At 41.5% G+C, this 138635-nt stretch overlaps 12 protein-coding genes and 1 non-coding gene across 26 annotated transcripts; 7 read left to right on the top strand and 6 right to left on the bottom strand.

Moving 5' to 3' along the window:
• The first annotated feature begins 25601 nt into the window (after positions 1 to 25601).
• lrmp (lymphoid-restricted membrane protein) lies at positions 25602 to 51169 on the top strand. Of its 6 annotated transcripts, XR_009767525.1 has the most exons (40): positions 25602 to 26037; positions 28271 to 28934; positions 29965 to 30069; positions 30921 to 31101; positions 31177 to 31235; positions 31312 to 31387; positions 32113 to 32271; positions 32371 to 32488; positions 32606 to 32656; positions 32734 to 32811; positions 32994 to 33050; positions 33153 to 33212; positions 33343 to 33407; positions 33875 to 33968; positions 34053 to 34199; positions 34394 to 34495; positions 35035 to 35186; positions 36817 to 36928; positions 37367 to 37610; positions 38257 to 38294; positions 38963 to 39062; positions 40420 to 40534; positions 40912 to 40975; positions 41738 to 41784; positions 41871 to 41935; positions 42052 to 42212; positions 42634 to 42715; positions 42796 to 42850; positions 42948 to 42978; positions 43075 to 43215; positions 43928 to 44062; positions 44131 to 44278; positions 44349 to 44392; positions 44501 to 44569; positions 45357 to 45415; positions 45581 to 45679; positions 46046 to 46171; positions 48781 to 48932; positions 49235 to 49452; positions 50110 to 51169. XR_009767525.1 is itself a non-coding variant. In XM_061667412.1 (39 exons), the coding sequence occupies exons 2-39, from the start codon at positions 28283 to 28285 to the stop codon at positions 49375 to 49377; spliced, it is 4383 nt and encodes a 1460-aa protein (XP_061523396.1). In that variant the 5' UTR covers positions 25602 to 26037; positions 28271 to 28282; the 3' UTR covers positions 49378 to 50064. The 6 variants fall into 6 exon arrangements, 5 of the variants coding, with proteins under 5 accessions (XP_061523396.1, XP_061523395.1, XP_061523400.1 ...); XM_061667412.1 differs by lacking the exon at positions 50110 to 51169 and having other exon boundaries at positions 42951 to 42978; positions 49235 to 50064; XM_061667411.1 differs by lacking the exon at positions 50110 to 51169 and having other exon boundaries at positions 49235 to 50064.
• Positions 49950 to 55724, bottom strand: dnai7 (dynein axonemal intermediate chain 7). Of its 4 annotated transcripts, none has more exons than XM_061667419.1 (17): positions 55540 to 55724; positions 55390 to 55404; positions 55174 to 55255; positions 55006 to 55094; positions 54835 to 54939; positions 54357 to 54494; positions 54150 to 54284; positions 53618 to 53721; positions 53154 to 53541; positions 52697 to 52784; positions 52436 to 52599; positions 52166 to 52325; positions 51774 to 51823; positions 51534 to 51644; positions 51307 to 51465; positions 50520 to 50633; positions 49950 to 50387 (listed from the first exon to the last, which is right to left on the bottom strand). In XM_061667419.1, the coding sequence occupies exons 1-17, from the start codon at positions 55579 to 55581 to the stop codon at positions 50112 to 50114; spliced, it is 2220 nt and encodes a 739-aa protein (XP_061523403.1). In that variant the 5' UTR covers positions 55582 to 55724; the 3' UTR covers positions 49950 to 50111. The 4 variants fall into 4 exon arrangements, with proteins under 4 accessions (XP_061523403.1, XP_061523404.1, XP_061523402.1 ...); XM_061667420.1 differs by having other exon boundaries at positions 50520 to 50600; XM_061667418.1 differs by having other exon boundaries at positions 51534 to 51823; positions 53154 to 53319; positions 53383 to 53541.
• Positions 55725 to 56100: 376 nt separating this feature from the next.
• lyrm5a (LYR motif containing 5a) lies at positions 56101 to 58209 on the top strand. Its single transcript, XM_061668389.1, has 3 exons — positions 56101 to 56228; positions 56408 to 56473; positions 56977 to 58209. The coding sequence occupies exons 2-3, from the start codon at positions 56429 to 56431 to the stop codon at positions 57187 to 57189; spliced, it is 258 nt and encodes an 85-aa protein (XP_061524373.1). The 5' UTR covers positions 56101 to 56228; positions 56408 to 56428; the 3' UTR covers positions 57190 to 58209.
• Positions 57468 to 64508, bottom strand: slc5a8 (solute carrier family 5 member 8). Of its 5 annotated transcripts, none has more exons than XM_061668387.1 (17): positions 64185 to 64508; positions 63255 to 63374; positions 62354 to 62419; positions 62229 to 62280; positions 62095 to 62186; positions 61967 to 62005; positions 61774 to 61889; positions 61017 to 61157; positions 60816 to 60945; positions 59568 to 59656; positions 59387 to 59496; positions 59258 to 59325; positions 59094 to 59180; positions 58718 to 58935; positions 58545 to 58648; positions 58383 to 58471; positions 57468 to 58295 (listed from the first exon to the last, which is right to left on the bottom strand). In XM_061668387.1, the coding sequence occupies exons 1-17, from the start codon at positions 64416 to 64418 to the stop codon at positions 58191 to 58193; spliced, it is 1860 nt and encodes a 619-aa protein (XP_061524371.1). In that variant the 5' UTR covers positions 64419 to 64508; the 3' UTR covers positions 57468 to 58190. The 5 variants fall into 5 exon arrangements, with proteins under 5 accessions (XP_061524371.1, XP_061524372.1, XP_061524367.1 ...); XM_061668388.1 differs by having other exon boundaries at positions 62095 to 62162; XM_061668383.1 differs by having other exon boundaries at positions 58545 to 58935.
• A 774-nt stretch (positions 64509 to 65282) lies between these two features.
• On the top strand, positions 65283 to 91537 carry utp20 (UTP20 small subunit processome component). Its single transcript, XM_061668382.1, has 60 exons — positions 65283 to 65472; positions 65933 to 66013; positions 66131 to 66197; positions 66267 to 66399; positions 66488 to 66676; positions 66994 to 67075; positions 67166 to 67303; positions 67485 to 67640; positions 67958 to 68110; positions 68186 to 68320; positions 68436 to 68513; positions 68580 to 68758; positions 68942 to 69085; positions 69722 to 69810; positions 69941 to 70046; positions 70134 to 70284; positions 70367 to 70429; positions 70510 to 70677; positions 71059 to 71135; positions 71251 to 71330; positions 71410 to 71665; positions 71740 to 71916; positions 72587 to 72677; positions 72763 to 72848; positions 74783 to 74908; positions 75018 to 75184; positions 75776 to 75984; positions 76146 to 76289; positions 76364 to 76443; positions 76533 to 76765; positions 78155 to 78299; positions 78385 to 78472; positions 78549 to 78692; positions 78797 to 78850; positions 78932 to 79084; positions 79169 to 79324; positions 80186 to 80326; positions 80404 to 80541; positions 80616 to 80755; positions 80835 to 80917; positions 81175 to 81485; positions 81906 to 82045; positions 82128 to 82284; positions 83601 to 83699; positions 83779 to 83946; positions 84023 to 84189; positions 84252 to 84399; positions 84821 to 84937; positions 85012 to 85182; positions 85299 to 85430; positions 86707 to 86817; positions 86892 to 87041; positions 87350 to 87532; positions 87607 to 87738; positions 87989 to 88121; positions 88207 to 88391; positions 89853 to 90194; positions 90268 to 90394; positions 90459 to 90604; positions 90745 to 91537. Exons 1-60 carry the CDS (start codon positions 65422 to 65424, stop codon positions 90898 to 90900), a joined length of 8406 nt encoding a protein of 2801 aa, XP_061524366.1. The 5' UTR covers positions 65283 to 65421; the 3' UTR covers positions 90901 to 91537.
• Positions 91047 to 93718, bottom strand: arl1 (ADP-ribosylation factor-like 1). The gene is made up of 6 exons (XM_061668390.1): positions 93650 to 93718; positions 93036 to 93173; positions 92252 to 92333; positions 91954 to 92065; positions 91702 to 91880; positions 91047 to 91637 (listed from the first exon to the last, which is right to left on the bottom strand). Exons 1-6 carry the CDS (start codon positions 93651 to 93653, stop codon positions 91607 to 91609), a joined length of 546 nt encoding a protein of 181 aa, XP_061524374.1. The 5' UTR covers positions 93654 to 93718; the 3' UTR covers positions 91047 to 91606.
• A 901-nt stretch (positions 93719 to 94619) lies between these two features.
• On the top strand, positions 94620 to 103958 carry LOC133397035 (DENN domain-containing protein 11-like). The gene is made up of 9 exons (XM_061667441.1): positions 94620 to 95155; positions 96974 to 97073; positions 97812 to 97970; positions 99193 to 99349; positions 99414 to 99552; positions 99625 to 99756; positions 100736 to 100886; positions 100964 to 101032; positions 101992 to 103958. The coding sequence occupies exons 1-9, from the start codon at positions 94795 to 94797 to the stop codon at positions 102185 to 102187; spliced, it is 1464 nt and encodes a 487-aa protein (XP_061523425.1). The 5' UTR covers positions 94620 to 94794; the 3' UTR covers positions 102188 to 103958.
• On the bottom strand, positions 103767 to 111613 carry LOC133397033 (FYVE, RhoGEF and PH domain-containing protein 4-like). Of its 2 annotated transcripts, none has more exons than XM_061667437.1 (15): positions 111493 to 111613; positions 110117 to 110251; positions 109553 to 110051; positions 108671 to 109019; positions 108460 to 108605; positions 107920 to 108076; positions 107451 to 107589; positions 107292 to 107350; positions 107068 to 107211; positions 106002 to 106174; positions 105877 to 105907; positions 105659 to 105742; positions 105329 to 105598; positions 104200 to 104334; positions 103767 to 104101 (listed from the first exon to the last, which is right to left on the bottom strand). In XM_061667437.1, the coding sequence occupies exons 1-15, from the start codon at positions 111611 to 111613 to the stop codon at positions 103871 to 103873; spliced, it is 2673 nt and encodes an 890-aa protein (XP_061523421.1). In that variant the 3' UTR covers positions 103767 to 103870. The 2 variants fall into 2 exon arrangements, with proteins under 2 accessions (XP_061523421.1, XP_061523423.1); XM_061667439.1 differs by lacking the exon at positions 111493 to 111613 and adding an exon at positions 110640 to 110763.
• Positions 111614 to 111955: 342 nt separating this feature from the next.
• mapk11 (mitogen-activated protein kinase 11) lies at positions 111956 to 119953 on the top strand. The gene is made up of 12 exons (XM_061667442.1): positions 111956 to 112327; positions 114277 to 114406; positions 114494 to 114552; positions 114646 to 114757; positions 115949 to 115978; positions 116121 to 116168; positions 116243 to 116357; positions 116437 to 116508; positions 116822 to 116901; positions 117947 to 118025; positions 118142 to 118315; positions 118718 to 119953. The coding sequence occupies exons 1-12, from the start codon at positions 112215 to 112217 to the stop codon at positions 118789 to 118791; spliced, it is 1086 nt and encodes a 361-aa protein (XP_061523426.1). The 5' UTR covers positions 111956 to 112214; the 3' UTR covers positions 118792 to 119953.
• A 1270-nt stretch (positions 119954 to 121223) lies between these two features.
• Positions 121224 to 125854, top strand: LOC133397038 (mitogen-activated protein kinase 12-like). Its single transcript, XM_061667444.1, has 12 exons — positions 121224 to 121427; positions 122014 to 122143; positions 122226 to 122284; positions 122366 to 122477; positions 122585 to 122614; positions 123001 to 123048; positions 123117 to 123231; positions 123888 to 123959; positions 124069 to 124148; positions 124880 to 124958; positions 125033 to 125206; positions 125285 to 125854. Exons 1-12 carry the CDS (start codon positions 121243 to 121245, stop codon positions 125347 to 125349), a joined length of 1149 nt encoding a protein of 382 aa, XP_061523428.1. The 5' UTR covers positions 121224 to 121242; the 3' UTR covers positions 125350 to 125854.
• rpap3 (RNA polymerase II associated protein 3) lies at positions 124808 to 131635 on the bottom strand. The gene is given in 18 exon segments (XM_061667440.1): positions 124808 to 125875; positions 125959 to 126059; positions 126227 to 126324; positions 126417 to 126455; positions 126457 to 126598; positions 127009 to 127166; positions 127242 to 127334; positions 127428 to 127498; positions 128017 to 128138; positions 128218 to 128345; positions 128492 to 128617; positions 129141 to 129211; positions 129573 to 129694; positions 129763 to 129890; positions 129959 to 130054; positions 130160 to 130324; positions 130399 to 130561; positions 131610 to 131635. Coding segments are annotated over 17 exon segments (1899 nt in total). The 5' UTR covers positions 130552 to 130561; positions 131610 to 131635; the 3' UTR covers positions 124808 to 125789.
• Positions 131197 to 134059, top strand: atp23 (ATP23 metallopeptidase and ATP synthase assembly factor homolog). The gene is made up of 6 exons (XM_061667443.1): positions 131197 to 131494; positions 131729 to 131774; positions 132572 to 132653; positions 132756 to 132893; positions 133425 to 133508; positions 133584 to 134059. Exons 1-6 carry the CDS (start codon positions 131347 to 131349, stop codon positions 133785 to 133787), a joined length of 702 nt encoding a protein of 233 aa, XP_061523427.1. The 5' UTR covers positions 131197 to 131346; the 3' UTR covers positions 133788 to 134059.
• A 3858-nt stretch (positions 134060 to 137917) lies between these two features.
• trnaq-cug (transfer RNA glutamine (anticodon CUG)) lies at positions 137918 to 137989 on the bottom strand. Its single transcript has one exon. It is a non-coding gene; the product is annotated as a tRNA-Gln (tRNA).
• Between the last annotated feature and the right edge of the window lie 646 nt (positions 137990 to 138635).

Genomic DNA, 138635 nt, shown 5'->3' with positions numbered 1-138635 from the left:
TCATATTTTCTTTCATGTTCAAAGTGCCTTCCAGAACAAATTAACAATTTGAGTGTCATGGTCTGTGTTTTTGTTGACTTGGTTCTGATTATGTAGTTTGTCTCGTACTTCAGTCAAGTTTTCCTGTGGCACCTTCGTGTCTTGTCTGCTCATTTGGTTATTGTCGCCACCTGTTCTCGTCAGCCCTCTACCTCGTGTCAACCTACCAGCTGCTCGTGTCTTGTCCAGGTGTGCCTCCTTGTCTCGGGAGTTTGCTTGTATTTAGTTCACTGGTTTCTTTCAATCCTGTCATCTTGTGCCATATTTTTACACCACTTCACAGACTAGTTCATTGCGTGCCATTTGTAACCTCGAAACATCGGCTGACGGGTACAGTCTTAAACAGAGGACCTCCAGTAATATTTGACTACTTGTCCGCCACGTACCCATTATGAGTCCACAACCCACTTCTGGGTCCTGATCCACCAGTTCTGATCTCGTAGTCCAGTCATTTGCATACAAGTTGCAAAAATACGTATGTTTTGGAATTATCTTCATTTCTTCACTAATTGGTCGTAAAATGTGATCTGATGATCATCTGAGTCACAAAAACAGACAGTCTGCTTAAAATAATACCACATAAACAATTGTGTCTTTTCTTGTTTTCATAGTGCACGCCTTGTAAACATTCACAGTGGTGGGTGAGGGAAAAAAATATGTGAACCCCAGGTCTATTGCCTTTCCAAGAGCGAATCGGAAGCAAGAGTCAGCCAACGTAGAGTCCCATCAATGTGACAAGATTGGAGGTGTTGGTTAAAAACTGCCCTACCTGATACAATAATTCACACACCATTTTTGATTTTTCTTTTTGCAAGAAGCATTGCTCAATGTGAACCATGCCTCACACAAAAAGCTCTAAGAATACCTATAATTAGGAATCGTTTACAAGCATAAAAATAGACTGATCACATGCTTATTCCACCCTGTGTTGTATTAGTTTAAAAAAACAATGTTCGTGTATCATTGTGACTACAGATCACATTTTATGACCAATTTATGCAGAAATCCAGGTAATTCAAAAGGGTTCACATACCTTTTCTTGCAACTATAGTTGAAGCTTTCAGAAAAAGTCACGACAAGTAGCTATTGTTACCTGAGAACCACCACTTGATCCACAGAGAAGCTGTCAGAAACAAGTGGAGAAAATGTGGCAAATAGCCACCACAGAAACCCTTGGAGTTGGTAAGAAAAAAAAGAAAAGAAGAAAACTGTTCCAGGCTGCCAGAAGCCCTACAGCAATGTTAATGGGCTTGCAGGAATTTCTGGCAAGTACTGGTACTACATGTGACGGACAATCTACCATATTCTTCATTGTTCTGACCGTGGGGGAGGTGGCGTGAGAGAAGAAAAACATCCAAGACATGCATGTGGGGAAAATAGTCATTTTTAGCTTGTTGGCCATGATTCCAAAATGTATATTTGGCATGAAAACAACACTGCACATTATTTTACGAGTGAAGGTAGAAAGCACGACTATTTATTCTAACGTTCAGTTAATTTTGGTCCAAGTCACAGACAGAAAAAAGAAGACAAGACCAGTTGATTATTCAAATTTTGGGTTGGTCCAAACCTCAACCCTGCTACAAAGTATGAGGTTCGCAAAGGAGATACCCTCGGAATAACTACCTTACTTTGTCGAAACAATTGATGCTTTGGAAGTAGTTTTTAAAAAATGATGTAATTATACGGAAATGTCGGGACACCTGGGGGTCTGAAGCTAACTGTGAGGAACCGCAAAATAAAACTCGATACAACTTTGAAAAGCAAGCGCTCACGCAAAGAAAGTGAGATGTTCGTCATGAGACACGGGAAACGTAAGGCTCACATCAACTGTATCATCATGTTATTGTGTGAGACATAAGAATGGAGTCCCACGTGATCCCGATGTGCGAATCGACAATTACAATCCAGTCAACTCATGCCGTAAATCAACCTTGCACAGCCATTAAAGCCAAGTACCTTCGTGGCGTGGATCCGAGAAAATCAGCCGTAAACTGGGACGTCTCTGCTTTGAATACATACTGATACGTGTACTGTGTACTCTTTTGTCACGGTTCACTCAGCCGTCAGCATCACGGGGGAGCTACAGCAATACGAGAGGAGAGTCACATGACATCGCCACGGAAAGTACGGTTTTACGTCAAACCGTAGTTCGGGCATTTGGAATATGATTCAGCTATTTACTGTGTGCTTATAATGCGCGATATTTTATTTGAATTGTTTTTTCGGGGGGTGGTTTGGGGCGTGGGGGCTGACACAAAATAAACATGCATGGAGGACACTAGTTTAGATCCTGCAGTGAGACATGCTGGGCCGCATCATCAAAACCCCACAGATCAGACACCGAAGAGACAAAAAGAGAAGAAAGGAGCGACGCCACAAGAATTAAAGAGGATGTAGGCAACAGAAGGGAAAGGTCGTGATAACAATAAAGCAAAAAGACACGGAGAGAACAAGCAATGGTTTGAGACAAAGCGGTGCTCTCTGCGCGTGTGTGCGTGTATTCATAATAAAAGTGGCCTGACTGTCTTGGCGTCCTATCAGGTGGCATCAAAACCGCATTCGATCTGGAAGGGGGGACTACAAAGTGGATCCCGGAGCCCGCGGAAAGAAGCCTTTTTGATCGCTCTAATTGAAAGCCATTTTGTTTAAAACAAACAGTCTCAAGTCTAATTGGCTCTTTTCCATAAGAAAGAGAAGGATGTTGAAAGTGGAAGAACGCACGGAGGAGGGAGGAAAGAGTGTTTGTGCGTGTGGAGAAGGCGAGTGTGCAGGATCAGAGGGAAGCGGCGCTTCCACGCGGCATTTTCCACGTTGACACTGCCACGGCCCACGAGGAATACCCACTAACAATGTGAACATTCAATAAAGAGCTCGTAGAAGTCGGCGACAGTCGGAGACGACGCACAAGGGACCGCAATCACGAATGCTGGGACGAGTTAAACGGCCCCCTATTGGGCCATTATTCCCTCTTTCGACGCGACACATTATCATGTCAACATTAAGTAAATGACTTTTTTTTTTCTCCCCATTATTCAGGAGGCAGTCAAACATGCTGTTGTTTTTGTTTTTTTGTTTGTTTCCCTTCTTATTGAGGAGGCAGTCAAACATGCCTTGAATATTTTATATGATTTGGAAATGTGAATGGAACCTAGATTGTCACCTTTTATGGCGCTCTCAATGCAACCGCATTTGATTTTCTCCAACCACCTTACAATTACCAGAATCTCAAAGCTTCTCAAAGATGCATCCTTTCAGAAATTGGAAATTTCAGACCTCCAACTCGGAAAACTTCAACAGAGCGCCTTGTTTTACAAATACAATAAATAGCTCATTATGGTTGTCTTATGTTTGACAGGAAATTGCTTAAGAGTTACCACGCAAGCTCCAGGTTAGATATGGTATTCCCACACGTTCCCGCATTCTCGAATGCAACACCTCAGGTTAAAACACCACCAAAATAAACAACATTGCACAAAGCAAGCACAACCTGCTTAAAATCATAATAACTTATCCACTAAAAATGCTTGAAATAAGTTTGCATTTCAATTTTGCTTGTCACCAAGGTTTGCATCGACACACGCTTAGACTTGAGAATGGACAGTGAACAGATTGTCTGGCTTTGAAATGCCTTTTTTATTTTTATTTTTTTTGCCCTCATACTAAAACCGAAGCGACGTCAGCGATGTCAATTGGTGTGTACTAAAGTGAAGTCAAACGGGGTTGAGTGGCACTAAAAGGAGTTATTATACAGTTCAACCGCTGTGGTCGGTTTAGGAACGCCACAGTTTGCGAGATGCCATGTGAGAGTGGGAGACATAAAGGGTTTGTTTATAAAACACAATTGATGTCATTTCCCCCTCATATGGTCACACACCAATAAAAAGACCAAAACATATTGAAAATAAAGTTAGTAAAGCATAACAAAGCATCAAAAAATAAAACTAATAATTATTGTGGTTGAATGTACCCAGGCGGCACGTTGGCGACTGGTTAGAGCGTCTGCCTCACAGTTCTGAGGACCGAGGTTCAATCTGTGTGGAGTTTGCATGTTCTCCCCGTGCCTGCGTGGGTTTTCTCCGGGCACTCCGGTTTCCTCCCACATCCCAAAAACATGCATGGTAGGTTAATTGAAGTCTCTAAATTGCCCCTAGGTGTGAACGTGAGTGCGAATGGTTGTTTGTTTCTGTGTGCCCTGCGATTGGCTGGCAACCAGTTCAGGGTGTACCCCGCCTCCTGCCCGATGATAGCTGGGAGAGGCTCCAGCACTCCCGCGACCCTAGTGAGGATAACCGGCTCAGAAAATGGATGGATGGATGAATGTACTCATTAATTAAGGCCCAAGCCTTCTTCAAATTGCTGTTTTTTCACCTTTTTGGGGAGACTCAACATGCCTGAAAACTCAACAGTGTTTGCAAGCGTGTGTATGTGGGTGAAAATATGTTTCTCAGGGTTCCCGAGCACAAACACCCGAAACTCACTCAGTAGCGCCCTCCGGTAAAGTTAGAAAAGAGTTACAAGAAATTGTACGTAACTCATGGTGCCCATGCGGAGGTGTATTAAATGAGGCAACTCAAAATCAACTCCTTCATTTTGTAATAATTTCCACAGATTTGTCGATTTATTGTACTTACCAACGGTATCTCAAGGCACTTTACACATTGAGCATGTCAAGAACCACACTCCTCATACAAACAAATGAACCCCACATGAGCTCAATTCCCTCGAAACCTCGAAGCAACCCAGGGTCTGCCACGGTCGGTTGGTTTGAGATGGCGAGACAGAGGAGAGACAGAAGGGACAGGATAGAGGGTTTGAGAAGCCGGGGGAAAGACGGGAGAACAATGGGCACAACAACAGCCGTATCAACCACAGTAATCGTTCCATGATGACAGCAACAACGATGATACTGATATTTGCTTTTGTGATGAAATTGTGAAATTGTAACAAGACTTAATGGAAATGGTATATTGGATGCACTTTATAAGACAAAGCAAGTGACAGAAAACACACATTTTCAAAGACAAAAGGTCCAAATAAAGTTGTGTTCATAATTGTTTATGGAAGGAGTTTTTGAGTGGCAGACAGGCCAATTTTACTGCGTATGTATAACACTACATCAGAGACGTGCTTTCCTTCCTCTGCCACAACACAAACGTTCACTTATCTATTTGATAATAGGAGGGCGCCAAGCTCATCGTGACAGAGCAGAGCGCCTCACAATGCCGAGTGGCGCCTGCAGACAGACTGACGCGAGATATAATCTGCACTGACGAGAACAAGAGGACGAGGAGGAAGAAAGGAGCGCGGCATCTTTATGTACGCGACGCAATTCGGAGTTAGCACGACAATGAAGCTGTCAGCGACAAAGCGAAGACAACAAGCTATTGTCGGCGACGCTATCTTTGTGGGAAATGTGGATGCTGAAAAGGGCGGATGAAACACAGGGGAAACAATGTGATATACAAAGTGAGTGAAAGTGGAGCTTAATGTGGATGAATTACAAGGTCGCTGTGAAATCTTTAATGCACGTCGGAAAGAACTCGGCCGCGCGAAAGAAAATGAGGGAATGCTTGCAAATGAGCTCTTTTAAAGCGGCGTAATTAAAACATAATGCCTCGTTTGCTCAAAGGGAGGCTTCTCGCTCACCCGAGCACAGCTTGTTGTATATCGTCGCCCTTAGCGGGCCTTTTAAGAGCCGGTGGAGGGCCAACTGTTTCTCCTGCATCCTCGTCGCCGCAGGTATTTACTTCCACTTAGTAAATGAGTCAATAAGAATGTGTGCACTTCCTTAAATGGAAGGTCAGCCAAATTGTTTTTTTAATTTTGGTCCTTGGACTTGAACAATGACTCCAACTGTACCCTGTGATAGGCAGACTAACACTGTTACCAAACGAATCTAATGTATACACAACGGTCCGAAAAAAGCTGTGGATCGCCATGACAGTCTGCTTGCATTGCGCACAAGTGAGGCAGTGACCAACCAGTTCCACCAACTGGTCTGAAGTGGAACCCTCAGTCAATTTAGAATGGCGTGGTTAGGATTAGTTGTTTTGAGAATACTTTTGTCATTCCGGAAAAATCTTGAACCTTGGTTTCATTGGACCATAACAAAATCTCCTGAACATGAGGGAAACTGTGTTATGGTCCAGCCCAGTACTGGAGATACTGTATGTCTTTATTCCCTCTTAGAAAGACATCCTAAGCAAATGCGTTGAATTAATCCTTGAAAGCTGGCCGTCTCACCACAGGACAATGCGACATTAATTACACAAAGCAAGTCAAAAAAAAAAAAAAGAGAGAGTAGATTGCATTGTCTCTTGGCTCATATGATGTATTATTAATCCAATTTCACGTGAATCCTTAATTTTTTTTTTTTTTTTTTTATTATGATTTTGTTTTGGGAAAGGAGGCTAAAAAGAAAATCACATGGTGCAGATTAATGAGGTAAACGTAATGATCTGAGATGATCAAAGACTATCAGAGTTAGGCAAAGTATAGCCACCAATTAGTAAAACAAGCACAGGGGAAAGGGACTAAAATATGCACCACTGTTGCTGATGAAAAGACAGGGTCAGAGAGAATGGACTAATTTCACAAATGAAACGACGCGCACCAGACAAGGCCGTGTCTGTGTCTGTGTGTGTGTGTGTGTGTGTGTGTGTGTTCTCGGGAAGAGGAGGTTGTGTACAGTATAGCGGCGTTGTTTAGATTTCCCATGTGTCCATGAGCAGAGAGTAAGTGCGGTCCCTGAAGAGCGCCAGGAACGGAGCTGGCTTTACTTTGATAACAATAATAAGGTAGCTCTCTCTCTCACCCTCTCTTATCGGCACAATGAGGTTTGCTGTTTGATCCATGAAGGAAGCTTATTATAAATTTGCCAAGTTTGTAAAATGTCGCCCTTTGTCCAACTTGAGTTCATTAAGCGAGGCTCAAGAGGGGTCCAATTTTACTTGGGTGAAACTAGTTTGCGTAGTCGTCTTCTTTTTTTGCATCTATGTCGTCAGATATGGAAGATTTTCTTCAACTCAGTACACTTCATGCCACATAATACAACACAATACAATACGTCTGATATATAGCAAAATTTGTGAGTTCCGAAGCTAAATGTGTCAAATAAAGCCAATCTTGACACGAAACTGGAGACTGACTGATTAGTCATCACATATTTATTGAATGAAATAATATATTTGAATTATATTATATCATTCTTGTATCATAAAAAATGATATTCACTGGGGTGGAAAAAAATCATAGTAGAAATAATGAAAACAATATGCTTCCATTTTCTACTGCAGGACTAACCTATTTTTGCAAATAATCAACGACGATAACATTTGGGTCTGTGGTAAAAGGTGAGCTCGTTCTTCAGTTTTTGCAGTGGCTGTGTGAAGGTTTTGTGCCAAAACTCACCGCAACCTCGTTTCATGTTTCCGGGGATGTGCTGTGTTGTTTCGGGGCCAAACACACCTTTTGGAATTATAGCCAAAAAGTTCAACCGTTGTTCTCGTCGGTTGAGAAAAATCATTTCCACGTGCTTTGAGACTTGTCTTTGATCCAAGCTTGGATGCCTTCTTGTGAAGAAAAGGCTGTCTTTCTTCTTGCCTCACTACTTTAAGATTAACAGAGACCACAGGCAATTTTTATTGTTACGTAGTCCACCACTGGTACTTGCCCAAAACAAATCTTAAAATTCCTTATTAGTTGCAGTAGGCTTGGCTTTGTTCTTGTTTTTTTTTTTTTTTTCATTCATTTGAAAGGCATGTCCAGGACACTTACATACAATCCAAATAGTTATTTGTAGTACCGTAATGGTGAGCTCATTTTTTTTACGGGCTTGTGTAACTTCCTGACTCGACTCATGGCCGCCAGTCACACCGCGACACCGAGTAAGCAATCAGCTCACACCAATCACTCGAAAATGGCTGAATTTTTAGAGCAGCGAATGTTGAGGTATGTGCGACCCTGAAGCTGCACGCTGTGTACGTCGAAAGCAAATTATATGTTACAGGTGCGGAAGTATGGCACGTGAATGTTCAGTCAATCATATTATTATAGATTGGCGGCGATAAAACAGCAAGTGTGGCAGCAGAAGAAGAGCGGGATGTGCTCCAGCAAGCCGCCACATTTGTTTGGGACTTTGTTTACTCCTTGTTGTCTTGTACTTAGATCAACACCCCAATAACGAACTGACACTTTTTTTTTTTTTGTCAGCTGAGCCCAGAGAAAGAAGGGACCTCATCAGTTGCATTGGGAGAATCTTTTTGAGGGACTGACAGATGTCTCTCATCATCTGACTCATACCTGCGTCTAAAATTGTGTTTCGCTCTCTTGCAGGGCCTCGGGACACACACACACACCGGAAAACACGCACACAAGCTCAGAACTAGCCATGTGTGACTTTTAATGTGTTCGTCTAAGTACAGAGCACCTGTTTTGGTGTTTCACACAGTATGTAGCAAAACTCAATGCGGCAATGTTGTGATTTTGGGTTTGACTTTTTGGATAATGTCATTGAACAAGTGGGAACTTTTGTTATGGCGGAAAAGCAGACTGAAGTATCATTTGAGCTTCAGGTATTATTCTCATTCAAGGTTTGAAAAGTAATGAAAAGAATAAAATATCTGAAGGCGATAAAAGCTGCAATGATAAACATATTCAAATCTGTGTGAGCCTCCTTTCTGTTGCAGCCTCTCTTCCTACTCAACGACTTGTCTTTACCAAACTTCCTACAGTCAGAGTTGTGATTGGTGGAAAAAGCTCTCCCTCTGATCCAATCCCTAACCCCCAGCAGGCTCCGAAAATCCGAACGGTGACCAGAGCAGCGGTCTTCGGGAGCGCTCCTCAGCCATTCCCGGCACTACGCCTGCCTGAGAGACACATTTCTCCAGTGTAGCGCGTATGCAAGGTGGGAGGTATTGACTTACCGAAGGCTGCGTTGGTAGCGGAGATGCTCTCCCGCCCCCTCCCCCTGCGAGATGTGTCCGCGAGGCAAAGGCAGCGAGGTGTTCGGTCGGGGTCGTGGGAGGGCTGCCGTTGCTCCCGGTGAAGGTGCTTTGAGTGCTCGCATTGATTTGTGTCACTTCTCCGTCTCTCGCTTCCTCCTCTCTGCCTCTCTTCACCGCTTTTCCTTGCACTCGCTCCCTTCAGTTCACATAACACACACGTGCATGCACAAAATAATAAGATGCAAATGACAAAGCGATGCAGAGGGACCAGAGGGAGAAGATGCCTGGTGAACTCTTGATTTGGGGCCCATAAACTGTAAGAGAAGGCAAAAAAAAGTTCCCAATGAAGGAACAGCGCACATGCACAACAACTTCTTGTCTTCTAGATTCGGGTTTCGTGGATTTCGTAAGTCATGGAACTCTTGCAGAGATGCATTATAAGGAAAGACGCACAGACAGCACTGTCGTCCACCTTCGTTGTTTTGGTCGTGACATACTTGCGCTTATTTACACTAAACACAAATAAGAATGTTCGGCAACTTCCCTTTGGTTTTTATTTGGGGAGGGGGCTGGAACAGACTCATGGCATTTCCATTCACTTCAATGGGGAAAATTGATTTTAGCTACAAGCATAGTCACGGAACGAATCTGACACTATGTCACAATATGTTGGGCTGCTGCTACTTCCATATTTTCAAAACAAACATTCAATTAATTGCTACAATTGCTGCAAAACGCTAGATTGTCAGTGTTTATCGACAACATTATATAGAGCATGAGCAATTTCACTCCAGCTAAATGAAATGATTCATCCCGTGCCTCACTGTACCTCCCCGCTCTGTGCGCGCTTCCTTATTCTAATGTGCATTTTGGTGCCCACTGTACCTTGTAAATGCCACAGTGTGCCTGAGCAGAGGAGAGGAAGGGCTCAGGGGCAATCAGCGATTGTGCGGGGGCCGACTGGATGGGCTTCCGAGGCTGACAAAACTATATAATACGGCTGATCCCTGTCCAATTCACTTTCACAGTTCACCGGTTAGTGTTCGGCTAAAGCGGCGGAAAACAAAAGGGAGTCATTGGCGGCGTCTTTGTTCTAAAGTTAGCTTCGCCGTGAAACGAGGGAGCGTCTGAAGAGCGACCACGTAGGTCAGGTTTGACACACATTGTCATTCATTAACCGCCCACACACAGCTGCAATTTGATGACACACGTCGCCATCCCATTGGTGGGCATTCATTATGAAGGTCTATTAAGAAATGTTTAAGAAGGATTCGTAGCAAAGTTGTATTTAGTCGAATGTCAAAAAACCAAAAACAATATCAAACAAAAATAAACTTTCCATTTTCTTATTTACCCTCAGGTCTTTATTACCATTTTTAGCTCCTTCATGGCCAGCAAACACAAATCCCCACTGTTGGGTCGTTTCAGTACATTTGCCTTAACAAAGTTTTTTTGCTGTTGTTTTTTTTTGTTTGTTAAGGAATCCAAGTGTAGCTACCCAATAGACCATTGTGGACCCAAACAGGTTAAATAATTACCCCGCATCCGGAAAATCCAATTGCCAGAATTCTTTCGTGAGACCCTTACTTTTGTAACAGGCCAACAATGCGAGACATTCTCTTTGTCCATGATGACATCGATTTTCGGCGAAATAATTGAGCCACGGGCTGTAATTTTGCGATTGCTTCTGATACATCAAAACTGATCTCAGATGTCCCAATTTGCTTAAAAGGTGTATCAAATCAAACTCATGCGAAACACTTGAGGTTTATTTAGATGTTGTTGTGTTTTTTTGTCGAGGGGGAGGGTGGCGAATAAAGACGTTTGGGCCGTGAATGAGCATAGGTTGTATCACTCAGACTGAGAATGGACCGATTGTCACTTATCTTTATGTTAATCAGGGGATGGGTTTGCTTCTTTTTTTCTTTATTTAGAATTTTGATGCAATCCAACCCCATCGCTGGCTATGTTATGCCATGATTTCTCTCTCTCTTCATTTTTCTCTGGCAAGTACGTACAAAAGGAGGACAGTGCTGTCAATCTGCGACATTATTGAATTAAAGCCGAGGCGCGTGTACAAACACGCAAAAGCAGCAGGTATTCCTCGTGGTCGGAGCTAGCTTCACAAAATTTGGCGGCGTGCCCCGGACCCCTGCTGTCTGACGCTTGAGGAGTCTGGCCAAAACACTGATGCGACCCCTAAAACCGGCATTTAAAGCTAAAAAAACAAAAAACAAAGTCCCCATGGTCAAAAATAAGAAAAGACTACATGAGGCGTTTACATGCACAAGTGAGTCCTCAGTTGGTAAAATGCGGGAGAAAGATAAATTGTGTTCTTCGACATCTGAAGATAATGTGTCGAAGTATCAGGAGGAAAGAGAGAAAATAAAAACAAAAAAGAAAGAAATTCACAATTACCTTGGGATTCAAAATGCAACTTAGCACGAAACAAAATTATGACAATACATTCACTTTGACACTATAGGCTCTCATGCTATGAATATAATTCTATTTTATGTCTTCACACTAATAGTTTAGTTTTTTTAAATAACCTTTTACAATAATGATTTAGCACATTCTACTAGAATATAATCGTGGGGGGGCATGTGAAACGGGGCAAGTCTTGTAAATAGTGTGAACTACCAGTCGACAATCAGTGACATTTGTGATACTTTTGTATCATGAACTGAAATATATGAATAAGCCCTTACCAACAGGGTGTATGAAAAAATGGACCGAAAATACTCATGAACCAAAATGAAGGTAAAAAAAAAAGCATTGATAACAGAGATACAATAATGAATATAAAGTGACTAAAAGCTACATAGCAACCTAATTAGTGTCACTGAAATTGCCTGTTTATGTCCCACTAGTTCCTGTTTAAAAGGACAACATAGTGGCTGAGAAAGTCACATACGGTAAGACAGTAATAGTATCCATCCAGCCATCCATTTTCTGTTCCGCTTATACTGATTTGGTTTTGTGAGCCGGTGCCGATCCCGGCTGATTGAGGGTGAAAGTTCACACATACCCTGGACTGGTCACCAGACAAACAGGCACTTTCACACGTATTTGCTCGAAATGAATTCAAAAAATGTGTTTCCCAGGGGTCAAGGAGTAAAACTGTCAATCATTTATTTTACCTCCTGCCAGGCGACTAACTCCTCAGCTGGTCGCATAGCTCAGGTTTAAACTCCCTCCAGTGGCTGAAAGGACACATTACATCCGCCTGAATCATTTGCAGCTCTCGCTTCCTTTTTTTCTTTTTTTTTTTTTTTACTTTGCCTTTTCATCCCACAAATGCATGACGATAGGTCCATCTTGCTATTCCCAGGCCGAGGAGTAAGAGGGGAGCACAGGAAGTCATTGGAATATAAACAAGTCGCAATGGAGGAAGCAGGGGTCAAGGCGGCGCTTCCTGTTGAAAGCCAACCGAAATTCCTATTGTTCATATTCCATCGTTGCATTTTGCGCCATTTCAATAAATAGATTAACATAGAACCTCTTGGTTTTTTAAATATAGTATCACTTTTGTTTTTTTTATCTATATCTAGAAATCTATACATGTGCTGGTGAATTATAACAAATATGTCATTTTTATCAACTGCCATCAGATCGCTGATTTTTAAACATGGACACACAATCTAAAGTCAATGTCATTTAGGGATTATTAAAGCCCACTCCATTGTCAGATGTCCGCTCTGGATTTAGATTCCGATGCGGGCCGGACAAAACGGCAGCATCTGGCCAGCATTATTTGAGCATATAATGATGAATGCCCATAATCTGGAATTATTGGGCGCATTAATTGTCAAAGTCAATTACAGTAATAGGACTGTTATGACTTCAAAAGGTTTACATTTCGGGTGGCAGGACAGGATGTAACCCATCTCGCTCTTGGTCCCACACAAACACTGGGAGACGGAAAATCCAAAAAGAATGCACTTTGATTTGAACATGATGCCTATTTTCAAATATATGCACACTCAAGTTTGTCTTTTTAAATTGTGCTTTTATACCGCAGCACAGCTTCCCACACAATTCTTACTAAGGGTGCTTAAAAACTGTTATCAGCACTTTGGAGAAGCTGCAGCGCAACCAAATTTAAAAGCCAAGGCATATGGTGAACATAAGAATGATCTCGACAGACTTAGCGCCAATAGCATCTGTATTTTAACAGTCTATCAGCTGTGGTGAGGGTGAGGGTGGGGTGGGGGGGGATGCAAAAAGCTCGGAGGGATTTGGGAGAAAAGGATATGATTGCATTTATGTCCCATCAAGCTGCTTGCTGGATCCAGGGGAATGCCTAATATACATCAGTATTTGGTCACCAGCTTACATCTGTCTGCTTATGGATTTATGTGTTCAAAAAAAAAAAAAAAAAAAAACTGTTTTGTTAAAAAAAAAAAAGGGAAGCGCCTCTCAACAGAGCCAGTGACTAATAACTAAAACCGACAGGGATGGCAGTCGCACACACATATGCAAACACACACGCAGTGACAAGCACGAGCAACAAAGGCGACCAAATCTGACACATTTTCTCTGACAGTAGGATAACATTCTCCCACCCCTCAAGCTGAGCATATATTATACCGTATACCCCATACATAACCCCAAACACGCACGACACTTTTCACATATTTGTTATAAAAGTGTTTCACTTTGATTTGTTTGACTGGTACACTATAATCATCTAATTTATATGTTTTTTAATCGTAAAAAATATTTCATTCAGAGTCTCGTGAATCTATGTTACATATAAGTTAGAATTTTTGAATTGACCCATTGAAAGAAATCATGTTTGTACGTCTGTACTTGGACTTGGACCTGAAAAAAATACTCCGATACTACACATCGACACTACTTTACTAGCCTGACATTACTTCCGGGCAGGTAGAGAAGTAGTTAACATGGCATCTTATGTGCATATCCATCAGACTCGACATTCTTCTTTGTCGCTTATTTCTTCTTTGGCTCTTATCGACTGTATGTTCTCCTTTTATATAGCGACCCCGAGTGTTCAGGCTGTGTCACCACACACCTGAAATTATAGGGATCGGCTCCAAACTTGGGTTAAAGTAGTCTGTCCGACCCGGCCAAAAACTGTGATCCTCATTTAGAGCACAATTAAAGGTCATCTAATCTCATAGGAAGTTCCTGAATTGCATTAATTTAGTTATCCACACAAGATTAACTTCGATGGCCCAGCCAGAGCCGAGACCTAAACCCAATTGAAAAAAACCCCCGACTTGGGGTTAATCTGACTATAATTTACGGGTATTTGTTTTTTGAAATTGTTGATGAGATTGAAGGGGCGTTGTTTAAAAAACATGCAAAAGCAGCCACGCTGCGAGGTGGAAAGGTCGAGAAGAAGAAGACAACACTGAGGCAGACGTTTAATCCCCAGAAGCATCGCAAGGGCATCTGCTCGGCACAGATGGGGGACAGAGAAACTCTGATACACACATATATGAGCGCACACACATGCATGTCCACATATATGTATACCGCGGAGAATAAAAAGCCATTGTCGAATGTTGGCCCCTTTGAGAATCATACGAAACATAAGGTAACAGAGCTTAGTCATCAGCTGATGAATGAACATATTGCTTGTCGCTTTATGGGTCCCTCTGTGGGCTTTTGTTATTTATTTAATATCGCCATCCATCCGTTTTCTGGAGCACTTGTCCTCCTCGGGGGTCTTTGGGAGAAAATCGCACAGCACATAGACGGCCATTCCCATTCATCTGAAAACTCCGCACAGAGATGTTCCAAAAGAGATTTGGACCTGGATCTCCAGACTGTAAGACAGACATGCTCACCACGATGCAGCGACGTGAGCTATTTGAATGCGCATCAGTGTTATAATGACATTCAATTCAACTTCTAATGCATTATTCGGCCAACTTAACCGCTGTGCCGCGTTTCTGCGTTCGGCGCCATTACCTTGTAAATCTGTCAGCGCTCGCCCCATTCAAAAGGTAGAAGATTTATTGCCAGCTTCCAACATGGAGGTGAGGTCATGGGCCTGTCTGCCCCACGACAACGGTCATTGTTCCAAGGACCGACGTGGGACTTCCTGTCTCTGAAACTCCCGAGAGGGGAGAGTTGTGCGCTGACTCCCATTTAACACCATTTTGAATGTGAGTGGTGAATGCTAAAGACAGCCATGTCCCATTATAAGTGGGTGTACATACTTGTGCAACCACATATTCTCAGTTATTTGGACTTCCCCTCCCAAGATTTTTGTCTTTCCATTGAAACATACAGATTATAGGTCACCTTAATGATGGGAAAACTGGAGAAATAATTTCTCTTGGCCTCATTTATTTAATATAAAAAACATGGCATTTGAACAGGGGTGTGTAGACTTTTTATATCCACTGTGCATACAGTACGTCATAAATACGGCAATTAACTTTTGACAAGCTTTGCCAGAGATAATTATTTATCGTACATCTCCACGGCATCACTTTGCAAGGTCAATAAAAAGCAGCCGATGCTCCTGCCACGCAAGGTGCGACAACGCCGCACGCGGTGTTGTCATGTGCGAGGCCAACAATAAAGTGCCTTTTTTCAGAGAGTCTCGTGTGAAATTACAACCATCATCAACGTTGAGCATACGTTTACTTCCTATAGCCTACCACTTTTGCTCCTCGAAGGTAATGGTCACAATTTTCTCCTTTCAGTCTCACTCGAGGCCTCTTTCTTACTCCTTTGGGAAATGCGAAAGCATTTTATGATTTTATTTTTTTTGTCTCGCGCCACAATGCTGAAAGCCATTTGACCCAGCAAGTCGGGTTTTGTTGACAGATTGATGCTTTCACACTGACATTAGCTTGAATCGTCAGCATCCACAGGCCATCGGCGCCCCTGTGGAACAAACGCCCTTGAATTTCCCCCAAATAATCCCCTTGTGCGACTGTTAGTGTTGGGTTCCTCTCAGAGCGGCGCGGAAAACGTGCCCCTATTATTTGCCTTTCTGTCACTTTGTCTGCCTTCCTCCTAATCATTATATTTATCAAAGTGGCGCCTTCACCTTTTGATGGGTGCTGTTGTAGATGATGCAGATGAATACCAAAAAAAAGGCTGACAAGGTGGTGACACTGATGCAACCTGGCATTAAACCTTGACAGCGAGGTGAAAAAGATGCAGAGATGGAACACAATGCAAATGCACCGGATGTACCAAGGGAAGGCAAGACATCAAAAATCCTTAGCTATTGAGAACAAAATACAGCCAAATTATGGAGGGCCCCAAATTGTTTTAATATAAATCTTACATAGACATTTTAATTGAAATTAAATGACACTATAAAGTGACATTAAATTGTTATCTCAACCCTGATTTATCAAACTTTTAAGCAAAGCTACTTTTACTTGTTCCTCTTTTTCTATTTAATCTCTGCCTGGTGAGCCTATAGCGCTGTTTCCAAAATGAAAATAAAGTTTATTTAAAACCCTCTCTTGAGGCTGAATTTGCCCTAATTTGTTAGTGTATTGTTGTGTCTGTTGCCATGCAGCATGCATATTGCTCACCTTTCAAAGTTAAACATGTGCCATGAGTTGTCTCTCAATTGTAAAGAAATATTGCATATAGAAGAGAAAAAAAAGGTCAACTCAATTATTCCTGCGTTGACAACACAAGTTTGTATTCACACAATGCCATCAATGTGTGACGAAGCCAGAAGTGCAATAACATTGGGGTTTTGGAGTGTTTGGATTCCGGTGAAGGCAACAGGGTAGTGTTGTCTTTTCGTACAAACACGAGGTATTGTCAAGCCCCGCTCACAGTGGGGTCACTGCGGAGGGAATTTCAGAGGGTCCAAAACCTGCATCCCTCTTGCCCAAACACACACACTCACACACACACAGACACCCTTGTCAAAGAACCCTTTATGTACTGTTCTTTTTTTCTTTTTTTTTGGAGGAGAAAAACTCCATTTATTCCTATATTGGGGATGAAAGCAAAAAAAAAATAAAAAATAACACACACACACCCATGTTAAGACCAAAGTATACATTAACATACACACTTTTCCTATTCATTCAAATGCAAAAGCGTGCATTTGTACAGGCTCGTACAGACGAACGCATATAAATGAACATTCATAAGACACGGGCAAAGGCAAACACATACGCACAGTGTCACAATTGGGTCGTTTATGTCCCTTTCTGCACCCCACATTCGTACTTGGCAGGCGGCTGACGGCTGTGTTGTTTCAGTGAGCGGCAGGAGAAGTTATGCGCTTTTCATTTATACATCGGGAAACGCACACGCAGTCACGCGCACGTTCAACTCTCTTGTGTGTGCCCCCCATTCAATAGTAAAACCAAAAATAAAAGTGCACATTGCAAGCATTTAAGCAAGTCATGTAAGTTTAACTGCAGACATAGTGACAATGTGATCAAGCCTGACCCTTAAAATAGCATGTGTGTGTACACGTGTGCGTGTGTGTTACCCCATTGACACTTGTGCTCTCCCTTGGGAACACAAACCCAGCTGAGAGTAAATGGCTGTTACAGTAATCCCTCTCTGCAGCACTGTTTGTTGTGTGTGTGTGCATTGAAATACATTTGCAATGTATCTAACCCTTACATACTGTTCATTTTTCATGTATACATAATATGTTGTGGCTCGGTTTTCACCAATTCTGTCATTTCTGCACTGAGTGGCTCAACTAATGGTCCTTCTGCCTTCACTTATAACAACTGTTATTGAGATCAAATTGATAAGATAGATGTGTGGGTAATGCTATGTCCTGTTTTATTCTATGGGACAAACAAACAGACATTTGTTCATTGGCCAGTTGGCGGCCACGCTCGTTGCCTAAATTGGCACATTACTGAGGTGGTCAGCATGGAATGGGTTACTCTGTGTAAGTATGTGTGTGCGTGCGTGACTCACTCCCACCTGCAGGGAGACAGCACGGTGCCAGCTGCCAGGCCTGCAGAGCATTAGTCAGAACTAACATCTCTCCCTTTTGATACACATGTCCACAAATATTCGGCATACCACTGAATAATTAGTACACGACAGCGTGTACCCACCTGAGACCACGGCACAGTACAGTAAGCCATTTAATAACTATGGAAAACAGAGGGCACGGAAGACCTTTGAATGTATACGTCGTCATTCTGTTATGATGGTAGAATAACAGAGTTTTAAAAGTACATAACTGGTAAACTGACATGAGCATTCTCTTTGCATAGGAATTTATGGATAATCCTCTTTTGCTGCCAAAACAATGGTCCTCAGAAAAAAAAAGTATATATATCATATATATATATTTAAAAAATAAAAAATACAAATATATATATATATGTGTGTGTATGTGTGTGGATGCATGCGTGCGTGCGTGTATATATCTCATCGGAGGCAACTTGAGCCACTGAGAACTCGAGTGGGCGAACTTCATTTTTTGTGTCATTTGTTTTGTCATTTAGTTTTTATTGATTTATTGTAAAAGTGGTGACATTTGATTTACTGTGAATAACAACATTAAAAAATATAGTAAAATAGGTTATAAGTTATTTAATTTCGCTAACCCATTACTTCATAGAATTATTGTAAATAATACAATTAAAAAACAAAAGAAAATGGCATATGTGTACACTTTTATTAAATTATTGGTTAATTAATTATGAATAATGTATTTATTTTTCATCCAATTCAAAAAATATTTTGTATTCTATTTAGAAATATTTGGTTAATGATAATTTGTCTGTATAATCTCATTCAATTCTAAATATAAAATGACTACATCATTTAAAATAATAAGACAAAATAATAAATTATTAATAAAATGTTTTTTTTAAATAAATAAATAAACAAATATTCTATGTATATCTATGTATATATATATAGTTGTTGTTATATTTATTATATATTATGTTTGATCTTCTGGATAGCACTTTGTTGCAGCTGCAGTTAATTGTTCAATAAAGCTGCGTATTGAATTTTAACAGAAATAATTATTAATAGATGTATGAATTACCCTGATTAAAATGAACTATTTTATACCTCTTATTTTACGTTTTACACATTTTAACTTTGGTTTTTTTGGTTTTTTTTCAACTTCATCTGTGAATGACCTGGCCCATCTAAAATCAAATGTGGCCCTTGAGCACGGAGGTTTCCCCTCCCCTGCCTCGTCGTGCAACATGAGGTGAATGGGAGAAAAAGATTGTCTTTCTTCCTGTGTGTGCGTGTGACAGCAGAGCGTCTCCATTACAACCCTGATGAGAACTAAAACAGCTTTTAGCACAAAGCAAATCAGGCTTTGGTGCTGAAGCTGTGTGAGTGACACTGATCTCTGTGTGTGAGTGTGTGCACGCGCGTCTGATCTCCATCCATCCATCTAACCGTCCATCCATTTACTCTAAGCTCTTAAGCAGCGCTGCTGTTAAAAAGTCTCCTAAAACTCTAAGCCAAGAGAGATAACATGAGCGGCAGGGAGGATAACGTTGATGTCATGTCAGGCGCACACAACCGCCGCCCAGTGTTCCTCTCGTGTTAACAAAACCCATCACACCACTGTCTGTCTCTCTGTCTCTGTGAAGGCACGCGTTAATCTCCTTTTAATCACCAGCTCTTATTTACCCCAAAAAAAAACACTTTTTTTTTTTTTTTTTTTAATTTTTTTTTTTATTAATGTGTCCGAACGGGGGGACAGTAAGATGATGGCGATAACGATGATGATGATTTTGTGATGAAATGATGCCATCAATGTGTTGTCGATTAGCATGGGCATTGAACTAGATTAGTTCTGGATTGGGTCTCCATCATGAGTGGCAGTCTTCCAAAGGTCCACACCACTTCCTCTCCTTTTTTAAGGGGGTTGTGTGGTTTGTTTGTTACTGGCGCCATCCTCTGGTAAACACAGACACGGTAGTAAAAGCTGACAATTCGTTTCAAATCATACATGCCCTAAATACAGAAATGATCATACAGCTTGTGCACCCCTTGTCATTCTACTAGTGCGCTAAATTGTCTTTCTGGTGAAGACAAACAGCATACGAGTGCATGGACGTTAAGATGAATATCAAAGCGAGCGACTGGACAGTGGTGCCTTGAGGTAAGAGTTTCATTTGTTCAGTGAACACTCGTATCGCAAATCATCTTTTCCCATTGAAATGAACAGAAATGCCATTAATCTGACAGTCCCCCCCCCCACCCCCCCCCCCACAAAAAAAAAAACAATTGTCATATATATTATGTATTGTACTTCACATAATTAAATAGAATCAAAATGAAGTAAAATTTCTGTCACACTGCATCAGTTAGATGCTGCTCCTTATCGTATGCCCGCTCCGCCGTGGTCACCTGGATAGACTATATATATATATATACTGTATATCCTTGAATCCCACTTGCCAGTCCTTGCTTCTTTGCGGGAGCCAGTCATAATCGGGGCGTGCCCTGCCGAGAACTTTAAGTGTGATTCATAGTCACGTCTCAACTCCTCTCTGAGCTCATCAGCAGGGCACTAATATTCGCCGTTCTACGCAGAGGATAAAGATTATATTATGTCTACTGTGCATGTTGTGGAACCATTTGTGTTCAGTCCTTTGCTTAAAGGATTTAAGCACCGCAACTTAGATGCTAATTAGCATTAAGCGAAATGGGGCCTTATGCAGTTGTTTGGTTGTTTTACACAATGTGTAGTTGTGTTTGTTTTATGTTTAGTTTGACAGTAAACTTCAACTGGGAGTGAAATGAAACAGAAACTTAAACTTGAAAGCTTACTTTTGATGAACTGTTATTCGCCAAACAGTTGCTTATTGTAAATTGCGCTGAGTTGGCCGCCACTCTAAAGCACTCATATATCAAGTCTCAAAGCAAAAATCGGTGAAACGACGACGCTCCAATCTGGAAAAACTTGTAAGTCAAGTCACTCGTGTCTCAAGGCACCACTGTGCTGTAATCGTTCAATATTTTTTATAAGGCTTCTAGTGAGGCCAAAAGTGGAACAAGTAGTGGAAAAATATTGCTGTACTAGTCAGACACAGTCCTTCTATTCGTGCGCTGCACTGTCTTACTTAGTGACCCCAAAATTGTATGTATGGAGCTTAAGCTGGATATCAAAAACATTTTCAAAGGGAAGGGAAGGGTAAAGAAAAGGCAAATAGGAGACAAACAGGTCAGGGAAGACGACGACGACGCAAAGTGGCGCCGAGTTCATTAATTAGACTTTCAAATTGGACTAACTCAAGATGACAGCGGAGTTCTTGTCAAATCACATCAAGACCCCCCCGGCGAGAGGGAGGGAGGGAGCGAGGAAAGGGCGGGCGCACATGCTCAGAGCCAAACATCGCTCTTTGGAGCTGAATGGGTGCCATCTTCCTCTCTCTCCCATTCCTCTTCCCTTTTCCCTCTCTCTCTCTCTCTCTCTCTCTCTCTCTCACACTGATTTGCCTCAGATTACTCCCCGACGCCTTCCTTGTGCCCTTGCGTGAATGTTCCGGATGGCTTAACAAGAAGTGACAGGACATCATCGAGAGTTTCGGGGGCCAAACAGGGGTCCCTGCTTTCTGATCACGAACAGTCAGACAGAATGTCGTGGAAATGCACGGCAACATGAAGCAAATTGCAATGACGTCAAAGTGTATGGATGCATGCCAAACAAAGTCCTTGATTTTATGATGTAATTATAGTTACGATTAACCAATTGGCAAACAAATAAATAATATAAATGGAACAAATAATAAAGCCGGCACGGTGGACGACTGGTTAGCACATCTGCCTCACAGTCAAATCCCGGCGCTGGTTCAAATCTTTACCCCAATAACGAGAGCAATACATTTATCATCTTTATTGTTGTCGTTGTTTCCATAAAGTTCAGATGTTCTAGTGGGCTTGTCCTGACACTTATTTATCTTGTCTCGTTTTTTTTTCGATCACAAAAACATAGCATTTATACCGGGGTGTGTAGACTAAATACACTGTATATCCAATTTCGACCCTCATATGTTGTCAAGTGACAGAACCCATTCAACTGCAACTGCAACGATAACATATATACACTGTATTGTTAAATAAACAACGCAGTTTCATGACAAATACAATAGTAGTGTTGATTGATGACAAAAAAGTCGACATAAGGTAACATTTCCCACGGCATATTTACAATACACGAACATGCTTTTCTATCCCCGATGCTCGAAAAACAAAAAAGGAAGTTATGTTGTTGTCGGATTGTAATTTATGAAGCATTATTGCATGAGAAAACAGCCGACGTTTGTGAGGGAGCATCACACTACAGATCACTACAGTACAGTACATTGCACATAAAATGAAAAGATTACATGTGAGCTGAATGTTTTTTGTTTGTTTGTTTGTTTGTTTGTTTTTGTTTACTCTGTCAGTCTTGTTGAACACACGCCAGCCATATTGTGCACGCCCGCGCTTTCTGAAGTGTGTTAGACCAGGAATGTCCGGTCACTGGTAGTGCGGCCATACTGCAAGACGATGAAAGTACAATAAAGGTTGGCAATAGGATGCTCTCCAAATACAACTCCTGTCACTAAGCAATAAAGTTCTCCTCACCCAGTGCCTCTTAATTGCAAACAAATCCCAAATTAGAAAAAAATGAAATTAAACATCCTTGAGCAAATCTGCCAACTCGGCCACCGAGGCGACACAACAGAGAGAAGGAATAATAACAATCACAACAAAATGTTCCCCCAATCCGTGACAGCTGCTGAGACAAATCCAATTATTTGCCTCTCATTCTGCAAATTTGTTCTAATGGTCCAAGTGAGGAAGTAAATAAACGCACGCGAAGGGGAAACAAAAGGATGTGATTTCTAATTAACTTGAAAGAGGAGCAGGAAGGGCGATTTAGTAAATCCATCTTTCATCCGCAGCCTCAGACCACTCGTTTGTTTGTTGCACAATGTTGCTGCTCGCCTCCAAATGAAATGTCAACAGATTTAAAGGCGCCGCCGCTGTTTTGTCGATTTTATTGTTCATTAAGCCTCCCCGCACTTGTCCGAGGCTGCTTCGTTTTGCACCATCTCGGCTTTTTGAAGATCACAAAAAAAAAAAAAAAAAAAAAAAATATGCCAAGGGAATAATTGGGTTTGTGCAATTACAGCCGGCTTAATGAGAGAACGCAGGAGTTTGCCACTCGAACCTCTATCTCTGTATGAAGCCACAAAGCACATTGTGCAAGTGGGGGGGGGGCAAATTCATAAGGCACCCGAGCAGCACGCACATTGATGGAGCGTTCATCTCCTGCCTCACACTGATTAGAATTACAATAACAATAGATTTTGCTAACTTCTGAAACTTTTGCAAAACATTCTCCGTTTATGGTTTGTTTGGGAGACATTTTTGTACTATACTGTCAAACGTTTTGGGTCTCGGGGGAATTTTTTCCAAGGACCCCCTCGTAATCCGAACACCAAATAAACATAACTACCGCATGTCATTAAAATGTTGAGGATTTTTCGAGAACAAAATTGCCATGGTACAATGTTATAAAAATAAAGTCGATCCAAATATTTGCAATTATCTGCTTTTACTTTGGAAATCAATGGCTCATTTTTGCCGATGTTCTGCCATGTTACAGACCTAAACAGTAACCGAATCAGTCAATTTATGTTTGTGCATTTTCTGCACTGTCAAATAGAAATAATGTTCTGTTTTTAATAAAGGGATGGAAATTTAAAAATGTTTTTTTCATCCGATTAATCGAACAAATTAATGGATAATCTACAGATGAATGGATTATTAAAATAATTATTTGTTGCAGCCCTAATTTTTATGAGAAAAAAGTTGCATTTTCCAAGGTAAAGTCCTAATATTTTTGATTACTTTTTTTTGATTTTGATTGAATTGAAGTGAATTTAAAAAAATACAACTTTATTCTCTTGATAATACACGTTTTATTCTGAAATAGATGCCTGCTCTAAAAAATAGGACTATATTCTTGTAAAGAACACATCTTTCATCCTTAGGGAAAAAATAATAACCCTTTTGTTCTAAGAAAAACAAAAACTAGCGGTGGTGGGTAATCTGTCACACAGTGTGGAGCTTCTGGGTTTGAATCTCGAACACGTACATGTTAGGTTCATTGAAGTCCCTGAATCGGTTTTTCCCATACTTAATTGGGAAAAGGCACAGTTCACATCAAAGAATGTTGATCTCATCTCACAGTTTACGAAGTGAAGCCCTGATTCGTCGCAAATTAACTCGAATAGCAAATTTGGGAACCGATCATCTGCAATTTCAAGTGATTTGGTGCCAGCTTGTGGCATTTTGGCGCCAAAGGATTATACTGAACTGAGTGGAGGCACTGCATTTAGTCAGGCCATAGCCTTATCTTATAGGGGGGAAAAAAAAAAAAAAGTGGGTCTGTTTAGTTGCACACTACTATGTTGTATGAATGGCAACAGGTGAACACACAGGTTAATTTTACCGTCTGCCATCTAGTGGAAGGGCATTTAATTTTTTCCACTTGTCACTATACATCGCTGCCAGAGATCGAAATGGCCACTGTACTGGATTTTTTTAAAAAAGGTTTCAACGCTGTAGCATTATGTACACTTGAATCAATTTATTCAGTGATTCTTCCAATTACCACTAGAGGGAGCCCACTGGAGCAACAGCAGGTTGGGAAATATGTGTCAAATTTATCATGAAAGGTGAGAAAAGAAAAAAAAAAGATCATTTGGGTGTTGGATGAGAGACCACTCATAACACATATTAGACAGGACCCTTCTGTCGTTTTTTTCTCATGCAGTTATTCCAACCCTAATCCCATATTATAGAGTGGTGAGTGACCAGCAGCACGTCACTTTTTTTGGGGGATACTTTTTGTCCTATTAGATTCGATTTTAACATCCAACATCCAACAACTAATCTACAAATGACAAATGGCCCAGCTGTCTATTTTGTGGCCATTGGAGACAAATTGTTTGCCCTCCCTCGCTTTACAGACACTTCATGAGGTGCACGTTCATGCACTATATCAAAAATGCTCACCTGCGCAACGGTCAGTACTGTCCAAGAAGTACTCATTGAACAATATTTGTATTATTTTTGCACAAATCCATAGGCTGCTTCCTATATTGTGATCAAATGAGCAAAATGAGAAACTATGCAGCATATAATGCCATGCAGTGATTCTAACCACTGTGGGAAATTATCCAATTTCACTTAGTTGGTCGGAAAATAAGGTTCACTAACTTTGTTTATTTATCAATGCGCCAGCGATTTATAGGGGCAATGCTCTTCCACTACATGACAGAAGGTACAATTGTGCTTCATATACTATTAAGCAGTAAATTTCCATACAGTGGGCTGACATTTCTTTCTCACAGCGTAAAGTTTGGGACATACTGAACTTCATCATACACACGTTATAGAAAATTGAGAATTAGTTTCCTACATCTCATTAGATTAGTTGAGGTCGGCCTTATTTTTTTTTTTCCTTTTTGTTATGTTATGATGTCTGCTCCTCATAAACACGACGAGCAGTCTTCGCATGCGCCATAATCCCTCCTCACTGTTACCCGCATCCCTCCGTTCGCACACGTTGCTGTCCGTGCTTAAGTGGCTATAAATAAATACTGTATCAGCATGCGGTGTCTGTCTTGGAGAGAGCGGTGAAAGTAGATAAGAGCCACTGAGCCTTTTGTATGACTCGGGGATTAGGACCAACTATCTGCTACGGTGTGCCAGAGTCAACACTACGCATAGAAAGTTGCATTTCATATCAAATGAAAGCTGGGTGATTGTGTGTGAGTGGCCTAATCTCTGCCTGAGAGCTTTGGCTACTTAGTGTGAGCTCGGACAGCGGATTCTTCCAAGAGTAGGACCAGGAGCGGGCTCTCCACCACTTCAATTGTGACCAACGGCAAAGAGGCAGACCGGAGTCGGGCCTTTTCCACTCTTTCCGATTCTGATGGATGTACCTCTTGAATCAACAGCAGAATGAGCCCTTCAAGGCATTTGTTGATATTTTAGATTCTTCTTTTTCTACAAGGAGCAACGGGGGAGATTTGGAAAGTACGAATCACCAAGATGCTGCAACTGAGGGCAGGTGAGTAACTGTATTCGTCCACAACAACAGGGGGTCCGTAAAAGTCACAACTGACAGAAATGTGGAGTTATTGCATCGGGTTCCCATGAGTTTTGCAACCTTTTGCATCACGAACGCAATCAAACTTTTAGGACACCCTGCAGACTGAATGCAGACAACATGTTTGGAGCGCCCATGATGACGTAATACTGTAAAAATATGGATTTTATGCCTGCGTGCGTACCACACTTTGAGAATCCCCGTTCCAGTTCGCTTTCTAATAAATAGCTGCACTCGTGACTTTTGTGATGTGACTTGTTAGTAGAAACAGCTTTCTAAACAACTGCAAACGGTTGTTATACAGCTCTTGTATGAGATGCTCCACTTGTAATTTGAAGTCAAAAGTTCAAAGTGAAATGATTCAGTATTTCATTGTTATAAAATACGATTCTCAAATGTAGACCCAAAGCAATTATTACTAATAGCTTGTATTTCATGTTAAATTTTGATCAGACAATCAAAATTGAGTTGAGATGTTGAGTGTATTTTGGACGGGTTATTGTCAACAGTCGTTGAAAACAATCGTATAGCCTTTTATTTTCAGATTTTTTTGGGGGGGGATCATCTATTATGACTCACCGCCTGTTCATAGAAATCCCAAGTTTGTCATCTTTCAAATTTGTGTGTGATAAAACAAACCTTCAGGGCAGCAGACGATGTTGGAAGTCAACCCTTTCCTGTCCAGCTAAACTACAGCCAGGGAGCAAAATTGGTTTTGTTTTTGGTTTTTGATTTTTTTATTATTATTGAATTCAGAACGTAACCATTTCACTTTGGTTTGTACTGCAAGTCCTCTGATGAATTGTTGCCGTTGCCACTGCTCACCACACAGTAGCGCTGTTGTCTCACCTCTTTTTCGAGTTCTGAGCTCGTTTGCCTTAACTCCGAATGCGCATGCGCGTGCGTGCACAGGCTTGATTACCTATCGAGCTTGTTAAGGTAACGACAATTTGTGTCTTTTAAAGAGGTTGAAGGTAAGCTGATTTTTCTGTGAGCATTTTCAGTCAGCAACCTGTTTTTTTGTTGTTGTTGCGTTGCTTGAACCACTTGAGTGGTGGTTTTTATTTTATTTTATTTTCAAGTTACAACTGACTTTCTTTGCCTCGTAACCGTTTCATAATGTCATTTTAAAAGGCAAATGCAAAGATTGTGATATATTGATGCATATTGTGTAATTTGGGTAGGCCTAAAATGAAATTATTAACGTTTGAGCAGCAACTGAATTAGTTTTAATTATTTACACCTGGTGCCTATTGTTTTTTTGTTTTGTTTTTTTTGTATTTATCTCATCATTTTATTATACTTTGTCTCTAGTATCTAGTGTGTCTAGTGTGTCGTTGTTCAAGTTAAGATTCTAATACATTTGACCCCGCAAATGAAAATAAATGCAGCAATTTAATTGGTTACTCCCTTGCCTTCACTGTCCATTTTTTTTCCACATTGGGATAATATTTGCCATTCCCATAGGGTCAATTACCTTAGACCTATTGGTCTCTGTAATATACAAGGTGCGCCAAAAGTAGGCCGGCCGACCTGTATAAACTTTAAATTTGGTTACAATGTATTGCGTTTATTTAGTATATTTATTTAACACAGCGTAATCTATATATTACTTCCAAATGGGAATTCACGGTATGGTTTCGACACTTGGTTTGGGTTTCTAGCCCGGCCAGGGTTTGGAATCGGTTTCAAGTCGGGGTCAGAGTCTTAAACAAGGGTTATGGTTTCAAATTAGGGTTTCAAGACTGATTGATTGGTTGATGTTTGTGGTGGAGATCCTAAAAGTTTAATTCTGTCACTCTTTCCGTCCTTCTATCTTCTCAGGCCATCCTTATTTCCTTCCTTCTTTCTTTCCATCCTTCGTCACTACTTTCTATCCTGCCTGCAAACCTTTCATGTCCTCCTCCATTCCACCTTTCCTTCTTTTATGACTTCCTTGCTTTCATTTGTCCAACCCTTGTAACCTTCCTTCTTGCCTTCTTTCATTTTTCATTCTTGTCCTTTCCTTGTCTCATCCTTGCTTCCTCTTGTTCTTCCTTTCATGACCATTCTTTCCCACCCTTCCTTCCTCCCTTAAAATCATTTGAAAAGTGTTTTCCTGCCTCTGTACAGTATGAGGTTTCTTTAAACTCTTTTCTCCGTGTGCTCCCTGACCACCAATTGACCATCCTGCTTGTCCGTCCCTCGGCTCCAGCCTCACTTCATCATGGACTTCTGCACGCCCCGGCCGCCACGACGCCACAACCCGGTGGACAGCATCTGCCGCAAACTGCAGACCATCCAGTGGCGCGGTGACCGGGAGCCCAATTCCCCCTTCCAGATCCCCAAGCTCTCCTCCAGCAGCTACGACAGCCCCCAGTGCGGCCTCGGGCTCAACCTGGACGCCATCTTGAAGAAAGGGGCCCAGGGACGAAAGGAGACCGGCGACGGAAAGCCCGACTCTGCGCCTTCCCAGAAGAGCAACGTGGGAGCCTCCGTCCCGCCGTCCGCTTCAGGCAACACCCCGACCCCAGCTAACATCACGTATACCATCACTAGTACCCTCGGGGAGAGGAGAGGTGTCGATCGAAGCGATCTAAAGCAATTTAAGACATGGCAGAGTTACTGCTCCACTCCCACGAGCCAGCCCAAAGACTCCCCGTACTTCACGTTCACACGAGGCAGACCCGAGTCGGCGCAGCCCGAGAGCGGAAGCGGGCCGAGCAGGAGCCCCGTGCGCTCTCGCACCTTCACCCCAATTTGCAGCACTGTCTCTTACAACCTCAACTTCAACTTCTCTGCCAGCACGGGGAGCTCCACGGAGGGTGAGGCGCCCTACCCGGCTCTGGTTGTCAAAAGACTGTCGCTGGGAGATCGAGGTAGGCAGGAACGGTTGTTGGGTGCTTGCGAGCAACCGGCTGGGAAACTGCACACAAAAGGCTAGATTTTACTTTTATTTCAAAGATTTTGGACCTAGATTTCTCACATTCAATAATTGGTTGATTGTTTATTTTGTTTATTTTGAATGTGTAGTGGGGGGGGGGATACAAAAAACTGTTATCTCATACTTAAAATCTGTGTACTGCTGGTCCAAAGGGGAATTGAAGCAACTAAAATGTATTTTAATACTAATCCTTCACCTATAAGACAAAATATCCATCAAGATGCAAGCAGTGGTGCCTTGACCTTTTTTTTTTCATTTTAAAGAAACTTGCATTGGAAAATATAAATGAAAAAACATGCTCCGCTCTCTCTGCAGCAGCAGATCAGCGGTCCTTGGTGAAGGTTACGTCCCAAAAACTTTTAAGTTCTGCGTATATTTAATTCAGTTGTGTTGACCCCTGAAATGGTATTTCCCTTCCTTTTTCCGATACAGATTGGCAAAAATATCTGGTATTTTTTTTTTTTTAGCCTTGCACATCAGTAGCGCGATCTGGCAAGTTACAATGTATCTATTTTAATCATTTGATTTTGAAGAATGAATTGGTGGCAAGTTCAAATGTCCTACTGTATGACTAGTTCTTTGTGGGGTTTTGTTTTTGTTTTTAATTTGTTAGAAATTCTTTATAGTAATGAACTTTTTAAAGAAACAAAAAAAAATGCTAAATCTAATTGCTTATCAGGATGTTTTCTAATGATGATTCACAAGCACTTTGGGATATGTGGGGGGAAAACTCTAGAGGTTGTGATAGTTCTCTAAAAAGTAAGATGATAATGAGGAAGCTGATTAAAGTGAGTCTGAATACGAACATGAGCAAATGCAAACATGGACAGTCAAAAGTTACAAAGTATAAATTGGTTGATCTTATAACACTGCACATTCTCAAAACTGTTTGTCCCCGGCGTCTCATCCTTCGTGCCCCGAGGGCGAATTATACACGACGTGTGCTTGTCGCTACTCATGTTCAGGGACCACCCTGGACTCTGAGAGCAACAACATGGCAGAAGTCAGCCTCATCTGCGAGGAGAATCTCCTCGACACCATCTTCCATGCTTGTGACACGCAGCGCCGAGGTATCGCCTACGCAAATGTACACACTAGAGCAAAATCACTCACGCTTCAATAGGGGACACCTGTTAAGGAAATAGTAGTTTATTTGCACCGAAAGAGCAGTAGTGTCTTTTTTCTTTTTCTTTTTTTTTTTTTTAAACTTCCCCATATGCCTTTAAATGGCATCACTACCTTTTACAATAGTTGTAGCGGTTTACTTTGAATGTATGTACCACTATAGAAAGGCTAGCACATATTGGAGACGGGTGGGAGGACAAGAGTTGAGTCTGGGAGAAAAGAGGCTTCTTCGAGTGCAACTGAGAAAGTTCCGGACACTGTAGAGGACTTGGAAGATGCAGTGCCCAGGATTTTGCAAACTTGCGTGTAACACGCATAGTTTCTATTGAATTATACTTCAAAATACTAATCACATGAGTAAATGTAACATGACGCGCTGGTCGATGAATACATTTTATCCATTGATTCATTTGTTTGGTCATTTTAAGCAGCTTTCGTAGTTCAACGCATATCTCTGCTGATGTGCACTGCCGACAATAACAACATGGCTGTGTGTGTGTGGGGGGGGGGGGGCTAGTTTAAAAAAAAAAGCACAGTCAGTGTTGCCCAATTAGCAAATCTTATTTAGCTTAGTCGACCTCCCAAGTGACGATTTTTGCCAAAAGTGACATTACTTTGTGTTCTGTATATAAAGAAAGGAGCCCAAGAGGGCGTCCTTTCTTAAATTTTTACCTGATCTGTAAAGAAACAAAATGCGTATTTGTATAATTTTTTGTGGAAGTTGAGAAAAGTTAATGCAAGGGGGGGGGGACTGTTTCAACACTTTTAAGACTGACTTTTAAGACCATATTTCTAGGTAAGGTGTACGTGTCTCACATTGTGGACTACTTGCGCCACACAACCAGCCGCACCCCAGAGGACAGCGGGCTGGAGGAGCTCTGCAACATGCTGGATCCTGAACGCAAAGATGTCTCCATCGACCTGGACACGTACCACGCCGTCATGAGGGAGTGGATTGAAGACTGCCGCAGCAATGGGTGAACGAATGAGGATTGGTCATCGTGTGCGTTAACAGTCCTGTGTTCTACTTTGATTCCTCTGTTGTATCCTAGGGAAGAGCCACCAGAATATGCATGCCAGGACTCGGTTAAACTACGAGACAGCCTTTCCTGTGAGTATGCGTCTCTCAAGATTGTCCCGTTTCTCAACCGGAGCATTGATGGTGTCTGTTGTGTCGTTTATTGTAGTGAGGAGGTCCATGTTGCTCAACGTGACCTCTGGAAGCTTGGAGGGCTTTGGAGGGGACGTGTCGAAAACAGAATTGTAAGTCTTGTTGAAGTACATATGGTTCATTGCAGAATTGAAGGGCAATTTAGGCCCTGACATTTTAGAAAAACAGGTAATGAACCATATTTGATGTCGTATCATATATTCTCTTTGGCGCCACCCCGAATTACAATGTCTTTTTCTGCTAATATTAATAACAGGATTGTGTTGTTTTGAGTGACACATTATTACAGGTGAAAACATGGCAAGAGGACATAGGTTCAGTCTTTCAATGTTCAGGACACTTAGCTTGGTGATTATCATTTCTGCTGAGTCCCATAGCTCACTTTGTTTTCCCCCCTTTCTCTGGACGGCTAAAAAGCGTGTATGTCGAGACACAACTTCAAGCGACTATTGCAACTGTTCATAGTATTTATGAGATAAAACAAAATTACAAGGAAGACATATCAACAAAATCATATCAAAAAAAGCAAATTTAAAATGTATTTTATCCGCTCTTTTTGATATGCAAGTTGGTCATCGAGAGGGAGGGACAAGAAAAAGCTTTTTTTTTTTTTTTTTAAAGAGGGGCTCTAGAACTATTTGGTATGTTATATAAATAATATTTAGGTGTCACTTTTAAACAGTTACATTTTGTCTCAGGGCAACTACACAGAATGTACACAAGTGCATGGACTATTTGAAATTTTATCGGGGGAAGGGGCCGAAAAAATATCCTCCACTTCTGGACTGACCCGCATTTGACCGTGTCCCCTTTACAGTGAAACATCAGAGCTGGTGAACTGCCTTGCCGACCTCCAGATGAGCAACCAAAAGCTCCAGGAGGAAGTGAAGAAGCTGAAACAAGCGGTGGAAGCAATGGAAGAGAGCAACCAAAAGCTGGCAGATGAGAACGAGGAGCTGCGCAACCAGACCAGAGCGTAAGATGTCGTCACGGTTACAACGGTGCGAGGCGACTTACTGCTGTTATTTTTATTTTATTTTTTTTAATTTTTTTTTTTTCCCCTCCCTTTCCACAGTCACCAGCAACTGGTCCACAAAGAGAAGATGCTGCACGATGAAGTGGAAGAAATGAAGGCCACTCTGAGCTGCACGGAGGAAGGCAGAGCGCGCGCCTCCGCGCGCAGCAAACACGTGGTCAGACAAAACTCACCCACAACGCAGCTCGCATACCCGCACATGCAGTCCTGTGAAAAATATCTGTACGAAGCCGTCGGGATGATAAAACGGAGGTGAACTGCTTCCTCTTTGCAGGAGAAAGAAAACCAAGCTCTCATAGCCAAGATTGCTTCTTTTGAGGACGAGGTACATTTTCCGGATGTGCTTACACTGTGGATGAGCATGGCTATAATGCCCTAACTCTTTCTCTCATGGCTCCCTAGAACTTCAAGGTCACTATGGAGATGGACGAGCTTCAGAAGAGAATAGCGGAGCTGTGTGACATTAACAGTGACCTTCAGGTTACCACAACCCCCCCCCCCCCACCCCCCCACCCCACCTCCACACCCCCATGCAGTATTTTGCCCTGCGTTTATATTCCTATTAATCTTTTGCTTTTCTTTTTTTTATCGGTGCGTTCTCCCACGTCAAGTCACTCGATAAATGCTGCTTGGTTGTGTAACGTTCATGTCCTTGTCCTCAGGTGCAGATTCACACTTTCGATACCGTCATCACTGAAAAGGAATCTCTTATACAAGAGGTCCTATTCAAATCTTTTTATTCTCTTCACTGCTGACCTGTCTGAGGTCAAATACTTGCCTCTTTTCTTTCCTTTATACATTTTGGTTATATCTTTTTGCAGAGGAGCAGACAGATTGACGAGCTCAAGACGGCAGTGGAAGAATACTCCTCCATTACGGAGGTCAGTGTTTTCATATCTATACACTATCCTGATCTTTTTTTTTTTTTTTTTTTTTTTTTTTTTTTTCTCCCCCCCCCCCCAAATGTAATGTTTTATTTATAGAATATTGGCTGTTGGTGGTTTGTTTCAGTTACTAAGGGCTGACAAGAGCAAACTGGAGAACCACATGCAAATGATGCATCCGGACCTTTCTGGGTAAGTTTCAGATATAAAAGAAGAGTGATTGGTCCAAAAAGTATTATTTATTCACTTCAAATAACATATCTTTAAACTATGCCTACGACATATCGTGACAGGCAGAACAATTAAATGCTCTTCTCCTCGAGGGCATAAGGTACAATGAACTGTATATCCATCTGTTGCCATTTGTACAACAGATTAAGTGATGACAAACTTTGAAACAAACTGTCCTGGAGAACATCCAAACCCAGGCACTGTAAATTGACATGAGATCTTTATTTCAGTTTATGCAGGGTGTCCAAAACGCCGTTTTGCACTTCGTTTCAGGTGTCATTCGGACAGACAGGAACTATGTGCCTTGGCTCCGTCAACATTGGGAAACACTGTAATCGGCGGGGACATTACTGGGAGTCGGATTAATTTGGCTGTGAAATGTTTGCAAATGAACCGTTTTCAGTTTTGCCTTTTGTTTGCCTCAACAGTGCTGGAGTGTCTCTTTCGGTAGCCTACAGGTTGAACCAGAGCACTTCAGGATCCCTGCAAACAGAACTGGCCCTGGCTCAGTCACCAACGGAGGTCAGCACTTCATCTACGCTTCTACCGCTGCTGCGCTTTACAAATTCAGACGTCACGTGAATGAATGGCTCTCCTCCTCCTCAGCCTGTCCATGGGGTTGACCAATTACCCAACAATGTGTGTCTTGCCTCGCCGCTGGATGAGACTCTGGACAGAGAGGTGCTGATCATGATGCATGGACCCAGCCCAGAACTCATGGCTCAGGAGTTCAAGAAACTCCTGAACAGAATGGTAGTAACGCGAAATGAAGTGTTTGGAGCCCAAGGGCATGTCCACAAACACAGCAAAACACTTTTTCTGCCTTTAATTCTCACACACAGTGCAAATATCAAAACTTATCAACATATTTAGTCCTTCTGAATACTGTATTTCTTAGAAAACTTTCAAGCTGTAATTCTTTCATTATTCCTATCTGTGTCCTGTAGAAGACTGATTTCAGACAAGATACCAACATTGTCCTGTCTACAATCAAAACTTTACTAGATGACCACTCAAAACCAGGGTTTGACACTGACACCAGTCTTGAGGTGACGCATAATCGTTAAACTCGCAACAAACCCATTATCTTCATGACTTTCTCTACATTGTTCCTTCCTGTGAGTGTCTTGTCTTTATCTCTGCTTCATGAGGCATGGCAATTTTGCAGCGTTATCTTTCTCAGCGTCCACCTGTTGCAAATTTATCTCCATCATTACATAGTTCTCTCTTTCCCACACACTATCGCACTCTCTTATATAACTCTCTCGCCAGCCCCATCCGAAGCGGCGCTGTTTATTGTAGCGTGAACACAACCCACTCCCCTTCTCGCTCACTCTTGACTATCCTCTTCTTTCGTCCCCCGCCCTCTTCCTTCAGCTGTGTTGCCACCCTGCATTCATTAGGCACGTTCGGTCATACAGCAGTAAACACACAAGGGGGAAAGCCAGCATTAGTTGAGTGCCAGTAAAAGTGTCTGCTCATGAGAGAGTCAGCTGACAGCCATGGAAGTCACCTATAACAGTTTGGTGTGATTTGAACAACCCGACCTGAGCGAGAGACTGTCCCGTTTGGTGTTGTCTTTCGACAGGCGGTGCAGGCCGCGCTGGACGCAACGAGAGAAGACTGGGCCCGTAGCCTGGACCAGCTAGCCCAGTACACTGACTCCATAGAGACGGAACTGATTAAAATGACCAGTAATATGAGGAGGTCCCGGACTGAGATCTTGCACCTTTCAGTCAGGTAACTTTGACATTTTCTGCTTCTGATAGTCCCTTCGTGTCGTCACGCTCAGTGGGGGAAGGATCTCGTCAGTCGTGCTGACCACAATGACCTTGAAGAGGCCCACCTGACTGTGTTTGGGCCAGGCCTTCAATGTATGACTGTTTGTAATAAGCTAGCTTCTCTAGATGAGTGTGTGCGTGTGTGTGTGTGTGTGTTTGGCTTGCTTCTCATGTAATAGAGGCAAAAATGTCCATCTTGAAACATAAACATCCACTTTTGAAAATCTTCAAAACTCATTTAAGGCTGCTGAAAGTAAATTGAACTGGCTGTTAACTCATTCACTTCGCATATTGCAGGCTGTTTATGCCCCGTACGAGCTTATTGGTGGATATTTTTAACTGAAACCTGTCAGCCAATTGGAAAAGGGGTCCCGCGAGTAGCAGATGAAACGAAAGGGCTGAGGAGATATGTTGAGAAATACTGATATTCTGAAGGCATTTTGTGACCAGATTTTCCAAAGGTGATATCACACAAAAATGTTCCCCAAAAAGTCCTTTGTTCTCCCCAGACAAAAAAAATAATTTCTCCAGAATCCATTATCCGATTTTGAAAATTCTTGGTGCGTTGTACTTGTGTTGAAGTGGCCATTTCACACTCAAGCTTTTTGAAAGAGAATGGGATTTTGATGGCAAAATAATTATTCTGTTTAGATGCAACTATGAAATGCGCCGTGAGCGATGCGGATTCATCGCATGGCTCGAGTTGCATTTCAGTGGCTTTTTCGCATGGCGATCGTCATTCACTCATGAACTGCGCTATTATTTCTCACAATCTCGGCACGCACTTTCTACTTCGACAACGTACTCCTTTTACAACATGCGTAGCCGAGTGTGAGGTGTCTAAACTTGTCAGACTTCCAACCTGTTGCCGTTTGTCTCCCTCGTAATCAGTGTGACAAGCCGAGATTCACGACCTCATCTTTATCTTCCACTCAAAAGCTGTGCTAATTTCCAATCCAAAACGATGCAACACCACCACCTCCAGTGATCTGTTAGTCATTAAAGTGGTTTCCAGACCTGAATTTTATAGACAAGCTGGGTGAGACCTTCTATGCCTACCCAATGAGAAACCACCTTGACGCAAATATGCGTTGGAGGCAGTAAATGGTTGTATTCCAGGTGACGAATATGAACCTCCATGGCAGTGAATGAGTTAATGTAATGTAATGTAATGTGTGTGTGTGCGCGTGTGCGCGTGCGTGTGCAGAGCTGTATAAGAGAGTCACTGCGGCTCAGTCCCAGCCAGAGTGAAGGGGGTCAGACTGGTGCTCACAAACTTTAGATGAAAAGGGCTTATTCCTCATCCCAGTTTTAGGATTTGAAAATCAGTGCCCAGCGTGCCGTCTCTAATTAGCAGGTATTGGATCTGTAAAACAAACCTGCATCGGGCCAGTTGGAGAACTGGCGCTGGTCACCCTGGGAAACAGAATGGGACACTGCATGGGCCTGCGGATTGGGTACAGTATGTCCCCACTGTACTGCTTTCTAGGAACTCTCTCCATCTCTTATGGAATGCTTTGGCAACTTGCGTGTTCATAGTCATTCTCCTGTGATTGATTTTGTTGTTGTTGTTGTCTTTTCGCATGCAGGGTGCAGGATCAAGAGAACCAGAAGCGGCAACTCGGTGAGGAACTAGAGCAGCTCAAGACTCCTCAAGACAGCAGAGAAGCCTCATGCCAGACACCTGCCCCAGAAGAGGAGGTCAGTTTGAGGGAAAAGTTGAATGACAGCTTCTCTATTGCACTTCAACCTCTCTGACTGTATTAATTGCATTTCCATTGGTGTTGGTTTGCCTGTTTGCAATGGGTTGTTAGTCTTTATTGCTTTACAAGTCCTTATGTGCACATATCAGAATATTATCATTCCTCGACTGATTTAGTGATTCATGTTTCACAAGTTTGTGTGCTTTGAAAACAGTGGTGGGTTTCTGACTAGTACAGACACCCACACACTACTCCTCATCAAATTGCACTGACGTCCACTCAAACATTGCCATAATTCTACCTTTTTTACAGCAAATATGAGCTTGGTGCTGTTTTTAATAGCAACATATGAGCTTTCTGAATGCAAGTTGTGGCTCTGATTTTGTAAAACCATCTTCTCCTTCGCTGAATATTGTCTTTATTTGTCCTCTATAAGACTGGGGATGACCTGGAATGGGATGAGGAATATGCCCTTCAAGATTTCCTGAAAAACGAAATGGCGGAGAGCAACTCACGAGCGCGGGGTGACGTAACGGACGGCGGACAGACGGAGGACGGAGACGAGAGGTGGACGGTGGTGAATGGCACGGGCGAGGGAGAAGTGAGGGACACGTCCACTCCTGTGTCTGCCAAGCTGGAGGTTTCCCAGGATGGACACTGTCTGGCAGTTGCAGGCCAAGGTGAAGCAAAAAGATTTTCATGTAACATATTAAGTTTTTTAAAGTAGAAGCCAAGTGCTTTGCATCATCTTAAACCAAAAACGTACCAGAGTATCCCATTCTAATAAGGGTCATTTAGCTAGATTGGATAATACGCCTGTAATCCATCCGTGAGTCAAAGGACACTCAGCCAGCCTTGAAGCACCATCACAGTTCAGATCCACATCTCGTGGACGAAGACCCCTTGCCTTCTATGGTGGTTCGATTCCACAAGGGATGTGTGTGAAGGACGTGTGTGTCGGAGAGTCTTCCTCAAGGCCCTTCTATGGCCAGGTGTAAGGGCTGTCTGAGGCCACGCAGTGAGCAGTAATCCCCTCCATTCCTCTCCTGCATGAGTGGCTGGCAGGCAGGGAGACAAAAAAAAGTGTGTGCGCAAATGTGGTCACTAATGCCACTTCGGCCATGGATGATATTCTAACCCCTTTGCCCCTCCTTCTGCATGGTTCTCTTCCAAATACTCTGTGACCTTTCATGGAAGAAGGCAGGGTTGCCTTCTAGATATCTCTTAACCAGGATAAATTGTTCAAACGTCAGATTCAATTTCCTGTTTCTTATGCCATCCTTACATCCGCTTGTGTGTGTGTTCTCTTAATTTTGTGTGTCACAGAACCTCCGGAGCCACAGGTGAACCTCCATTGTTTGCAGGTAAAATGAATTCTGAAATTGGTTTTTATTGCAATGGGAGCCCAGTGCTCACTGGTCACATCACATTTTGGGTTACGATATAAGCAAAATGATGCAGTTAAAGGCTATTACACTTCACTACCTGTCGGGCGGAATCGTTGCAGCTCTAAAACCATCACTTTTCAGGAAATGCAAAATAAATAAATAAAACAGTTTGTTGAGCCATTAACATTGCATTGTCAAAGTGAGCAAGCCATTTTCAATACTTTGGTCAATAATATGTAAAAAAAAAATAATAATAATAATAACAGACCCATGTGGGATCTGAACAGTCGTATCAATTTGTGAAAAAATTGAATATTGACCAGATGGAAATTAAAAAGTTTTTTTTTTTAGCTGATAAATCATTTAATCAAGGAATAGTCTCTCCATTAATCGATTTATTAAAAATAATTGAGTTGCAGCCCTATTCTTTTTGACAGGAATCACAGTGCTTTTCAGCAACCCTTCACTGAAAGAATTTGATGCTTTGTGATGTTTCGTAGCTTCTTTTCTAAACTGTCTGTTTCTATTTCCAGTGTGTGCCTGTTGTTGGACGCGACTAACGTACATTGCATATTCAAACGTATTACCACTTCTATTTTCAAATACAGTACGTGGCATGTTTTTTTTTTTTCTTTTTCTTTTAGGACGAGGCAGCAATACCATCGGACGCCCACTCACAGGCTGTCAGCCCCGAGCACCCAGCGGCGGATGCCCTGCCTGATCCGTCCCACTCAGACAGCCGCAGTAAGACCTCTGCCGCCGCCTCCTCGCTTTTGTACAATCTCGACGCAGATCTGTGCGTTGAGTTGTCCGTTCAACACTTCACACTGCATGTTTACGACTTAACCAATGAATGAGTCATATCCTGAGTTGCTTGCTGTTTCTGAAAACGGAAGATGCTCAAAAATAATATTGCACTTTGCAGTATTTACACAAGTGAGCTTTTCTCTCTGGCAAATTCCTGGAACATGCATGGAAAGAATAAACATGCAACATGGCGTTTGCATGTTCTCCCCATGCTTGCTTGGGTATTCTCCGGCTTCCTCCCACATTCTAAACGCATGCATGTTGGACTAAGTGAAGGGACAAAATGGGGGGTGTCAAACTGAAATCCATCACAAGCCATGTTACGGTTGCCCTCGGGGGCCTGGTTATAACAGCGAATCGCTCTGGGTGTAACGCTACACCAAAGATCACGGTTCAGTACATACCTAGGTTTTAAATTCACAGTTTGGTTCACATTCTGTTCAGTAATGGAACAAACCTAAAAAACAAACAATCTGCTACAATATCTGTGTAAATGGGCCGATTTAATGGGATAAAAAGAGCCCGCCACATCTTAAAGTTTCTGTATTTTGGCTATTTAGACCTCCACAGAGTAACTCTCTAACATGGGCTTAGTATAAGTGTCAATTTCATTTTTGAAAAAACAAACAAAAAACACTTTGGTTTTGTCATACATGTGTCCAGAAAAGGTCCCTCTGACAGCTACTTCTGTTTGACCCAGTTTTGTATCCGCATTGTCCATATTTGGCTGAGACCACCCCCTTTCCTCTGATTGATTGCCTCTGTATCAAAGACCCACTTGAGAGCACAAGTTTATGTTGACGGCGCTGACTAAGAAGCGGAGAGGTACGCGGAGCTCTTTGCGAGTGACGTAGATAAGCTCGAGAAATTCGAATGACCTGATTTCAGTCCTCTGCAGAAAAACGTCTGCAACTCAGGAATGCGTGGATGATTTTAATTCATATTTCACACATTTACTGAGACACCATAGAGACGATCTTAGTTCCCAAATACTAGAAAAAGATGGCTTTGCAAAAATATGTGCCTGAAATCTTTTAAAAGTGAAATAAATAGTTTTCTAATCTTTATTTTGGGAAATTAAGGATGCAAACGTGTACGGTAAACAGTTCGGACTGTGAGTTTTGCACTAAAACTTGTTTGTTACTCCTATGGTCCCCCCCCCGACCCCCCCTTGCGAGCGAGAAGCTGAGCTACACTGAGTCTGTTGACGGGCTAGGCATGCTACTCCGGCGTAATCTTGTGCACTGTGAGATTAGGTGTGGCATTAACATTTATTTTTTGCTTTTCTGTCCAGGGGCAGAGACAGATGAGACGACAGTGTCTCAGTCCTTGTCTGATCAGGATCCAATAACTATGCCCACTCCAACCAACAATGCACCACCCAATGAGGTCGCTCCTCCGAATGAGAGGTGAATGAAGACGATACTAAAAAGTAATAGTAATAATATAATTACATATAGTTCACTGGGTTCACCGTTTGATAACATTCCCAGTTGAATTTCATCTTATCACTGCTGGTGTAGTTCCATCTGACATCACCATATTTACCAGGTTTCATCATTTCCCTATGACGTGATCCTGGCCCACATTTGCTAGTCAAAGGTTGTTTTCCTGTCTGTGGGCGGAGTTGCACTAGCAAGATAGTTTCCTCTGCTGCCATGCTTTGCATAGCATCAGCCCACCGACAACGAAATGGAACCTGCTCCTCATCAGAATGTCGCTATAACGTAAAAGGACAAGAATGTATTAACTTAAAAGTTATTGAAATGGACCATTCTGTGCACAGCATCCAACTGTCCGGCGAGGACCACAAGCAGGAAGACAAAGAGGGTGACGTGAGCAGCACTGCGGTCAGTAGCACATAGGAAGTGTTTAAATGTCAAAGGGAACAGTTTCCTCTATTTTCAACAGCTCACCACTTCCTCTATTCTCATTCCTCCTCTCCTTCTTAGCTGTGATACGGGGGGGGGGGGGGGGAGTGTATGTTTTGAAGGGAGGTGATGGGATTCGGAATGATGGAACTTGTTTTCACTCTGAGGTTGTTGAGTGAAAAGTCCTTTCACTCTGCACGTGGGGGGAAAAGTAGGGATCAGAAAATGGCATGGGTATTATTGCTCTTGGCTGCCATCCACTTATCTGAAATATGGTTCCAAAAGCGGCAAGTAAGATACACGTACTTGCTTTTTCACTTTTTTTTTGCCTTCAATTTACCACTACTAACCTTCAGGCTGTGGCTAGTTTCAGTTTAACTGTATCCAATTGGGCATTATGTACAGTTATACCATGACACAATATCCTGTGTTGCGTTGCTCAGAGTCAGAACACTCTCCTTACTCCATTGTGCAAATGTTCACAATCAAGTGTATGCAGGCGGTACACCTCCACCCCTTAGCACTGTGCCAGTGTTAGCGAGTCCTCTGAGCACCCTCATACACACACGCAGCTGCAGAGCTCTCCGTGAAACGCACGTTATGTAAGGATTTAGCCAAATGTGTCTCTTCCACACACCGTGGAGCTCAAACGGCGTTGCAATGCAATGGGACAGGTATGCTTCGTCTATGTGGAAGAATAAAATGGGGGGAACATTTTCTCACTTGGTCCAACTTTTTCAGAGCTTGATTCTGGACCAGTCTGGACCTAGATCAGCAGCACGGGACACGTGAGTACCCTCAATTCATCACGTTTGCATCTGTATTTTTATTAGCGGTATCAGGATATAGTTAACGCTGACACCGTGCTTCTCAGCACAAGTCTGCTTCCCATATTGGTTGAAGAAGAGGAGAGCGCTACTATAGAGGGCGGCATGGCAGGTAGGAAGCAGAACTGTCCGGACGGTGCACATGAAAAGAGAACTTGAGAGAGGTGTTTGTTTACGGCTTCTCACATCTGAGTGCGAGTTTCACCACCCACACACCTCTTCTGCCAGGGACGGAGCAGCCCAGCAGCATCAGTGCAACCACCTTGACTGACTGTCAGCAGTCAAGCATGTCCTTGGCACAGAACGGCCAATCAGAGAGTCGCGTGACATCAGATCCAAAACAATTGCAAAACAAAAAGGACTCCAATGGGATGAATAAGAGAGAACTGGTAAGACTATCCTCACGCCCAGTCAACATCTTTCTTTGGGAATGAATGTTGTGACAAAGGGAGAAAGTGACCAATAGCTGGAATGTCATTTTCCCATTCGTGTTATCATTAATCATCCTGTTATCAATTAATTCAAAGTGCTATGAGAATAGTCTTGGTTTTTTTTTAGGGAAAAAAAGTCATTGTTAAAAAGAGAATTTTTTTCAGGATAAAAAGTGTTCTAAAGATAAGTCATATTTCGATAGACATGATGGTCTTATGAGAATATTTCAACAATACAACTTGACTTCCAGACTTCTGTCACTTAAAAAAATAGGACTACTGTACATTCTAAAAAAAATATTGCGAAAGAAAAAGAAAGCATGACACGATAAAAAAAAAAAAACACAGGGAGGCATTAATGGTTGTCCTGGACCTGCAGGAGTCACAAGGCACGGAAACCACACAAGATCCAAAGATGGAGGAGGCCCAACCTGAGGCTTGTGCAACCACTGAGAAAGAATGTATTTATCACATTAACAGGAATTGGTTTAATACAAAAGTGTGATTTGTGAGGTAATTATCCTACTTATTTCGTCTCTAGCTGAGTCGTCTACCATCTCTGACCACAAAGACTCGTGCGGAGAGGATAAGAACAGGTAAGACAACCCATTGTAACACAAACATTTCCATCCATCACTTATGCTTTTGTGCGGACTAGTTGCTTATTCTAATTGCTCATGTTCGCCTTTGCAGCAGCCTGTCGCCCAATGACAAGGAGATTGAGGTGTGTTTTAGCCAGAAACACATTTTGTCGTAATGAGGAATCGTTGGCATGTAAACCTGGGGTGCAGCCGTGAGCATTTTTGCTTCCTTTTGTCAGACCGAGTTCCAGCGTCTAGCTCTGGGCTTTAAGTGCGACATGTTTACCTTAGAGAAGAGGCTCCGGCTGGAGGAGCGGTCGCGTGACCTCGCCGAGGAGAACGTCCGCAGGGAGGTGTCCAGCTGCCAGGGCTTGCTGCAGGTCAGTGGGGTTTAAAAAAATGTACCTTCTTCGATCAGAGGGGTTTCAACTGCGATCCAGAGGGAATTTGCGGCACGCTGCCTGTCTTTAGCGGCCCGCGGCAGATACTATTGTTGTTTGACATGATCTGTGTGGATTACCTGTATTGCATTTAACTACTCGGGTGGCAGACAGGAGAAGAGAAGTTTTCGCTGCCTTGTTTTCCACCAATCACACATCATTCGGTAAGACGTCACTTGGCATACTGCAGCGTCTACTACTATAATTGATAATAATGCATTGGTTTTAGTCTTTCTGGAATTGCAAAAAAACTTTAACTGAAAGAGGAACAAATACTTGCAATGTGTGACACAGAGCCAATTATGTGCAACAAAAAGCTAAACTGAGGCCTTGACAGCCATGCCAAAACTGTTCGTGAACTAAGAATAGCACGTGAACAGACATGGTTTTTATTTGCGAATTTAGTTCAAAAACTAAATTATTCATACACCACATCATTTATAAACCAAGGTTCCACTGTATAATAAATACTACATAAAAACAATATCATTGCCTTGCATAGCTGTACATACACTGACAGATTGGTTTCAGTGTGTTCAAGGTGAAATATGTCAAAGTAACTCTTGCATCTTTTTTTAATGCAGTCCTTGGAAGCAAAAGTTTGGACACCCCTGTATTTGATCATGTCATTAACATGCCATGTTCCTCCCAGGCTCTGACTCCTCTATGTGAGGATGACAACCAGTCAATGGAGATCATTCACAGGCTCCAGAAGAATCTGGATATCCTCATCCAGTCCATGACCCGAGTGTCTAGTCGCTCTGAGATGCTCGGAGCCATCCATCAGGTGTGCGTGTATGTGGAACGAGCGAAAGATGAACACGATTTTTAAAATAATCTTTGGGGTCTCGCCAGGAGAGTCGCATTGGTAAGGCGGTGGAGGTTATGATTCAGCATGTCGAGAACCTGAGGAGGGTGTACACCAAGGAGCACGCCGAGCTGCTGGAGCTCCGGCAGACGCTCATGCAGAACGAGAGGTCGTTTGGCTCGCACTCCGACAGAGGTAGCTTCCTTTTAATACGTACTGAAAATGAACCCGATCTGTACACTGAGACGAGTGTGCCTCTCCCCAGATGAATTCCGTGGCAAGAAGCCATCCACGACACAATACTACAAGGTCCGATCTCACATGATCGCAACATTCTCTCGTACCTGTGTCTAATGTCTCCTTCATGTGTTAATAAAGTTGTGATGACTTCATTTTCCCCCTCATGCATCCATTCAGTCATCAGCCCGGCGGGTTAGCATAGCAGCAATACCTCGCTCTGGTGGAGGCAACATGCACTATGACATGGTGAGGACAATATCAATGCTTTGCTCATCACACCACCTCATTTCTTCATTTTTCTAGAAAATAAAAGCATGGAAGATCTATACTACAGTGGTGCCTTGAGATACAGTACAAGTTTTTGGGGGTTTTTTGCTCCGAATTGCGGGCAAAGAAAATTGAGATACGAGCACTGTATAGTGGCATTGAACTCAACTTGCTTGCCCTAGGATAGTTCATTGAGGATTTTTTGCATTCCATTTAATTGCCATTGCTGGATGTGTTTCTAAAGTAAACGTCGAGTGCTATTTTTCGAATTTAAAAAAACACATTACACAAATGTTTTTTGGGAGGATACAATGGTTTCATGACATTTCCATTCATTTCGATGGTGAAAGATGATTTGAGATGCAAGTGTTTTTGAGTTTTCTGAGCATAGTCATGGAACAAATGGAACTGTTATTTCAAGGCACTACTGTACTCACAGAAAAATTGGATGTTGGGTTTCGGGTGAAATTTCAGAATGAACCTAAAATGCACTCGAAGGTGAGATTTGCCGTTAAGCTTTTTGGTAGAGAACAGCATGTTGTGGGAAATGTACTGAAACATTTAACAGTCGGATATGTGCATTCAAAAGCTTAAGAGAATGTCAAATTGAGTTCACCTCAAGGTTAAAGGGTGTTTTAGGTGCATCCTGAACTTTCACCTGAAGGCTCACGAAAACCTTTTGAGTAGTGTAGTGTACTGTATTTCTATCTGAGGTGGTTTGTTTATGATACTGTACAGTTCTTGAACATTTCATCCTCAAATGCAGACCAAACAACAGAACGGTGCAGAAAGTGAAGCAGAAAGACTCACCAGGAGATCTCCATGGTAAGTGTCCAATAATGTCCTATAATTGTCACTTAGATCTCTTATGTAAAGGGGAAGCCATTCAAGACACTTTAAATGACTTGTGTATTGTACGCCATAGTGGATCGCTAAACCCGTTTATCCCCCCACCCCCTCACCCTCCATGTTGATAATGGTGGTTTTCAGGAATGTGGCAGGGAAGAACATGGCACGCCCCCCACTTAAACGCTTTGTTAGCTCTGCCGCCTGGGTTGACACTGAAGAGCCCTCTGTCATGATGAAGGGGTAAGAAAGGTCTCGCAGTTGCTGGCGATGTATAACGATGGTAGGTGAGGGAGTCAATATTTCAATTCGGGGTCAAAATGAGCTTGTAATGGTAATTGACAGCGATGCATCCAGCTGCACAGTGAAGCGTGTGTCCAGAAGTCCTGTGTTGCGTGTTTGGCTTTGGGCATCAAATAGTGTTGGTACAAAGAGAGAAAATGGTAATTACGTGATGTTTTGAAGTGAGAATCTCATAAATGTCTGCATGTGTCCCCACTGGCATTGGTGTTCCTCTGCGATTTTGCAGATTGTTTTATTTATTTATTTATAAAGCAAATGTTTCATGGGTTTATGCGTGAGTGCCTGACCCGCACAGCGTGCCCACAGGACGGCGCGCAATAACTCCGACCCCCAGCTGGCCGACGAGCCGGACGAGCCCGTGCCGGAGAGGAGGAGGTCCAGTCTCAGTGAGCTGGGCAGCAAACTCACCTCCCTCATTCTGCCTCTCAAGACGTTAGTCCATCTCTGTATGCACAACTCTGGCTCACTGCGGCACTAATTTCTGCAAGCTTATTGAAGACAATGGAAGAGTTCATCATTTTAACTTCTTCAGAGCAATCCAAATTGTGATATTTCAATTATTCATTGAGATTGAACAGCAAAGCCGCTTTATTCAGTCTTGGCTGTTTTGGTCTGAAGCAGGGGTTCTCAAACTTTTTGGGCCCAGGGACTATTTTTCCAAGTAATTACTACCACGTGAACCCCTAAATGAAATGGGAATTCAAAAGATAAGATAAAGTTACAATATCAAATTCATATTTTTACAGGGGGGGGTGTAATGTTACGAGAAATTTTTTTCAAGAAAAAAAACTCTCAATCTTTACAAGAACAAAGATGGGACCACCTCATTATCCTAATGCCAAACCAAACCTTTATGAATGTGTTGAAAAGTCATAATCTTAAGGATAAAGTTGGATTTTTTTTCCCCATACATATTGCAGTTTAACTCGAGAGTCATATTTTAACAAGTGAATTTCAAAAATACATTACTGTAAGACAGTATTATGTAATATCCATCCATCCATCTTCTACCGCTTATCCGAGGTCGGGTCGCGGGGGCAGTAGCTTTAGCAGGGACGCCCAGACTTCCCTTTCCCCAGCCACTTCATCCATCTCTTCCGGTGGGATCCCGAGGCGTTCCCAGGCCAGCCGAAGGATGTAGTCTCTCCAGCGTGTTCTGGATCGTCCCCGGGGTCTCCTCCCGGTGGGACGTGCCCGGAACACCTCACCAGGGAGGCATCCGAATCAGATGCCCCAGCCCCCTCATCTGGCTCCTCTCGATGTGAAGGAGCAACGGCTCTCCTCTGAGATCCTCCCGGATGACCGAGCTTCTCACCCTATCTCTAAGGGAGAGACCGGACACCCTGCGGAGGAAACTCATTTCGGCCGCTTGTATCTCGTTCTTTCGGTCACGACCCACAGCTCGTGACCGTAGGTGAGTGAGGGTAGGAACGTAGATCGACCGGTAAATCGAGAGCTTCGCCTTTCGGGTTAGCTCCTTCTTTACCACAACGGATCGATACAAAGTCCGCATCACTGCAGACGCTGCACCGATCCGCCTGTCGATCTCCCGTTCCATTCTTCCCTCACTCGTGAACAAGACCCCAAGATACTTGAACTCCTCCAATATTATGTAATATTGTTCTGCAATTAGGTTGTAATATTTGTATTCTGTAAAAGAAAAGAAAAGCCTTTTGTTTGGAAAAAAATAAAAAAATAAATATATAGGACTATACTGCATTCTCGGCGGGGAACTACAGCTTTTGTTGTAAAAGAAAATAGTTTTGTATTCCTGTACGAATGCCTTTCTGTTCTCATTAAAAAAAAAAAAAAAAAATTAGTGATATGTCACAATCATCAGAGCTTTTAATTGGCCAAAAGCTAAGTTAGGGAGGAGTAATTGGTTTAGTGTGGGACAAGCCGAAAGTTGCAATGTTTGTTCTGTTGCCGCGCCAGTCCCTATTAAGCGGGGATATACTTTTTACAACAGACAACATATAAGTTTATCTCTGCTTTAGACAACGCTTGAGCAACCTTATGACGTTAGAGCAATTATCGCCACGCCACGCAAAGCGTTCAAACACTTTCTGACTGGAAGGTTTTGAACCAGTTTGTAACACCACCTAATGTCAGGGTCAATGCGCTCCAGATAACGTGAAAATTCCCGACCTTTTGTGGGCAGAGTGAGACGCAGATAAAGGAAGACTGATTCCGGAAGAGGGCGGATCATTCTGGCGAGATTCTTGTCGAATGATCTCCACTGCACTGAAAGTCTGGTATATGAATTGTTAATTTTATAAAATTGAACACATTCAAGGCCTGATCATTGACTCTTTCCATGAGTTTATTAACAAAAGAACTGGAAAGAGCTTCATGAATTAATTAATGATTTTGCAGACCCCCAGTTTGAGAACCACTGTAAAGTAAACTCCTACATGAGGGAAGTCTTCCATTCTGGACTTGCCCCTTGTTATTTGGGCTCGGCATTGCTTTATCAAATTATTGTTTTTGCTCCTTTTCATTGAGCTCTTGTCTGACTTGAGGTCAGCCTTATGGAAGACTTTGTGGTGTCTCAAAGTCATGCATGGATCTCAAATTCTGTCTGGGTTTTCTGATTCAAAGCCTCTAACTCTTTCCAAGTGTTATTTCAAAAGCAAATCTCAGCTGTCTTCTCTTCCTAGCCCTCCTTCCGCATCCTTCAGAAGTCAGGATGAGCTCTTTGTAATGCTGTAAGTGTGTAGCGGAGGGAAGACAAAAAGCGGGCAAAAATGCATGCAAATTTGTGTGTGCTCATAATGAAGTGGCAACATTTTCTGCTGTTTTTCCCACCTGCATGCTTCAATTCCCCCATGTTAAACACTTCATTCTGCTGCTGACACTGTTTCAATTATGCTGATGAGTCTTTTTTTTTTTTTTTTTTTTTTTTTTTTTAAAACATCTCTGTCATTAAGCTCTCGACTGCATCAGATTATCATGCAACCATGATGCCTTTCTGCAATCAGCGTCTTCATTTCTTTTGCCATATTTGTTTACTGAATACCACATTTCCCCATCTCGTCCAGTCCAAGCTTCTCATCCAGCCCGGCGTCTTCCGAACAAGGACTGTCCCAGTCTTTGTCCCACAGCTTGACATCCACCCGGTCAACGGCAGCCGCGGTGGCCCGAGGCAGCAGGGCACTCTGGCTTTGGTTGGCCATGGTGCTGCTCCTTGCAGGTAAGCTCACTTTCAGTTTTGAGGACCCTGCACTTAACTGTGAGTCAAATTTGATCAAAACTTTGCGTTCCCACCACATTAGCACAGGATCCTGCAGACACATGCGTCTTAATATTTAATCCAAACAAAGTGCTACTGAAAAGCTTACTGACTGGCATGGGTTTCTCTAACCCATTTTTGTGGGTGCTGAAGTGCCCCTAAACTGAATCCCAGCACATCTAAACCTCTGATCTTTTGAGTTGCCCCCGCTGTGCGTGCGCAGTAAATAAACGATGTAATGCTAATGCAGTCTCCTCCATTAGGTCTCCTGGCCCTGTTGGCCAGCCTTGTGATGCAGCCAGCAGTAGACGCGGCCCCCGTAGGCACCGGAGACTCCTGGATGACCATCCAGCAGCTGCTCTGGCCTTACACGGGCCTGCGGCACAATGGACAGCCCCCAGTTTAGCTCCCAATTTTGGACCTGGGGTAGATGGTGCTACAGCTGTCAGCCTTCTCCAGATTTGCCCGTGCACTTTGGAAGGTTGGTGAGGAATGTGTGCCGCACTGAGGAAAGAAAACTGTCAGACGGTGCTTCAAACTTCCTCAGCCAGGCCTGGAGGGGTGGTTAACCCTGATTGAAAATTTTCCCCGTCACGTTTGCCGAGCTAGTCTGAGTCTCCGCGTAAATGCGTGTTCAGAAGAGGGTGTTGCACTGACTCCATTTCGTCGCGACTCAACATCCTTCACATGTGGTCGCTTTCAATCAGTATTTGCCTGCTACCTGGATCCTTAAACATAGAGCTTCCATGTTGCTAGTGCACATCCTCGAAACCTTAGCACAATGCATTGTTCACGGACAGCTTTTTAAACTCACTTAATGCACTTGAAGGTAACTGTTCTATTTATGTCCTTGCCAGATGTTTTATAACTTTTTAAAGATGATCAACACTGGTCATAAAACATTTAAGTGTTTTTAAAACTATATTTATGAATACTTTTTGAGTGAGTGATCTGTGAATTAACTGTGACAATCTTGACACCAGTTACCCCCCCTTTCTTTTCTTTTTTTTTTTTTTTTTTTTTTTTTGCTGTGGTTGTCACCGTATTAATATTTTGTATGTTCCAAAGATGCTTAAAACTTTGCATAAATAAAGTCGCTAAATCTACAATAGAATGTAACGTGTGTTATTCTGCACAGGATTAGCAAAACATGAGTGGCCTGATGGCACAGAACAGACTCTGAACAGTGTCCACGAAGAGGAAGTGGGTCTCTCGGGTCAGACATATCCCTTCATGGCTCATGTTGTCCTGCAGCATGTGGATGAAGGTGGAGTGAAACTCGCTGTCGGGATGGTGGTCCGCACAGAAGACCTCGCTCGTTTCAGTTATCTCCAGCTTCTGGAATCTCTGAGCCCCCACGAGGTAGAGATTCCACAAGTCTTCGGGTGCCGGGTCGGGGCCCTGGTGCTCACAGACCTTGACACGGCAAAAATGTCCACCATCATCATGACATAATTTCCTTCCTTTTTGTTTCCTTCTCTGCGCAAATGGCAAAGCATTAACTGATACATGAGGTCGTCATGACGGAATGTACACGAGAGGACCCACCTTTATGACGATATGTTCTGGACCGCATTGGGCGTTCCATTTACTCCATGAGAAGGCGCAGACTGACGCGAACAGGGCCATCTGTTCATAGACAACGTGTTCCATAAGTGGGTCCTTTAGACAAAAGAAGCCACAGATTGTATATTTTATGAAAAATGAACCAAATGGTAGTGTGAAAGTCATATTAGACATAGGAAAACTGTAAACAGGACTGACGCAGTTAGGGCTACAATCTACTGTATTTACAACTCCAATGTGAGGGGAGATGTTAACTTTTGGCGGTGTGCAAACTTTAAATGGACTCACAGGCCAAAACTTTAAGGTTTAAAAAAAAATAATAATAAAATAAAATAAAAAGTGGGGGTTAAAATGTGTATGGAAAACTAAATATTTGATTTACAATCATTGCAATAAAATAGTTTACAGTATGTATAATTTACAATAATTTAAATACAATGCAATAAATGGATAAAGGTTAAATGAACAAATATATTTCAATCAACCAATTTTAGGAGGAAAAAAAACCTGCAAAAAGAATAAAGTAAATATTACGGTACTGAAATTGAGTACTTGGTGGGCCAGATGAAATAATGAAGCGGAGCTGTACTTTGCCAATGGAAGCTTTTTTTTTTTTGTTTTTTCCCCCCCCCTGATTTGGAGGATTTACATTCAAGCCTTTTAACCTGTATGGCTACAATGACACCATGGATGTTCTAGCTTTTGTACGACGACAAATCTAATGGTCCCCTTAGACGTTTTGAAGTGGGAGAAGGCGGCAGATGGCGACCTTGCGGCAAGAAGTGACAAATTTGTCAGTGTGCTCGTTGACAAAGATGTTGATCCCCGCCTTGAGCATGGCCTGCTGCAGGTCAGGCGCGCTCATCCACTTGTTGAAGAGGTCAGTGAGGCCCACCTCTCGCTCCGATTGCAGCATGCACTGATTCCCCTGGAAAACAGACACAAAAACCCAGTTACAAACTACCTTCCTCCTCCTCAGCGTTCTCTGAGACCCACCTGGATGGTGATGCAGAGGTCAATGAGCGCCCCGTTGATGCTGAAGAGAGCAGAGTCTTTGCCCACTGGTCGCAGCTCCCAGCTCCGGAAGGGAAAGTTGGCGTAGGTGTGCTGCATCAACACGAAGGGGTAGAAGGACTCCATCTTGAAGGAGACCTTTGCCACTCCTCCCTCCCCCTCTCCATCCCCCTCCCCTTCCCCCTCCTCCTCTCCCTCTCTCTCTCCCTCCTCCTCACGCACATGCTTACGGTAAGAGAAGCCACTGATACCGTCCATCCTCCAAAACTTGCCTGTGGGACGAAAGATCACAGAAAAATCACCTAATTTAATGTGCAAACTTTGCTTATTGTTAGTGACTTGGAGTAAATGTGTTAGGTTAATTCAGTTGTATTTTACTTTTCAGTACAATACATTTGCATTTAATCCTTTACACCACTATTTGTTTTCAAACATTTATTTAGGTATCATTTTTATTCTGTGCAATCAATTTGAATTGATTCATTATTGAAATAAAGTTTGTTTCCCCCTATATTTAAACAGTGTTAACGTTCAAACTGTGAATAATGTTGTGGTAACAAACTTTGAGGATCACTGCTAGAGGACGTGATTGGACGAAATTGGTCAGTCTCTACCTTCTGCATCCCAACGACCCACAAGAGGGGTTTCTAGGAAAACCACCGCATCAGGGACGTTCACAGACAGGCCGACAAGTGGGGAAGCGGCTTCCTCATCTTCTGTTTGATTTGACTTCTCAGCAATAGACTGGAAAACTTTCAACCCTGCGTCCGACATCTATAAAACACTGCAAGTACTGTAGCATAGTTGATGGAAAACATCTTGCAAATTCACCTGAAAGTCCAATATCCCGAACTTTTAGTGAGTCGTGTATGTTTTTTTTTCACCTTTCGGATTTCCCAGCCCTTGACCTGATAAGATTGCGGTGGAAGGTGGAACAATTCATAGTAGAAGACTCCACCCAAAGGCGTGTACTTCCTCAGGTCCACCGCCTCGACGCCCTCGCCGTAAACCATCAGGTCATCATCCGGGGGCGGAGGAGTCGCTTCGGCTAGATGGGAGGTGAGAAAAACAGCTTTGCCTAAACTTAAACATTGCACTTTAACTTTTGGAAGTGTATTTTGGGATCTGAAGTGGATCAGGCTTACCTACGAGAACCTCCACCTGCGTTACGATCTGGCCATCTCCATCCTCTGCATGTTGCATACTGGCTCTTGACAGTTGACTTTCTGAATGCTACACTTAAACAAAAATCATCAACTTTACTGATTTTGAATGATATTAAATTCAACAAGTCAAACCATGCTAATAAGATTGAGAGTGATTTTTGTTTTTGTTTGTATAGACAATTTTTCATTACTTTCTTCAAAGTCAGAGGTTTACATACAGTCAATTGAATCTGCCAATAAAACAACTGGGGCAATCCCAGATGATGCCATGTCTTTCGAGGTTTCTGATAGGTTTATTGACAACATTAGAAACGCACCCTGGAGCAATTTTATGATCAGAAGTTTAGAGGTGCTGAGCTCCTTTGTTTTGACTTATTTTTTTAAGGAAGGGTGTGGTTTTGGAGAGGGGTAGGTTAAAGGGAGTCTGTGCTCTAACCTTAGCCCCTTCAGACTCTGGGGCCGGCGGCACTTCCTCTTCCACAGTTTGCTCCTGCTCTTGCTCCTCAGCGGGCTTGTCCTCCTGCGTCTCCTCCTGTGTCTCTTCTGCCTCGTCCCCCTCCTCCGTCACCTCCAGCGGAATGTCTTCGAAAAAGGTGCGCAACCTGGAAACCATAGGGCAGGGAATTACAAGAAATTTAGGTAATGGTGATGGGGATTCAATAGACCTGGGAGGGGCAATGGTTGTTTTCATGTGTGTCATCCTGGACAATGTAGACAAGTGGTCATAGTTGGTGTGAAGGATCCGCAAGGCGATGTTGCTCGCCGCGAGCTGCTTGGTCAGCTCGAAGCCCATGCCCACTCCCTCAAAGGTCAAACACTTAAACCTGAGTAAGCGTCACACGTATGAATGAATATTGTACATTTGTTTTCCCCCATCCTCAATGACTTGCCACCCGGTACCTGGGATTCCTCATGAGATTGGCCCACAGACACAAAGTGGTGTTGTCGTCTTTAATCACAGCCTGCATGTTGCCGGTCTCTGTGTCAATGCTGTTGCTGGCCCCCTAGAAATAAACCCGAAACACTTTTGTCGATACTCTTCCAGAATTGGATAACGATATACCTGTAGCTGAAGATTTGGGGGTGCAGGGATCCCCCATGCAACAATATAAAGCCCACTATATCTCTGCAACCCACTGGAATTTATCTATCTCGCCATTCATGCAGCCATTGTTGCCTTTAAGGACAGTCTGAAATCATTACTTTGCTCACATAACTAAGGAGTTGTTTTTCTAAATGTCCTTAAGTTTTTTATCCATCCAGCCCTCTGTCCATCTCATACCACAATATTACAAACAGTATGGTCTAATCTACACCACTGACCACAAAATTAAACAATGTCAAATGAATACCTGTCCAAACTGAGTATTATTTAGCATTGTTTCGACTGGATTTGTGTAATTTAGGCATAACCTGAGGAGCCCAAGTGCACCTTGAGGATATCAATGTTGGTGTTGAGAATCTTGGCGTAGACGATATCCTGCAGATGCAAGAGCGCCTCTTGGTATTTGGGGATGTGTTCCTCATCAGTCACCTCCCTGAGGAGTGTTGCCAGCTCTTCGATCAGCTGCCAGTGACACAATAACTGCTCTAAATAACATAGGGACGTGTTGTAGTGATATTAAAAAGCACTGCAGACCTTTAGAGCGACATTACACTGCTTGAGTACAGTCTTGACGCTGCGCTCAGGGTCATCTCTCCACAAGCTGATGAACGTGTTGATTTCCTGCTGCACTGCCGGGTCTGGAATGTCACTGCATTGCATGTATTTCTCCCACTGTATGGACACAAATGACTCAACTGAATCCATGTGGGTATTAAACTTTGAATGTTGGAAGCAACACTTACAGCACACTTCTTCAACCACATTATCACTGTTGGGTATTTCTATTTCCGATCTCAGAGATTTTATTTTTATTTTATTCCTCAATTGAGTTGTACAGGGTATAGGTCACATTCATGGTGGAAAAAAAGTCTTCTTAGTTAATTATATATCTTGGTCTCTATTTTGTAGCAAAAACCTGGCCTTTGAATGTGGGTGTGTAAACCTTTTTTTTTTTTTTTTTTTTAAATATCCACTGTATGTGACATACTCCACTTCTGGTTGTAACACACACCTTGGACATTTGTGCAACATCATTTTTATACTTCATCACAGCCAAATAATTCTGGTCCAGAAGGGAGCGCAGTTCCCCCAGCTCACCGCCCCTGCGTTTGCTGTCCTTTAAGAAAAAACAACACAAATTTAGGGATTTAGCAAAGCATACATAGCTTTGTTATTAGAGTACCTTAGCCTCGAGCCTATCCAAGATCTCCTGCCGTCTTTGTCTTTCCAACCGTTCCTGTTCTTCTCTCTCCGCTTGAATCCGGGCCTCCTCTGGACAGCAAAAAAAAAAAACGGATTACATTTGGACACCTTCATGTGTTTATTAATAAGTTTGGAGGTATTTAAAGACCTTCCTCTCGCACTCTTCGCTCCTCCTCCTCGATCTTCAGCCTCGCCTTTTCAGCTTTGGTCAGCTTGGGACCCTTTTTACCCTGGAATACATAGCAAATTACAGTATTGAGGCGTATTTTGAAAAATGTGGCTCTGAGACTGCTAGTCACAGAAGATGCACGCGTGTATAGGCGAAGGTCTAAAATAACGGCAAAAATAATAGTGTTGGGATTACCTTTTTCTTGGGAGCCTTTCAATTCGGTCACACGAGATTTATTTTTTTTGAGGAGGAGGAATTAAAAAAAAACATGCAATTACAGATAGAAAAGAAGTATTACACATTGCTATCCAGGGGTGGGTCAATTGTTAGGCGCATTCAACTCACCATGACGACACACTGGTATCCGTTTGTGAGGAAATAGTTCATAGAAAATCAACAGTACATACATTCAAAAACTGTCAAAGCTTGAGTTAAGTCGTTCACATTGTGCCACAAAATGAAAACAAACAAAAAAAAACAGCTTTTCCTTTTAAGTCGTTCGTTACCAAATTCGACACTTCCACGCTAGATCTCCATGACAACCTGCAAACAAATGACCTTAACGCAGCGGTGCGACACATTTTTATTTATTTATTTTTATTTTTTTAATTATTATTTTGCCGTGCATGTGTATAGTAGAGGTGACCTCCACGGAATAGTGCAAATTTCGCAATTCATTAAAAAAAAAAGTGTAGGGTTGACGATAAAACGTGGAGCATAATAATTTTATTTTTATTTAAAAGATCCGTCAAGTAGCATATTCAGCTAATACCTTCGACTCGACCACATGTTCATGAACTAAAGGTATATCAAATTTATACATGTTTATTATTTAAACAAAAAATAGTGCAGTACTTGTAACATTCGGAGCAAAAAAACACGTTTTACGGCAGCGCTTGTTGTGGCTTACGACATAACGGACGACGCACGGCAGGCTGCTCGGACAGCCTTTACTCCAAGGACAACGTCAAGATTCCACTTTATTAATACTTAATTTAACTTTATTCACCTATCCAACTACCACACCGACGTTGGTATGGTTTGCCTCACATTTTTGTCAGATGTTTTTTCGCCAGACTAGATGCAATGTGCTTCAAAACTGCTTGCTAATGTGCTATTGTTTAGCTAAAGCTAAGCCTTTGTGCTCTCCATTCATGATCTACTGCTACAATTCAGTTTCTAATATCTCTCTGATGCTTCCTTATCTTTTCAGGGGTGTCGCCCAACTTATCACATGGCCAACCCACTAAGACGTGACGTTATTAGGCTTTACAAAAACGTAAGTGAACTTTTGGCGTCATTCACTCAAAGTTTTGCTCGTTTCTTTTTTTCCCCTAATGGGACTTTCTTTATTCCCCCTCTCACAAAAAGAGCTTTGAAAGTTTGTTTCCCAGCAAGGTTTTCCCCAGCCCTAACTTGCATCAATCTCCACAGAAGAAGAAGAAAGAGGGAAAAAAAAAAAAAAAGAATTTATTCTTTATAAAGTGTAAACAATTTCCTCTTAGAAAAGAAAAATGCGCTTTTCTCATGCAGAGTTTTTTAGGTGAGGCTAAACTACCCTTGCATAATATTTGGACGAAAATACCTCGTGTCAAAAATTAGCAAAATGTTCGTCATACAGAACACGCTGCCAAGCATAGTGACCAAATCTCTGAGCTTCTGGAAACAAAAATCAACCAGCCACATAAACTCATATAAATCCATAAAACCAGTTGCTCAGCCCGACTTCTGGGTAAGGTTTCATGAGGTGATGGTCAAATGTGTTTTCGTCCCGTCTAAAAGCTGCTGTATCTCGGTCGGGATTACCCGGAGGGGTCGGCCTTTTTCCGAGAACGCCTCAAATCGGCCTTCATGAAGAATAAAGACGTGACGGAGCCCGAACACATCAAAAAGCTCGTGGGACGCGGAGAGTTTGTCATCAAAGAGCTGGAGGCCCTCTACTTCCTCAAGAAATACAGAGCCATGAAAAAGCGCTATTATGACCCAGAAACATAATTGCACCTAGGATGTCATTATTATTTTATAACTATGAATTTCTAGCCTGGACTACAGTGAAGAATGGTGCTGTCCATTTTTCACAATTATTCACATTGCAGATAATTCTGCAGTGTGTTTTTACACATGCACTCAAGGACACACACACACACACACACACACACTCAAAAATGAACAATTTAATGTCACTTGATTTTAAGGTATTGTTCAAGTCGCTTGTGCATGTTGAGTACACAAACAGCTGCAGGCATTGTGTGAGAGTAATGTGGAAGCAGCCATAATTACACAACTGTAACTGTTAATTTATTGCTCCCAACAAACCATATAGCCATACATTCTTCGTAAGGAGGGTGATCTATGGATTCAAGGGGAATTTGTGACAAATAAATGTAAATGTATGTACAGTAAATCTGTGTATAATACGGACTGTTGAACAACAAAATAAATGTGCACAAAACAGAGGCCTCACGTACTTGGATTAACTTCATAGTGTTTGCTATGGTGAATAATTGGCGCATAAAATAGCCACTTTGTGTGACATATCAATCAATAAAAAGACACATTTGCAAAGAGAGTATGATATACTTAGCTTCAACGATGGTTTATGACCTACAGAGCCCTTTTCAATGATCTAGAACAGTGATTCCCAACCACTGCGTGAGAGGTCATCAGGTGTGCCGTGAGAAATTATTCATTTCCCGCCCCCCCCCCCCCCCCTTTTCATTTTCATGACAATTATTACTTATAACATGTTTCTTCATCTATATCTATCCAGCGATGTAGTACAATTAACCTGTGTTTCCCTTTGTTGCCATTTAAGTAACAGAATAATAGTTTTGTGTTCAACTAAACCGGTCCAGATTTCACAGAGTAAAACAAATTGGGAGTAAATGGAGATGAGATCATCATTCCATATACATGGGAAACACTGATCTGCAATGACATAAGTTACAGAATCCTACATGGAAAATAATATGGATCTCATGCAAGCGTGTTGCATTTCATTTCATGTAGTCCAGCTCAATGTCGCAAAAAACGGGATTAATATTCCCGGGGTGCTTCTTTTTGCCTTGTGTCGGGTCAGGGTTGGCGGCTCTTGTCATTAACTGAAGAGGGAAAAATAGATAAAATAGTGAGGAACTGCATAAATGGTGATTTTTATTTTAATCTAAAAAGGTATTTGTTAGACTTACTCTGTCCTTGAGTGCCTTGAGTATGCAAAAGAGAGTTGTGTCTCTTTTCATCAAAGTAAGCCTTGATTCCACTTTGCGCTTCCAACCTCCTGAAATTTCAATCATCCAGGTTAAATTTGAATTAATTTTGAAAGCCGACTGTGTCAAAAATGGTCATCATACCTGTGACAAGGCTGATGAGCAGGCCCACCGTGACGGTTGTGATGGTCCCAAGGGGACTGAAGTAAAGGTAGGACAGGGAGTACCAGTTATCTGCCAGCAGATTCCTTGCAAAGGGAGAGAAAATCAGCAAAAATACAAAGCAAAATGCTCTCCAGAAGGGATGTCCACTTAACCTGGCATGGCCGAGCTGCGCTGGGGAAGCAGCAATGTGGCTCATGCGAGTGGGCGACACTGTGGAAGTCCGGTTGAGGCTGTCCAAAGCGGTGAGGTTACAGCCCTCAGTGGTGAGAGACAGGGGTCGACTCAAAGTGGGAGGCGGGGGGTAAATCTGGGCGCCGATGCCCACCCAAAGCGACACGACAAGGCCTGACGCCAGACCTGACAAGGCTCCCTGAAAGACACTTTGATACTTCACTACAGTAGTACCTCAACTTAAAAGTTTTTCGAGATACGAGCCGTTGCTTGGATGATGTTTTTATATGACTGATTTTTGTGAAACAAAAAACAAAGTTTATTTTTAGGCCCGAACAGTATTATAGTGTGGCTCACTTTTGAATTGGCAAAAGGAAAGAGGATACCCAGTGAGAAAAGCCCAAGTAAAGGACCTCCAATGACCCCAAAGATGCTGACGGTGGCCTATATGGATGGAAACCAACATTCAAACTCTCATAGAACCAACAAAACTAGATCATTTTACTCATATAAGGCCCTACCTGTAATATTCCACCCATGAGTGAGGCCAGTCCTGCCATCCCAATGCACAAAGCGCCATATAAAAAGCCTGGAAACATTTTCATTACGTTAGGAGCAAACTCATTTGAAAAATGTACATTAATGCTTACTCAGGACTTTTGAGATCCAGGAAAGCTTCTTCTCGGACACCCGCATGTGTGGTTTGATCAGGTCCTCCACAGTCACAGCAGCTAGCGCATTGATGCTGGAAGACACCGTGCTGCATGTGATCGGACGACACAATCAGACACCAGTCCGAAAAAGTACGATTTTTGAGGTGCAGTTAAGGACCTTAGTGAGCCGCTGTAAGCTGCTGCGACAAACAGTCCAGGCAGGCCAGGGTAGTCTCCCAGAATATCCATCACCAAATATGGCATCAACTACAGAGTGAAAAATGTGCTGCTTTACTTTGGTCTAATTCAGGGGTGTGTACATTTTTGCACTCGAAGGCCTTGGACTGATGTGCCAAGTCATTTGTAGATGAGGTTAAAAAAAAAATCTTTGAAATGGATATGTAATGTATTTGAACAACAAAATAATTCAGTGCAATTGTTTTATTTATAATTCATTTAAATACTATGAATTAACCAATTATTTAGTAAGCTAAATACAAAAATGTTAACGGTACTGCACTGTGTTTGTATAATTTTTATTTTGTATGTCATCTTTTTACAATCAATATATCTAATAAATAAAACTAGTACATCAAGAATGTTACATTTGTATGTACAATTTTCTTTTACTAATACCTTTTATTGTATGTAATATTCCTTCCAATACATTAAAAATGCTAAACGCATGAATAATTGTCTATTTTACAAATATTTGTTTAGATTTTTACTCAATAACTACATTCACCATTTTTTTTTCATTAAAAAAGTGAACTTTCTTTGCAAATTGTTCATTTTAGTAATATTCTATTTCATTCCACATTACATTGACATGAAATCAATTTATTTATTAAATTGAAAATGTTGAATGTATCAGTATTTTTTTCTTATTTTCAATATATACATTTATTTTTATTTTCAATATATACATTAAGCAATTATTTAATTAAAGTTGAAGTGTATACAAAGAATTTAACAAATTTGTTTTTATTTACTATAAATTAACCAATTGTTTAATATATCACAAATATTAAATGTATATCCCAAAAAATTGTTTTAAATGTTTTCATTGTATTATATAAAATTACTTTATTAAACAATTATTTTATAAAAATGTTGAGTGGAGATGAAAATTATTTTGCTCATAATTTTATTTCATTTACAATTCATTCATTAAAAAACTAATTAAAAATGATATATATGTCAAATTGTTTTACGGTTTTGTATTTGCAATAAATACATTAACAAATTATTTTATTAAATAAATGAAGATGAAAAAAAAAATACATTTTCATGAACCCATTTCAGGTGGAGAAAAATGTCAAAATGAGTGAACCAAATATTACAGGACTCTTTGATGATGTAAACGCTCGGTGGGCCATACTTTGTCCATCCCGAGCCTAATTTCACATCTCATGTTTTACTGAACCTGATCTGGAGCAGAAACCATGCCGGTGGTCCACGGATCGCAGTTCTTATACACTGAATAGAGGCACATTCCCGCGAAGACCGAAGACAGCAGGATGCACCAGAGGCCGATCAGGTTGATGAACAACGATCTGGGAATACGAAACACAAACAACGGGTAAATAACACAAAATAAAGCCAGTCATCTCAAGCTAAAACTCACAGTTTGGCGTGGGTGATGCTCTTGCAGGAGATGTAGCGTTGCACCTGGGCCTGGTTTATGCCGTAGATACTGACCCAGACAAACGTACCGCCGAAGGTCACGGTCCAGAACGTGTGTCTCTTCAGTGGGTTGGGGTCAAAGCTGGTGAATAGATAGCACAGTAAGGAAGGAACAGGGTCCTCTTTCAAAAGACACGGAAAGTCAGATTTTCATTGACAAATAATTTGACAATGCAGGGTGGGCCAAAGGAAGGGACTGTGTACTATACACTTTTTCAATAAACTTAAGTAAGGAGGGAAAGGAGGATGGAAGGTACGAAAGAAGGAAAGCCCAGGTCCATACACAACCCCGCACCCAGACTAAAAACCATACCACTGACCTTGAAACCCTAATTTGAAACCGTGAAGCCCTTAACTTGAAACCATGATTTCAAACTTTAACCCTTTAATCCTACTTCGAATTTCAGGATTAAACTGTGTTGACTAAATATAGCTGCAATAAATAAGTGTGACTTTAATAAAATGGATACCGACTATTGACCCAGCTCGTATAGCATGTTTGTAAAGGCAGATTTTCAATAATAATTAAAAAAAAACAAAAAACGCTGCAGGTTTTTTGGGCAACATCCAGTGGCCAAAAGAGAATCAATGAGACAATGACAAGAATGAGGGCAAAGCTACTCTTTTGAACAAAAAAAAAAAATGAAAAAGTTTGCTTGACACGTACTAAATGGCTCCTGTTGTTTTATCACACTCACTCCCAAAAGTCGAGCCTCCCTCCATGTTGGGAATCTGAAATAATAGGTCCGACTCCGCCTTTGATGACCACGCAGTGGATGATGACTGACAGGAAGCCCGCAAGCATGACACCAACCTGGAGGAGTCCAGTAGACACTTCATCATATTAGCGTGGCCCCCAGTTAGTCTTATATGCCATATTAATGGCCACACCTGGAAAACATCCGTCCACACCACCGCCTTTAGCCCACCCTGGAAAACACATTTAATCAAAATGTGTGTTCACTTTTCAGCAGCATAGTCATATATATTTTTATTTTTTATTTATTTTTTTTACCCACCATAGTGCAGTAAAAGGTGCACACCACGCCTGTGGAAATCACCGCACTCCAAAGATCCATCCCGGTGACTGTAGTGGGAGGCAGAGTGTGAGCTTTACTGCAACGTTAAGCACCTTCAAGTCGGGGCACCGTACCTTGGTTTAAAGCCAGAGCCGGGGTATAAATGACGATGCCCGTGTAAAGGATCTAGACAAAGCAATGCCTCGTGTTAAAAGCACAGTAGGGGTGAGAATTATGAGGTTTTGGAACGGCTTCTTACCGTCTGCACAATGAACAGAATGGTTCCTAGCAGACGGGTTGCTCTGCTAAAACGGAGTTCCAGATACTTGACAGAGGAGGACAAATAACATAGGGTATCCCCCAAAAAATTGGCATCATTAGGTAGTCTAATAACACTCAAATTACCTCAATTTTTAGTTGAAAGGTGACATATTCTGCATTTTTTATTTATATTGTTGGAATATAAGAAACGGTTTTATTTTTCAACATGGAGCCTGGTATGTGTTCAGTTGTATTTAACTTTCAAGTTCAGTACATTTACATTTATTTAAATCAAGCTTTTTTAATTTCTTATATTTAAGCGCAATGTTAAAGTTCAAACTGTGCATAATGTTACAGTGGCTTGCCATAGTTCAAAATTAACTTTTTAGGAATAAAATCTCAGGTTTGATGAACACTTCTACCTACAACACGAATGTATTTTAATGTTGGGCAGGATGGTGAACTTGAAGTATTTTTAATATAAAATGAACAATTTTACATTTACATGTAACATTTTTAGTCATTTTATTAAATAATTGGTTAGTTGTATTTGAATTAATTTAATTCATAAAAATAAAATGAAAATTATTATTTATTAAAATGAGCAATTTTAAATATTTAACTTTTTTTTTTTTTCATATATATATAATTTTTGTCTACAAATGAGCTGGACCTTGAGCATAAAACTTTGCCCACCCTAGATATACTGTTATCATGAATATTATTGCTGACCCAAATGTAGTCATCACATACAATGTTACTGTCCAGGTAAATATTTAGATTGGTGATTCTTGTGTGCTTCGACTGTCCATTTTGCTGTAGAGCCACAATTTGGATGAACAGAGGCTTATTCTATTCGAAATACTCCGAATGTACTGTGCACGATTTAAAATGCGTACCTCATAGGTGCTGGTGATGGACAGCCTGTAGAATACTGGGAGGAACACCTCAGACGTCACCATCATGGTCATGATATAGGACAGACTATAAAATACAATGCTGGCTCCATAACGGTACACCTAAAGAAAACAGTTGTTGGGGCCTTAAAGAGTTACACGTTTTTTTTTTGTTCCCCAAAAAAAAAATCCATGAAGAAAATACGAAAACATGCACTTATTATATACATTATAGTTGTCCTGAGACAAAATGTAAATATACATGACCAACTAACAGATAAAGATTAAAATCAACTTCTTTTTGTTTTTGTTGATACTTCTTCCTGATAATTGTTAAATGTTTTTTGTTTTTTTTAATAACAGACATATTCTAAATAGTAGTAATTATGCTCTGAGGGTATGTCAACATACATGCAACTCTGTTGCTAAAACCTTTTGAGTCTTTGAGAGGAAGAGAAAAAAAAGTCAGCAGCATGACTCAGCAGAAAGGACGTAATCAGGCCCTGTTATCTGATTATCTGAAAAATACCGATTATCATTTTTTTTAGAAAAAGAATCGACGATTTAGCATCGCATTTACCACAGGAAGCATGTACGCTTGAGCAAAAACTATCATTTGCACTGATTTGCAACCCTATTCTTGCAATTATCAAATAAAATTCATCTTTCTTTAATTGTAAAGGATATATTGAACAATATTTTTTAATTACATGTATTTTCAGCCACCTGTATATGCCAAACAGCAACATATATGATGTGACATAAAATAACTGGTTGAGCTGGACAAATGAAATTAAAGGATGATTTGTTACCTGTTTAAAAAAAATAAAAAATAAAAAATTCTAAAATAAATAGTTAATTTTTCAAATATGTTAGTGCCTGAATTGTCCTCAATTCTGTAATGACTCACCTCACATTCAGATTCTCCCTTACCTCAGCGGGGTTGGAGAGCACCGTGATGGCCGACATGAAGCTGGCGGTCAGAGACAAGGAGACGGGCAGAGCCGTGAGCCGCCGTCCGCCCGTCAGGAAGTCGTCCGAGCTCCTCAGGCCCCGGTCTGTCCAGGCGTAGTAGACTCCGATGGCAGAGGACACTGCCAGCATGAAAGCAAACACCACGTAGTCTGCAGCCGCAAAAGAAGCCCTAACCACAGGGGCTGATGACATTTTAACAAAAAGCAAAATAGAAAAAGTTACTTAGATGTCATGTGTTTTGTGATTTAGAAAAAAAAAATGGTAGACTGAGGAAAAAGCACTTGAGACCTTTTATGTTTTGTGAAGGAGGAAGGGGGAGGTGGACATTCCAGTCAGGTACATGAAGAGGAGTCAACAGACCAGTAAAATGGTCAAGCTTTCAACAGTCCACACCCACACAGAGACAATAAAACCACAGATAAAATGTGCACAAACTGTTTTGTTTTTGTGGTTAGTTAGGTCTGCATGTTTTTTTTCCTCAAAAGCTTGTCCTCCTCCACTTAATAAAATGACTTTGACACTTGTATCAAGATGACCTTTACAAAAATGTCCTGTTTTCCCAAATGAGTTTGGTTAATGAGGGCAGCACAGTGTTCCAGTGGTGAGCACATCTGCCTCACGGTTCTCTGGTTTGGGGTTCGAATCTTGGCTCAGGCCTTCCCGTGTGAAGTTTGTTTGTACTCTGGATAATTATTTGTCTTGTCCTGCAATTGATTGGTGATGGATTTGATTATTGGTCAGCATTATTCGCTGCGCAAGCTATGGCTCGAACTAATAATTTTGATTTTAACGTGTACGTTCCCATTCATATTAAAATTGCTACAACTCGTTTATATTATTATTTTCACATATAAATTATTATTATATATACCCATACGAAGAGTCGAGCGTTTATTTGTGAATGTTATGACTCCTGCACAAACGAAACCGGAAGCAGGTGGTGTAAACACGGAACGAAAACGGAAGTGAACGATAGCAACTTCTTGTTTCACTCTTCCCCGCACACATACCCACGTGGAGGATATTTTCCCATGATCCTTTGTTTTGCATCATGGCCGCGCTGTGATGTCCGGCATGCGTGTAAACACTCGTGAATTTAGTTTAAGAGAATGAACGATTAATCGTGTTAAGTGAAACATTAACACGCAGCTACTTCCCGGTTACATTTGACTTCAAGACAAGGTACGAAGCAAATATGAAGATCAAATCCAAGTCTGCCAATCACAAATCTGAGAACACCTACAGGGTAAGAGCACCACGCATAAACTATGAGCGGTGTATACACGTCTAACAGTACTCCAGCACCAATTTCAACTGTCTTTTTGAACATAATATGTCATTTTATTTGCTATAATTCTCTGTCACGGGCGAACTAACCCTTGATAGGTCGTGTGTTTAGTACATTAGGGACTCTCAGACAATTCTGTTGAAAGAAACGTGTTATGATTTTTTTCACAATTTAAAACAGCTCCCAGGTGTCTATGGAGTGCTTTCGCCCGAGGATAAAGAACTTTAGACATATTTTTGGCTTCAAATTGATTTGGTTGTTTAATTCTACACTTGAAGTGTGGGCAGGCACTCCAGAGACCCTAAGAAGTAAAATTCCCCAACATGTCCCCTTTAATGTCTGCAAAATGTGTACCCAAATGAGGAAATATAAAGCAGTCAGTGCATGTTTTTATTTTCTGAACCATTACTTCTTGCAGTTTCTCACTTTTGCCGAGAGGCTGTCCAATGTCAACATTAACGTCATCCACCGGATTGACAAAACTGGAGCCTATGCAGAGGTATGTATGTTGCTATGAGGCATTTTTAACTTATTTATTTAAATATATTGACTTATATATATTTTTTGTTATTGTTTTTGCCTTTGACTGCTAACAAAGTGTCTTTGTGGAATGCAGGAAGTCGAAACCTATTTCTTTGAAGGCCTGACAAAATGGAGAGACCTCAACTTGACAGAAAACTTCAGTATGTACAAAGCAGTCATATTGTTCTGTTCTGTATAATTGTGAACACATTTACCACTTTTTTCTTCAGCTACGTTTTTCAAGGAGGTCTCCAACAAGAGTCAGTCGTTCAACATGCTGGTTTTCCATCAAAAGTCCATCGTGGAGAGTCTGAAAACACACTTGGCAGTCAAGGGCAGTCTGGCCTACCAACCTCTGCTCGAGTAATATTTTTAGTAGTATCATATGACTGAACTGCAAGCTGCAGCAATTGTTTGGCCAAACCTAACCCACCTGATCCTTTCTTTCCAGCCTGGTGGTGCAGTTGGCCCGAGACCTGCAGACTGACTTCTACCCTCACTTCCCTGACTTCTTCACGCTGATCACCGCGATGCTGGACACCAAGGACATGGAGGTGCTGGAGTGGGCTTTTACATGCCTTTCGTACCTTTACAAGTACCTGTGGCGACTCATGGTCAAAGATATGGACAACATCTACAGGTGAATAAGACCACAGAGCCATTTTGGGTGGAGCCATCTGTTTTCCATGGCGCTTGTCCTCATTTGAGCTGGAGTCTATCCCAGCTGAGTTTTGGCAAGAATAATCCAGTCCAGAAGCTCTTGATTGTGAGGCAGTCATTGTTAACCACTAAAGCGCCGCGCATTTTGAGTTTACATTTATTTAGTTATTGAATTCACCAGACAACACTATAGTTACTTCCACAAATTCCTCAAGATGAAAAGTGGTAAAGGTTGTCATCTTCAACCATTTTGATTGCGTTTTGTTTTATTTCTATATCTATCCTTCCACCTGTCAGCTTGTACAGCACACTTCTGGAGCACAAGAAGGAGCATATCCGTAGGTTTGCAGCAGAGAGTTTCGCATATCTGATGAGAAAGGTGGGTGACATGCTGTCTAGAGTTCCTTTAATCACTTTTTAGGTTTTGATACACAAGTATATGAGTCTTAAGTGTTGTCGTGTCCCATAGGTTCCAGATTTGGATGTCCTGCTTTGTCTCGTCTTCTGCGACCTGCAGCAGCACCCCGCCAAGGCCGAAGGAGCCGGACAGCTACTTTTTGAGATGTGCAAAGGCGTCCGGCACATGTTTCACTCGTGTGCTGCAACCGTAAGCGTCGATAGACCTTTTCACGGTCAAATTATGTGGAAGGGTTTGTTTATTCGTGGTGCAGTCTGAGTTTTTGCCCCTGGAAGTATGTGTTACATCATATTGAAAGGGCCCCTTTGACTTTTAATGACACGCCCTGTCCTGAATCATACTGATATGGCAAAACCTGCTCTCTCTTCAGGCGCTTCCTACGGCTCTGCGGAAGATCGGACCTGTAACCAAGCCGGGGGCCCCTTTGCCGTGGGACCTGGTGCGGGATGCGTTGGATCACACAGCCCAAGCTGCAGCCAATCATGTGGACAAAGAACACTTCTTGGTTTTTTGGGAGTCTTTACAGGTAACAAGGCAGATATGCTGGTGTTCTTGGCCAGCACTTATAAACAAAGCGAAAATGGCTGCAATAGATTAATGGCATTCCAATTCATTTCTATGGGGAATGATGATATGATATACAAGTAAATTGAGTTAGAAGCTTGATCATGGAACAAATTAAACTCTTAAGTCAAGAGACCACAGAATTTACAGAACTGCCAAAGTGTTTGTCTTTTTTTAAATTATTATTATTATTGGTTTAAAAAGGCTTTTAATGTCCCATACATTATCCAAAATTGCCCTCATTGTAGAAGCAGCTGTAACCTGTTTTCTAATCCACAGGCCAGTGTGGAGCAGGTTTTCAGTGTTTTGGAGGCCAAGGGAGACGAGTCTATCCCCGCAGGAGAGCAGCTCGAAAGGCTGCTGTTCGTCCTCCACACCTTGGTGTCTCACAAGGACGGCGCTAAGATCACAAAGCCGGAGGCTGTCTGCCAGGTGCATGGAGAGCACTGTCTTCAAAGAGCCACTTCAACTCCAAATTGTCATTAAATGCTGTTTTGTGTCTCGTAGACCGTGTTGCGTCTCATTCAGAGCTCAAAGCTTTCCACTTCCTGTTCGCGTCTGCTCCTCCAGATCGTCTCCTCCTTGCTCCTTGGGGAGAACATCAGACTCCCGAACACTCTCGTCCAAGAGATAGTTCACAAGGTATGCCTGCTAGATTTTTTTTGCTAATATAGTGGTACTTTGTCTTGAATAAATTAATCTTGTAAGTCAAGGTACCACTTTGTGGTCTACCTCAAAAACCCGCTTCCTCTTGCAGGTATTTGGCAGCTCAGTAGGAGAAGATGTCATCCTCGAGTTTACCAAGGAGATGTTCACCATGAAGCAGTTTGAGCAGGTGAGTTGTGACTCTGGTGTTTTTTTTAGTCACTCGCAATAACCACCTTTCTCTTGCCGCCTCCAGCTTTTCCTGCCCACCCTCCTGCGCTTCACCACCGGCTTATTTGCCTGCGGCGATCCCGTGTCCCGCCACCGCGCGCTGGAGGTGCTCGTCAGCCTGATCCTCGCCAAAGCCCCGCCGCCCACAGACGGCGCCATGGCGTTTGAGACCTACCCGCTGCTCTTCACAGGAGAGCTCACCGGGTGAGCTCCGTTTACAGTCGTACCTTGACTTGGGAGTTCAATTTGTTCCCTGACCAAGCTTGTGACTTCATTTACTCATACAGTGAACCCCCACATATTTGTGGTTGGGCATTTGTGAATTTGTACCACTGTATATCAATTTAACAGAGCTTAAGTGATTTTCAATAGTGTATTTCTCATCAGTGTGTTCAGTAACAAGGCAGAACCAGAGCAGAGAGCAGTGCCTGAGCTGGTGCTGTCGCTCATCGCAATACCTGAGCAGCAAAACGGGCCCATCGCTGATCTGTCGCTACCGTGGAGCGCACTGGTGCTGCTGCCGCACCTCAGGTAACACATTAGACACAGCTAGGGCTGGTGGTTTCTGGTGTTAAATAAAATCTCTGATTTTTATTCACAAAAATCCAATTTCCGATTTTTGCCAATTTTTTTTCCTTCTTCTTTCTTCGCTTATTGTAAAAGCAAATAACAGTGACATTATTTCAAAGAAGAATGTTTGCTCTTTTCCCCCCCCCTATCTGTGATTGTCTTTATTCCTCAAGATACTGTCCCAATGTTTTCCAACAAGTTTTTTCCCCCTAGCATTAACTTTATAAATAATTGAAATTTACAAATGTGAATTTGTTTCCTCCATAAAGAAAAAAAAAACTTATGTCAAAACATCTACAGTAAACAGGATCCAGAACAAATTAACATTTTGAATGTTCAACAATTTAAGGTGATAAAATGAGCCGTCAAACTGCATGGATTGGCTGGTCTATTTGGAAGTGTAATGTCGCACCCTTTCTGCTAAAAAAAAAAAAAAAAAAGTTGAAAATTGTCCTGACAAACAAAGCTCAAATTAATCGCTAACATAGATGAGTCACCCAGCCCTACCTCCGTTTGCACAATCCTCCATTCACAAAAGAAAATTTGCTAATTTGACAAACAATACGGTATGTTTTTATTGTGATTTTTGTTTCGCAGGCCTCTTGTTCCAGCTAATGTGTTCCCTGCAGTTACTGCCTTTTTAAAACACCTGCTGTGTGAAGTTGAGATGGAAAAATTGGAAAAAGGTATTTGCCTTGTTGTTTTTCCCCCCAACAACATTTCAACAGTCAGGGAATGTACAATTTGGCAAACCTGTGCAGATAGATATAAAGGAGTTGCAATGCATCTTAACCTTTACTGTTTTTGTCATGCCAGCTGGTCTGTTTGTCGCCACACAAGCCCTCAGCTGCCTCCTCACTCTGGATGGCTCCGCCCAGCTGCTCTCTCTGGTTCCCGTGGAAAAAATCACCACCATCCTACGGTATATGTGATGAAATAATCCTGAATAACAACACCAGAGTGGAGGGCAGGCCTCCAATAACCAGCCTTTTATGGTTTGTGCCAATAGGAAGTTCCCCACAGAACTCTCAGCCCTGCTTTTAGGAGACCTCTATTACACCCGCCTTTCCTTAAGTGGCGCTTCAGAGCATCTATCCCATGATGCACTTCTAGACATTTACCAGATCCTGCACAGGAACCTGTCCTCCAACATATCAAAGGTCCATCTCCAGACTTATTTGTTGGATCATATAGTAAACCAAACGTGCTTCTGCTAAAATGACATAATTTACTGTTTTATAGATGCGCCTGCTGACCCTGAGGATCCTTTCGCACTTTGAGGCAAAGCTTCCTGTCCCAGAGGAGGTACAACTCTCACATTTGAAGTTATCAGATATAAGATAGATGCAGATGATAACTCATCGAATGGCCAATCTTTCGTCCAGCCTGACGAAAGCATCGAGATGCAGCCCGTGTTCGCCGTAATCCTGCAGGCGGAACTGGTGCCCGCCTCCGTTCAGGACTACCGGGAAAAGCTGCTGCACCTGCGCAAGCTGCGGCACGACTTGGTGCAGCGCAGCCTGCCGCAAGGGCAGCGCGGCACCTTCCAGCAGGTACAGATGATATCATTCAATATACCAATCAATTACAAGTGTGTCCAAATGATCAAATTTGACTTAGTTCGTCAGAAAATTATTGTAATGGAATCGTAGCCTTTTATTGAACTAAGCAGGCCTTTGAATAAGTACATTTTCGAGAAAATTGAGGTGAGATCATCATCATTTCAGTATATATCATTTGTGTTGACATTTTTGCTTGGTGGTGTCAATGTATAAAATGGTATAAATTCCACATTTAAAATGGTTCATATTTACGCTTCAGGTTTTTTTAATTTTTATTTTTTTTACAAGACTTTTTATTTAAAAAAAATATTTTTACTGCCGCCAGTTGAGAATCAGTCGCCTCAAATGTCGTCCTCACTTGTTCTCTTCCAGGTGCCTCTGCGCTACCTCTTAGCAATGCTATTTGTCAACTTCAAGCCACTATGGGATCCCGTCATTGAACTTCTTGGGTTAGCATCCAGTTCGAACATTTAAAAGTCGGAACACGGCACCAGCTGTTGTTATAAGGGTTAAGAATCCGTGCACTATTTGGAAAGATCCACAATGAGTCTATGTGCCGTGCAGGAGCCACGCCAGGGGGATGGACAACAAAGAATTCTGGATGGTGTACCATGAACATCTGGAAAAAGTGGCCGGATTGGCTGGTATGTTTTGCAAATTTGGTGCTGTACAGAGCCACCGTTGTCAACTTTTGGTCACCTCTCCTTCTCATGCACGTCGTAGAGAAAGAACTTCATGAAAGTAGTGACGATGATGAAGTGGAAGACGTGGATATCCAGGCCGAGCCGGGTTGCGACGTCATCGAAAGCGGCGATGTGGGGGTGCTGTTCCTGCAGCAGCTCAAGTCGACCTCAGACCCCAACGAGAGGACGGACTTCTCCAACTTCCGCGGCCTGTTGTGGCGCGCCATGGCCCAGTTTCCAGACAGGGTGGAGCCACGCAGCCGGGAACTGAGCCCCCTGCTGCTTCGGTTCATCCGGTGAGTGTTTAGTGGACCCATTTTTATTCAGCTCACCCACAAAAAATCCTAACTTTCTGATATCTCGTTCCCAGCAATGAGTTTTACCGAGCGGACCTGCTGGTGGCGCCAACTCAGGACCTGAGGAAAAAGAATGACACAGCCCTGGAGGCACCCACGACGACGGTGGAGGAGGAGGAGGAAGCGGAAGATAAAGAGGAGGAGGATGGCAAACGGCAGAGGAACGCACCACCACGGAGAGCAGCCGCAAAGTAATGATGCACTACGAACTTTATGCTTGTGTAAAATAATCAGAATAATCATAATGCATTCACTGAAACTGCATCAATTACAGCTCTCAGTATTGAGAAAATGAGTTCAAAATGAAACATAAAGAGTTAAATCCATCCATACATCCATTTTCTTCCGCTTGTCCGGCATCGGGTCGTGGGGGCATCAGTCTAAGCAGGGAAGCCCATACTTGCTTCTCCCCGGGCTCTTTTGTCCAACTCTTCCGGTCCAACCGAGAGACAGCCTCTCCAGCGTGTCCTGGGTCGTCCCCGGGGCCTCCTCCTGGTGGGATGTGCTCGGAACACAATTCACCAGTCCAGAGGGCATCCTAACAAGAGACCTCAGCCATTTTGTGTGTCATATTGTGTGCTAATTTAAATGTTTTAAATTATACATGCATTTCTGTTTTCAATTAATTGTGTAAGAGAGCCTCTGACAAAAAAAAAAAAAGGAATAAATAAGGAGCTTCTTGACAAAATTGAAATTTTTGACATTTTACAGGCTTTTTGTTGTTATTGTGGATCCACTTCATTACTTTTGGTTGCTTTTAGAGAGAAAAAACATTTATATTTGACCACAAAAAAAGGTTAAATATTTTCTAATGGTGGATTATATAATATTTGTACAATTTGTCGCATTTTTCTTCTCCAGGCAACTTATCGCCCACCTGAACGTTTTCGCCAAATTCACCAACCCTCGCTCGCTCTGCATGGAGAGCAGCCTGAGCGAACTCTACAACCGAGTAATCCTAAAATTTACCTATGTGCCACAATTAATAGAGGCTTTTGCGTTTTTTCCCCAATGTCCTCTTGTGCTTGTTTTCTCAGCTCCTCTGCCATCAGGACCAGCAAATCCAGCGAGTGGCCCTGCAGTGTATTCTTACATACAAAGACCCCACCATAGTCCCGTACAAGTAAGCAAAGTTTGAGGCGGACACACACAACATTCCTCTTAAAACATCTCAATGGAGCCCTTTGTGAGCATTTTGTAATGGAACACAAGGAATGTTAAGATACTGCCGCTGCCCTCTGTTATCAGTTTAATAAGCATGTTTGCTGATTCATCGTCACAGGAGGTTTGGATTACAAATTGCCTGCATAACTGATTTGGATAATGGACAGTGGCTCAGCTTTTTTTGTTGTTGTTGACCCATAATCAGACCTTAACTGACATGTAAGGGACATGTTTTCAAAAAATTATTCTACAGTGGAGGAAGTAATTATTTGATCCCTCACTGATTTTCTGAGTTTGCCCATTAACAACCAAATTTATGGTCTCTACTTTTCATGGTAGGTGTATGTTAACAGTGAGACAGACTATCTAAAAGAAAATTCATAAAATCATATTTTTAAAAGATACTAATTTATCTGCCTTTCATGGAGTGAATTAAGTATTTGATCCCCTACCAACAATAAAGTATTCTGGCTCCCACAGTTTAGTCCTCTCACTTGAAGAAAGTCCTGTCAACTCGTTAGCTGGATGAAAAACACCTGTCTCAACTTTTTTTTTTTTTTTTTTTTTTTTTTTTTTTTAAACCTGTATATAAGACACCTGTCCACAGAATCAATCAATCAGACGCCAACCTCTCCATTCGTGGACAAGACCAAAAAAAACCTTCGAAGGACATCACGGTCAAGATTGTAGACCTACACAAGGCTGAAATGGGCAACAAGACCAGAGGCAAGAGGCTAGGTGAGGAGGAGACAACTGTTGGTGCCATCTTTAGAAAATACAACAAACATAAAATGACCTTCCTCGCAAGATTTCACCTCACGGGGTATCAGTGATCATGGGAAAGGTGAGGCAGCCCTGAACTACAGAGGTGGAGCTTGTTAATGATCTCAAGGCAGCTGGGACCACAGTCACCAAGAAAACAAATGGTAACACACTACGCCATAATCAATTCAAATCATGCAGCATCCGTAAGGTCCCCCTGCTCAAGAAGACAATGAACACCTGAATGACTGGGAGAAGGTTGATGTGGTCAAATGAAACCAATATCGAGCCGTTTGGAATCAGTTCGACTCTCTGTGTCTGGAAGAAAAGGAATACAGACTATGACACCAGGAACACCGTCCCCGCTGTCAAGCATGGAGGTAGAAGCATTATGCTTTGAGTGTGTTTCTCTGCAAAGGGGACAAGTCAACTGCACCGCATCGAGGGAAAGATGGATGGGGGTTTGGACTGTGAAACCCTGGGTGACAAACTCCTTCTCTCCGCCAGGGAACATAAAGTGGGTCGTGAATGGTTCTTCCAGCATGACAATGACCCAAAGCCCAGAGCCAAGGCAACATAATAGTGGCTAAAGAAGAAGCACACTAAGGTCATAGCCAGTGGACTGGACTTAAATCCCTTAGAAAATGTGTGGCGGAAGCTGAAGCTTTGAGTTGCCGAGGGACGACCTCATAACCTTAAGGATATTGAGTGGATCTGCAAAGAGGAATGGGCCAAAATTTCTCCTGGGACATGTGCCAAGCTGGTGAGCGACTACAAGAAGCATCTGACCTCTTTACGTGCCAACAGGGGGTTGGTTCATCACCAAGTACGAAGTAATGTTTTGATGGGGGGTAAAATTATTTCACTCAAATTGCAAAATGATTATCTTTTGTTTTGAGATTTTTAGATTTTAATTTTTATGTTCTGTCTTCTTGTTCAAATAAAACTACTATTAAAATGTATCGACCATTCATGTCTTTGTCAGTGTGTATGTCAGCTTACAAAATCAGTGAGGAATCAAATAGATATTTCCAACGCCACTCTATAAGTGACATCTTTGCGCTTCAGGTGAATAAACTGCAAAAATAACATGTTTGACTTTTAATGAATGTCTCTGTGTGTGTGTTTCAGAGACAGTTTGGAAAAGCTGTTAGATGACAAGCATTTCAAAGAAGAAATTGTCCATTTTAACATCTCAGAGGAGACAGGAGTTGTGGATGCTTCACACAGAGCTGGACTCATTCCATTACTCATGAGGTATCATTTTCATGTGTCGCATGTGTGTTATAGTACACCCGTGTTGTGCCTTACTGTGAATATAGTCGCTGAAGTTTCCATCCGTGTTATGTTTTTTTTTGTCGCAAAGGATCCTGTTCGGCCGTCTGCGCAGTAAAGGCAACAGCCGCTTCCAGAGCAAGGCCAGCGCCTCCACGCGCTCTTCCATCATCCTGCGTTTCCTGGCCGGGTGCCACGAGGCAGAGCTGGGCATATTTATAGATCTGTTACTGGAGCCTGTTTGTCACCACAGCAATGGTGAATGAACTTGAAATTTCAGAAATTCTGTCAATGCAGTCGCTGTGGAAAAATTGCAAAGAATGAATTGAGTTAAGGCTAGATGCTGAGTATGACAAACTTTCCCCAAGCATCCTCCCTTTTTGCACAGACTATAAAAATATTTTTTAAAAATCTAATGTGTAAATCATTTCAATTTGCTTTATTTACGGACTCGGGATCCAGGCACAGACAAATAAAAAGATCCAAAATATAAAGCAACAACATACAAATATACAGATACACCAATAGAAGGATAAGAAAATATATTTACCAAAATGCATCAGAGGTAGGTAATGTTTCCAGATCTGGGACAAGTGTCATGTTATTTTTCTATTATTTTTCAAATTAATTGTTAAAGGTTTGTCGTATTGATTAAAGTTAAATTGTAGTCCTCATTTCTGGTCAAAATGGTAAAATGTAAAGAGCTCACAGAACTTGTAAGAGTACGCATTGAAGCATTTCATTAAGCTGGAGCAATTTTTGTTTTGAGGTGGTCTAGTAAAAGCTAACCTGCAAATTAAACATCAGTTTCCATAAACTGGAAGCAAACCTCATGTTTTGTCTCTTCAGGTTCCGGTCGGGACGCGGTAGAGCGAGCAGTAGTCGAGACGGACGCGGGTGCCGTGCTGCCGCTGGGCCGCCAGCACAGCCTTCTGAACATCATCAATGTGGTCATCCAGAAGCTGGGCCACCTCATTGAAGACTACCTGCCCAAAATGCTGCAGATCCTGCTCTGCGTCACTGCCTCTGTGTCCACCGTGCTGGAGATCAGGGAACAGGTACGCCGTCTCATCCAGCGAGAATTGGATGATGGGTTTCTCATTGGTTTTAGTTGTCATTTTTAGTCCTTTTTTTCTTTTTTTTAAGTTGGCTACCCAATATTGTCACTTCACCCTCATCCACAGTAGGACTGAACTGTATCTCTATTTTTCGTCTATAGCTGCGGCCCGGTTGTATCAGTCCTTTGAAGAACCTGAGGCGTCTCGGCATCCTGATTATCCAAGACTTTTTCGAGAACTTTGACAGCTTCAACTTCAGCCCTGATCAGTTGGATGGTGTCCTCATGGCTGTTGTATGGCCTCAGGTGCGTGTTGCAAACGTCGCTTGCTCCTGTTGCTTTAAAATGGGTCGACTTACTCGTGAGTTCACTTTGCTCAGGTGTGTCGCCTCCCAACTGAGAGTCCATACTCGCCCACCCCACTACTGAAGCTCATCCATGTGTGGTGTAAACATGCCAGGTCTCCTTCATGTCATATTTCCATCATTCTTCTCCTTCATTTAAACCACTTACAGTTCCTAAATCAGCTTTTGCCGGGTTCTGTCCCAGGTATTTCCCACTTTTGTCAAAGCAGAGGCCCGACCACCCGGAGTGCGACGTACTCCTGAATGTGTTCGGCCTCCTCTCCGCCAAGAACAGCTCGCCCGCCACCCTCACTGTGGTCATGGACATAGCAGAGTCCCTGGCAACCCTGCAGGACTTTGTCGCCACGGAGACACAGGCAGAGCTGAGCGTGGGCGGCAGTGTGTTTCCGCAGCCTGCAGAAGGCACACTTGCTACAGGTTAGAAGACCACTCTCCATTCATCCGTTTTTCTACTGTATACAGCTGGTGTCGCCTTGTGTTTCCCAACCTTTATTGAGATTGGGCACATATTTTACATTAGAACAATCTCACTGCACACCACCAAACAAACATTTCTCAAAAACTATACACATACTGAAATAATGATGCTTTTGTCTCACTTTGCCCACAAATTTTATTTTGTCTGAATTGCAACAGGTGTACTGGATACACGGGTTCAATGAGCCTTCTGCCATCTAATGGAAGAGTATTCTGCCTGTCACCATACATCACTGGCATAGCTAGATGAACAAAGACACATTTATTGTAAACAGATAATAATTTCCAAACCAATTAAGGGTAAGTGAGATTGGATAATTTTCACACAGTGGGTGGGAATCCCTGGACTAGCCTCACCCAGCCGACTTTGGGCGGGGTACACACTGGACTGGTCGGCACACCATAGAAAGCTCACACAAGTGCAGAGTGAAAATGCAGATTGCACACAAGAGACATTCCAATGGAGTTCTAACCCGGATCTCTTGACAGTGAGCAGACGTGTTAAGCGTTATTCCGATGTGCCAACCACTATTCCATCATGCTGCTTCATGAAACTGCAACTTTTTGAACATTTAAATGCCGAAAGCCCATAGCAGCATCATTTACCCAAGTGCCTGTCAATAGAATACAGTAAAAATCTACAAGTAATTGACATCCCCCACAAAAGTGCAACACAGCACTTAAAACCAAGATGATCATAAAGCGCCAACACCATGCATCTAGCATGTACACAGTCATGAGCCCGTGTTACATAAACGGCTGTATCCAGTAGTTGAAGGCTCCTCAACAGTATCAGACAGCATAATAGCACACGCTAGCACAAACTGATGTGTCATCACACATAGGCAAACAAATATGCGCACAAGCATGTTACACAAATGGTGTTGAGTCATTGAACTCACCTGGCATTAAGGTCTACACACAATAAATGTTAGTTAATATAGACAGATTGGAAGAGCAAATAGATTACAGGTGCTATGAGTGGCTGCATAGGGAGAGAAGCAGAGTTTCACGTTTGACCGTGCACAACGTACATTCAAGTGTCGCCAAACATACAAGGACACCTTAAACGTGGAGGACAAAAAAAGCACTATTTATGAATCAAACCTAACAGCAAGACCAAGAATCCACCAGATGGCGCCAGTGTAATATATTTATTGCTTTGGCAGGAGATTTTCACTAAATAACCAAGGATAGGGTCCCCAGAAAAAATCTGCTAATTTGCGACAGCGAATGTTTGGGGGTTCACTGTAACATTGTAGAAATAGACCCAAGAGAAAAAAAAATGACAATCTCTTCCAGCGTCGACAACGTGCACATTTCTTTCAGACTCATTAACGCAAGGCTCCAGGTTGTTGGTGCCTCACATCACCACCCTGCTACACTACCTCAGTGGCGTGGTCCGCAACACCGACAGGCTCAAGAAGAAGAAATTCCGCCTGCAGGTGTCCAAGGAACTCAACATCCTCTCCAAGCAAGTTATCGCCTTGTCCCTCATTTCCTCTCTGGCATGTATGGTGTCTGATTATAATGGATATTATTTGTTATTAATCTGTCAGGATCAGTCTGTTCGTTAGTGATAAAGAGCAGAGTTCAACGCTTATCAGGCTATTACTGCCTTACCTGTTGAAGGGCAAAAACCCTGAGGTATGGCTTTTTGTTAAGCATATTATAACAGTCGTTTTTAAACAGCCAGTGATTAACTCGACTGCGTTCATTTCAGGAGATGGAACTGGACATCCTGGACACCGTGCAGAACCTGCTGCGGCAATGCCTGCAGTCCTCGGCCTTCCTGCAGCCGCTCAGCAAACTCTTCTCTGTCATTCACAAGAAGCTGCCCAGGCAGGCTCTCACCAGTGTCTTCCAGGTACATAAACTATTGAGATCTAATTGGAGAGCTCAGTATATTTTTAGGGAGTACTTTGTGTAAAATGTTGGCGAACCACTACTCTATTGTCATCTTACTTTTAGACGCTGTCAGACATGGATCCTTCGCTCACATACATCACCGACATGGCCACAAAGGTAGCCTTGAGCTCTTTGAAATCTCGACATAAACTAGCAGTATTTCTCCCATGTTTAACGCTCGTAACTACGCCTCTCCAGCTCAACGCCTTCGACAGTCGCCACTTGGATGAGATTTACTTCGACGTGCGCTTGGCAGCTTTCCAGGACGCCACCAGGCGTGTGAAAGAGATGGAGTCCCTGGATCTCGACTACATAGGCACACTCATACATAACTGCTTCCACGCTTATGAGGTGACAACACGTAGATGCTTTAGCTTAGCACCGAGCTGGTAGCTTTTACAATAGTTACACTTTCGTTTTACTTGATCTCTACAGATTCAGGACATGTCGCTGGGTGACAATGCCACGTTGTGCCTGTCAGCAATAATCGGCCAGCTGGCGGCGGTCAGCGCCGGAGAGCGGGTCTACAGGGACGTCATCCAACATACCATCTTGGACGCCGTACACAAAGGGCTCCGCTGCAAAACGGAGGTATTGTCATATAGATGTGCAATTTATAATCAAGCTATAAGTGTAGCACTGCATACATATTGACTAGTATTAAATGAATGGAACGTGATTCAACCAGGATGGTGAAGTTAGCACAATAGTAAAAAAGATAGTCACTAGGCTTCTTTCACATGTTTTGACAGGCCTACAGCAGAATATTGGAAAAAGTAGGGCCAATTATTTTTATTGTTTTATTTTGGGTTAACTGACAATATTTTGGTTTGAAATAGTGGTTACACACAAAAGATGGATATGAGACGAGCTCAACATTTCAGCTTCTTATTTCCAGGAATTAACATCAGAATCTCATACACAACTTGGAAGATATTTGCAATGAAACAACAGACATTTAAGTGTGCAAATGTATTCGCAGCGATACAGTGACGGCACTTTTTTTTCCAGACCAAGTATACATTTGGCTACTTGCCAAAGTACTGAGTCTTGGAAAATCCCATTATATCTTGATGTGGTGATGAAAATGTGTTTTCAAAAATGTTTCAGAAACACACTTTTCTTGAACAAACCTTTTTTCTCACCGTGCCACACCATCTTTACAGCCACTGCTCCTACTCCGCCTGAGTGGAATGTATACGTCAAGCAGGCAAAGTGCTATTGTGTCATAATATAGGAGCATTTTTTTCAAGGTATGAATACAGTACAGATGTACAGTATCACCAACACTGCTAACACTATCGGTACATCCCTAATATTAGATCGGATAATAGATGCTAGTTCCTAAAAAAACAATTCCTAGAAATGTATTGCTACCTTGGCCTCAGTGTTCCTATCCATTTGGAGGGGAGTGCCCTTTTTATTAAAAGCATCATGTCTTCCCTGTGTTAGCGCGTGCAACACGAATACACCAATGTACTCGCCTGCTTGGTGAAGACCTTCCCAACAAAGAAAGAGTTCAGAGACATGGTGCAACTCACTGACTACAATGACCCTGAGTCCGACTTTTTCGAGCACATGAAGCACATTCAGGTCTGGCATTCTCTCATCTCACTCCCTCCCGCCACCTTCAGTTTGTATACTTATTTTTGTGTGTGTCTTTTCTTTAGATCCACCGTCGGGGTCGAGCCTTGAGGAAGTTGGCCAAGCAGCTAACCGAGGGCAGCGTGGTGTTGTCGCCTCGTTCGCTCCAGAATTACATCATGCCGTATGCCTTGACGGCCCTGATGGATGAGAAAATGCTCATGGTGACGCTCATGTTTTCACTCTCATAAGACATTTTATTTCGCATATTAATATTTTTCCTGACGGTGCACCGCAGCATGAGAACATGACGACCGCATCCGTGGAGATTGTGGGTGCCATTTGTCGCCGGCTGACCTGGTCCAAGTACCTGTTCTATCTGAAGCATTTTGTTCACATTCTGCAGACGTCACAGGCTGAACAGAAACTGGCTGTGAAGTGGGTCTGCGCCCAATAAACTCAATTACCATTTCGTTTGACATCCTCTTACTTTTTTTCATCTTCTTGTCACCTCCAGTTTGCTGGTCAAAGTCCTCGAGGCGTTCCACTTCGACCACGAGACCCTCACCCGAGAGATGGAAGCTGCTAAAGCCAGAGAAGGTGAAATCTTTTAGAATGGATTCAAATCTCACTTTATCCTTGCAATATTTTTGGGGTGTTCAAATACATTTTAAAAGTTTTTAAAAAGCGTTTTTTAATAGCTAGGTGTTTTTTTTATTAAGTTTGTGTGTGGGAGGGGTAAAGCTATTGATGTTTTTTTTTCTTATATGATCTCTCACCTATTGCAAGTAGGTCTGGAATGGATTTCCGAGATTAACAGGGGTTCACTGTTCTATTTACTGTGTGTTTTTGTGAAGCTGCAAGCACTGTGATGGAGCAAGAAGCTGCACCCGAACAGTCAGAGGCGGACGATGATGAGGAGGCCATGGAGATCGACAGTGAGCTTCCTCCAAAAGCTGTCACTATGGAAACATCTGATGAAGTAAAAGTTGTTACCTCCGAGAAAGGGACTGTTGTGAAAGCGAAGAGACCGCCAGCTCCCAAGCCCGTGGCGGTTTCCAGCGGGCTGCCACAGAGCAAAGAGGAGCTGGAATTGCTTATGAGCACCATCCAAGAGAGCGTAACTGGCAGTGTGTTGCCTCGCCTTCATAAATGTCTCAATGCCAAGGTATGATTTGTATCCATCCATTTATTGTTTACAATAAATCAATTAACTGAATATTTTATTTTAAAAAAGTTACCTCTATAATGTTAAGTTGTTCGGTTTTTTTTTGTTTTGTTTGCAATGAAAAACGTTCAATTTAAGTCTATATTTTGCTGAAATATTTTATTTACAATAAACACATTTACTGTACCAGTAATGTAATGAGTTGAATGAACACCAAGTAATTAAATCATGCATTGGAATTACCCAAACTTTAGGGGGGAAAATGTTGAAATTAATGCAGTAAGTTATTGCATGGCTCTTGATCATCTCAATGCTCGGTGAGGCGGCTTAAAGAGCAAAGTGTGGCCCATACTTTTCTAGCCCCATTAAGTGATGAAATGAAGAATAAAGACAAAAGTGTGCTTGTTTGTGAAACTGTAGGTGAAACGTGACGATGAGCACAAGGCGGTAAAGTCAAAGGATGTGAAGGAAGAGGAAGTGGCACGCATACCGATAGCCTTCGCCATGGTCAAACTCATGCAGACTCTTCCACCGCACATCATGGAGGCCAACCTGCCTGGGTACACCACTTATTTTTGTGCTCTTTGCTTTAATGTGTCCTCTTCAGAGCGTGGGTGAACATGTCTTGTGTTTGCTGTCTAGGATTCTGATCCAGGTGTGTGTGATACTGAAGAATCGGTTCCAGGAGGTCCGCGACGTCGCCCGGGGGACGCTGGTGAAGATCATCGAGACGCTGGGCAACCGCTACCTACAGTACCTGCTTAAGGAGATGCAGGGCATCCTCGTAAAAGGCTACCAGGTATAAACAAATTCAATTGGAGGCTTCATCAGGGTTGGGCAAAGTATGGCGCACATACAGCTTGCTTCTTTCTTTAATCCGGTCCACTGAGCATTTTTCATCATCAAGACTCTTGTAATATTTATTGAATCGGTTTAGCCATTGTTTTTCCCCTAAAATTGGTTTGTTAAGATGTGTAGTGTCTGCCTCCTATTCACAATGTGCTAAGATGTTTTTTTGTTTTTTTAAACATAACCATCTTTTTACTCAGACCAAAGCCATGTCTCCTTTAAAAGTGTAGCGTTGGCAACATCTGGTGGTATCTTGCAGCCAATGAACAGTGTTGAAGTGTGAGTTGAAGAGCTTCATTTCGTGCTTTGTCGCCATATGCGACATATGTAGGCAATTATAAACCGTCGATTACTTGGATTTCCGCTATTCGCAGCAGGGCTCCGTCCGTCCCTCCACTGCATTTATTCTTTTTTTTTTCTCACAATAAATAATTGGTCAATATTGTAAATAATAAAGTTAAAACAGTAGTGAAATAAATTCAATTTATTATACTTAAATGAATAAACCCACATATGAAGATACTGTATGTGCAAAGTTAAAAACCGCAGACTCTTTAAAAGAGGATCGTATAGGAAAACAAATTATCATTAAAATAAAGTGCAATAAGTGCAGTCGTAATGATTTATCAATGTTTTGTTTGGGACTATGACTTTAATTTGGTAAATTGGTTTGTTTTGCGAGTAAATACTTTGCAAAATAGTTTGAATAATCATAAATGATACTTTTATATGGTGGTGGTACACTTATGCCATCATTTTTAAATTGTCAATCATATGGTTTTGGTAATGCTCAAAATGAAGTGGTTTTCCCAGAGGAAGATGATTAGGAGCCATCACTTTTAGAACTGGCCCCTTTGAGTCAAACAAATGATCAAATAAAAGTTAAGCCTGTTTTTTTGTTTTTGTTTTTTTAAATTGAATTGACCTGTTTTGCCTGCTATTGCTTGTTGCGGACAAACGTCTTGATCACAGTAACATATTTTGCAAATATCATATCTCTAATCACTGCCAATATTCATACAAAAGTATGGTATACCATGGTCATCCTGTACCTCCTCAAAAAATAATGCGACCAACTGAAAAATGTTGTCGCACTAGTGCAAAAGTTGGTGTAGAGCCTTGATATATACTACATGTGCATCTTTTACCTTGCCTACAAATGCCCTGACTCATCTGTCCATTTTAAAAATAAAACATTTGACCACCCTAAACCTATAGAGTACAAACTCCATTGCCTCATCTTCTCTGCATATATTTTTCTCCCAGGTCCACGTTCTGACATTTACTGTGTACCAGCTGCTCTCGGCTCTCAGTCCAACTCTGAAAAGTGGTGACCTGGACCCATGCATGAGCATGCTCATCGACGTAAGAACGCGCCTTCTGTCTCAAGTCGTACTTGTGTATGTTTGGGGTTTCATTGTTTCCTTTTCATTGCACCGGTCAGATCTTCAACAACGAGCTATTCGGTGTCATCGCCGAAGAGAAGGAGGTGAAGGGCATCGTCTCCAAGTTGATGGAGGCGCGACACAGCAAGAGCATGGACTCCTATCAATTTCTGGCCCAGTTCTGCAGCAGGCAGAGCATCACCAAGCTTGTTCTGCCATTGAAGGAGGTGGGCAGAATCTAGCTGAATGACCTTATTTTCACAGCATGTGTTTGTTTATGCAGAATTCCTCATGTCATTTCAGATCCTGGAGAACTCGTCGAGTCTCAAGGTGTGCAACCGCGTCACAGCTGTTCTGCGGCGCCTGGTTCTGGGTCTGCTGGTCAACAAAGGCATGAGCTCCTCCGATATCCTGCTGCTTAGCCACGGTCTCATCAGCCAGAGCCTGCCTCTGCTCACTAAGAAAGACAGGTACCCATGACTGTGAGTGACGAATCTACATGTTGTGGTATTTACTTTGTGTGTGTTTGTAGGGACAAAGCGTCAGCTCAGCTTCCATCAGACCCTCGATTGCCCCCTCCCAGCTGCCTCCTCCTCCCGCCGACTCCGAAGAGGGGTGGCGTTAAAGCTTCGGTTAGTAGACGGACCAACATGCACATCCTGGTGGATGCGGGTCTGAAGGTAAGCCACTAACACAGAAATATATACTAATAGATGTTACACAATTTGTTCCCAACCACATTCCTGTGCCGTGAGAGTACATCAGGTGTACTGTGGGAAATCATCAAATTGTCCTCAATTGATGCGAACAAAATTTACTACAAAAAAAAATTTATCTATATTTTCGTGTTATTTTCTCATTTGAAAACATGATTGATTTGCGATATGAGTGATTTTAATTCCATAAGCATGGCTAAAAAACAAATTAAAGTTTTCAGTCAATGTAGCACTGTATATAGTTTTGTTTGGTGGTGTGCTGCGCGATTTCTTTGTTGTAAAATACGTGCCCTTGGCTTAATAAAGGTTGGGAAACTGCACGAACAAAACCAACACAAATCATGGTTGACCTTTGGTAGCCTTTATAAAAGATCATGTTCTACAGCTGCTCCATTTGAGTCTGAAGAAAGCCAAAGTGACGTCTTCTGAGGAGTCGGCCCTCCAGATGTTGGACCCATTCGTGTCGCTGCTGCTTGAATGCCTCAACTCCATGCACGTCAAGGTGGGAGCAGCTCAGATTTCGGCCAAATGTGTCCTCTGGAAATCCTGCCTTAATCACTTCTCCCGTCCACGCAGGTGATCACAGAGGCTCTGGTGGCATTCACATGGGTGCTGAAGTTCCCTCTGCCCTCTGTGGAAGAAAACGTTAGTCAGCTGACCAAGCATCTCTTTGTCCTGCTGAAGGATTACTCCAAGGCTGGAGCCGCCCGCGGGGAGAACTACCATCTGGTCCAGAATTGTTTCAAGGTAGTATATATATTTTTTAAATTTATTTCTGTTTTGTTACCTTTGAATTTAAATGTATGATGTTTCATGTCGGGTTGATGATACAGTAATTTCGCAACTTTTTTTTTTTCTTTCAGACCATCACAATACTGGTGAAAAATGTGAAGAACAGCGAGATTTCCGAGATCCAGCTGCAGGTGCTGCTGGGATATGCCGAGGAGGACATCTATGATCAGTCTCGGCAGGCGACTGCCTTCGGCCTCCTCAAGGTAACCATAAAATCTAATTATTGTGTACGATCACAGTAACGGAACAATAACGGTTGCAAAGGGGTGCACAAATTTATGTCAGATTTCCATGGAAGTTAGTGAATTTGGGAAATACATTACAGCGTTCCCTCAATACAGCGAAAATCTGCTGCCCCATAAAGGTTTATAATTGCCTGAATCAGAATACTCTTTCTTTGCCAAGTATGTCAAAAACATACAAGGAATTTGTCTTTGAATTTTAAAGATGCCAAGATGGCAGCAAAGCACTACTTTTGTTTTACTGTAACTCCCAACTCACTTAAACATAGTTGCTTGGCACCTAGATGCAACAAGACCAACTTCTTAAACACCTAACCTATAATTCCATTACAATAAGATGGCAATTTTTTGACTTGAGTTCGTTGTCACATTTCTGTGGGGCCAATTATGTATTACTCATGCACTCACTGTAGCACTCACTATTTGCATATACTGGCCACTCATGCCAGAGTAGCATCTGCCCCATTTGCACACTGATTGAGGAGTATCTGTAACATTTGCACAACCAACATTGTCCCAGATGATCGCACTACTCGTCACTTTAAACCGCATACACTCCTTGAAGTCTCAGCGCCCGTTGCACAATGGTCATTGCACCGGACTATTGCAATATTAGTCATTCGAAGTGCGAGAGGACTCTGCATCTTTTTGCACAATTGTTTTTTGTCAATGTCTTTATGTCTCCAAAGTGTTCTGTAAATTGACTGTCTGTTGTACTAGAGCGGCTCCAACTACCGGAGACAAATTCCTTGGGTGTTTTGGACATACTTGGCAAATAAAGATGATTCTGATTCTGATGGTGCCAAAGTAATATGTTGGTTCATTATTGCGTTGGCCCACACACAAAAACAGCGAATAGGTGAGCTTTACGACAAAAAAAATGGAGAGGAAATCTGCGAAAAGGTGAATTTGCGATTGCCAAACTGTGAATATACGAGGGTTCATTGTATTCCAAATTGGAAACTTTCCATGAAAATGCATATGAATTCACAGGGAATTTTGGGTAATTTAATGGAACGGTCTGATATTAAAGGATAACTATAAACATCTTGTTTGGTCATAATCAGACAGCCATGAAAATAAAGCAAATAAAAAGCATCACATTTCAACAGATTTGCAAATCTAATATTTCTATTGAAATATTTTTTTTCTTTTTATTCATATTGATAGAGAAGGTTTCCAACTTTGAAAATTCCCAGAATTTTACAACCCCTTCCATTTCACAAACGTGTCCCAGGCAATTTTGTCCCGGAAGCTCATCGTTCCTGAGATGGAGGCGCTGATGGGAAAAGTGGCCAAGCTGTCAGTCACCGGGAGTAACTCTATGATCCGAGTGCACTGCAGACAGGTACTCGTTAAAACGTAGAAACCGAATCCACCATCTCACCTTCATTATTATTAAAACCTATATGTGTGTTTCAGATATATCTTAAATACCTGTTGGACTACCCTGTGGGGAAGAAGCTCCAGCAGCACTTGGACTTTATTGTGGCCCAGCTGGCGTATGAACACGACACTGGCAGGGAGTCTGCGCTGGAGATGCTTGCCTACATATTCCAGACTTTCCCTCAGGTACTTCTTCTGTGTGTTATAGTGAAGCCTCACTCTAAGCAGAGGTTAGGGAAAATGTTGTTTTGATTTAGGCATTTATTGACATAGATAAGACAAGTCTGAGTTCAAGGGGGGAAAAAACATTCAATTTAAGAGAATTTGTCTGATTGGAGAGGACCATTTCCACCATTTTTCGTAATATTTGCACCTGAAACGATGCCAAAAAAATAAAATAAAGTAATGAGCAGTCAAAGAGTGAGTGCTTTTTTTTCCCCAGACGTCCTGTAGATGTTTACTTTTTAACACACAACATTTTATTCTCCTTTCAGAGGTTATTAATGAAGTACAGCAACCTCTTCTTTGCCCCACTGGCCCTGGTCGTGGTCAACGATGACTCTCCGCGCTGTAAGAAAATGGCCGCCATGGCTATCAAGGCCCTCCTGGCCAAGTTGGACGTCAATGAGCAGAACTCGCTGTTCTCCCTTGTCAGCAGTTGGCTGAATGAAGAGAAGGCACATTAGCTCCACTTTTATTTTGGGCGTTCTTTGTAATATTTCAGTGTGTAATTGAAGCTGTTGTGTTGAAGGTGAGCCTGAGGCGTCTGGGCGCTCAGCTCTGTGGTTTGTTCGTGGAGGTCGAGGAGGAGAACTTCGCGAAGCGCCTCGACAAGCTTCTGCCCCTGTTGGAGAAGGAGCTCAACCCAGACAACTACGAAGATGTAAAATCCAAAATCCATTTCAGTCGACATGGGTCAAATTAAACGTGGAACAACCGCAGTGTACTCCCTTTTTTCAGCATCTGTGCAAAGAAAAGACATTTGAAATATTTATTTATTTTTATTTCGGGTCACTTTAGGACAAGTTATCAAATTTCAGGGTGAAAGAATGACATTTAGGGTATTTTTTAAATTGCTGTCAAAAGTCAAAACTGGTGAAAACAGGAGCACATTTTCTCTTTTCTTGTCTCAGATTGAGGATGAGGAGGATGAGCGAGCAGCAGACAGGCTCCTGTTTACTTATCTCACTCTCATCACCAAATTGATCAAGCACTGCGGCCTCCTTGAGCTCACCAAACCTCGTGACACCCTCACCCACATTTGGGGTAAAAGCACCCACTTCCTATCTGGTACCTACACACACACACACACACACACACACAAATCACATTAACCTGCTGTTGTCGTTAGGCCACATCGAAGCCCACCTGCTCTACCCTCACTGCTGGGTGTGGCTGACCGCCTCGCAGCTCTTTGGCCAGCTCTTCGCGACCCACCAGGCGGAGGAGCTGGTTGCGGCGTGGAGAGCAAAGGGAGACCAGGAAGCACTGCCGCGAGTGGCTGCCGCTTTCATCACCAGCAATCTGGACAAAAAGGTAATGGCAGCGGTGTGAGTAAATCAAACTGAAGTCTAGTCTCATAAGTCAAAGTCGTCTTTCATAGGTTTTAACCAAGCAAGTCTAAAGTAGGGCCCGACCGATTGATTTGTTTTTCGGCCGATATTAGCCCTTTTCAAAATAATCATAATCAGCCAGAGTTTTGCGGCTTGGACGCCGATATATTCTTCCTGTGTGAATTCTTCTCCATCCTCTCATATGCCAAGTAAAATGCAATGTCTCTATTTTGTGACTGACAGAACAATATTGTGTGTGAATTACATCCTTTTCTATCCTCTGATATGCTTGATATGTATTAGGGCTGTCAATAGATTCATTTTTATTTTTTAGTTAGAATAATCATACTTGAATTTTGATGAATCGCGATTCATCACAGGCACCAAATATGCCACACGCAGAACCACATTTTGGTATTTTAAACTTGTTGTGCTTCAATGAACAGTTCAACGCTGCACAATATCCAAATTTCCTTTTGGTTTTGTTTTTTTCCCCAAAAGTCGCATCAGAGTAACTTTTGAAGCAAAATTTGCTGCTGAGCACACCGGTCGGTTCTCTTCACTTATCTTTCCACTGGCGTAAGCATTGACCTGATGACTGATCTTACAGCAACCTGCACCGCATTTCAGATAGCCATCCACGGTTAAGGGAAACGAGCGTGTGTGGTCAAAATAAATTGTGATCAATCTGAGTTATTACATGATTAAGGCAATAATTTATGTGGTGATTGATCATGAATTAACGCTTTAACTTTGACGGCCCACGTAAGTACACTTTATCCTTATAAGGTTTATATTAATACTTATAGTGCAATATTAGTGTTAAAGTTGGCTCCTGTTTCAGTTGAACAATCTCTCTGTAGATAGCATATTTAAAATGCCAAAGTGTCAAAGATGACTTGTTTTGATGTCTGAGAAAGGTGTTTTTATTTTGAAGTCATCACTTTATGGCACAGGAAATAAAGGAGTAGAAGGGCACACTGCATAATGTTTTTTAACATTTGTAACATGTGTTACTTACTGTTTTGTAAGTAACCTCAGTCATTCTTTTTCTTATATACTGCATGCATTTATAGCTTAAATCTAAAGATAAATGAATCCGTTAGTGCTTTTTTCCATGTTTTTGTACTTGAAAATTCCTCTCGTAATGTTAAACAAATATTAAAGGACAAAGTATTGTAAAACAAATGTTCTGCTTGGAATGGATATCTTTGTTCTTGTATGCGTAAATGGACCCAAAAAGTTATTTTATTAGTTATATATATTTTTTTTTAATTAATCGGATGATTCATCAGTTATCAGAATCGGCATCAGCCCTCAAAAAATCCGTGTTGGTCGGGCCCTACTCCCAACTCCTCATATTGGCGACTTAAGTCTGACGCAATTCTCCACAAGTTGTACTAAATATTCTCTCGTAACATCCTGTCATCATTCTGTTCTGTAGATTAGAGAGCTGGCGTTATCCTTCTGCCAACAGCTGCAGTCCAAATTCTTGGACATGGCAGCCGGTGAGCAGGTGATCAAAAACCTCCTCTTTGCGGGCAAGGTCATCTACCTCCTTTCCCCGGAGTCGGACATCGCCGCCCCTGAGGAGGAAATGGAGGACGCGAAAGAGGAGGAAGAGGAGCAGAATGATGATTTAGAGGAGACCGAGGAAAAAAAGGGTGAGGAGGAAGAAGAGGGCAACGACCAGGACAACAAACCTCTGTCACTGCTGTGGCTGATAAAGAAGCTGTCGTTGATGGCCAAAAGGGAGGCGGCACAGACTCCCAAAATTCCCCTGAAGGTACCAAAGCAGCTTTTTCGCGCAAGGGTGGGCCTTGTTAAGTTTTTAAGATTCCCACCATTGTTATTTACAGAGAACCTGTGTGTTTAAATTCCTGGGAGCGATCGCAATGGACCTCGGCAAGGAGCGACTCTGCCGCTATTTGACCACAATCATCTCTCCATTATACAGAGAACTGGACAGTACATACGCAGACCAAGGTAGACCACTAATTATTTGTATCCCTTCCTTTAGAGCTTTCATCCACTGTGTTGTCGTCCTCAGACCCAACACTGAAGAACCTGGCTCAGGAGCTGATTGAGCTGATGAAGAAACAAGTGGGACTGGAGAGGTTCTCGCTGGCTTTCTCAGCGGTGCAGAAGCAGTTTTCAGTGAGGCGGGCCACGCGCAAGCGACACCGGGCCATGCAGGTACGGATATTGTAGGCTTGGGGCTGGGCGGTATGCACTTAAAATGTGATTTTTCAATGATTTCCACCCCACCCGGAATATGCTTTATTTCTACACAGGTTTTTTTTTTTTTTTTTTTTTAAACTGTTTTTCTCTTCCAGGCGGTGATGAACCCCGACATTGCTGCTAAGAAGAAACTCAAGAAGCACCTCAATAAAATTGAGGCCAAAAAGCGCAAGATCGAGTTCCTTCGGCCTGGGTATAAAGCCAAGAAGCACCGCAGCCACGCGCTAAAGGACCTGGCCATGGTGCAGTGAGTGGATCAAGGACTCATTAAGTTTTTATAATTAAAAATTAAGGTGGAATTATGTTAAAGGATCAAGATTTTCCTGATTCAGATTTTTTTGTTTTTGTTTTGTATAGCATTTTATAACTCATCCCTATAAAGGTTTCAACACAAATGTTACAATCACCAAAAGTCTTTACTGAGAATCATTTTCACTGTACAAGCAGGTATAAATATGCAACCATTTGCACAAAGTGTTCCATAAATTCACTAATCTGCGGAAGGAAAGAAAAGTGGTCAAACTATGTAGACACAATACAAATGAATTAGTGTGGGGGGAATGGGTAAATCCATTTACCAAAGTACAAAAAGTGACTGCAGTAACACTTTGTTGCCTATTAATGTGTAAAGACTTGGGACTATGACTATGGGAGTGTGTTGTCGGCCTTTGATGCTTATTTACATGGAACTAACGTGATCCTTCTGGGTGATGGAAGTGAATGAAGCCAGCCAAAGGCACCCGCGTATAATGTCATACGAGGTTACTTAGTTTTATTTTTAAGTCGTAAGTGTAAACTTGTCCATCACCGCGCTCAAATAATGCTTCACGTAAACAGCAGAAGCGAGGCTTTTCAGTCCCAGGTTTGGCTGGAGTAGATGAGAAGCGAGGTCAGTCACAAGGCTTCATTCAGAAGGGTATTTACAAAAAGGACGAGTGTCTTCTTTTTTTTAATAATTTATTGCCGACTCTTGAGCGAATCCACCAGCCTGCAGAGAAACAAAACACCTCTGTAAACACCCACTTGTTGTCTTCTTTATTAAAAAAACGTACCACTCCATGGCTTCGTCCAGGCCTGTGCCTTTGGTCGCTGAGGTCTTGAAAATCTGCCACTTCCTGTCTTTGAGGGCGGGGAGACCCAGAGCGTTGGCCACCTCAGCCGGCGTCATTGCCTGGTCCATGTCCTGCTTGTTTGCAAACACCACCAGGATGGCCTTCTTCAGCTCCTCTTCCTGGATTAAAAAAATGCAAAACTATGAGAAGACTTCCAACCTCCTGAGGTAATAGTCTGTGGAATAGACTTGCCTCCAACATGGCCACAAGCTCAGACTTGGAGATGCCCATTCGGTCGCGGTCGCTGCTGTCGACCACGTAGATAACCGCATCTGTGTTGGAATAGTAGCACCGCCAGTATGGCCTATAAGAAGACCAGAAAAAACATTATGACCAACCAGGTTCCAAAGGGCAGCAAATTCATGGTTTATTCCCATGAACTCCCAGAAATTCCAGTTAATTCCTACCGAAAGTCTTTTATTTTGCAAGCCGAAGAGATTAATCTAATTGAAGACGCAGGACTCTTTCTTAATCAGTGCGTCATACGTACCGGATACTTGTCTGGCCTCCCAGATCCCACACCTGGAACTTCAGATTCTTGTATGTGACGGTCTCCACGTTAAAGCCAATTGCTGCACAAGAGTAACGAGAGGCGTGTCAGTCAAAACACACACTGTGCTGGTAATCCCGTATACAGGGTTTCTCCAACAGTTACTGAGATAAAGCGCATATTTTACATTGGAATAATCTTACGGTTTACCAGCCCAAAAAAAAATCCATAAAGTACATATGATCCGCCATTTATCATGGACATGAGTAGGTGGAAAATCCTGGACATAGACCATATTTACAAATATATATATATATTATTTTTTGCTCAATCCTTATAATGCAGTGAACTGCCGTGAAATTGCATCAGGGCTCTTGCCTCACTCTGCAGAAGCCGTGTAGCATTATGTTGCAATGTATCGATGTTGCGGGGGGGGGGGGGGACAATAACAAGGGAAAATAGATGTTATATACATTTGAGGAAGCCTGTTTTGTTAAATGTAGATTGTTGTAATGCTTTTGTACAGAAGCAACTGGTCAGCCACAAAGGTAAGTGCGTGCAGATTAATTTCTGCCTGTTATAACTGCTTAGTCAGCTCATTGTTTTATTTCGAGCATCACTCATGGGTCTAAGACCTTTCAGAAAGCATTTGGGAGGATGATGTCACAAGTTGTTTGCTTTTGTGAAGTATTGGCTTTTTTATTTCCATACAAATTAAGTGAAATTGGATGATTTCCCATTTCAAATGACCGGTTGGGAAACACTGATCGTATCTAGTACTTACTGGGAATTGTGGTGACCACCTCCCCAACCTGCAGCCGGTACAAAATGGTAGTTTTCCCTGCGCCGTCCAAACCCAGGATCAGAATCCTCATCTCCCTGGTTCCAAAAAGGCCTGAGAAGAGACTGGAGAAGAAGCCACCTGGAAGTACACAAACATTTGCTGGGTGTTTCCTCTCAAAACAGCAATGATTTGAATCCACTTTACAATTGCTAATATTAATTTAAAATGAATGCATATGCAGGGAAATGGAGGAATCTCGACATGGCTGTAGTTATGTCATTCAGGAAGCTTTGATCAAGCTGGCTCGACTGGTTAGCCATCATTTGCTTAGCAACCGTAGCCAGGCACGATTGGCGTTAAAAGCCACAAGTTGTCATTTGCCTGCTAAAGTGTTTAACACTTGGGTGCCGGCATAACAAGGCTAGATCGGTTATATTTGAACTGTCCACTCCACACCAAAACAAATATCGCAGGGAGCTAACGTGGCTTAGCTAAATCACTGTTTTTGTGAAGTCGACAACAGGACAAAACAAACTTTTGGCAGTTTTGTCATAGTAGCCCACTAAGATCTATTCGATCAATATGAATTAGGTTGTATTTCAGCGAATACGCACCCATTTTTTTGAAAAGACCACGAGACTCGTCTTGTAGGTTGAGTGCTCTAAAAACTGCTTCCGTGTGGTGACGTGTCTCTGCGTGACGTCATCCGCCCCTTCGGAAGCTTACTGCAACATTTTAATATCGCAAGATAAACCTATTATATCTCACGTCAATTACATTCTAATTTTGTATTTTATTATAGTCGCGTCGTAAAAGATTTGAAATAAAAACATATTTTCGTCGGAAGTGCAGTTTGTCGGAGGAAGGTTATATGCTTCCGGGGCGCATTCAAGAAGCAGAACTCCCTCATGTTTGACCCTTATAACTAGAATATTCATCAGTCTATTTTAAATTATGTACTATTGATATTTTCAAAATGTTTATATCCACTGGTTTTCATGAAGAATTGGATAAGTAATCCGTAAGCAATGATTCAGAAAAAGGCAGCTATTTTTTTATGTTACTGGGATAAAAACATCTTCTATGTGTAGGTTATTTTTTTTGTATGCATGATCACTGTTATGCTGATTTGCCCTGTCACTGTTTGACCCTTCAAAGACCAACAGGTTTCTAATGTGTCTGGACAATTTCAAGATCCCTCTTGAACACAGCCCCATAAAATTACACATACAGTGGTACCTCGACCTCATTTACACATTTTTCAAGATCTACTAGATTAATGCAAAATGCCATAGATGGGCTAATGAAACCGGTTACAACCCTTTAGCCAAAGGATACACACACACACACACACATATATATATATATATATATATATATATATATATATATATATATATATATATATATCCCTCTCCTGAAAATTATATTACTGCACCTTATTGAGTCACTTAAATTTGATGGTGAAAGGAATTTCATTTAGGGAATTGTCAAACGTCATGCAATGTTATGTATGGCTCCAAGGGAATTTTAACATGATGGCTGTGAACGCTACTCGAGCCGGAGCGAAGGAGTTGCCCCTCTCGCAACAGCATTAAATTGATGCTCTCCCTGGGAGGAATAATCTGTGAGCGACGGCTGCAATTTTGCAACAGAATGAAAGCGTTTTAAAACATTGGGAACAAGTCGTCCACGGATGGGGCTGGATGTGCCTATCGCCTGAGACATCAGTTGCAATCCGCGCCGAGACGCAGACGGGATGGGGGAGCGGTCGGACCGAGCCCCTCTGCTGGACTGGGAGGAGGTTCAGTCCGCGGAGAAGTCCACCGGTGCAGACTCCAAGGACCGGCTGTCGAGTCCCTCCAACAGCCGTGGCCTGTCGGGCTCTTCTGCGTCGGGGCTTGGGTGGAGCGGCGGTCCGGGGGGTCCAGACGGCTGCGGCACCCCGCCCGCGACCTCCATCACCCAGAAGGGCGCGGATGGAACGCTGCGCCCCGACGCGTTGGTGCATCCCCCGGATTCAGGACCTGGGGATATGCCGCTGGAAGACCGGATTGTGACATGGGAGGAGAAGGACCAAATCGTGTCGGTCTTTGTGGTCACGTTCAACACCAGAACAGGTGGGACCTCAAATATGCAACACGCAACTAGACATGGGGAGACAGTTCATTAGGTACAGTGGTACACTCACACTGCTTTTATGCTCACTTTTATTCATATCTCCAATCAAAACAATACAATTTCTACGATTCCCAATCATAAGAATGAATACATGGGGGGAACATTGTGTGTCTGCATTCATGTCTCAAAACAGGTGTGGCCCTGTTTTATGACCTGGCCAGTGGCGTGGCTGGGCCTATTTTAGGGAACCTTAAGCCCCCCTAAAAAAACTCAAGCCCCACCCCCATAAAAAAAAAATTGGTTTTGTTTTAATGCCAAAGTTTTGTTGTCTTAGCCACCCTAAAATCGATAAAACCCATCTTCAGCCCCAGCCTCCACCTGGTTGATGAAAAGTAGCATTTGACTACATGAGCAGGTACACTGGCAACAATAAAATCCCACTTTTCACGTGAGGACATTTCACACACAACCCCACCCCTGGCCTTGAATTGACAAAATCAATGATATCTGGTGACTTTTATGCTGTTTCTTGTGAAACAGGATAGCCAAGTCGGCTCACTGCTCCACAGGAATAATAAATCAAACAGCAGCTTGCGTGCACAGGACAGCTGGGACACTTGATGGTGGTTGGGCTTGCGCTTCCTTTTGACAAAGGGCAGCTGGTGCAATAGGATTTTGCTCAATTTTTTAGTTACATGAGAGGAGGAAAAAAGTCAGTCACAGCTGGGGATTTATTTATTTTATTAAAGAAGTCCAACATGATGTGTAAAGCTAACAGCTCATGTACAGCAGTGGTCCTGAAACTTTTTTACACCAAGTACAGTACCACCGAAAAGAAAATAGCTGCAGCATGCCCAACATGATTATTTTTATGAGCTGATCACAAATCTGTATACATCTGTTCGCGAACAATTTTTCTTTGCTGGGATAGAAAATACAGTAAAACTGCACATTTTTGAGTGGCCTTTTATTGTGGGCAGCCAAAGGCACACGTGCTATAAATGTGTTGCAATGTGTCAGGAAAATGGTGGCGACACTAGACACTGATATCTGAACTCCCCCGCTCCCCAATACAGTAAATTGTACATTTTAGAGTGGCCTTTTATCGTAGGCAGCCGAGGTGCTGACAAGATGCCGATTGGACAGCATGATTATTGCACACGTTTGCCAAAGGCTGCCCACGATAAAGGGCCATTCTAAAATGTGAAGTTTTGTTGTATTGGGGGGTCGGAACACTCGTCAGTAGCAGGCTTGACCACCGTTTGCCTCACGCAGTGGAACACATTGTTAGTGCACATCAGCCTTGGGCTGCCCCCAATTAAAGGCCACTCTCAAATTTGTAGACACCGATTTAGACATTTTTGAAAGATATATGCCTTTTGTCTATGTAGAAAATGTCTGAGATCTTTGAGATAAGCTCATGAAAAATGGGAGCAAACACAAAAGTGTTGTTTGTATTTTGGTTCACTCCATGCAAATGTATTGAACTCCAAGGTTAAATACAACTGAACTGTACTCTGGCAGCGATTCTTTTGGGTACCACTCGAGGCAGCCCGCGTACCACTTGTGGTGTCACTGCATTGAGATTTAATGCACAAAGTACAAAAACAATGCTGCCTTAGTGGAGCATTTTTTTATCTGAAGCTCAACATGTGCAACACAGTCACCTCCGTTGCATTCATGTCCTTATCGGTCCATATTTGCTCAGCTGCCGCACAACATATTAAGTGACAGGACCTGGTCGTTCATTTAGCCTGAGCGTGTTCATGTGTGCTTGTCAGCCTTGTGTTAACATGACTTATGTGTGCGTGTGATAGGCAACATGCTTGAGTGGTGCCTACCCAAAGATATGGACCTGGAAGGAGTGGAGTTTAAAGCCATCGCGAGCGGCTCCCACAGAGTCACCACAGACTTTATGTAAGTGGGTGCCAATTTAATGGAAATATTTCAGGATTAATATTTTATGACCATTTCATTCATATTTTATGTATATTTTGCAGGCCGAAACAAGAGTATGTAGATTTGTTTTAAAACATGACCTTCCCATGGAATATGAATTTTTTTTTTTTCAAAATATTTTATTTTATTATAAAAAAAAAAAACTTCCTATTGCCAGTATTAAGTTTTGAATTAAATTTAATATGCATGTCCTTGAAATTTAACATTTAATTTTATTAAACAAGGTTCTGAATTTAAAAACAACTATATGAAATGGAAAATCTTCCAATTGGTAGAATCAAATTTAGGGTTGATGATTTTTAGCAATTATTTTCGATAAATTCTTATTTTATTCTTCTTTTACGATTTATTGTCAGAATGTGTCACCAGTCCCAGAAGTAAAACATCATCACAGACCTCATAGTTAACATTTCTAATACAATTTAATTTAAATTAATCTACATTAAATGTAAGAAATATGTAATGTAAATGTAACAAATGTTTGATTTATTACACAACAATATGAAATGCTGCATCTTCCTCCTGGCAGAATGTGTCGCTAGTCTCACAAAAAAAAAAAAAAAGCAAAATAAATAAATAAAAACGGAGATCAGCCATCTGGCTGTGCCGGCGCGTCCATAAATCACATGCTTTATCTGCTTCTCTTTTCCCCCTCCATTTATCCCTCCCGCCCCTCCCCACACCGTGCATGCCCAGATACTTCCGGAAAGGCTCCTACTTCGGCCTGGCCTGCTTCGCCAACATGCCCGTGGAGAGCACGGCGGAGCGTGGCGCCAGGATGAAGTCGGTGGGCATCCTGTCGCCTTCCTATACCTTGCTCTACCGCTACATGAGCTTCCTGGAGCACCAAGTCAGGTATGACATATTAGGCCTATGTTTGACTCCAAGCTCCGTTCTATGATTTTAAGTCATTAGTTATGCTCTTGTTTGTACTGTTTGACCACAAAACACCATCTCGAGTATTCCCTTGGCTTTCCCTCACCATGATTCCCAAACTCGAGCTTCCACTTCCTCATTCTCCTTACTCATCCACTTGTGCGGCTCTTTTCACAAAGGGCTCCCTGTTGGTCACAAAACAGTTAACATCTCGTGAATGCCGCCCTCGGCCTGGAAGCAAGCATTACTCGTTTGGGCTGACGAGCTAAAAAAAAAACCCCAAAAAAACATCTTGGTCAACTGAAAACGTCAGTTGAAAGGCTGCCCCTATCCCTTATCGCTTCTTCCACACTGTATCGTGAGTGATTCCCAACCACTAATGTGCCTCGGAAAATGTGAGACCAAAACCTGATGTATTGTTCGACCTTGTTCTTCTTCTGCCTTTTGGCAAACAAACTTAATGGTGCTTTACTGCCACCTACTGGTATTGTCCTTCCACTGCATGGAAACCAATGTGAATTGATGGTGGCTGGATGTTGTGAAGTGTGCTGCCCCCATCTAGCGGTGGGGGTCTGAAGTGCACCTGCATTACAAATTTTGCTTGTATTGTCAAAAACTGGTCAAGTGGCAGCTCGTATCTTGGAAAATGTGTAAGTCAGGATACTCGTATCTCAAAGCACCATCGCATTTAAAAAAAAAAAAAAAACAACCTATCCTCAGTTATTCGCTGAAAGTCACATCTATTCAATATTTTTGTGCTCCGGCCTAAGCAATAAAATAATTACTTTGTGTTGTTGTTCGGTTTAATTCATTGATAGTGTTTGATGCAGTCACTAATAATAACTGATTCAGTCTGCTGACTGTTACGATTTGCCTGTATTCCCAAAAATGCATTATTGTGTGTCGATTCCAAAAGATGAGTTTGATGACCTAATACCGTTCGTGTAAAGTGCTGGTGTGCATTTTTCGACGAGTGATGTCACGTCAGTTAGTGCGAGCGTGTTATTTAGGCTAGTATGCTCGCTAACGCTATTGTAATACAGTTATTCAGTAAATATAACATGTTTGCTGTAATTAGGGGTCTAAGTTACTGTATAATTCAGTGACTGTCAAATTGTACGACAAGTCACACATCTACACCCTATTGATGATGATTTTTTTTTTTTTTTTTCTTGCTATACTGTTTTTTCTCTCGACCCAGGCTCCAGCTTCAATTCCCCGGCCACTACTCTCCCTTGGAGGCCTTCTACGAGGACAAGAGGGCACTGCTACTCCCTAGCGGCAATGACGTCATTTCAGTTTGCCCTATCAACGCCTGGGGGGCTGCCATCAACCACAGCATGCATCCAGAAATGAAGGTCTGACATTTTCAAGAGATTGTTTTGTGCTTCTATGTTGAATACGTGTCTCCTCTTGTACCAGATCACCCACCCGGCGGGCTGCATGTCCCAGTTCATCCGCTTCTTCGGCGAGCATATCATGGTGCTGTGGAAACTGGCGCTACTCCGGCGGCGAATCCTCATTTTCTCCCCTCCGCCCGTGGGCGTAGTCTGCTACAGAGGTGTGGAGGAGCATCTGGGGTTTTACGGCGAGATGGATAAAACCGACGCTTGTGTTTTTTCATCCCCCTTAGTGTACTGCTGCTGTTGCCTGGCAAACATCTCCATCCCAGGGGTGGGCGTGGCCGTGCCCGAGTTCAGACCTTTCTTCTATGTCAACGTGGCTGACATAAGCGCGCTAGAAAATGAGCTCTCCTATGTGGCATGTGAGTGAAACCTGCATAATGTCGGGCAAACATACAGTAGATATACACTCATTTAATAAGATTCAATAGAATTTTGGTTGCAACTCTTGTGGAGCAAGTTCATTGTTTAATCATACCCGCTGAGCTTTTACACTATCAAGAGTCCTGTCATATTGGTTGCGGGAAATGAGCTTTTTTTTTCTTCAAAAATTGCTTAATTAAAATCTTTACATAATTGCTTAATATACTGCAAAATGTTCAAATAAAAATAAAAATTTTTTTTTACATGTACAGTTAACATTTTTTATTATGTCAAATAATTAGTTCATGTTTATAAATGATACAATTAGGGTTTAATAAAAAAACAACTTTGCATGCACGTAGCATTTTTAACTTTATTTAATAATGAGATGTATTGTAAATAACAATAAAAACTGTTATGAAAATAACAGATTGTCCATGTATATTGACATTTTTTACTTTGTTAAATAATTGGTTTCTTTATTACAAATAAAATGTTTAATATATTTGTGAAATAAGCAACTTTACATGTACATTCATCATTTTTATTTAATAATTTTCTGAATTTATTGTAAGTAATATTACAAAAAATAGTCAAATAAAAAACTTTACTTATACATTTAACATTTGTCTTCATTTTATTCAATATTTGATCAATTTATTTGTTGTAATTAAGAGAATATTACAACAAAAAAACACTTTTACATAAACTAAATTGAAAAAAAACTTTAAAAGAATTGGTAATGTAATTATAATTAAATTGCTAATATTACATTTAAAACATGACATTTTATTAAAAAAATATTTATTCCATATTTTACCACCTTTTTTACTAAATAATTATATGAATTAATGAAAATTCCATTGACTTTAAATAACTTGGTGTAAATTATTTTAAAGTAAAATGTCAATTTTAAGAATATTTGAACGAATGACCTGGCTCATTTTGTCCATTTGCCCATTGTTGTGGATGTTGTAGGTACTACTGAGAAGATCTTCGAGGAGAAGCGGGATCTGTACGACATCTACGTGGACAATCAGAACGTCAAGACCTACAAAGAGGGTCTGAAGCCCCTGCTCCGCATCAGCAACGCCGACCGGGAGAAATATCGCAAGCTCACCGAGCAGAGGTACGTCGGATAAAGAAGAAACTAAAAACAATATATAGCGGTCATGTCTTGATTGTATTGTATTTGCAATGATGCAGGAAGATGCTGTTGTACTCTCAGGAGGAGAATGGTGACTGTGTGTCCAGTGAAGAGGATCTCTTTATTCTGTGAGTTCGCAATACTCGATGAATCAAATTTGACAGGGGTCGGCCAACTTTTGTGGGACAAGGGTCCTTTGTAGATGAGGTTAAAAAAAAAGATGTGGATGTAAATCATTTTAGTTTAATATGTCAAAATAAAAAAATAAAATAAATGATTTATCAGTTTAATGATCATATGTTCTAGTACAGTGAATTAAAAATGTTAAAGTTCCTTTTCCTTAATATTTTTATTTTATATATTTTATTTTGATTGTAAAATAATCATGCTTATTTTTAGACAATTATTTATCAATATCGTTTATGACTAATCAACAATAAAAGAAAAAAGCACAAGGGAATAAAATGTGTTCATGTAAAATAGTATGTTTCAATAAAGTATTCATTATTTTTAATCGGACTCTCACCTTATAATAAAGCGATTATTCAATAAAGAGTGTAAAATAGTTTTTCCTGTTTTTGTATTTTATGTAACATAGGTTATTTTGATAATAAAATCGAAATTAATTTCCATTTTTTCATTTATCATTACATTTTCCTGAATGAAGCAATGATTTAATAAACGGAAACAGATTGCATTATATACAATTAAATTATACCTGCGACCCTATTGAGGATATGGTATGGAAAACAGATGAATGAATGGACAATTAAATTGAATTCACTAATTATTTAATAAAATATAAAACGTAAACGTTTTAGTAACATTTTATTTGATTTACAGCACATCCAAATGATAAACTATTGCATAAGAAATTAATTAAAAAATGATATATACATTTTAATCACCAAAATACACAACCACACAAGATCTTGACCAGATCTTGTGAAGTTCGCCACCGCCGTGTAGTAGTAGAGTGTCTGAAAGTCACCCATACCTTGTAGGGCAAAAAATGGAAATCGAGCTGAAAGTTGTGGCACTTGTCAAGGCACCACTGTATGTACTGATATGTACGATTTGACTTTAGGTTTTTCCTGGAGCAGAACAACAGGATTTTCCAGACCCTGAGCGAGGTGGCGGGCAGTCCAGACCCGACGCTGACCGCCGAGAGCGTGAGGGCTATGGGCCTGGACCCGCACGGCGACAGGCTCTTCTTGCTCCACCTGTTGGAGATCTACGGCTTCGACACGCTGCTGGTGTCTGACCAGCTTTGCTGCAGCTGAGAACCGGATTCCCCTCAGTTTGCGTCATCATAACCAGGATAGCGTCTCATCCAGAAATATCTGCGTCATCTTTTTTTAATTTTTTATTTTCTATATATATTTCAACAAATCTCATTCTGCTGCTTCCTGGGGACTGTGTTGCATGACCGGTAAACACAGCCTGGTAAAATTAGCGTCCTGTAAATACCGTTTTGTCTTTTCATAGTCTGGGTCCGTTGCAGGCCTAAATGAAGCATTTATGCACAAATCGACACCTCTTTATTTGAAAAATGTGAACACTGTTGTTTAACTGATTGTATTTTGCTAAAGGATGGATCTTTTCTGCTTTTTAAGCCAGCGATGAGACCAAATTGAAATCTTTTCAACGGGCTCGAGTGGCGTCCACGCGGACTTAATTGCATGCTGCCAGCTGAGCCTCGGCATCCATCGTCCAGTTGGGGTTTGAACACAAATCAAGACAAGCACAGGCCTGACGGGAGGAAGCTAAGTCATTTTCTGCTGCTGCAGTGGTGCCTTGACTTAAGAGTTTAATTCATTCCGAGACCACGCTCGCAACTCAAATCACTCTTATTGCAAATCAACTTTCTCCATTGAAATTAATGGATATGCCATTCATCTGTTCCAAAACTTCATAAAAACAGTAACACAATTTTTTTTTTTTTTTTAATATTGCATTCAATGGACATTGTGCAGCTCCTTCTGGTCTGCATACCCTGGCCACCAGAGGGCAGTATACTACATAATACACATAGTTTTGCAGAGACTGTCTCAACTCAGCTGCAGCAATAGTCATTTTTTGCAGCCTATAAATTATATATGCGTGTGGTTACTGTTATATGCTCTATATGAGTGTGTGTTTGTTGAAATATCCGTTAGTTAGCCAAATAGCATAGTTGCCCAAGTCGTAGAATTTGAACATTTTTGGAAAACAAGAAAAATATTTAACAAACAAGAACCGTTCAGTTGCCCTGATTTAACTTTTGTGGATTACCATGACCTAGGTGACTGAGAATCTACACGTAAAGAAAAAAAAAAAAAAAAAAAAAACTATTTTTTAGCAAGCACATTGGTTTTTTTAATCCAAACTGTGACCGTAAGTTACAATAGACTTTGGCAATTATGTTATAAAACTAACAAGTCATTTAAAGGTTTATTACTACCAGGATATTGATTCTATTTTCATTAGCCTGTCTATGGCGTTTTCCCATTGTGTTTTGATTGTACATGAAACTAATGGAATTTCATGAGGCCAAGTTATGTCCTTTGGTTAACTATTCATGTTTTACAGTTAACTTCAACTGTGAAGACCTTTACCTTTTGTTGTTTGCACACTCATGTCAAATTTTTGCTCACAAGACAAAGCAAAAGTCGGAACTCTTACGTCAAGGTACCACTGTGTTTTCCCTGTGAATTTATTTTCAGTGAGGATATGTTTACTGGCTGTAACTTTGTGATAACACGCGATCAAATGAATGTGTTTTCTAAAGGTGATTCCCATCCTGTAAAGCCTCATTGTTCACTCAACTGTACAGGGTTTGAGCAAACCTCTGAGTAGTAGAAGTAGTTGGGACAATCTCACTCATGTTAAAACTATTTATTTATTTTACTGTAAACCATTTCAGAAATAAAGTGCGACACCGCTTGTGAGGAAAACACAGTTCTCCTTTTGAATGTTGCCTACTTCTAAATGCTAATGAATTCTTCCCCGCTGGATTCGCTCGCACAGTCGTCTGAGCTCGTCGCCGCTGCTTTGAGAGCGGCCAACCAGGCCTGTTTGACGTCCGCGTGGTCGCAGGTGAACACGTGCCTGCTTTTGGATTGTCTTAAATTGAAGCAGTATTGTCCTTGGAGTTTCTGAGAGGGATCTTCCACTGTGCAGCCCAGCAGAGGTATACAGGAGAGGGGCTTCACATCCTTGGGAGGGGGGGGGACAAAATCCACTGTAAGTCATCATTTCGTTGTTTTAAAAAAAAAAAAAAAAAAACACCAAAACGTCAGTGTCTGTTACTTACCTGTCGAGCAGCATACAAAGAGAGGACCAGAGGTTCTGTTTTGGTGACGACAGCCCACACCCGCTGCCATGTTCTGGGATTGTCGCCATATTGCAGGAAGCTGCTTATCATGCAGGAAGCTGGAAAAGACTCCAACTAAAAAACAGATTTGGGATTTTAACCAAAAAAAAAGGTACTTCATTTGTTCATGCATGAAACTGAGGATTTAGATCAGGGATGGGGAAAGTATGGCCCTTAAGCTGGCACACCATGCATTTATATTATCAAGAGTCTTTATTTTTGTTACATTCTTTGTTTATTTCCAAAAGGTGGCCATTTAAAAATGTATGGATTTTTAATTAATCATTATTCAGCTCATTAAATTAATACAAAAACAGTTACACATTTTTACATTACTAAAATCAATAAGATTGTTAAATGCCTTGACAAAAAATGTAAAAAAACAAATTCAGTGTTAATGAATTACAGTATTAAATTAATCATGAATAGAATCCAAGATTAAAATATTTTTTAACCATTTCCTAAGTAAATAAAAAAATAATGGTTTAATTATAAATACAATTAAAAATAGCATGCCTTATTTTATTACAATTTTATATATAATACAAAAATACTTGTAAAAACAAAACATTGAATTTGATTATATAATTGTTTACTATAATTATGACAAATAAATACGTTAAATAAAAGGAGAGTAACCTTAACCATAAATTTGGTTATTTTATGTTGGGAATACAATTTTAGAAAATTGAAAATAAATATTTTAACAGTTTCATTTACTTTACAAGAAATCTATCAAATTACATTAAAACAAGAATTCATTATTTTATTCAAAAACTATTTTCTTTGTTGCCACCATTTCCTAAAATTGGTTACAGTGATGTTTGTTTTTTTCATCCAATTAAATAATTGGAAAGAACATTTGTAAATTATCATTTTAAATAATGAATTATTTAATTTAAATCATAACATTTACATAAAATTTAAAAAGGGTATTCATTCATGTATATGTTTTTTTTATTTTTTTATTTAAGTCTGACCTGGTTCATCTGTCCGTATTAAAAAAAAAAATCAAGTATGACCCTTTGAGCACAAAAGTTTGCCCACCCCCCATTTTCAAGCCACTCACCGCTGATTTTGGCCTCTTGGTGCTGTCACCCCTCCCTCCTCTCTGTCCCGTCAGGATGGAGTAGCAGGATTTGCAGACCTTGTTCAGCTTGTTGCAGTCGTACGCCAGCGCCACCTTGTTGTCGGAGCACTTCCAGCACACGACACAGCCGCAAGCCCGGCAGTGATGTCGGCGTCTGGTCAGAGCGTTGAAGGGCTCCTGGCACTTCATGCACACGGTCACCTCGTTGTCACGGATCCAGCGAGGGGCGCGTCGCCCCAGCTCTTCCGCCTGGAAAACAAGAGCCTCAGCCGGGTGTCTCCCACCGTACGCGGGCGCTCTCCCACTTACTGGTTCCTCCGCATTCAGCTCCTTCGACGCAAACTTGAACGTCTCATTTTTCTTCTGGAACACGTCAATGGCATCCTGGGTCACCTGGAGAACGAAAAGTGCATCTTTTTCCGTACAAGGTAACATGACACTTATTGTAACAGATACAGTGGTACCTTGACTTATGCTTGTAATGTCATTAAGTGACAGACCATTGTGCAAAAAAAGCATGCCAGTACCTTGATCCACTCATCTCGGTCTTGTTCAGAGCTAGAAAATACAAAACAAAGCAAATAATATATAAATGTATCATATCTCTCACACACACACACACACACACACACACACGTCTAAAAAGGCATACCTGGCCTGCAGCTCCAGGGTTTTCTCCTTGCCCGACACCTGGAAGGTGTACGGATGGTCCTCATTGGCGGTCTGCTGCACCTGCATGCCGTCCACTCCTATTCTGCTGCGCACCGTAAAGCGCTGGCCCACCAGGCTGAATTTTGGCGTGCAGCACAGCAGGAAGTTGTTGAACTATGCAGAAAGAGAGAAAAACTACTGAGATCGAATACCTGAACTGCATCAAAAGGTCAGTTGGCATTGACAATAACTTGATGTAATCAAAACAAAAAAATATATAATAATTACATTAGGGTGAATCATAATTAAGAAATGTATTTGTTATTGAAGAGTATTTACTGAAGAAATGTATTTTGTATTGAAAAAAAGTACTTTCGATCATTGTCGTCAATCCAGAAAGTGAACGCTTCATGGTGGATGCCGGTTTTGATTGGAAAAACTATACCTTTTTTAAATAAATTAAATTTGTGCCCATGTAATTTCTTTTAACCATAGGAAAATAAATATTTCCGTATTTATTAAATAATAACTTAGATATTTAGTCGAACCAGAAAAAGTTGTTCTATCGCAAATGTGATTTTGATGGACACTAACGTAATTTTTTTTAAATTAAGTTTTATTTTTTACATATTTGCGTCATACCCTCAAAATATTGCCGCTCCATAGTAGACATGGTTTTGATTGTCACTACTTTAATTTTAAAAAGTGTACATTAGCCTAATAGCATAATTGCCAAAGTCATTTTTTAACGTTTTCCGAAAACAAGAAAACAGATTCAGCAGATAGAAGCCCAAATGCCACATTCAACCTTTGTGAATTACCATGACCTGTATTACTGAGAATATACACAGACAGGGGGGAAGGGGGGACATTTTTTTATAATTTTTAGCAATCACATGAGTATTTTTATTGATATTTTGAGAGCAAGTTAAAAACTAACTATAGGCCAACTATATAAAAAGAATGAGGACATAAAATAAGTCAGAATGTAAATTGAATCTGCCCTTGAGGGATTATAATCAGTATAATAAATTCAATAAAAATGAAATACAAAAATGTAGTCATACCAGAAAGAGGTGGCGCTCCATGGCAGACGTGTTCCTCGCTGCGAGCTTCAGCAAACGACCCTCCTTGAGGAACTCATTAGTGGGGTTCACCACTTCTTCCTCTCCGACCATCTCGTAGATCTCCAGCAACCTCTTGATGCTCTCCTATGTGAGACAATTAAAAATATAGAAATATATTTTACCCCCTTGTGTTACTTCAAAAGATGAATATAGAGATGACATACAGCTTTGTGAATGGCACTGTTTGAGTGGTTGGCAGCCATGGAAATTGTCTGCAGGGATTCTGTGCAGGAGGCAGACCGAGATGGTCCAAACTGGTTAAAAGTGAGAAACTGATATTTACTGAATATTTATGTCAGATGAAAAAGAGTTGCGACACTTACGCTGAGCGAACTCATAGTCTGGGTTATTGGAGGGTACTTTCTTGACGTAATCCCTGAGTAGCATCTCATAGCGAGGAATTCTCTGGACCGGTTCCAACATGTGATGCTGCAGAGTTAGGCTGGCACACACTTCCTGACTCTACATGGAAAATAGATCACTTGAAACTTGGACTTCAGCTAGCGAATATTTTTTTTTTAATTTTATTTTAAGTGTTGGACCGATTAATCGAGTAATCGGATAAAAATGTATTTTTCATTGTTAAACAATAACGTGCACGTGAGGTGGAGGTAATATTTTGTCCACTTGGGCTTGCTATCCCCATTTTACTGGAATATATGTGACTTTGAGTGTGTATGGCCTTAACAGGCGGAGCCTGGCCTGTAAGTGACATGGGCATCAGGGAATTAGATGATCGGTAATTTGAGATACCATTAAAAAATATTTCATACAATATAAAAGTTTTCCTACCTGGATGTCCTCGATGATATTGCGGAAAGCGGACGAGCGCTCTGTCCATATTCTCACCAGCTCCGTGGCCTGGTCGAAGTTGCTGACGTAGTCAGCGTACATCCTCAGGAAGGGGGCGTGCTGCAACAGGACATTGCCCAAACCTGGACACTCATGCCTGAATGGTTAATATTTACATAGATTAGGGTGAGGTGATTATCAGTCATAACATTTTCAAGGTGAAGGGGGACTTGCTTAAATTTGAAAATCAGATTTTGTGGTGGGGGGAAAAAAAACTGATTTTTATACACCCAAATATGGAGTTCCTGATAGCTGCAACGGTACACCGAACCCTGGCTAAAAATAGCAATTGTTTGGAATTGACAATGGCTGCCACAAGATGTCGACAAAGCACTACTTGCGTCGAAATGGAACTCTTCAACTCACTAAAACGTAGTTGACGGCAAGATGACGTGAGCTCACACAGTGAATCCCAAAAACAAAAATCTGAAAAATGTGTGGGGGTTTACTGTATTGCGTTTTCGTGACATGAGGACCCACCAGTGTCCGATGCAGTCCTCCAGGTCAGGCAGCAGAAACTGGCTGTGGAAGGAGTAGATAGAAGAGATGTTGCAGAAGATGTTGCGCACCACCTCGGCTGGAAAGGAGCCACGTCCGGCCTCTTCTGTCAAACGCAGGCAGAACACCTGCAACATGGGAGTCCGTGAAATACAATTTTGATGTGGTTCAAGACCAGGTCCCCCACACTGACCTGGTCCAAGAGGTGGAGGCGGGCCACGTAGGCCTTCTCCGTGTGCAGGAGTTCGCTGACTATCTTGAACAGCTTCTGCTCCGTGTTCTCCTCCTTTAGCTCCTCATTCGTCTTCTCAAAACTCTCCTCGCACTGTTGGCCCTCACGAGAGGCCTCGGTCCATTTGCAAGAGAACCTGGATCCCACGCGGATCTTGGAGCCTTTGTCAGCACGGATGGGTTCGGTTTGTCCGAGCCGGCGCTCCTCGCCTCGTGAAGTGACTTCCTCTGCGGTGCGGTTGACCCTGTGGTCTGCTGGTGGTTTGACGGTGATAACGGGTCTAGAAGCATCCGCTTTATTCGATGGAGTTCTGATAAAACAAACCTGGAGTTACTGAGTTTATCACAATGCCAGAGGGGATTATATCAGGGGAGTCAAACATTTATTCATCAACCAATGTATAATCGCTCGAGGTAATAAACGGTACGGGAAAAAAATTGTTGTAGTTCAGTGTTCGGTTCACAAATGGAAAAAAAAAAAAAGCCAAACAAACTGCTTATGTTTTGTGTAAATGTGCAGATTGAATGGCTTACATCTTTTCTTTTAAGGATACAACAACAATAGTTGGTCTTCTTTCTAGGAAATGAACAATGTTACTTTCTGCTATAAAAATACTAATAGTGGCTTTTCTTTTTGGCTCGCCAGAAGCTGAGCTGCACTGTGTTTGTTTACATACTAAGCCCGTGGCAGTTACACAGCTTGTCCCCGACCAACGATGTTTTGAAAACTACATTTCCCTGCATTCGGTCGTTCTTATAATTTACAGCTAGCTTTGAACAACAGATAAGGAAATGTGACAAGCCTTCGCTTTTGACACCTGCGAACGTGATAAAAGAATCCAACCTTTCGTCCAAATAGACAATGAGGTCGGGCACACTCAGCGACTTCCCCGCATGCTTTTCTTGTCCCTCCGTCTTCCCGCTTGGGATCTTGTGTAATCCTAGCCAGGATTTAGAGTTCCTCGCTGGGGTGTAGCTGCCCATCTTCCCCTGAACGGGGCTGGGGGTCTTAAGTAGTCTCGAGAGTGGGGACAACTTGGCCGGGCTGTGGCCTCCCTCCCTCGAGGGGCTACCGCTGCGGATGCCTCTCTTGCCCGGACTCGGAGACCCCAATGTCGGACTGCTCATGAGCTTGGGGATTTTCTGAAACGGGGACAGCCTGGTGGGGCTCACATGTACCTCGTTGAGAAAACCCGGTCCCGCTTTGTTCGGACCCGGGGACGTGTGGCAGCAGGTCGCTTGGATTGGACTCTTGTCAACATTCAAATACCGCGGGGGGAGCCGAGATGAAGACGGTGGTTCGGTCCTCATCGGCGTCTGGAGGTGGGCAGGTTTTGGAGGCACTGCGAGGACACACACCATCTAGCAGTCAGAATCTGCTCTGACGTCAAACTGGACTTGAGCTCACCTTGTGGCTTAGAGGGGGTTCTCTCGGATGGGCTGGTTCGGTCTTCATTGGGTTTAGAGTTTGGAGCTGATCCGCAGGTCTTGTCGCAAGAACCTCCTCCGCAGCTGTACGAGCCGCACGCGCCACTGCTCACCACTGAAATAGATATTAGACCTTTGTAAAATCACCTGCAAAAAAAATATTCAAAACCTGGTTTTGAATATTTTGCTCCTCTCATGTAGATACCCAAAATAGACTTAATAAAAGCTGAGCATTATTATCTTTGCAAAGGCTGATTTATTCATTTTTTTAATATGGTTCTCTTGAAAATAATATTGTATTGTTTATCATTCGGAAACCAACTTGCAAACCTGGACCTGATTACATCTCACACTGCATATTGACATTTTTAAAATCAATTCGAGGCAGCGACTCAACTTGAACTCAGAAAAGTAGTGGTCAAAATCAGCAATATAGTTAACACGCAAACAGATCCACACTGACCTCCTTCCTGTCGATCATTTTCCGATTCCGATGTTCTTACCTTACACTAACTTGGGCAAAGATTCCATTGCTTTAAGCTAATGTGTCTCAGTCCCAGGGCTCTGCTGAACACATCCTGCGGGTTTAAGGCTCAACTATGTCACACTTCTGCTTTCTCACTTCTGTGTTGCCTCCTTACACGATTTAACATGTCAGCATATGGAAGGAGTGGCATTTATTTCGCTCTTCTTGTAGAGGCTCAAGGGTAAACATTTCCCATTGCAGAATTCACTTAAAATCCATTTACAACCAGGATTTGAATGCAGAAATGACACATTCGTCAGCTGTATGAAGAAGAATCAGCTTCATTTCCCACGTACAGTTCCAAGTCATGGTTGGCACTGTTGACTCCATATTCTATCAGTGCCATCTGGGCAAGAATGAGACATTTGGCGTAAAACAAACCCTTCAGCAGTGGAACACTGGGCCTTTGTGTGTGTGTGTGTTGCTGCGAGTGTGTGATTGCCAAACAAAAAAAGCAGCAAAAGGGGAAAGTTCAGGCTGAATCAGGGGGAAAGGATTTGCCTCTCAATAATCCAACAGGCACCAATTAACACCATTCACAATGCATGCACCGAGAACACATGACGTCATTGTGTTTGGAAGTTGACAGAACATGAAATGATGCGAGCAGTCGTTTAAGCCAATTAAAGACACTTGTGAAGTATTATTTAAGTGGTTTACCGACTAATAATATAATGTGTTAATTAACGGCTACCCAGTGTGATTGTCCTTCAATTGCTCCAAAAGACGATGAGGTGACCTCTTTTTTTTGTTTTTTTGGTGATAACTTCCCAAAGAGTAATTAACGTGTCGAGTTGGCTCAAAGTGTGTTTTTAGGGAGTGCGGCTCACCTGTGTGACAATCCGGGGCGGCGTCTTTCGCCCTCCGTCGGACCGCCACGCGCCTGAACTCCTCCACGTCGCGGCTGCTGCTGTTCAGCGTCAAACTATTCCTCTTCTTTAGGTCAAACATGGCCAAAGTGTGTCAACTTGCTGTTCGAATAAGTTAAGTCAATACTGAGTAGTGAGAGGAGGCGTACGGTGTGTTGAACGTGCGGCAGGGGGTGTGGCAGAGCTGCTGCGGTTAATTATAATGGAGAGGCGGAGGCCTCAATTTCCTTTTGGGATTGCCAGCTGCTTGTAATACCGCAATACGCCTGGTAGATGGCGCCAGAGCGCATAAACTACAAATAGTCATTTTTTTTTTTTTTTTTTTTTTTAAATTGAATTATATATAAAAAAAAAAAATAAGGTTGTCTTTTTAGCATTCAGGTTTCGTTTATATTACGAATATTTCCACTTTTTGTTTTGTTTCGTTCTCTGCATAAGTAAAAAGCAATACAAATGTTGATGTAATGCATATTTTACTCTTGCTAATTTCCCATGGTTTGATCGCAATCGTGAAAGGTTGACAGACAGACAAAGGAGGAGGGGGGCGGGGAGAGGCAGGCTTCCCGTGACCGGTGCATCATCAAAGGAGCTCGTGGAACGGCAGCCTGCACTACCGGGCTCGTTTTCCCTTCTGCATTCTCCCTTTCCCCTTTTTTACTCTGTTGCCTTGTCAGCCACCAAAGATGTCAGCCAGGCCGGGATTCTACCGACAGGAGCTGAATAAAACTGTGTGGGAGGTGCCGGAGCGGTACCAGAACCTGACGCCGGTTGGCTCCGGAGCTTACGGTTCGGTGTGGTGAGTATTTGTGTGTTTGAGTGTGTGTGTGTGGAGGGGCGAGGCTGCAGCTCAGAGATGCCTGCATGCATGTTGGCTGTGTCATCAAAATGAAGCAGCATTTTTTGAGTTTATTTGTTTTTAACATGGCAGTATTACTCAAATGAGGCAGTTATTTCCCCCCCAAAATAAAAAGAATCACATTTTGTTTATATAGCTACAGAGCATCGTGGTAAGTAATCTTGTATGCATTCCTCTTTGATGGTGGATTAAAAACCCTTGAGTGCCAGTTGGATCTCGTGGTTGCTGTGGTGATACCCAGCCCCGACATCAATTAAGTTCAGATGCAGACAGACTGTCGGATTCCAGTCTGTTGGTATAGCTGCTAAGAGACAAAATTGGGATTTTGCAGGAATAACATTGCACAGTTACAATAATCTTGAGGTACAAAATACTGCTGTTGCGCATCCACAAATCCTTCATTTGATGTACATTAGTGCAGTTCAATGGTGTCAAACTTATTTTGGTCGTGGGCCACATTGCAAAAAAAATAAATGTACAGTTCATTATAGTCACCTTATCATATTTTTGCATATACACAATTGTCCCTGCGTTTGATTGTTATTGAATATATTTTGAACAACAAAATGAATTTGAAACCAGAAGTCATAGAAAATAGTGGCAAGCGAAATATTGGACAACTGTATTCCAATGAATGTTAAAAAGGGATTTGGTGGAAGTAAAATCTAAAACTAAAATGCAATTCCAGTAGAGATTTTCTGCTTAAATTAAAAGAACAATTTAGCAAGAAAGGTGAAGTAGGCACTTATTTGTTTTAGTGGGTCACATTAAAGGATGTGGCAGGTTGGATCGAGCCCCCGGGCCTTGAGTTGGTCACCAGTGGTGTATTTTGTATCTTAATAGACACTACAGTACCTTAATTAATGACTGTGAGTAAAAAATGTACTAATTTACTACTACAGTATCTTTATTGATTCATGCTGACAAAAAGTTAATTTTGGCAATTTATACTGTTAAAAAAAATGGCAGTTTAGTATCATACTGAAGGATTTTTAAAAATATATTGTGGTCATGCCTTTATAAAGTGTCATCTCCGTTTTTTCAAAGTTCAAATCCTATGTGCGAGATAGTGCGGCACGATTAAGACTTCCTCTTTGTTGTGAGACGGAATTGAATCAGGCTTTCTGCTCTTTCGCAAGACTATTTCCTCACATTTGTTTCAAAATGATCGAATTAGTTTGACTCGTTCTGTTCTTGCTTCAATGTAATATAATAAGTAATATTGTTCATATCTTGAATAGCTGGTTCATTTTTAGTTTGACCTTTTCAATTCAAATAAAATGTATTGCCCCTCCATCTTCATCCTGCAATCAAATATGTAAAAATGAAATACTGCCACACTACACTTTGAGAGCACGACGCTCTGTGTATGGAAAATGGCATCATGGCCGAGACATGGCATGTGTGAGCTTCATGTCGGAAGATTGGCTGAAATCCGACGGGGGCGGGGGGCATCTGCAGTGGCAGCGGGCGACTCGAAGCCCTGGAACGAACAGTGCACTCGCCCATGCGAGCTTTTGGTTTACTCAAACGTGGAAGCAGGAAATGTAAGAGAGGGAAGAGATGATTTACATACCAAAGAGTCTTACGCCTCACCGGAATACTACGGTAAATGTAAACAAACTAATCGTATAATTTACCTCAGTGGTTCTCAAACTTTTTCCACAAAGTACCACTGGGGGGGGAAATACTTCCATAAAATAATGATTCAATTTCAACATAAATGTGAAATGAAAATTGTACCTGAATAGATGAACAGTTGATGCACATGTGTTGAACTTGATGTTTTAATTACAACTCACTGTGCTCATGCAGTGATTCTTGGATGTCCCACGATCACACTGTGAGAATCACTCCCTGATCGAATAAATCTCCCTTTTCCTCTCCAGTTCGGCGTACGACGTGGTCCTGCGGCAGAAGGTGGCCGTGAAGAAGCTGTCGCGGCCCTTCCAGTCGCTCATCCACAGTCGCCGTTCCTACCGGGAACTCCGGCTACTCAAGCACATGAAACACGAGAATGTTAGTGCGTCCGAATGTGAAATCATCCGGTGAGCTCAGCCATCTGCCTGCCCGCGCTCATATTGATTCACGTTTTGTTTCTTTTAGGTCATCGGGCTCCTGGATGTCTTTACACCTGCTGCGGCATTGGAAGACTTCAATGAACTGTAACTCTTTCAATTGAATAGACTTAGTTGTGTGTCTGAGTGCATTGTCGCCATGTTTTGTAACCCACCTGTTGCTTTCTGCTCCCCCCTCAGCTACTTGGTGACCAACTTGATGGGTGCGGACCTCAATAACATTGTCAAATTCCAGAGGTTGTCCGATGAGCACGTGCAGTTCTTGATTTATCAGCTCCTCCGTGGCCTCAAGGTGGGTTCCTGTCCTGGAAATGTAACTTTTCAGTGACCTCATAAGGCAGGGGAACTTTTATGTTACATTAGATTTTTTTTCAAATGAACACATGGGCCAGGTCATTCTCATATGGAGTATATCAAAAAAGTTGAAATGTGAATATGAAATATGTAAGTTCATTTTAATAATAAATTAATCATTGATTTGTCATTTATTTAGTTATGATGCATGAACCAATTACAGTTTTTATTAAATAACACAAATTTAGATGTGCATTATGTATTTTACAAATATTTGCATGCATTATTTACAATATATAAAACAATTATTTGCTGAAATAAATCTAAACGTCAAATATACATGTAAAATTTGTACTTGACTATCTTTTATCAATTAATAAATATATTAAACAGTCATTTAATAAAATAAAAGTTTGAAATGTAGAAATCAAATTATTTACTTTACTCATATTTTTTTGTTTTGTACGCAATGAATAATTTTACTCAATAAGTAAATATATGTAAAATTGTTTACTTGACTATATTTTACTTTATTGTTTACAAAGTATGAAGTAAAACATTTTATTTAGTAAAATGAATACAAATGTTCAATATATATAAAAATGGTTTGCTTTACGCTAGATTTATTTTGTTGTTTGTCATCATAAATGACCAAGTAATTATTCAAATCTCAAAAAATATTAAATGTAATTATTCACAAAACATGAATGAGCCAATTATTTAATGAGACAAATGAATTAGAAAACAGTCTTAATCAATTTTAGGGTGGAACAGAGACAAATGAATCCAACATACATGCACGTAAACACTTAAACACATAAAACAGGACTTTTGATGAGGTAAATGCTGGATGGCCAAGATTATAGAGCCATACTTTGCCCACTCTTGTTGTAAAGTGTTGATGACATTCACCCACATATTTGGGCTGTTAACGTGTGACTTTAGAAAAGATAATAATAACACAAATCCAAGTGTGGTCCGATGTTTGAAAGAATATTGTTTGACTGACCGATTTGTGTCCGAGGCATGCTAAAAATAGACGGCTCCAGCTGTTCAGTCTGGTGCGTTACCAAGGAAACAGCCAAAAGCAACCTCCCCATAGACAAGGATGTTCAGGGTGGGTGTATGGTGAGCTGCACTGTTGACCCCTTTTCTCGTCATTTATCTCCTCACGCATGGCGGTGAACAGTACATCCATTCAGCGGGATTGATTCACAGAGTGAGTGTCTCCACTTCCTGTCACTTTGACTCTCAATTTACTTACCAGCATGTGTACAATTTGCACAATGCAAATGTGAAATGTAGTGTTGCACGATATAACCCAAGCATCTCAGTAATGACTATGTATTTCTTATCTCCAGGACCTCAAGCCAAGTAATGTGGCAGTGAATGAGGACTGTGAGCTGAGGGTAAGTCCCACCCGCCCCCACGTCCGCTCGATTTCACATCTTGCTTCTCTAAATATGCGCGCCACCCCCGACAGATCCTCGACTTTGGCTTGGCCAGGCAAACAGATGACGAGATGACCGGGTACGTGGCGACTCGCTGGTATCGGGCGCCAGAAATCATGCTAAACTGGATGCACTACAATCAAAATGGTGAGTCTTTTTTTGTTTTGTTATCATCGTGGTCTTCATTACCGTGCTTATTGATTCGTCTGTGGGCTTTGTCTTACAGTTGATATTTGGTCAGTGGGATGCATCATGGGAGAGCTGCTGAAAGGAAAAGTCCTTTTTCCTGGCACTGACTGTATCCTTTATCAGCGCCGGAAGAGCCTCCAGTGGTATTTTTTTCCCCCCGCCCACCATTATCTTTGCAAAGTGATCCACTGAGGTCTTTCGGATTTGCATGACAATCTCTTTCCGAAGGCGAGGCGCGAGCACAGAAAAGCCGGGAATGAATAGGAGCCGCCACAAAGGGCTCGAATCGTCCCGCGTGTTGGCGAGCCGCACTAAAACCAATTTGATTCACTGATCTTGGCTCGCCTCTCTCACTCGAGTTTATGAGTCTGTTCACTTTGAATGTGGCATGGTCCGTCTTTAACGTGGCCTGGAAAAAAAAGATATCGACCAGCTGAAGAGAATCATGGAGATGGTCGGGACGCCGACCCCGGAGCTGTTGGAGAAGATCTGCTCGGAGCATGTGAGACATGACATCGCGTTACATCAATGCATGGGACCAGTGGTAGCATTTTCAAGTCCCAAGTTCCAATTGAAAATTCAGTTCACTATTAAATTCCGAATCTGTATTAAATATAAAATGGAAGAAAAAAACCCAGAAACTACTATAGTATCATATAGCATATATATTTGGGCCTGACCGATGAATCAACGAGCTGATTTAATCGCCCAATATTAGCCCTTTTCAAATCGGACGATTCTGTATTTTTTTATTTTACACATTAACATTACAACATAAGACAAATATAATGACATTCAAACAAACATTTAAAAAAAGATTGGAAAACAATCGTACGAGTTTTGCAGATTTGTCTCTGTTGTACAGTTCAACAAATACGATACTGTATTGGACGAGACGAAACGATACGCCCTGCTATAAGTGCACCAGAATGACACTCCTGCCATTCGACGCGACAATACGGAAAACTACACCATACTGTACTGTATTAAACTATTAACAGTACCATACTAATAACTATGTAGTCATTTGCAATGCTGTAATATACTACACTTCCCATATATTGTACTGTGATTTATTATACAACAGTACAGTAAACTACAACGTATTGTACTGTACTATACTATCCAATACAGTACTACCATATGGTGTACACTAAAATAAGATACTTTGTTGTACTATGCAGTATTATAACAGTACTATGGTATGCCATACCAATACTTTACTATGCAATCATTTGCGAAGCCGTATAAAACAATCCAGTACCATAATATGCAATGTCACAAAAAGCTCTGCTGAACTATTCTATAAAATGTCGTGCTACACTGTCTCATACTGCACTGTACTACAGAAAATACAGTATACTACACTATATTATAACAGTCCTATGGTAATGCCATACTAATAATAAATACTACGGTGTGCCGCACAATACTGTCAGTCGGTTTAAGTGATATCATTTCACAGTTAAATAGCTACTCTGTATTAGATATGAATTGGAACGTAAAGGGGGGGAAAACATTTCCGCTACATCACTCTGTATTCACAGGCACAGAAGTACATCCAGTCTCTGCCTTTTATGCCCCAGCAAGACCTGGAGAAGCTCTTCCGGGGAGCAAATCCACTCGGTTAGCACTCCATTACATTACTGTGGATCTATGTACTGTACATCATCATTATTATTATTATTATTATTATCATCATTGCTTCCAGCGCCACATTTTTCTTTTCTTTGATGATATAGCCGTCGACCTGCTGAAGCGCATGCTGGTCCTGGACTGCGATGGGAGGATCTCGGCCAACGAGGCTCTGGCCCACCCTTACTTCTCGCAGTATCACGACCCGGACGACGAACCCGAGGCGCCGCCTTACGACCAAACCCTGGAGAGTAAAGATCGCACTCTGGAAGAATGGAAAGGTGAGATTTCGGATTTTTTTTTTTTGGGGGGGGGACAAGACATATCAAACAATAGGAGAAAGATCCTATATATCCCAAAACGTAATGAGCATCTTCATCATAAATCTTATTGCAAATCATGAAACTTCACTTGGGACACATCACGGGAAAAAAACATTTTGGCATGAAGAATGTGAAAAATATTATTTTGGAATATGTCTATATTTTTTCTTAGAAGCAATTATTACTGTTTGAATGATAACAAGTGCCAATAATCATACTCATATCAGCAAAATTACTTGATTTGAAAAGAAATTCAGTGGGGTATGTCTTTACCGTTATTGATCAAATTATATGAAAGTAATCTGCATACACGCACCCCAGTTGTGACTTTCCTCGTATTTTTCTCCTCCTTTTCAACAGAGTTGGTGTTTACGGAGGTGAACGGCTTCAAAGCGTCCGTCGGCAAGACCGACAGCCTTCAGGTGGAGCAGTGAACCTCCTTTCCTTTACAAACGGGCTCTTGGGGTCAGCACACGTTCCAATTACCCGGAAGATTTAAGGTCCAGTCCCAGTGTCGCTTCCCGTTACGGTTCCCCTTCCGCGAGACTGAAAGAGGAACAACGAAACTCCCGATCGTGATTCATACGAGAAAGCAACTTTACCGAAGCGTTTAAAAGACTCCGCAAGCAGGGCAGGGGACATGAAAAAGACACAGCGCACGCTAGGATTTCCAAAGTGAGAACACAACACCATCTGGTTCCTCATTATTGTGACAAACACCGCAGAGACTTTTTAGATTCATGTTTAAAGGCTTGCGGCAATGCCTGACTGCAGCTTCGCATTTAGCCTGCATACTGCATGAATAGTGGACCTGATCAGCACACCTGATTAACGGTACCATATAATACATTCAGACCACACATTTAACCGAGCTTAGGGAAGGCAATTGTAACCAGATGGCTTTATCCTTATCGTTTCTTCCCATCATGAATCAAAGTGTTCAAATAATAATCTCCAGTTTACAGAAAAGTAAACACCAACTGTGCTTTTCATTAACAATGTGTTATATATTTACCAAAATGTCTGTGTTGACAGGTAAGTCCTATTTTCCATAAGGTATACAGTAATATCTGCCAAGCTATAGTATCCTTGTTATAATTTACTTCAGATGTTTTACAGCTGATGAAGTGCCGTTCTGCACAGTGCTTACATTGGGAGTCCTTGTATTGTTATCAGTTGATAGTATTTGAGGATTGCAAAGAAGGGGACCTTGTACAATTTCAAGGTGAAGGTTGGTGTGCGAATGTTAAAGTGCTCACGTGAATGCCTGAACGTGTTTGAATAGCGGCCACAAAAGTGAATGTCAAATTGTATAGAAAAGATGTCGCGATTGAACACTGTCTTCAGGATTATCGGTAGCATGTGATGGATGTGCACCTCTGATTTCAAACGTTTTCACATGCTTCATCCGCTCGTAGCGTAATGTACGATTGCTTTTTTGTTTTAGCCATTAGTTCTTTTGGCCGGTATGGTTTTTGTCTTTTCTTAATTTTGAACTTCTGTTCTTATAAACACTTTGTATGACCAAAGGTATATATTGATTGTCAGACCATTTCAGTTTTATGACATTATCTCCAATGAAGGCTGTTCTTGTCATGATAGTGTACATGTGTTTTTGTGATGACAACAACCACATACTGTATTGGATGGGAAATTATTTGTCCAGTACATTGGATGGTATACTATAGTGTGGTATAGTACATATACATGTATTTCAGCACATGGCGTATAATTGAGCTGAGTTCTTAGAAGTCTTGGAATTTCAATGTCTTTGTCCCCATACTGTGCAGTAATTGACTGTGCTATACTAGGGATAATAACAATTCGCGATGGGATACTACTCTTAATTATAACTACTCTGGGAGCCATACGTTACTATACTGCGCAATAATTTACGATACCACACTGTGCTATACTATACCAGTACAACATTATAACAGTACCATGATATGCAATACTATACGACACAGCGCTTCCATGCCATACCAAACTATAATATGCAATCCTTTGCTATCCCATTCTATTCTGGCCAGTAATTTGCTATGGCGTGCTAGGCTATATTTTATGAGGCGTTATAGGATGCCATACTAAACGATGCAATACAATACAGGCCATTATTATGGAATAATTTGATCAGCCACAATATGTGACACGACACGACACCACGTAATACTATATGTTGATATTCACCCTGCCTCGAATTGCAAACATCAGAGTAACTGACACCCCCAAAAACATTTGTAATTGTCTATAGATGCCACCAAATGGTGCTGTAACCCTTTCAACAATAGGTTGAACACAAGCAGTGCAGCAACACGTGTGGACAGACCATGTAACGACACTGTCATATCTTTTTTATCCTCTGTGAAAAACGACCAAGATTATTGCAGTAATGATCAGCCATTTCCATTCATTTCAATGGGAAAGGATAACCCTAATATGAGCCTTGAATAACCCTATTAAGATCTATAATTTACCACACAATACAATGTAATATTATGGTGTGGGTGAATATTGCAAACAAAGAGATTAATTTATCATTTCAATTGAAAATGTGTCAATGGCAGCATTGGGCTTTCTGTGAATAGATAAATATGAAAGTCCAATTCCTCTTTTGTCATCCTTTATTTGTGAGGTTAGATATGAAAATGCAGTAAAGCAGAAAAGTGAGGGGCAGATGTTTGTCCCACATTACAGACACACCCATAGACTGCCCGGGGCGACCGACAGTCACAATAGATGCGCTTGTGTGTTGGGGGGTGTCGAGCTGTAAGACACACGAGAGATCCTGTGGAGGAATTCAGGCCCCCCAAACTTCTCTGCAGGACAGACTGCGCTTCTTTCTCCTGGAGTTATCAACAGACTCTCTGAAATTTTCCATCTCCATGAGCATCCCCGAGGCGCCGGAACCGAAGCGGATTAACATCCTCGCCTCCAACTTCTCGGGGATGGCCCTGCGAGGGTCCAGGACGGGATTTTACCGGCAGGACATCAACAGAACCGTGTGGGAAGTCCCGGAAAGGTACCGAGACTTGAGGCAGGTTGGAACAGGAGCCTATGGAACTGTATGGTGAGGACCACTAAAATGTGCACTTTTGAAAAAGTTTATATTTATTCATGCAAAACGTGATGAAAATTAATGTTTAAAGCATACAACTAGAATCTTGACTGCAAAAAAAAAAAAAAAAAAAAAAAGCATTTATTTTGTCGCTTTTATCTGATTAAGTTCAACATTACAGCTACATTTAAGCCATTTTCAGACATTTTCCCAAGTAGGGTCCCCCTACACCGCCACAGCTGGCTCCACAAGGACCCCCACTTTGCATTGTGTTGTGTGGATGAGGGGGTCCAAAAAGAAAAGCACCCCCAGCCTCATTGTTGTTAAAAGTCAAAGAACCTTTCTCCAGATGACATTACCGCTTGGCTGCAGGGAGGGTAAAGCTTGAATTGACAGCATTAACGACAGCCTGGCTCGACTTTAAGAATTTCCCTCAAATTTCTATCACGAGACCACCTCAAAAATTAACAAGTGCCACCATAATGACCAATTTTGATCAGTTAGAACATTAAATGAAGTGATTGTTTCACATACCGCTAGAGGGAGCCCACATACTGTCACATTTTGATAATCACTGAACTACTGCATGCTGGTTCAGTTCAGCGTGGGACCGGCGGACCAGCTCGCAGGTGGCCATCAAAAAGCTCCACCGGCCCTTCCAGTCCAAACTTTTCGCCAAGCGGGCCTACAGAGAGCTACGACTCCTCAAACACATGAAGCACGAAAATGTGAGATGAATGAAATCACTTCCGCTTCGAAGCAATCATGACAATGCAATGACACCAATTCTCTCTTGTTTTCTCGGAGAAGGTGATCGGTCTACTTGATGTTTTCACAGCCGAAATTACCCTGGATCGCCTTCGAGACTTGTAAGCTCTCATTTATTCCTGCCTCAAAATAATAATAAAAAAAAAAGTCAAAATGACTATTTGAAATTGTAACCCCCACAGCTACCTGGTCATGCCCTTCATGGGCACCGACCTGGGCAAACTGATGAAGTTGGAGAGACTATCAGAGGACAGAGTTCAGTTCCTCGTCTACCAGATGATGAAGGGACTCAAGGTGAGCCCCGAAGTCCTCCATATCGTGTCAAAATGTGTCATTTTAAGTCCAACTTTTGCTAAAAAAAAATAAAATAATACTTTTGTCTTTTTCTCGCCTCTCCTCAGTACATCCACTCTGCAGGGATCGTCCACAGGGTGTGTGACCTTTCAGATTAGGCACTTTTGGGGGGTGGAACCCGCCCATTCATTCGGATTCCCACACGAGAGGCTTTGCTTTGTTTGTGTGTCTTTCTCGCCTCAAAACAGAATGATATGCTTGAAATGTTAGTTTAGAAGGTGTCTGTCACTATGTTGCAAGTTTGCAACATACTGAGAGGTGATTAGACTGATTAGAGGTGATTAGACTTCTAATATAACCAAACCAAATGAAGTAACCACATTATCTGAGACATGTTTCAGTATAACAAAGTGACATTTTATACAAATGAAAACTGCAATTACAAAAAAAAAAAAAAAAAATATATATATGTTCATACTGTACACATTACATCCAGTTAATTTTGTGTACTAACTCCTTTCAGGACCTAAAACCAGGAAATCTCGCCATCAACCCAGACTGTGAATTAAAGGTAAAGTGCATGGTTTTCACACAAAGCCCTCTTGAAGTGGAATAAGTAAAGCATTTCGACCGCTTCAGATCCTCGACTTTGGCTTGGCGAGGCAGGCCGACGCAGAGATGACGGGTTACGTGGTGACCCGCTGGTACAGAGCCCCCGAGGTCATTCTCAACTGGATGCACTACACGCAAACAGGTAGGAGAACCAAAGGACCCCAGCCCCCTTTTCGTCTTATTTTTTGAGTGAGCCACCTTACTAGTTTTTCGGGCTACGGGCCGTCGCTTGGCCGATTATTTTGCCTTGAGTTGCGAGCAGAATTTTGAATTATAAGCGCTTGATGGTGCCGGCAAACTTCACAACAAGCAGCCGTTTGGCAGCTACTGAATGATTCTTGAAAAAAGAGGCCAAGTGCTTGCTTCAAATTGTTTGCCACTCCCTACTGTAAAATTATACCAAAAAATAAATAAATTGATATTGTGCATTCACAAAACCACATGACTGTCTTCCAAAAGTCCACTAGCTTTATGGCTAACAAAACTAGCGTAGATGACCTTTAAGCAATATAACCTTTTAAGTGACGGATACTTGAACAAACTGCTGCAACACATCAGACCAACGAATATAACAAATATATACACACACACACACACACACACACACAAACACAATGCCCCCTAGTGGCCAAAGTGTGCGCACCAGGAGCTGCACAATGCATTCAGGCATGAAATCATGATGCACAACTTTTTTTTTTTTTTTTTTACATTCTATTGAATTATTTTTTTACTGTTGGTTTTTATTTTAAAAATGAAGTCACCACTGTATCTTGTTTTGTGTTCTTTTTTTTTTTTAAGTGGATATCTGGTCTGCTGGTTGTATTATGGCAGAGATGCTGCTGGGGAAGCCACTGTTCAAGGGCAACGATCGTATCCAAGAGAAATTAGTATAAAAGTGTTGTTTAAGTTTATTTCTTTTTTTTTTTACATGGACAACACAGTAAGTAGAATGTGACCCTTGACCTCGAGTTTGTGCCAGATCTGGACCAGCTCCGAGAAATCATGAAGATCACCGGAACACCGGCTGCCGACTTTGTGGTGAAGCTACAAAGCCAAGATGTAAGTTAGTTTGGAAGACCGACGCACTAAATGGACAAAAGTCTTTGAAAACAAGGGCAGAATTTGCAAATGAAAGACAACATGTCAGCTGTCTTTTTTGGGGGGACAAAAAAAACACCTCCGCAAAGTTGGAAGCACTAAAATGTAAAAGGAAAAAAAGAAAATGCCTTATTTGTGTAATTAGTACAATGAATGAAACTGAAAGCAAAAATAATGTTATAATTTAAACAAATTCCATTTAATGAAAATCAGATTGTACTGAATTATTTACATTTAAATTATTTAAAATTGCACAAAATTAAAAAACATTAAAAGTATATAAGAATAAACTGATTGAATCAAAATAATTAAAATAATTACACTAGAAATTAAAATTACAATAACAAATAATTAAATTAAAACATACACATACATATTACATTAAAAGGTAAATAAGTATTAAACTGCAATTACATTCAATTGACAAAGTAATTTAAATAATGATATTATAATTACATTCAAATTTAGTTTAAATTAAAACATATACGCACAAAATAAAAAGAGAAAATAAATTCCATTCAATTTAACTTCAATGCGAATTAAACTAGAATGACATTGAAATTATATTAAAACAAAGTTAAACTATATTTTAATTAAATTGAAATCAAGGGTGTGTCTTAATACTTAATTCCATATACTGTACATGAACCACATTGAATTGAGGATTTCCTGTCTGTTGTTTCCCCTGACAGGCCAAAAACTACCTTCGGGGTTTGTCAAAAGTACCCAAAAAGGACTTGCACTCCATTTTCTCCAAAGCGAGCTCACACGGTATGCAAGAAGCTCACCAACGGTCAGTGCACCCAATTCTACACCCGTCACATTGTTGTCTTCCTGCGTCGCAGCTGTGTGCGTGTTGGAAAAGATGCTGCTCCTGGATCCCGAGGAGCGGGTCAGCGCCTCGGAGGCCCTGGACTTTCCCTTCTTCGCCGACTTCCGCGACACGGAGGAGGAGACCGAGGCGCAGCCGTATGACCGAACCATAGACAACACGGACCTGACGCTCGACCAGTGGAAACGTAAGCGAGGACGACCGTCCCGTTCAAACGTCCGAACCCAAAACATGAACCCACGTGACAGTTCCTTTGTTTATGCAGGACACACAATTACGGAGATACTGATCTTCAGGCCTCTAAAAGACTCTACGGAAACATCACTTTAACATACGCATCAAGGCGAGGTACACCTTAGACTGGTTGCCAACCGATCGCATATACAGTTTAGACAAACAAGCATTCATGCTCAAATTCACACCAACGGACAATTTAGTCTGCAATAAATCTAACATCCATGCTCTTGGAATGGAAAGGGATGAAGCCGGAGTACGGGGGAAGAACATACAAACTCCAAACACGAAGTCCAGAGCCGACATAGGAACGTTAGTATGCGGTTTATTTTTCTTAAATGAGATTTTGTCATTTTGAATCCAATTTGTAATGATACTGGTTCTCATTAGATTGTGTAGGTGTGTGGAAAGAATGTAAGTAGTTACAAAATACACTTTTATTCAGGGATGACTTTGTGTTGTAGCTCTCTTATTTGGTCCACAGAGGAGGAAATTCACTTACGATACAGCGTTAGGCTACAACCGGAATGAACAGGTCACACACAGTACTTTTTGTGAAGGTATTCAACAGATGATGCGTCCACATCCGCTCGGTGGAGGAAGTCGAATACTTCTTTAAGCACTGAGTGGGGTGGGGTGGGGGTGGGGGGGATATAGGTGTGTAAATATAATTGATGGGAAATAATCCACTTGAAGACAGCTCACCTTTTTTCTCCGAGGAAGACATAAACATGACGGCCGTGTCGAAACGCCTCACGCTCGATAGATTCTTCAGGATGTCCGCCGTGACGGCCGCAGCTTCATTCCTGCACAAGCGGGACTTTTTGTGTAATTTGGCGTTAAGAATGTCACAAAAAACTATCGACAGCGGTGGTGAAAAAAATAGGGTTATCTTGTCTCAAGTGAACTTCCAAATTGACTTGGTATGAACCACTTGTGTAGAGTGGTATGACTCGGCTCTAAATGTGCTCACTGGATGTAGAAATCTCGCAGCGTCTGCAGGATCTGACTGAGGATGTGAGGTTCAAGGGAGCTCTGGAAAATGCGCGCGTACGACTCTGGCTTGATTTGCTAAATAAAAAAAAAAAAAAGACAAGAAAAAAGTTAGGGATTTCGCCAAAAAGTTAGCTGCTCTGGATTGTGTTTTATGAATGAAAAACAACCTTTAAGTATCTGTAAACCACTTCCGGCTGGTTTCCAATCACTGCGCAGGTCGGCTTCGAGCTGGAAACTTTTGCTGGGTGGGGCTGGGAGGTTTATCGGGGGGGCTTTTTGTGATGTTTCAGAGGGAGGGACGACGCTTTCCTCCGGCTGGTCGTGTTTGGCTCGTGTGGTTGAAGAAGCTCTGATGACAAAGAGAGAACATTCAAAGGGGACATATAGAAAATGGACTTTTTAATGGCTTGTATACAAATAGTTGGGTATCTGGCATGTGAATTGACTTGGGCCCTGACCGATTTGGATTCTTTGAGGCTGATGTCGATTCAAATATTTGGCATAGTAAAATTCTGATCACCGATTATTTGTCAGGTTAATTAAAAAAAATATGTAATGAATTAAATAACTTTTTGGTCCATTAACACGTACAGCAATACTTTGTCCTTTCGTATTTATTTAACTTTAAAATTGAGAGAAAAATCTGCTGAGTTTGTTTGAATGTCATCTTTTCTATTAATCACTCAAATGTGTCTATGAGCAAGCTGTTCTGATTATTTTATGATTTAAAGTATTTTTCATCAAGATGGTTCAACTAACTGGTCAGACGGCAGCGAGGGGGCATCCGGTATCGCCTGGATCTTGATCATCTTCGTACTGGGAGACGACGGCGAGGACTGGCCCTCGTGGTCCCTCGCCACATCCGGTACTGTCACCTTACCGCTGATCTCCTCGATGTCGATCCTCCTCATTGGTTTCTGAGGAGCGTCACAACGAGTCAGCATGACTCTATTGTTAATCTTAAAAACAGAAGAGATGAGTGTACGTCTCACAGTGGAGCGCAGGTGAGCCTCTTTGTCCACGGGCTGCACCGTTCTCCTCTGGGAGCCGTCGGACATTTGAAGGAGGCCGCTGGAAACGCCATCCTGATAATACAAGCATCCAGGCAACAGGATTCAGTTTAAAAAAAAAAGACAATATTTACAAACATAAGTGAGGAGGGGAAGGTGAAAACGCACCATTTGGAGTTTCTGGAGTTCAATTTGGGCCTGCTTGTTCTCTGGCTCCAGCTTCAAAACCTCCTGAAAATCTGCATTTTTTTTTTTGGTGCATTTGTCACAAACAACTCATCAATACGAAGAGAATGGGACAGAATGGGACATTTTATGTCCAAATGACTCCACTATTTCTAGAACCACAGAAATCCACGCGTCATTGACGCCCTCCCAAAAAGTTTTGTATTTGGCAATAGATGCCATGAGATGGCGGAAAATGACCACTTTTGTCGGAAGCGCCTCAACTTCCTTTAACAGTTGCTTGGCACCAAAATGCCACAAGATGGCGACACAGGCATACTTTTATTGCTTTGGCCTGAGCCCTAAAACAAACAAACAAACAAACAAAAAATAAAAATAGAATGTGGTCGAGATTCATAAAAACATGTTAAAAATGATTGTGATGTAATATTAATCACTAGCTATATCGTGATTCACTTATTGCGGATTCAGTGCATTGCACATTTTATTTATTGATAAGTGTAGTGCAGTTACAAACTGTAGTTCTAAAGAGCACCCCAAAGAATTCTGGGAAGCAGCAGGTAAGTGTTACCTTTCATGGCATCCTCCAGCTTCCCCAAGGCCACTCGGGCGGCGGCTCTGCGCGCGAATGCCTTGGAGTACGTGTTGTCTAAAGAGATCGCCTTGGTGCAATCTTCCTCCGCCTCCTTGAATCTGATGTAACATCGATGTGATTTTTCCGTCACGAAATATAGAAAAGGGTGTGATTTATTATTATTATTTTTTTTTTTACCTCTCCAGCTTGAGGAAGGCCATGGCTCTGTTGGCGGGCAGCAGCGCGTTCATGCAGTCCGCCTCCGCGCCTCGGTTATAGCACTCCACGGCAGCGTCGTACTTGCCCTCTTTGAAGTACGCATTACCCTGGAAGGTGGCAAATGTAGGAAATCTTTACCACAATAACATATGCTCACTGTCGCTGCTTGTTAATTTACCAGCTACTCAACGCTTTAACGCGTATGTTGACAGAAGTTCTGCTGTGAAATGAGGGTTTCGGGAAGGAATCTTACCCTGTCTTTTTGCACAACCGCCTCTTGTCGTCTTTGATGCTCTTCTGTCAGTCTTTGGCGCTCTTGGTCTACTGTGGGATCTGCCTGAGGTGACGTTCCCTCACTCAGCTCCTGAGGTCCAAGTATCTGACAAAGCAAACGTCTGAGATAAGGTTGACCCATCCTTGCATTTTCTACACCGTTTATCCTCATTATGGTCCCGGGTGAGTTGGAGCGAATCTCGGCTGACTTTGGGAAAGAGGCCAGACACACCCTGGACTAGTCGTCGGCCAATCACAGGTTACACTGAGACAAACAACCATTCGCACAGACATTTACACCTATGGACAATTTAGAGTCGTCAATAAATATAACTGGTGTATATATATATATATATATATATATATATATATATATTTTTTTTTTTTTAAGATTACTTTTATCTCAAATCAACCTCTCCCATTGCCATGAATACATTCCAACCCCTCCAAATAACACACAGAAATGTGTAACGTGATTCCCCCCCCCCCCATTCACTTTCACTTAACTTGATTTGGTTCACAATTTATTTTTCTAATTGATTTATTTTGCTGCCACCAACTCAAAAAGCTCGTAAATTGGGGCGCTCGTAAATGAAGGTACTACGAACATGAAAATAGATCTAAGTCACCTCTTTCATTTTCTTCTCTTCATTTTGTGCTTCCAGGTTGCCCGGGTCAAGCTTGAGAACAGTTTGGTAATCTGTGCAAAAATTTAGGCTCAACATTACGTTCTTAGAGGTATTAATGTAACAATACGATATGTCTATTGTTCAATAGAGGCAACTGGACTCTTCCTGGCTGTTGAAGACGTTTCTCCTTTAATCCCAAAGGCTTCTTCAGTTCTAAAGTTGAGGTGGGGAGTCTTCCTATCTCTGTCTCTGGTGGATGCGTCCTCCGGTCACATTTGGTTGTCGTTGTTTTTGTCTTCTTCAACCTCGGCGAGTCCAGTTGCCTCGATTTCACTTTTGTGGATAACCATGACCCAGATGACTGCGATTCTACTGTACATAGACATACAGTATGTCTATTGTAGTGGTTTTCAGGGGCACATAGTCGCCCACCTTCTAAAGCAGCGTCGTAGTTCTTCAGCGCAACGCGGGCTGCTCCTCGTCGCGCATACGCCTTAAAGTAGTTGCTGTCCAAAGCGATGGCCAGGTTGCAGTCTGACTCGGCCACAGCATATCTAAAGAGAGGGAAAACCCATGAGTGTGCATGGCAACAAGTACAGCAATCAACAATGCAAATGCTTACTTCTTGAGGCGGAAGAAGGCGGTGGCTCGGTTCGTGGGAAGAACGGGATTGTAAGGATCCGCAGCCATTCCTCTGGAGTAACACTCGATGGCATCGTCGTATTTTCCCTCTTTGAAAAATGCGTTCCCCTGATGATAAAGCCGTGTTATTTTTGGAGACTTATTTGTTAATTCAGCACATTTTAGGTGGCTGTTACCTTTTCCTTCTCTGCTGAAGCTCGCTCCGGATCAGCTTCCTCGGAGTCCGACTCCGTGGGACTTTCCTCCTTATCCACCTCCTCCAAAGCCTTCACCTAAAAAAAAAAAAAAAAAAAAAATTATACATACATATATATATATATATATATATATATATAAAACTAATGGACTAAAACTTTTCTAACTAATGGAAGACAGACCACATCGAACTTGTCCCACGATTGATAATCATTCTGTTTGATCCTCGATGGCTTCTTGGTGTCGGTCTCCTCTGCTCTGGAGTCACTGTTGTTGGCTATCTTCATCTTCTTCTTGGCCCTCATTTTTGCTTTGTAGTCCTTGTTACGCACAGGGGGGAGGTTTGGCTACAAAACGAATAGAACATGGTGGGAACATAATTAAAATATACACGTGCATGTGATTTCCAGCTAAAACGAACCTTGGCGTCCCCCTGCTCCCCTCTCCTCAACTGCTCATCTTTGGTCTTCATGTCAGTCTCCCAGGTCTCCAGCTCCCTCACGAAGCTTTGCAGGTCCTCTGCATTCTGCCGCATTTGCATTTGCAACTCGAGTGCTTTGTTCGGCCCGGCCATGATTTCCTCCCTGCGAGACAGACATTCATTTGGGATTTTAAAGAAAATTGAACAAATGTTTTTTGGATGACTTTCGTTTTGATGTCCTATTTTCCAGAGAAACCACGAGTTTCGAGTCATGCTCGTTTCGCAAACAGCTAACAACGTTTTAAATAATCGATCGGATTCAATAAAGTACAACGTTGTTCAGTACCTGCTCCTTATTTCTCCGGCTTACAACTGCGATTCAAATATGGCAGGAATTCTTACTAGTCGTAAAAAGTAGTTCTTGCGTTAACGTTGTTGTTGTGGAGCTATGACAGCAGACTCCCGGCATGCTTTGCGCTGTGGAGCGTCCAGAAAGATTCACAGATCGTTTAGTTATGAAGAGTAGTACAACACATTTAATATAAAGACATAAAGAGAAGACCTTCACCTTCTTTGGAAACTTTTTTGTTCCTCCACCTCCAAAGAGTGCTTAATAATGAATTACATAGATATAAAACTGATACAATTTAAAGAGGACTATATTAATTCACCAGCATACAATATTTTCCGCCATGTTATAATAGACGATCTTTGTTATCACAAACGCGTTTTTTAAATGAGTTATATCTATTTTTTATTTGTAGATTGGGTCATAGAAATTCTAATTGTATTATTAATTAAAATATTGTTATTGTATTCTTTTTTTTAACCGTTGACCCGACGCAATCACGTGATCTCACAACCCAGCAATGACCTCTCCTGCTAGCTAACGCTGGCTGGCTGGGATATCTTAAGAAATATCTCATTGTCGCCGAGTAAATTTCAACAATGGGCCAGACGAAGAAAGAAGAAGATTACGGATACGACTTATTCCCGGAGAGGAACGCCGGGAAGTACAAAAAGGGCTCCATCGCAGAGAGCCTGTTCACTTTCAACCACAAGTGTCAGGTCATGTTACAGTTAGCCGTGGAAACCAGTGAGTAACGTTTTCATGACTTCATTTGAAAAGTAACTCGTGTGTTTTATCAATAGGAAACAACCGAAACATTGAAATAACATACAGTGTTTCGATTAGTAACCATGTTAGCTACCTTGCTGTTAGCCTGCTGGAAGAATTGGGATTACAGTAGAATATAACTTTATTGTCACTGTCACATGAACAATAACAATTTGAAAATCTAAAATCTCATGTGTGATGTGCTTCACACAGGTCCATATGCCAAGCTCCTCCTCAGTGCCATGAAAAACTCTGGATGGTAGGTTGCATTTATCATTTTGACGACACAATTCAAATTTGGGGATTGTGATGCAGCATGGTGCTTGAGTGGTTAGCACTTCTGCCTCATAGTTTTGAAGTTCACGGGTAGAGTTTTTGCATGTTCACACCCAAAAAGATGCATGCCAGGTCGAATGGAGACACGACGTTGTCCATAGTAGTTATATTCATTGTGGTTCGACTCGTGGTCCGCGAAAGAATCTCTGCCCAAGTAAAATTCAGTTGTATTTAACTTTGAAGTTCACAAAATGTGCATTTCATCTTCAGAAACTGTTTTTAAACATTTATTCACATTTTTAAAACCTTTTATTTGCAATACATACCAATTGAATCATTATTTTGGTAGCTTTCAAGTGTCCTATACAATGGTGCCTTTGGATACAAATTAATTGCTTTACTGCATTTTTACCTCAAATCATCTTTCCCCTTTGAAATGAAAGGAAATGCCGTTAGTCGGTTCCAGCCCCTCCAAAAAAAAAAAACAATCCAAACTTTTGCATTTTTTTTTTTTTTTAGAAAAATACCGCCCTATATCATACTTTATAAAGCATACAGTATGACATCATTAAATAAAATTTAAAAAGAATTAAGCACCTTTTGTCACACTTTCTCATTCGAAAAAAGAATTCAAGAGGCGACGTAAATACAACAAACTCAGATAATGTGGTTGCGCAAGTGACCACACCCAAGAAATATGGTGTAAAAATATGCATTTCATTCTTTCTCCAATTGTCTTTTCTCTTTATTAATGTGAAATCCGTTCTGTATTTGGCCCAGTAAAGTGTTTAAAGACCGCCATTTTGCATGCGAAGATTGCGATGGGACGGTCAGCGGTGGATTTGATGCAGCGACGTCCCAAGTGAGAACAGCTATTGACCTTAATTAAGAATTATACAGCGAAAAAAAGCACATTGTGTTTAATTAGAATGATTTTGTTAATTCTTTATTTTTTTTTTTTTAGATTGTCTTGTGTCAGAATAACATCCACCAGCAGTCTCACATGAATCGAGTGGTCACGCACGAGCTCATCCACGCCTTTGACCACTGTCGGGCTCACGTGGACTGGTTCAACAACTTCAGACATTTAGCGTGTTCTGAGGTGAGTGTCGTCATACCCACAGAAAAGCAGATTTCTGATTTTTCTCTCTGGTAGTTTAACAACAACAAAAACAACCTGGGAGATTAGCCTCCCAACATGAAATCCAGAGAAAATTTTATTTACAATGAGAATAAGTGGTGCGGAAAATGGATGGCTGGATTGATGGACTGTATATATTTTATTATTGTATTTAAAAAAAAAAAAAAAAAAAATACAGGGCAATTTAATTATTACAAATATTGTAATAAAACGTTAACTCCAAACACAGAGCAACAAATCCAGTTTATAATGCATTTACTTTTATTTTTTAGTTTAGTATAGAATAAAATGCACATGTAAAAACAAACAGCAAATCCAACATATAATAGACAGTGATAATTCTTCAGTGTCACAATTCGGTTATTCTTGTTCATGCCCCATTCAGTTTTAACCAGGAATGAATTTTAAATACACCATATAAACATATGCATAAGTATGTATAGGCAATGTATTGGTCAAACCTAATTGTGTTGCGTTTTGCCATTGTGTCAGATTCGTGCCGCGAACCTCAGTGGCGATTGCTCCTTCTCCAACGAATTGGCCCGATTCCACTTTGGAATGAAGCAGCATCATCAGGTAACCCCCCCCCACCCCCCAATCAACACCATGGGCCGCTCCCCCTTTCTAAGCCCGTCCCGTCTGTTCAACTAGGAGTGCATCCGAGGCCGTGCCGTCCGCTCCATCCTGGCTGTGAGGAAAATCAGCCGCGAGGAGGCTGAGAAAATCGTGGACGAGGTCTTCGACACGTGTTTCAACGACCACGCACCGTTCGGACGGATCCCGCACAGCAAGAAGGACGCTAAATTTGCCAACAGGGATTATGAGAACCGGAATCGGTATTATGCAAATCTTTAGTACCATATTCAAAGTTCTGGTGGATTTTTTTCCGGGGCCGTGTGTTGCCGATGATTTTCCTTCAAAAAGGATTGTCAGGATGGGAGTCGTCCTCTGAGCAAGAAACATTCGTTGTCACTTTTTGGACACTAATTCTGTATAAAGGGATCAAAAGTAGTCAAAAGAAGCCAATTATATGAAGACGTTTTTTTCTTTTTTTTGTTTGTTTGTTTGTTTTGTTTTTGTTTTTGTTTTTTAAATTAAAGTGTGCGAATGGCACTTTTATGTACTTTTGCAGTGAGTCAAAGTCAAAGCCAAGTCAAAACTTCTTCATAGTCTTTAATATCCAACTTTTACCATAAAATGAAACAAGTTCTCCATCAATGTGCTTGTTCCAGTCTTGCTGTAAAAAGTCATTGGTGACATCTTCCATTGGACATTAGCATTTTAAAGAATCCCATATCATTCTGCACAGACTCATGAAAGGCTGAAAAAAGTGATTAGAGGAATTAGCCTCATAATCCCACTCCATGATCCTCATCCTCTTCTTCTATCTCAAAGACGACACCCTCTGCATCCTAATAGCAATGTCACTTGTCTGAGAAATAGACACCAAACTCTCATTAATAAAAAAATAAAAAAAACACACACACAAGGCAAAAATGATTAGGTTTGACTTAAAGGAGCTTAGAGAGAAGATTTCGACAAGCTCCTTCCGAAATGAAAATACCAGGAGGAGAATGATATTCCTACGGATTACTTGACTAAACAATCCATGCAAAACAGCAGATTTACCACTGGAATTGCAAACATATCAAATGCTTTCTATTAAACACATATGTTTAACTCTGACACCCCAAACTTCAGATGCATTATGCTTTGTTGCGTTTTGCAGCTTGGATCACATTATAGTGCTATTTACAAGTCTTGAAGTCTACGATTATAATATTTAAAATGTATTAATTATTTATGCGCCTGTTATCAACTTTTCCAATGAATTTGTAAGCTTGTAACGACCATTATCAGTGGCCATCTTCCAATATTGCTTCAGAACAGGAATTTTGCTGTTAAAATGCGTCTCTTTCAGCTTCAAGGGTCTTTAACCGGTCCCACCACGCATTTACATTATCAAGAGTCTTATAATATTTGTTGCATTAATTTACTCCCCCCCCCCCCCAAAATTGGCTGATTAGATTAGATTTTTTCTTAATTTATTGCTTTAATTGGTTATTTGATTTCTTGTTAATGATCAAATAAGAAAATATTACGAAAATAAAAAAATACACACTCATTTAAAATATTTTATTAAATAATTGATTAATTATATTTACGTTGAATGTAAATAACAAAATAAGAATCAATTATTTTATTGTTAATCTCTGTCTGTATCCATTAATATTCTATTCATTTTGTTTGTCTTGTTAAAAGGTTAATTGATAAAAAAATAATAATACATATGAATAAATAAATGAATATATAAAAATATGTTAAATGGGTAGTCAATTATATTTGAATCTGAATAACATTAAAATAAGAATTATTTTAATAAAATTAAGTATTTTAAATGTATGCATTTTTCAAAGTTTTTTTCCCCATCTAGTTTAAAAACTGGTTAATTGATTTATTTTGAATAATAAAATTCAAAAGTACTGGTAATATACTGTAAACAATTTTACATACACATTTAACAAGTTTGTATGTATTTCATTGAATGGTCGAATTTAAATGAATTTATAATAACAACAAAAAAATGTAAATACATTAAAGTTTTTTTTCATGGTTTATTTATTTTTGTTAATAATGTATTTATTTTAACCACATCCACAAATCACCTGGTCCAAACTTGTAATTCCTGCTCTTAGCTCTAGAGAGCACTTTTGAACCACGAAGCTCCCGCCTCCGAACGTTCTGTTTCTATTCAAACTTGACAAGCAAATTGCTGTCCCTCTTTATACTGATACACATAATTGAATCAGTCTCATTGAGTCTTGCTTGAGCAGAGACGTGGCGCTGTAATAAAAAGTGCCACCGAGGACACATTCATTAGTCTCCCTATTTAAGCAGGCAGCACCCATTGTGATCAAATTAGCATGCGCCGGCATCACTAAATGCTTCCATTTGACAACAGCACTAATTAATTCATTGCATGAATTAGATTTAACTGTGCGGACACCCAGCTCACCTTTGCGCATTTTGTAAGGTGTCTCCTCTCCACGGGGGTAATTGTGGGAAATTGTTTAATTATTTAGGTGGGGATGTGACAAGTTAAAGGAGAGCTATCTAAGCTAGTCAAAATAGCCAAGATTGTCTTTTTATGCCCCACCTTGTGCACTCAAGGTTGAAATGAAAATATTGGAATCCAGGTGACCGGTCTGTAGCCTGAGGAGGACAACCACACAAATGATTGAGCACCTGAAAAAAATACAGGGAAATATAAGAAGGATGCAAGTTCATTCGTAAAGTGCTTGCCTTTATTGCACATGAATGACAACTTTTGGAGTACCGCAAGGCTCACGTCTAAGTCCCTTTTCTTCTTGATTTCATCTTTAATTAATCTGCTTTAATGTGAAGATTTTGGCACTGAAGTTTCCCAATCTGGATGAATAAAGTGTTTATTATGTAAGAAGATGGCACAAAACAATGTGCAACAGTCTAAAAAAAGCTCACGTTTATATATGGTATCCGCAACTGTAACAATTAAGTATAGTGATCTTATTCATTAGAGCGCTTACAGGCAACACTTCATGGTGGAAGAAGAAAAAAAAAAAGAGATTATTACAATTCAGAGCACTAATTCTCCGGGGGAGGATTTGATTTGCATGCCCCAAATCAGCCGTCGAACCTGGCAATTAACTTCCGCAGCAGGAAAGATCTGCGTGGGGCCCTCCATGGGAGGGCCGGGCATGCAAATGAGGTAATTATGAGTGCCATTTGAGTATTAATTAAGGAGGTGTTGAAAGTTGGCAGATACTTGTCTTTTAGACATTTGTGTGCCATTTTTACATACTTCACGATGTACTGCAAAGCGAGGAAATACAATGACATAATGCAGATATGCATAAGTAACACAATGGTACCAATGAATCTAAGGGTAAAGAATTGATTGAAGCTATTTAGAGAATCCTGAATTGAAATTTTACAAAATTAGGCACGAATACCACAATTATTTTTTGTGATACAAAATCAATAAATACAAGCCAATTTTATCACCCATCCTTTCATTTTGCCCGTCCAATTTTATCAAGTTAAATTAATTTGTTTCAATTTGAATATAAAATGTACTTACGCTAATATAATATTGTATTTTTGGGTTTACGCACGACCTGGAAGAAGTTCCCGAAGGGTCATTGATGAGCGTTCATCGCCGCCTTGTCAAACAAAGATACCGCCACAAGATGGCGATCAATGCCGTGTATTAGTGGCTCGCAACGCAAAGGGAGCCGCGGGGGAGTGTGAATACCCCACAAAAAGATGACCACGAAACGGTATGAAAACATATTTCTTCTTGTTGATCAGAATAATGTAAATGTGATGACATGTCATGTAGCTGTCAAGTGTTTTTAACCGTATTGTACTCGCACAGTCTTGGGCAAAACAGGTGCACGTAATGGGTTGCAATCATTGAAAGGGGCATTCGAACGTTTTTCTTTTAAATAACACGATGAAATTGGACGAAATTCCGGGTTTTCTAAGTCGTATTCTTTTGCTGGTGTGACTGAATGAAGTGCACTGGTAACTTTCATCGCAGAAATAGCAGTCGGTGACTTCGACGAGTGCAATGAACGTATGCTGGCATTTGAATCTTCATTTCTTTTGCTAATATATGCATGGTATTAATTAGAGGCGATGTGATTAGCATAGCAACTGCTGCTGGACAATGTCCAGGGGTAAGAGCAGAGACTTTTTTTTTTTTTTTTTTTTTTGGCTCATTAATAAGTCCCCAAGAGCATATTTTTCAACAAACTTTAAGAAGTCTCTCTGTCGATTTAACATTCACAAGGACAAAATGGAGTTTTGTCAGTGTATTATTATTATTTTAGAATGCAAAATGGTAAAAATAAATCAGTCGAATATTATCACACTATCAGGCGGAGATCAAGCAAATAAAAATGACCGCATCAAAAAAAAAAAAAAAAAAAAAAGGAAAAGTCAGGTTCCACCGAGATTTGAACTCGGATCGCTGGATTCAGAGTCCAGAGTGCTAACCATTACACCATGGAACCTTATGACATCACTAGAGCGGGAAAACCGTTTTAAAAGAAATCTAGCCGGATGTGGGCCAGTCCCAACAAAAAACAACAACAGCCCCTTTCACGTTTTTTCAGCCTTTCATCCGCTGTCCCTGTTCTGTGTAAACTGCGCTAACATGGAATGTGGTTTGACTACCACTCTTGGAGAGAGTAAGTTGAAACCGCATACATACAAATATCCTGCAAACTTGCCAATTCAGAGCCTTGACAGAAGATGGGACATTCACCCCCCTCTGCCTTGTTACAGAATCCAGCAAAATGGGATATTGCTGTAACCTAACCTGCCATCGCATCGGACGGTGGCAAATGTTTTCAATACAAGAGGACGGGAGAAATGAGTTTCAGGTGTTTAAATTTCACACACATTTACAGTCAGTATTTACATGCACAGCCTGCTATGGCTCTAAACTACCTTAGAATGAGGAAAATTGCTGCGGTAATTAGTTCCACTATTTTTTGTTGGTGCCGTTTATTCAGGAAAGCAACATGGGAGAAGAAGGTGAAAAATGGCAGCTCTTCGATGCAGCATGAAGGTGGTAAGTGTATAATTCTTCAATAATATTGTGTTCAAATCAGTTTTCACTGTCTGACAAGTATTTTATACGTCACACCATGTCAT

This window comes from Phycodurus eques, chromosome 22 (genome assembly GCF_024500275.1).
Source record: "Phycodurus eques isolate BA_2022a chromosome 22, UOR_Pequ_1.1, whole genome shotgun sequence".
In the NCBI taxonomy this organism is placed as follows: domain Eukaryota; kingdom Metazoa; phylum Chordata; class Actinopteri; order Syngnathiformes; family Syngnathidae; genus Phycodurus; species Phycodurus eques.
Note: the sequence above shows the minus strand (reverse complement) of the source record. Positions and strands in the feature narration are given on the sequence as shown.

Excerpts from the sequence above, each read along its gene's own strand:
- LOC133397035 (XM_061667441.1), top strand. The coding sequence starts at position 94,795 with ATGGGGGAGCGGTCGGACCGAGCCCCTCTGCTGGACTGGGAGGAGGTT. Across the intron at positions 100,887-100,963 it reads CGCAAGCTCACCGAGCAGAG|GAAGATGCTGTTGTACTCTC; the intron begins GTACGTCGGATA and ends GCAATGATGCAG. Across the intron at positions 101,033-101,991 it reads GAAGAGGATCTCTTTATTCT|GTTTTTCCTGGAGCAGAACA; the intron begins GTGAGTTCGCAA and ends ATTTGACTTTAG.
- LOC133397033 (XM_061667437.1), bottom strand. The coding sequence starts at position 111,613 with ATGTTTGACCTAAAGAAGAGGAATAGTTTGACGCTGAACAGCAGCAGC. Across the intron at positions 108,606-108,670 it reads GCCTCCACCTCTTGGACCAG|GTGTTCTGCCTGCGTTTGAC; the intron begins GTCAGTGTGGGG and ends CCCATGTTGCAG. Across the intron at positions 105,743-105,876 it reads ACCGAGATGAGTGGATCAAG|GTGACCCAGGATGCCATTGA; the intron begins GTACTGGCATGC and ends TTCGTTCTCCAG.
- lyrm5a (XM_061668389.1), top strand. The coding sequence starts at position 56,429 with ATGGCCAACCCACTAAGACGTGACGTTATTAGGCTTTACAAAAAC. Across the intron at positions 56,474-56,976 it reads TTATTAGGCTTTACAAAAAC|CTGCTGTATCTCGGTCGGGA; the intron begins GTAAGTGAACTT and ends CCCGTCTAAAAG.
- mapk11 (XM_061667442.1), top strand. The coding sequence starts at position 112,215 with ATGTCAGCCAGGCCGGGATTCTACCGACAGGAGCTGAATAAAACTGTG. Across the intron at positions 112,328-114,276 it reads GGAGCTTACGGTTCGGTGTG|TTCGGCGTACGACGTGGTCC; the intron begins GTGAGTATTTGT and ends TTTCCTCTCCAG. Across the intron at positions 114,407-114,493 it reads AGCACATGAAACACGAGAAT|GTCATCGGGCTCCTGGATGT; the intron begins GTTAGTGCGTCC and ends TGTTTCTTTTAG.
- dnai7 (XM_061667418.1), bottom strand. The coding sequence starts at position 55,581 with ATGAACTATTTCCTCACAAACGGATACCAGTGTGTCGTCATG. Across the intron at positions 51,466-51,533 it reads ACCTCTGCATCACCATCCAG|GGGAATCAGTGCATGCTGCA; the intron begins GTGGGTCTCAGA and ends TCTGTTTTCCAG. Across the intron at positions 50,634-51,306 it reads TTGTCACTTCTTGCCGCAAG|GACCCACTTATGGAACACGT; the intron begins GTCGCCATCTGC and ends TTTTGTCTAAAG.
- lrmp (XM_061667411.1), top strand. The coding sequence starts at position 28,283 with ATGGACTTCTGCACGCCCCGGCCGCCACGACGCCACAACCCGGTGGAC. Across the intron at positions 39,063-40,419 it reads GTCCCACTCAGACAGCCGCA|GGGCAGAGACAGATGAGACG; the intron begins GTAAGACCTCTG and ends TTTTCTGTCCAG. Across the intron at positions 44,279-44,348 it reads TGGCTCGCACTCCGACAGAG|ATGAATTCCGTGGCAAGAAG; the intron begins GTAGCTTCCTTT and ends GCCTCTCCCCAG.
- arl1 (XM_061668390.1), bottom strand. Across the intron at positions 92,066-92,251 it reads GGAGGCCAGACAAGTATCCG|GCCATACTGGCGGTGCTACT; the intron begins GTACGTATGACG and ends GTCTTCTTATAG. Across the intron at positions 91,881-91,953 it reads AGCTTGTGGCCATGTTGGAG|GAAGAGGAGCTGAAGAAGGC; the intron begins GCAAGTCTATTC and ends TTTTTAATCCAG.
- slc5a8 (XM_061668383.1), bottom strand. The coding sequence starts at position 64,418 with ATGTCATCAGCCCCTGTGGTTAGGGCTTCTTTTGCGGCTGCAGACTAC. Across the intron at positions 62,420-63,254 it reads CCATCACCAGCACCTATGAG|TATCTGGAACTCCGTTTTAG; the intron begins GTACGCATTTTA and ends TCCTCTGTCAAG. Across the intron at positions 58,472-58,544 it reads GCTCATCAGCCTTGTCACAG|GAGGTTGGAAGCGCAAAGTG; the intron begins GTATGATGACCA and ends TTGAAATTTCAG.
- atp23 (XM_061667443.1), top strand. The coding sequence starts at position 131,347 with ATGGGCCAGACGAAGAAAGAAGAAGATTACGGATACGACTTATTCCCG. Across the intron at positions 131,495-131,728 it reads ACAGTTAGCCGTGGAAACCA|GTCCATATGCCAAGCTCCTC; the intron begins GTGAGTAACGTT and ends TGCTTCACACAG. Across the intron at positions 132,894-133,424 it reads GACATTTAGCGTGTTCTGAG|ATTCGTGCCGCGAACCTCAG; the intron begins GTGAGTGTCGTC and ends CCATTGTGTCAG.
- utp20 (XM_061668382.1), top strand. The coding sequence starts at position 65,422 with ATGAAGATCAAATCCAAGTCTGCCAATCACAAATCTGAGAACACCTAC. Across the intron at positions 72,678-72,762 it reads TGAGCGAACTCTACAACCGA|CTCCTCTGCCATCAGGACCA; the intron begins GTAATCCTAAAA and ends TTGTTTTCTCAG. Across the intron at positions 83,700-83,778 it reads GCATGAGCATGCTCATCGAC|ATCTTCAACAACGAGCTATT; the intron begins GTAAGAACGCGC and ends TGCACCGGTCAG.
- LOC133397038 (XM_061667444.1), top strand. The coding sequence starts at position 121,243 with ATGAGCATCCCCGAGGCGCCGGAACCGAAGCGGATTAACATCCTCGCC. Across the intron at positions 122,285-122,365 it reads CTGGATCGCCTTCGAGACTT|CTACCTGGTCATGCCCTTCA; the intron begins GTAAGCTCTCAT and ends TAACCCCCACAG. Across the intron at positions 122,615-123,000 it reads CTGCAGGGATCGTCCACAGG|GACCTAAAACCAGGAAATCT; the intron begins GTGTGTGACCTT and ends AACTCCTTTCAG.